The sequence below is a fragment of the Clarias gariepinus genome, chromosome 9 (assembly GCF_024256425.1).
Source record: "Clarias gariepinus isolate MV-2021 ecotype Netherlands chromosome 9, CGAR_prim_01v2, whole genome shotgun sequence".
Lineage (NCBI taxonomy): Eukaryota > Metazoa > Chordata > Actinopteri > Siluriformes > Clariidae > Clarias > Clarias gariepinus.
Genome location: NC_071108.1, coordinates 12,305,313 through 12,449,491, shown reverse-complemented (window position 1 = coordinate 12,449,491; position 144,179 = coordinate 12,305,313). Strand labels below are relative to the sequence as shown.

Genomic DNA, 144,179 nt, shown 5'->3' with positions numbered 1-144,179 from the left:
TTTACGTTAAACACAAAACGTATTTTCCATGGGCTAACATCCATGTCTTTTCCAAGTGGTAAAAAACACGTGGATTCCATGTGTCAAATCCACGTGGAATTCGACTTGCCTTTTACGCCTAAATTACCCGTATTTTCCACGTGGTGAAAACACGTCTTTTCCACGTGGTTTCCACGAGTTTGTGCCCACTGGGAAGGATTTTTTTCTCTCACATTTTTTGTTTGTACATGCACACTGGAGAACTTTCTGAATGTCTAAAAACAATTGAAAAAAATTTAATTTTACATAAAATTAACTAAATTGGATTTTCAAGGGCATTGCTCGACTTCAATCTCAATGCAGCCCCTCAATTCACAATGTCTGTTGCATGTGTGAAACGTGCTAATGTTCTATTCAAACTGAAATTTTTTTTAAATCTCTAATTACAGAGGTTAATAAGGCATGAGTCAAAGTTAGATCATTGGTATTATTTATCAACCCTGATTCTTGTTTTAGGCACTGATACTGTATATGGTACAGTAAGGTGTGTACACTGCATTTCACTGGCTAAGATGTGCACCCTGCTGTCCATGAGGATGCACAACCTCTGGTGTAATAACCCAAATGCTAAGATGTGCCTCAGCTTGGATATTGTAGAGTCGAATAAAAAGAAACAAAAAAAAAAAAAAACCCTTCCCATTATAATCACTCGAAAATAATTCACTGTCAAATATAAGAGATTGTTAAAACTCAAATTTGAGATTTTACTGGTGCACATGGTTATTTTATAATGTTCTGCTTATTTTAGTTTGTCCAATTGACTTAACTCAGGACTTGGAAAGTCCTGATTCTAGACATGTTTGTCTCGAATCAGAACTTTCCAAAAACTGGCCAGTCTCTCCTGACTTGACTTTTCCCGATTCAGAACTTGACTAGGATGATCTTATTCTTTTTTTTACTTGGGTCTGACTCAGGAGATGCCTGTTTTGACTCTGAACTTGACTCAGGACGTGTCTGTCTTCAATCGTGACTAGCCCTTTCTGTTCTGACTCAGTAATTATATGTCAAGACATTTGTTTGTTATTTAAAAAAAACTATTACTTCGTCCAGTCTTTTGTTGAATGGTTCTTTGAATAACTAGCGGATCTCAGCTTCCTAACACTCCACTGAAGGTTTCCAAGAGCCCTTTAGAGTTTTAGGCTTTTAACCGTTTTTTTTTTTTAAAGACTCAAGCGTGCTATACGTCTTTAAACTGGTGTAAAGCTAATATATTTATCACCATCTGTTTGGGTTTTAATTTTAATAGCTTTTAATTTTAACACATGCGTGCGCACACACACACACACACACCAGTGTGAAAGCATCAGAACGTGTGAAATAACAATTTCCAGCTCTCTAAAAACATTTTCTGGGTTTCTTTTGTAGCATGGCATGAGATCACTCAAGGTCACATGACTGGTTACCACTGAAACAGAACGAAACTTTGATATTGTCCTGGCTTTGCCAGAAGAAAGTTTTTTTTTTTTTTCTGCAGATTTCATGGGGTATCATCATATAACATTTCATACCTAGTCATATTTATATTCACATCTGTTCCACAGTCTTTCGGCAGGATGCGAAATCTTCCTTTTTGTAATGTTCCCAGCAAAGCCACAGCTCTGAGATCATCAGAAAGCTGCACGCTGTTCAGCACACTCTCCCTCAGAAGTGCGTGCGATGGATGCTACACACTCATGTGTGATTTAGACTTGGCAAATATAATGTAATTCAGTCTCAACTGGAATGCAGCGCTTGGTGCATGACATGGTGGTCTGGAAGAAGTGTACTGAAGTGTTTCCTCAAGACAATGACCTCTGTCTCACTCTCACTCTCTCTCAAACACACACTCTTAGGCAATAAAATGTCTAAGAATTAACATAAACAAGAACATAGATAGATGCTAGACTGGAGGACACTACAAGCTCAAACTCTCTATCTCTCTTCGGGTTTAGTTACTTGGAAAGATGCAGCATAAATATAGCGGGTCAAGCGCATAAGTCAACAGAAAAGAGGAGAAAGAGCAAAGCACATTAAATGTCTGTGGCTGAATAACTGTAGCAGGAGAACAGAAGCTGAATGAGACACAACAAGGGACTGGTGTTTAAACAGAACATAGTGATACTGGAAATGAATCTGAAAAGAGTTTGAATTCTCCCAAAAGTGACTAGTGACCAAAGTCACTTTTTTTACATTGTGTAAACGTGCATGTTCCATCAATTACTGCTCTTGATTACTTTAGACAATAACATTCAAACACATGTACACGTAAATCATAACACACACATACAGTATAATGTACTTTCCACCCTTCTCCACTGTGACTAATTCACATGGGTTAAGAAATCTCTGCTATAAATTACAGAGATGGGAGTGTTATCTATTCACTAGGTTCACATGGTTGTCATAAAAAAAAGCTCCACGCATACTACATACACTTTATATTAGCACAAACGAATTGGTCTTTCCAGGTCATGCAGGTTGTACTTGCGGTTTAATAAGTCACATGACCACAACATTAGCGCAGACTACTCGTCACTTATTTAACAAATCTTAATAAACAACATCTATATTTTATTGCTCCGCATTATAAACACAGAGGTTACTGGAATTTTTTTATTTATTTTGGTGGAAGAAACTTGTGTGTTTATGGTCGGCACGGTTGCTTAGTGGTTAGCACTGTTCGCCTTGTACCTCCAGGTTACAGGTTTGATTCCTGCCTTTACATGTTCTTCCTATACTTAGTGGGTTTCCTCCGGGTATTCCGGTTTTTACCCACATTTCAAAAACATTCAGATTAGGCTGCATGGCATTTCCAAATTGCTCGTAGTGTATAAATGTGCATAAATATTGACAGGAGATCCTACCACGGTCGTAGAAATGGGAATAAATACTATGGTCACCACTGGCCACCACGGCCCCTAGTTGGACTGCTAAGGTTCCTAGATGGATACACGGACGATGTGTTTATCTCCAGCTAAATACACCTGGAGGTTCACCTGCGAATATATCCATTGTGATAGTGGCAGTTTCTTTTAGGGTCAGGTTGCCAACAGTTGAGGGGGAAGATCCTTGCACATGGTCTCAACAGTGGCAGCTCAGCAGTGCTGGGACTCAAGCTGGGGACTTCCTCATCAGTAGTACAGTATAACGCCTTAACCATGGAGATACCCCGGCGCCAGTGTGTTTTGATACTAAAAGAAAAAAAGCATTTAGCCACTTTTCTTGTAGGATATAATGCAATATTTACCAAAATGAAATTGAACATAAAATATGGTTTATTGCCTGAGTTATCTGTATTTCTCATTTTAGACAAAAAATATTCAGGAAAATACACTATATGGACACACATATTTGGCTAAACGTGCATAGACATGGTATTCAAATACATATACTTTAATATGGACTTGGGTCCTCTTTTGCACCTATAACAGCTTCCCATCTTTTTTAAGGCTGTCCATAAGATTTTGGAGTCTTTCGTGCCCCTTCATTCTACAGACCATTTATGATGTCAGGCACTGATGTTGGACCAGAAGTCCTGGCTCGCAATCTCAGTTCCAGTTCATTCCAAAGGTGCTCGATCGGGTTGAGATCAGGGCTCTGGGCGGGTCAATCAAGTTCTTCCACACCAAACCCATCAACCATGACTGACTGAAACATCTGACTTTAATAATTAACAGGTTTGTCCAAATACTTTCTTCCATAAAGTGTAGACTGACTTCTGTGTATGCCCAGGATGCTCGACAATTAGCAAATACATTACTACAGTACTGTATCTGCAATTATGTCAGCTTTTGAATGTACTGTACTAATTGTATGTACTTCTGTTTGACCATTTTAACCCAGTAAACTGAATTCTTACAGCACATTTTATCCTAAATTTTAAAACCTAATGACTGAAAAATAGATTCCAGTCATTATAGCTAAAATTATATATAGTTAAATGTTATTTTTAAATGTACAGTGGATTACGAGCATAATTTGTTCCAGAAGTGGGCTTGTATTTTAAAACACTCATAAATTAATCAAATTTTCTCATAAGGAATAATAGAAACTCTTTAACTCTTAAAATTATTTGTTCCACAGCTCCCAAAAATAAACACATAAACATAACACATTAACACAAAATCTAAGGTAAAAATAAAACAAATTAACCTGCACTTTATTTAAAAAAAAAAAGTAAAACAGTACATGCCTGCACAGATGTTGGTTATAGCAGTAAGAGATGTGCACTAAGACCCAGCAGGGGAGACAATTACTCACAATTCTGCAGTGCAATAAAGAGAAAAACCATTGGCTCAGTTGTGATTACGTGGCGCTCTGCGTCAAAACAAGAAGCGTATGCATTATACATAAAACTTGGTACTCGTAAACCAAGACTTTTCGTTTTCCAAGTCAAAATGATTAAAAATCTTTGCTCGTTTTGCGGAACACTCGCAAACCATGTTACTCGCAATCCAAGGTTTCAGTGTACTATAACACTGACTAACACTGATAAATTGACTCAAGACACCAAATAATGCAAAGTCAGAATAAATATTTTTAAATCAATGTATTAGCTCTGCCTAAATAGTTATGGGAATATGAGTTTGAATTCAAAGGATTCTAAATAATTAATGGCCTACACTCTTAAAAGAAATGGTTCTATTTAGAACCAGAAATGGTTCTATCACCCGCTTCATATATGGAACTCCAAAATGGTTCTATATAGAACCATTTAAAAGGGTTCCATAAAAAGAACCCCAAATGGTTCTTTGAATCCAAGTTAGATGGTTCTAAATAGAACCATTCAAGGGTTCTTTATTATTAAACAAGTTATTATTAAATAAGAAAATTCATTTTCAATGCTCATTTCATAAGCATTTTCACTTTGCAATAAACATACATAAGCTTGTTTATGTACATATACAGTACTTCACTTTTACAACAAATCATTTTTGATATTTGACAATGCAGATAAAATCAACATATGAACAATTAAAACATCTATTAAATGGCACTACAATTCACACAAGTTGACTGTACATTTTCAGTACAGGTATTGGTGTTCTTGTGTCATGCTCTTGTCTTAGTTTAAGCATATATTTTTGAATAAAAGTCATTGTGTGCTTGATGTCAACCGGGTATTGCACATTGAAAAGAAAATAGATTGCAAACAGGCATTCCACAGCCTGTGTCATGTCGATGTCTGCCTCTCTTATGATGTTCACATTGTCCATTATAATGCTGACGCTTTCAGCCTTGAAGGGATCAGGAGAGCCGTTAAACACAATGGTTGGTGTAGGACCTTTGGGTTCCTGTAAAACAAACATTTCACCTTTTGAGTGCTTTTCACCAATTAACTGAAGTCATCAAATAGACTTAAAATTACCCCATAATATACTCACCAACAAGCCAAACAATGTGTATGACTTTGTTTCTTCAGTTTAACACAATCTGAGATATATTTAATAATAAAAAGCTTTGTAATGTGTTTGAATGTCAACATTAAAGATGACTGAAGAACATTCAACATGCTACTATGTCAGCTCCACTTTGATTACTTTGAATCTCATTGGTTCTTTTGTTCTTGTAACTGAATCGTTCATGACACAACACAGATATGACAGCTAAGCACGTGACACACAAGAACCAACAAGCCTCATAATTATTAATGTGGAGCTGATGTGCCACCCCATTGGATGTTATTCCTTTATCTATACATAGTCTAACTATAGCAACCTATCTTGGCAAATTTAATCTTTTTATCTCACTAACGTACCATTTGTACGTACCATTTTGCTTTAGAAGACAAGTATTAACCCCTGGAGTTGTACAGATTTCTTTTATGATTTAAATTGGGGTGCTATTCAATAACATTACAAAGCAGTGTAAACAGTACAAAGCTTATGACTAAGGAAGAGTGAGTAAATTATAGGGTACATTTAATTTTTTTTTATTATTATTTTTTTTTTTTACAAATTTGGCATATCCTTATAACACAGCTATCTTATTGTAGTTGACAATTTCATTAACATTAACAAGGAAATAAACGGATACTGTATCTTAATTCATTTAAAAACCGGAGAAAAATCAATTTAACAGGGCTTTCTAAACCGACGGAGCCCGTCAGTACTAACGTTACACGACAGCTAACTGAGGTAAAGTGTGCTTCTAGTATCAGTATTTAACACTAGGGCTACTCTAACCAATACAAATATTAACTGCAATACTAAATATTTCAGCAAAATCATTTAAAAAATGTAAAAACTTAACTTACCTCAGGGTTTGAACGGGTAGAAATGGCGGACTCGGGACTCAGTTTGAAAAATTAACTGTCACTTGTCTCGAGGTTCATCTTCGCCAATCCACCAATAGGAATTCAAAGATGACGCAACGCATGTACGCCACCAGGGAGCATTTTTACGATTATTTGTTTTTAATGTTCCCTTCGAAAGATTAAAACCATCACAATATGGTATACAAAATAAAGGAAATTAATTTAATTTAAGGAAATTTAAGTTTCATGCTAATGTACAGCTCATTAATATTTGTTTTCTCTTGTTTTTGACAGAAGTCATTCTCATGGGTCTTGACTCAAAAAGCTTTGTGAATGTGTTGTATAATCTTAACTTTCCCCCTGACTTAATGCACGATTTTCTGGAGGGTGTGGTGCCTCTTGTGATTACCAGGGTTATCCAGGCATTCAGTTATAAAACATGAATTATAGAACCATTTTAATAAAAAAAGGTTCTTTGCTATGCAAGGGTTCTACATAGAACCATTTTTTTTTGGTAAAAGGTTCTATTGGCCAAGTACTGAACCCCAGGGTTCTATATAGAACCTCGAGGAACCCTTTTTTTTATACCTGTTATTTCAAAATGATGAAGATATATCACTAAAAGGACAAAGATTCTACTAGATACTAGAATAGATTTTTTTATTTAGTTATTAAATACTTTTTATGTACCATGTGTATTTTTCTAAATACCATATACAGGAAATTAAATTAAACAGTGTAATTAAACTCTCACTCTCATTTATTCTTTCCTTAGGGGCTGGAGCCTCCCAAGGGAATCGGGGCAAAGGGCAGGGTAAACTCTGGACAGGGTGCTAATCCATCGCAGGGCACAAGCACATACACTCATACATTCTTATAGTATTTGAGAATATAGAAGTACTGTAGGAAATGCATAGCATATAGTATTGCATATGTAGTGGCACACTTTATCATACTTTACTGTATATTATATATTTGTGATATATAAAGTCCCACAAAATCTTGTTTTACCTCTAAATAAAAAAAGATATATTTGTTTAATATCCCAAAAGATGTTACTTACACCAAAATTTTCCTTCTATTGTTAAGACTTGTCACTTTTTTCCCCAAATTTATATATATATATATATATATATATATATATATATATATATATATATATATATATATATATATATATATCGCTATATATAAAAAGACATGTGTTCAAGGGTTGAAATAATCTGTATGACGACCCTATGGTCATCACATTTTACAAATTCTTATAGATTGGTAGCAAATCTGGGCATAAAAGTTCAATTTACCAAGGTGCAGTAGGGTTAAAATCTCAAACGTATTACTGGGCGTAATTGAAATGTTAAATTTGAATACTTAATGGCATTTCTAACTTGGCATTATTGGCCCATTTATCAAAAACTAAAAAGATAAATACGAGTCAGCCAGATTAAACCAGTAAAAGTGGTGCTGAGTCAGATTGAACGAGGAAAAAAAAAAGACATCACTGGATAGCAGTCTATCATGCTTGTGTTGTACTGCTGTCTCAGTGTTGTGCTACATGATTCCTGTGTTGTTTTCTCCAGCGGCGTGGAAGGGTGTTTATTGAAATGTTTACAGCATCTTTCAAACATGCCGTCTTTTCTTCAAATTCCTCCTCCCACTCACTCTGCTTTTCACCCAGAGCTTTTACAGTCTCGCTCAAGATATCGCACAAACTCGATGCATTTTCAGCATAGACATCGGCATGTTATATATTTATTGTGTGGTTAATTCTAATTTAACTGATATATATATATATATATATATATATATATATATATATATATATATATATATATATATTGTTATACTTTTAGGTAGCCAGTTAACCAGAGGGTATCTGGTTAAGAAAAACATTCTGCATTTGAAAATACATTTCATCCATCCTTAGTAACTGCCTAAAAATATTACAAATATAAAGGAACAAATATAAAACTGCACAAGAGTCGTCCTCAGCCCACACCCCAACTCCCCTATAGTGAGATTGTGTTGGAGCCCAGATGTACGAGGGCTGGACCAAAAGTTTTGCTAAACGTTTTTTTAACTGACATAAGACAAATTTCCCAAGTTGACAGAGTAACTCTTTCTCTATACTGTACATAGGTAATACTCAACATTGTTTCCTTTACAAGAAATGCATTTACGCCATTTTTCAACCCAACTCTCGAATCCTATGTAAAAATGGTCTCCAACTGCAAGGTTTGTCTTTGGAGCTTTTTTTCTCCTTCTGTAGCCTAAAAAGCCTAGAGGATTTTTAGCCATTAATTGCTATTTTTTTAATAAACATATATGGGTTCAGGATTTTGCAGTACAGAGTGACATCTTTTTTGCAGCACAATCAAAGCAATATGATGAATTGGGGTTTATTTAATTTGGTTGAGCAAAAATCTTTTTAATTTTTCTTTTTTTTTTATAAAAAAAATTCCCCCATGTTTTTATAGTCATTTTTGGTTGTTGCGAAAAATGCATTTGTTCAGTTCAACATTTTTGTAACATCATTTCTATATTCCAGTAGCATTCCAGTATAATGCATGCATTTTAAAAGTAATGATAAATTTGGTTCTACTTGACAAAACCCAAACAGACACACACTGGCAGACTCCCGTATAAGCAGTTTAAAAAAAAAAAGGTAATTGATCAATGCTGTGTTGCCGGCATGGATTCCTGACGTTTGAGTTTTAGAGGTTAAACTTTTTCATCCATCTGTGCACATTGCTCTTGTCACAGTTGTCAACTCCATAAACATTCTTTAGTGCAGTGGGAGACCATCAACTGTGACAGAGGGGATTTTCAAAGAGGATTCAAGAGTTGGGTTCAGCAATGGTGCAAATTCATTGCTTGTTGTGAGTATTACCTTAATATAGCAGACGAGTTACTCCACTGATCAATCAGAGCAAAAAAAAAAAAAAAAAGTTTGCTTTTGCAATATTTTTTTTAGCATGTTTGCATTTATGTATGTGTACAGTATATCTATGTTGTATATGTATATTATGTATATATTATTGTGATTTCTTGCTTGACTTTCAATTTTCTCCTCTTGTTCTGTCTTTCTCCCTGTAGCAGCTGTTGATAGGTACAAAATATCACTCTGTAAACACATTAAAAGTCTGTTTATGGTTAAATATCTGCAGCAGTTTAAACACTTTCGAGAAATGCACACTGTGACCTGGCTCCAGTAGAAGCCAATATTTTAGGCGTCCCTGGTTGTGCCTGTTTATTTTGCTTGGGGAGTCCTCTGCTTGTCCTATGGGCTCTTGCACATGCTATGGGAGGCACCAAAAACAGCTTTAGGCTAATGATGATGATAATGATGATGATGAAGAGGAAAGGTCAAATAAAGAAAAGAAGTCAGATAAAGAAATCTCAGCTGTCTAAATGTGTGTCCGGGTCTGTGCATAGCAGAGGTGTGACTCAGAATTCATTAGTGATGAAAATCGTAAAATTAGCAGCGTTCACGCTAAAGTCCGATTGAGAGATTAAGAAGTAAGAGCTCCATATTTGGAGTAAAATGAGCATTATGAATTATAAGGTTGAACTCGATGACTGCAGATGAATGTCTGGCGTTAAATGTCTGTTAACGATCTTAGTGAAGGACTGTTTCAGCAGCAACATAACTCAGGCCATGTGGGAGTGTGTGTATGTGTATGTGAGTGTGTGTGTGTGGGTACATGTACAGGTACTTTAGGTTTGTGTTTGAGAATCACAGCTCTGATTTATGATACCTAACACAGATGGAGTTGTGCGAGCATTAACAGGCACCCTCGAATGCAAACCCACAGTTTACACGTAAAGCACAAATATGCTCTAAGCCCACCACATCATACACACCCACACCCACACAAATATGTACTCTCTGATATTTATTACCACTTAAATATAAGTAAATATATCAAACTTATGAGGAAACATGACACCTTTTTCATATTATGTATTACTCATACTGCCAAAACACAAGCAACTTGAAATTGGCTTTATTATTATATGTATAACATAAAATAATAATAATAATAATAATAATAATAATAATAATCAGCACAAATACTGCGTTTTGGAAAAACAGTAGAAAAGATGGTACCACTCCAGTTATTAGGAGTAAACCTTTTTACTTTGAATCAGGGATTATTATTATTATTATAGCAATATTTTGATCAAAAATATTTGGCATCTTTTGTCGTTGTAAATCATTAAATACTTGTTGCACAAATTTAGAATAGGGTTGGCAGTTAGTGCCTGCCTCTCTTATTCACTGATTCTAGGGATATGATTGGCTAGTTGTTTTGGCATTAGTAAGAAGAAACTTTTGTAGAGCGGTGTGAGAAAAGCATAGCATTGCCTGAAGAGGCAGTGCCAGGCTTGTCAATGTCAGCTCCAGGTTAGGGGAACACCGTTGGTGGGAGGACTCTGCCGCCCAACCACGAGAGGGGATTCCTTTCAGGGATTTTTTTTCATGACCAAGTGAGAGTAATCAGTGGTCAAATATAGCACTTTCTCAACAGCATAAGAATAAAGCCAGTTGTTGGTTTCAAAATGCTGTCGTGAAATGTAATTCCAGTGGTGGGTCAGGACAAGGACAGGACAAGACACTACCTAATGGTTCATTCTTTAACGGTGGGTGTCATTTGCCTGCAATGTATGTCATGTCGTGAATGCAAGCTGGTAAATCTGCAAGCCTGTTTGAAAGAATTGGCATGAACCTCATTGGGCTATTAAAATAGGCAACATTAGACATACTGTTTTGTGCTAGTCCTAGTGGACTACCCAATGATCTGTCCAGAAGCAGTGCTTCTATACAGCATTTTAGCATGTAGTGTTGTGCTGAAAATGATCCTGACTGATCAGGGCACTGTATTTATATCATAAACTCCACATTATTGGGAGTCAAATTCTTACTGGTGTCAACCATCTGCAAACAGAATATCTCTACATACAAGTTTATCAAAACTATGGATTTGTTATTTAGTTTAAGAGGATGTACAGAACTGGCAAAAGTGGCTTAAGCTACTGTTTTTTTTTGCATATAAATCTACAAGCCTCCGCTGGGTTTTCTGTATTTGAAATATTGTACAATATAGAGCAATTATGGTGCAAGCCTATTGGCAAAAAGTTGAAGGAGGAAGGACTTTTTGACAGAAAAAAACAAAATTCTATACTGTTTGTTCTTCATTTGAGCGCAAATCTCCATGAATTGGCACAACGAACCCAGGAGAATATGTGACAGGTGCAAGAACAGCAGTATAACAAGGGCACTTGGCTTGAAATGGCATCAGAGGATAAGGTAGACATTTCGCTACCATGCCAAGCTCCAAATTACTTGAAGAGTGGCAAGGACCCTTTAAAGTCACATGGCAAGATCAATAGGTCCACTATAAGGTTGGGTGAAAAGGTTGAGGTGATGTACGTACTTCAAATTAACCATCTCAGTCTCCTGAACCAACCAAGAGAGGTGCTAATGTGGCTTCGGCAACATTGTTGGCAATTGGAGGATGTGGACATCATGGCGTGGATGTGGGCCAGTCTGATAGGACATGGAGGAGCTTGGAGAGGTGACCGGGAAGGATTCTAGACCTGTTTAAAATGTGTATAATTGTTCTTGGTTCCAGTGAGCACCAGAAGTGGGTTAAGAGACAGAACCAAGCCCACAGTTCAGACTGCATCTGTTTCTATGTACAATGCCGTGAAAAACTGCAATTAATCATTTTCGAAAACTGGCAACAAGTCTTTTACATTGCTGTGAAGGAATTTTTTTGGAGGAAGATATTTTTTTGGCAATTATGAGATGAGCCTTTGTGTTCTTTTTGGTCATTATTGGCTTTTACCTTGAAGCTCTGCCATGGATGCCATTTTTCGCCCAGTCTCTTTCTTATTGTTGAATCGTGAACACTGAACTTAACTGAGACAAGCAAGGCCTGCGGCTCTTTAGATGTTGTTCTTGGCTCCTAGATGAATCGTCATTGTGCTCTTGGAGTAATCTTGGTAGGGCGGCCACTCGTGCGAAGGTTTACCATTTTTCCAATTTTTTTCGATTTGTGGATAATGGCTCTCATCCTGGTTTGCTGGTGTCCCAAAGCCTTAGAAATGGCTTGGTAACTCTTTTCAGACCGATACATGTACTTTGTTTCTCATCTGTTCTTGGATTTCTTTAGATTGACTTGCTGTTTAAGATGGCTTAACTTGTTTTTTTTTTTTTTTTACTTTGTCAGACAGGTTCTAGTTAAGTGAGTTCTTGATTCAACAGATCTGGCAGTAATCAGGCCTGGGAATGGCAAGTGATACTTTAACTCAGCTTTCCAAAAATCACAGTTCATTAATGATTTACCAAGAGGGGCAGTTACTTTTTAATGACCTTTTGTTGTTTACCCATGTTTATCTTCATGGCATATTAAGATTAGTTTGATGATCTTAATCATTTAAGTGTGACAAATTTAAAAACAATCAGGAAGGGGGCAAATACTTTTTTACGGCACTTCACTGTATACATGGTGCTCAATAAACACTGAAAATCGAAATTGAAAGAGAAAATAAACACCATCATGGACTACCCTGTCTGCCTTCAATTCATTGTTAAATACTAACTTGGAAGCTGTTTCAATCCCGTACTGTTTTTTGTATTACAGGAAACTAAAATTAGAAAAAAGTATAATATTTATACAGTGCAATTACAATCTATTAGTTACATGTCCTTTTGGCTTCTGCGAAAAACCATAAATTTGTAATCTTCCTCTCACTGTGTGTGTGTGTGTGTGTGAGAGAGAGAGAGAGAGAGAGAGAGTGAGTGTATAATGACCCTGAGTGCCTCCTCCTCCATGTCTTACTGCCTGTTGTCTCCATCCTGATCTATTCACCTCTGGAATTCCCGATGGAATTTACCCACCGTTCCCAGTCACTGTTGTTTGTACCACAATAAATTTCAACTTTCACTAAAAAGATTTCAAAGCCACCTGCCACATGCTCCATCAGCAGTGTCTGTTCTACAATACTGTCTTGAAATCTGCCTCTAATGCTTCCTTTCTCCCTTTCTTTCTGTCCATCTCCCTGTTTCTATGTGTGTCCTCATCTCTTGTCTCTAGCTCACTCACTCACACCTTTGCGCAGGGCTGGAATGTTGTGCGTTTGACCCCGAGGCCTGGAGGCAGGACATTCATAAACAAGAAAGAAAGAAAAAACATACACTTATCGAAACATTGCCATGCACATCGGTTATCACACTCACTCTTATCAAAGCATTGTTGTTTAGACAAATCCGTTGTCACATACATGCATACACTACACATGATCTAAATGATGCATTGCGTATTATTTATGGGCTGTGCATGAGCTAATGTTATGGCAGTTGTGGTTTGGAACGGGGAATTTTGACATAGTTTGACTCTGATTCAGAGCGAATCAGAACGGACAGGACAGAACAACCTCATCATCCTCTGTGGTCCTGTGACTCAGAGGGGTTTATTTAGTGTGTGTGTGTGTGTGTGTATATGCTTTATAGATGTATATTTGTTATTGTGTGGAGGTGTAGTAATGGAGTATTTGTTGTGTTCACTGGTCACACCCGTGCTTTTACATAAACAGCAGTTAAACTATAAATCTGCAGACCTACATTATAATGAGACACCCTCCCCCTCTGTATATGTAAGTGTACGTTAAATGACACACCCAGATTTAAGTATATTATATTTTATACTTCTATAGACAAAAAGTCTTGGAGAGAATCTGACATTCACTTCACAGCAATGTTTTTTAGTGGAATGGGTAAATCCTACAGTAAGTGCTGCTATGAATTATTATTATTAAAAAGAAAAGAGTCTGCAAGTTATAAACATTTTCTTTAGGGTTTTAAAGCCATTATACTAAGGTCAGCCTGTTTTGTTGGGGGATTTGGGGCTAATAAGTAACGAATAGGACAAACTTTCCAGAAATGTAAAGTTTGCAATAATACTAACAGCAATAGATGGAAAAAGAGAGAAGAGCGACAGTAGATGAATAGATACATAAGTAGATACAGTAGATTGATGAATTCTGGACATTCTTGGATTCCTTAGGACTGTTCTTGTTTAATATTTTATTTAGGTCATTTATTATTGCATATTGTAAACGTAATGTAAATCTAACTATAAAACAAAAAGTAAGATATATTGTATAACTTTAATACTACAAGGGGTGTTCAAGACAAACCGGGACTTGTGAGGAAATCTTTCATGAAACTGATTAACATTTACAGAAGACTTCAAGCACAGTGAAGGGATAAGACCGCAGAGAAACATTTGAATGGTGCAAACATACGTCCGTGAACGACGATCCTGGCCGAGGTGGCTTGAGGCCCAATACATTTATTTATGTGAACATTCAGCAAGTGGAACGTCTGATCCTAGGAAATACATGGATAATTAGTCACCAGAAAGCTTGAAACTTGCAGAAAAGACACATCTGTTTGTAAGGACTGTATACACAATAATTTACGAAAAACACCACTTGCACATTACAGGAACTCATCTGGAAGTTATTGCCACATCTGTACAGTCCTGACCTCACCCCAAGCCATTTCTACAGTACATGATTGGGCCATTATAGGAGTTCCTGGAGGTCCTAGAGTTTAAGACATGAAGCAGGCAGTCCAAGCAAGGCTGTCTCTACCTTGATCTTCAAGCACTAGTGAAACACTGGGGTAAGTGCATTAGTGTAGCAGGGGATAACAGTGCTTTCTTATACTGCCCAATCCAAAGTCACGGTTTGACATCAACACCAGACATAATTTAAAAAAATCAAAAAGAGATAATGATTCGAGTGGGATTATTTTCTGGTTTGTAGGTAGATACAGTCACTCAACCATTTGCTACGAATTCAGCTGGATGAAAAGCTGCAAATGTCCGAGTACCTGCCAAAATACTTAACGAGTGAGAATGAAATCAACCAATCATGTCTCATTTGCTATGGGTGGGATATATTGTTCATGAAAAAAACAACATCGTTTGAGGCAGGAATTGGATGTTTGAGTGTTGTAGGTCTGAGCTGTAAGATTAAAGAATGGGTCAGAAAACTTAGCTAATCCTATTAGTATGCATCTATTAAAAACAGAAATGCAGAGGAGTTGCCTGAGTTTGGTCAAGGAAAAAAAAAATAAAGACGAAGATAATTAAAATGTCTGTTGAGCACCTGTTATCCATGACACATTAATGAATTACACTGGTGTTTACATTACTGCATAAAACAACATGTCTGATTGCCCAATAATTTAGTGGTTGGTCTTTCATCACTAATATAACTAGCCCGATTTAACAATGGCTGATTCGGGTCCACCGCCTGGCTGGGAATAGCCATGTAGTATTGTTTTTGTTGGAAACTGTCCGCTTTGTATTTCAGCATAGATGTGTTTTGTTGAATTTTCTTGAGTCTGTTCATTTTTCTTTAACAGAATGACTCTGACAGCAGTGCTATCTGTAATCCAAATCATATGTTTGTATTAATACACTAATAAACTACTGTTTGTATAGTAACAACTATTTCACAAGCACATGTATAACAGATACACCCCATAAGCTATGGCGCATTAGAAACTAATTCTTATTAATTGTTATTTTAACAAAATAAAATGTCTAATCATTGATATGGCAATGCATACCAGTAATCACAGATCTCACAGTACTATATGGTCAAAAGTTTCTTTGTGGCTTATTTATTGGGAGTAATCTAATTGGACAAGAGGCATTTTACGAGTTGTGATATAGAGGATAATGGCACTGAGATGTTTAAGCATATGTACAGTATTAATCCGTTTCTCAGGTGTTAATTACATTAACTGTCAGTGGCAGCATGGGTGAAGATCTCGGTTGGAGATCTCGTCACATGGAGGCCCTGGCAGGGACTGGGTACGGTTCCAATTGATCAAAAAGATGGTCTTGAGCTTAGGCTGTTTATGAACAATTAACATGACTCAGAAATATGAGTACTCTCGAGTGATTCGTTCAGTTTCTAAACCTCCGTGGGTTATGTAAAGGAAACAGAAATGAGTAATTACCTTTGAGTCTTTTGATCCGAATCGTTCATTCTTTTGTCACGTGACTCCCATAGACGCTATTTAGCGCAGTACATAGGAAACAAAATTGAACGGTTCTTCTCAGTGAGTCTTCTAATCCGAGTCGTTTGATCATTTGTCACATGACTCCCATAGACGCTATGCGGTGCGATAGATTCAAAAGAACGAACGACTCAGACCTGAAGATATGAGGGATGAGCTACTCATTGTGTTTATCATAATATGTCCTTAGCTGCATTGTGATATTTTCATTACTGGAACTATCATAGCCAAAAGTTGTGTATGTAGATGTATTGGAGGTCTGTTTATTGAAAATGTAACATTTTATTTTATTTCTGATCAAAAGAAGGAAATTAACCTAATGACTCAAAAAAATATTCGTTGATTTTGATGAACGAGATTCAAAGAACAGAGTCACTAAAATGATTTCAAACTTTGCATAACTAGTGTAGGACTGAAATTCCCCCAACAGTTTTGTACCTGAGCCTCAGGTATAATGAAAGTAAACTCCATATTAACTTAAACAACTCTCAGGTTATACTGAAATTCCAGCCTTCCAACGGTTCTGCTATCCGTTATCACCCAAATGAGGATGGGTTCCCTGTCGAATCTGGTTCCTCTCAAGGTTTCTTCCTAATGCCATCTCAGGGATCTTTCCTTTTCACCGTTGCCCTTGGCTTGCTCATCAGGGACAATCTGATCATTTTAGTTTATGCATATTTTCTCACATATTTCATACTCTTTTTCCCTGTTGATTCTGTAACGCTGCTTTGCGACAATGACCATTGAATTGAATTGAATTGAATTGAATTGAATTGAATTAAATACAATAGTAATGAGACACTTTGTGAAATGTTGAGATTGGAAAACATGCATATTCTTTTCTGCCACATGTAGTGATGGCTGCATCACCTTAACCTGTTACTGACTGTTATCCTTTCTTAATGAGTAGGTCCACAATGTAGCCTGTTTTATCCATTCTTTTATTAGACTGTACTGTTTGACCACGGTGTGTCACTGATCGTTAAAAGGACAGCTGGATGGACAGACACATAAAGACGCATTTAATATCTAGCAAGACAGATAGATAGACTGACATGCAATCATTCAGACAAAAAGAAACAAAAGAATGAGTGTTTCTGGGTGACCTGCGACTACATTCCATGTCTGGGCATTGTGTTTTTACCTCTGGGGTGTGAATGTGTGTATTTGCGTGTCTGTTTATATGTGTGTGTGCAAAATGTTACTGATATAATGAATCTATCTGACCTTTTCAACCTCTGCGTCATTCAGAAATCCCAAAGACGAGCTCAGTATTGCTCCAGGGCAGCATCAATACTGGTAGTGACACTCCAAACTAAACATAAACACACACACACACACACACACACACACACACAAAGGGAAGCCACCATCCAGCAATTAACCCTGAGACTTGGCACATCGCAGGAGAGAGAAACAGATAGGACGGACAATGTAAGGACGGACCAGAGTTAGAGAGTAAAGAGGGGTCAAAGGAGAGATGGATGAAGTGAAAAGAAAGCAGAACGAGATAAAGGAAGAGAATGTTAAAGGTGAGGTGAACGAGAGGGAGGGGAAAAGTATGAGACAGGACTGAGAGACATGCTGGTAAAATCTGTTGACATGCCAGCATGTTGAGGGAGACAAATGATTGGCTGGTGTCACGCACAGCTGGAGGTCCTTGATACAGATATCTCCAGCCTAAGGGTGTGTGTGTGTGTGTGTGTGTGTGTGTGTGTTCATTCAGATTTAGTTAGGTTCATGGGTTTGGCTAGTAGCAACATGAGTGCATGTGCATATGTGTGTGTGTGTGTGTGTGTGTGTGTGTGTGTGTGTAAGAGAGAGCGTTCATGTGTGTGTCCATCTAGTAATATTGGCCGGGGTATGTAAGTGTGCTTTAAGGCGTTGTTGTTCCAGCCTAGATTAAGATCAAACCTGATGATAAACGTGCCCATGAGGCTACTCAGTAACTCTATACTTCTCTCTCTCTCTCTCTCTCTCTCTCTCTCTCTCTCTCTATTCTTCTTTCTCAGTCCACAACCAGATAATTTTCTCCCATGTTCCCCTGACGTTCTCTATCCCTGATGTTGTCTGTCCCTCTCCTCTCTTCTTCTTTGACCACCAGCATGCGAGTTTTTCTTGTCTCCCCTCATTGCTAAAGCTCCATCATTATAGTCCGTCAGTCTCAGTGGCCTACATTCTTCAGTTCAGTCACACTACACAAAGTCCTATCACAGGCAGCCACACACTTTAGAATCTCTCAAGCAAATCGTGGTCTTAATTAGTCCTTAATGTATATGGGTTACACTAACAAACACCATGAAAGTTAGCTTTATTCTTCACATAGTCATGTAGTATCTTAAAAAAAATTAAAAGATGCAAGTCAGATGTCCATTTCTTCATCTGACCTCCTACAAATGTTTGACCACATGTGTTCCGTATGGTGCTGCTTGTGATTAGGAAATCTGGAAATTGTTCTCAGAACACCATATTTTAAAACATCAACTGTGTTACACAAGATCACGCCAAGTCAATATAGTTAAATTTCCATAAGTGTTCAGAACTGAGTCTGGATTTGGCTTTCCCTGGTCCTGGTAACCCTAAGGATGTATGAAACATGTCATGTCTGAATTTTGTGAAATTAGAGATAGGTACCAGCTATGTGCTCACTGCCTTGGCATCAACCACTTCACAGACACACAACCAGTAACACTGCATACACTGCTTAAGAACTGTAAGCTTACTCACCAGTTCAAAACAAAGGGTCTTACTCAGCTTAAATCCCTGTTTAGATTTGAGAAGGATCTGGCTTTTCATGGTGAACCTGCGGTCTGCTCATATTGAGGTCCATCTAACCCTCAATATAAGACCCAAGACCCTCAGTTTCTTACCAATTCTAAAACACTGCCATGAGTAGATTTGCTAAGACAACATGGTGATGGTCAGCTTTATAAACCAGGAGAGTCTGCATGAGATTTAGTAGCTCTCATTTACTTGAATTACAGTTGGCCACTAATTTATTAGAGCTACATAATGACATAGCAGGCGCACTATTAAGTATGAACACCAGGATGAGGTAAGCCAGAACTGGGAAAGGTTTTAAGAAGCACAGGTGGATACCATTGCCATTGCCAGATACACATTCTAGATGGCAGAGCCAGACTGCCTGCTGAAAAGCACTCTTGGACACAAGATACCCTGGCCAATTGTCCTTGTATGCCTTTAGGTAGAAGTTCAATGTCACCTAATTTTTGACTCGCTTGCAGCTTTCCATGAAGATACGAGCATCCCATGCTCTGCCTACAGCAACATGACCTACAGCGACTATCTGATCCTCAGACCAACTGTTTATCTGTCATAGAGGAAAGACTCAAAATGCAATGGGCAGCAGAAATAATTCATGGTAATGATGGCTTGATTCTACAGTAGGATTGCAAAGAACTGCTTGTAAAGCTATGCTGAAGTTTGCCATTGTTGTGCTCGACGTTGCCGCTAGCATTGCTGGGAAATTAGAGACGTAGACAGACATATACAGTGAGGTAATGATGTCTTTCTCTAGCCCATAGAAAAACAAAGCCAGGTTCGCTATTGAGCCGATTCTGGACTGGCACTAGAACCAGCACCTGGTTCACTTTGGTGGAAAATGTGTAAGTGTAATACAGCACCAGTAGATGAATAGGTAGCTCGTTTTGCACTATTCACTCATGACCCTAAGACTGGTGGGAATGTGTCCTGACATGCCCGAGAACACACACATACCCTATATTGAGACAGGCAGTCCTGCTTCCTGGATTTATTCTCATCCTGGCACAGCGTTTTTCAATATGACTTCTTTCTATTACTTCTTTTTATCACTAAGACTTTCTTTACTATTCATTCTCAATATTTTTTATGAAAGTGCAGATATGTGGAAGTAAAGCTGTACAATTCAGCACATGCGGCATACATAACTTACTACATGTCCGGTTATGTCTAGTAGAACAACTGCTACCAAACCATATAGTGAACAAAATGAATAAGGACTAATTATGACTTGTTAAGCTACATAAGATCCATCTTAGTCAAATTTTAATAATTGTATCCCAAGCGATAATCAACTGATAATAATCAGAAAATATGGAATATCAGGGCTTCTGTCCATCTGTTTCTTGGCCATGTATTATTTCTATATTTTGCTGTCAGCTCCAGGACAGTTGTTATATATCTCAAAATCAGAGCCTCACATTATAATCCCTTATAACATTGAGCAAAAACTGAATCTAATATTGTTTAGCAGAAGTGGCTCCCTTTTTTTGTTGCTAAAAACAAATCAGGCGTACAAGCGAATGACTAACAGAACGAATGATGTATTTTGACAAACAATGAGAATGACTTTGGGATTCGTTTCAGTAGAGGAATCAACTGGAATCTGTGGATTTGAGGGGCTTTAAAGCTATCCGGGTGTTGGCTGAAGTGGCATGCCATGAGCAAGCGTATTGCTGGGAATTGCCGTTTTTGGTGCCAAGTGCAATGTTTGTTCATTCTTTAAATTGCCAAAACACAATTGCACTCCGTTAATATTGGTAAGTGAATTGATATAACAGGAAATTATTTCTTCCTTCATTATTACAGAGCTTAAGTTGGGAATTCACTAATATTTAGTTAACCACATGTTGAAATGGGGAGTACAGAGATTTTGACATTAATGGACACTGAATCACATTAAAGATATCCATTTACATGTTGAGTATACAGTATGGCTTGAACGAACAAAAGGAACAAGCCAGCAAAGAAACAAACAAAAATATGGAAAAATGCTTAAACCCAGCGTAGTTTGATTGGACTCTGCTCAGAAACGTAGAAAAAACATGTCAGGTTCAGCAATAAGTTCAACGGACAAACATGAGTTCCCCGAACTGTCTGACATTGTACGTCTACGAATGATTCATATACCGTGCATGACAAAGTCTTTCTGATTTCTGTCTTAGATCATGCTGAAAGTGAGGGCATATGGTAAACTGGCCAGTCAGCGTGTGCCAAATGCCAGCCTGCCTATTTTCTGGCCGGTGACGTACAGTAAGCTCTGTCTTTCTCTTTCCTTTTATCCCTCTATTCCTCTATCCCTCTATCAATCTATCTATCTATCGAATCAGTCTTTGCCTCTGTCTGATTCATTGCCTCCCTCCCTGACTCCCTCCCTCCCTCCTGTGTAGTCACAAGGGTCTTCATCAAAGCCCCATCCCTAGGGTCATGTTACAAGCTTTAAAGAGTGCTTCTAATTTCCCTTTATTATGTAACGACAATGATTAGCTGGTAGAATGGCCCATAGCATCCGGATCAGCTTGAGTGATTTCCAGACTTAGCAGTTACTGGTCCTTAGAAGGCCCGCTAACATATTGTTGCCATATGAGAACAGACCTACACAAGCACATTAAGTCAGACAGTAATAGCAGGATGCAAAACAGGCCTGTAAGTACTGAAGCAGCCCAAATGCAGAACTCTCTAGGGTTTGTGGTTTGACTCATGTTCAGTGACACTAATGCTTGAAACATTATTAAGACAGGCATATAGAGTATGTGGTGTGTATTTGAATGCCTGTTTATGTCTGCACATTCATATCTACAAGAAAGATAAACGATCCAATTAGGAAAACTAAGTATTTCTGAAATCTACATATGTGGCGTTAAGTACTATACACAGTGCTGAGTAAACTCTCCTGTGTGGTATTCCCTGCCTTGGATCGTGTAGAGGAATGGTGACCTCATTGGTAAGGGAGAGCTATACTGTACATGTTCTTTCTCATTCTTTAAGCAGTACAGAAAGGTAAATCAACACCTCCTGTAGACTACACTTCCCAGACACTGTAATGCCACACTGATCATGTTAACGGTTAGGAAGTATGATTGTGCTTAAGAAGTCTTCATTCATCCTATTCTGAATCATGATAAACATGGTATTGTTGTAATCATTGTACTTTAATTTTTATACATGGCTGACTACAAAAGCCTGTGCCACATCCTAATTTGTAATGATAGAGTGCCTCTAGTTTAGACTTTATGTTTATATACAGAAAGAATTTAAAGAAATTTGCAAAAATGTGCAAAAAATACCATCAGAAGCCAAAGTCAACAGAAAGTAAATTTAAAAAAGGCAAATTCTGTTCTGTACGGAGTGTACAGAGACAGTAAAAGGGCCAAAATAAGTGCATAAATTTTATAAGAAAATATTTAACACATTCAATAGTTTATGCAAACATTTTAATACTTTTAAGAAACATATGAAAGTATATACTGTATAACATTTTTTTTTTTTTTTTTGCAAATAGTGTTGGTTGCTTTGGCTTCTCTGGGAATCAGACTGGAGGGTCTGGCCTTTGGTCCTCTTGGGTATGGATGAGTCTTGGGTGCCCTTGATCCTATATGTACAGTATATATTCACCATGTTTATTTATGAGGTCTATCCAGAAAAGGTCAAGGGATATAGGGCACCAATACAAGGTCAAGGCCAATATAATGAGAACAGTTTGTGTGGCTTTAATGTAACCTGGCGGCCTAGGAGAGCGGACAGGAATGTGCATGCGTGAACAGTGATGACTGCACTTTACTAGTCAACGGGGCAATAAACACTGTTGAAGAGCATGTTTACTGTGTGGCTGTTGCATTCAAAATGACTGAGCGGGTAGAGCTACGAATCTGAATCAAATTTTGCATTAAGGTTGAAAAGCCTTCAGTGGTAACTATTCGGATGATTCAAAAGGCTTTCTGGCAAGGTGCAATGAGTGCAGTGCAAATAAAAGTTTGTGGTTTAAAGCACTAATGCTTCTAAGATCGTTGCGGATCTCTTGAAAGTAATCCATGTTGTGGAAGGCCTGCACAAGCGGAACACCTGAGAATGTTGAAATGTGTATGGGCTGCAATCATCAAAGACTGACAACTTGAAGTCTGATTAGGATTTACTATAGGACTGGATACTTTCTAGGCAGACCTTTTATATTTACACACATATAATATACTTGCTATGATATTGACTATGATATACTTACAAATTACGGACACAAAAACTGGCATCCAAGATCACTTTCCTTGTAAGTGGTTTGATTTAAGGTAATTTTTTTGTAAAGGCTCTTTTCATTAAAGGGTAGTTATTCCTTCAAAAAAGCATTATATCTAATAACATGGAGAGGAGACAGAGAGGATGTCTGGACACTATGTGCTTTGATAAGCTTGGCTTTGAAATGAGCAAACACAAGCCCCACTGTGAGACAAGCATTTATAGCTGTCACCGTATCCCGCTGTCCTGCTATTAAGATAATCAGCTGGATATTAGTTAATCAGGAGAGTCCCTGGCCTGAGAGATACCCTGTGATCTTCCTCACTGCTCTAGTCTATAAGCAGTTATTGCACACACACACACACACACACACACACTACAATAACTTGTTCTTATTAAGACCCTTACTAGTAGTTTCCTTACATTCCAACATTGCTATTCGTTATGGACTATATCATTCAACTCAAGTGTTTATAAATTCTTTTAGAAAAACATGGCTTACAACAGCTTAATACTTAATAATTTTATGTCAACTTTTGTTTAAATATCATTGCAGTATACAGATGTTATACAGAAAAGCCAAAACATCCACATTCATCTGGCACCATAAATCCACTGTCATTTGAATGGACATTTCGTTCCACATATTTTTGTGTTAATGCTCATACAGTTATGCATTTCGTTTATGCATTAATATTTACATTTTTGGTTAGATAGTGTTCTTAGTGCAGGCTCATCTTTTATTTAGACCATTAAAAAAAATTTTCCCGCGCTCTCTCTTCGTCTCTTCATCTTTTAGAAAGTTCGGTAAATCCTTTGAGGTCTTCTGTCCAAAATCTGGCCACTTTGTGAGTGGAAAGTGTGCAAAGGTCTAGGCCATTTCTTCTCTTTTTATGCTGCTGCCTCCATTCACATTCGTTATCAGTCAAAACAACACAATGTTATATGGGATATGACTGGTACATAGCTTGTAGGTGTGTTCTCAGTAACAAGTGGTATTATATTGAGGCCTTGAGTTCTTTTTTAAAGTCCTTAAAGCATTTTAAATGCAGCACAAAACACCAATTGAAGAACAACATATTTTTGGAAATTCACAGAAAACAATACATAAAAAACACCAACAAAAAAGTTCACAGTTGCAACACAGCTCATTCTTACACTCTTAGTGTCCTCTGTCCAATTCAATTCAATAAAATAAAGAACAAGAGAGGCAGAATAATGTGCCGGATTGGACATAGTGTGCAAGGCGCTCATGGGAAATGCAGTTGGGTTTTCTTTTTTCTTCTTCTTTTTTTGTTGTAGTGCTTTCACAGAGAGTTATAATAAAGCCATGCAACAAGGAATAGGGATCAGGAGGAGAAGCCGTGAAAGATGGACATCATATCCCAGAATATCATTGCTCACAGGAGATCTTGAGGAAGACAAAGAAAGACAGGAAGGACTCTGACAGGTCTCAGGTTTGGTCCAGCCACTCGGCTCGTTTCGGAGCTTTGCAGGTGTGTATATCCACAGCCTCTTCGCAGTCTTTACACTCAACAGAGCAGCACCATTTAAACTTGCATTCGCACTTGGTGATGCGCTTCACACGCGTTGTATCGTACCCCCGTCCACAGCACATCACTTCACAGCCATCTGTCCCTCGAGACGATTTGTTGCAGACGCGACCGGCTGTGCCCAAAGAACCTTAACAACAAAATGGCATATTAAAAAATGTAAAAATTATAATCATTTAGACTTGATTTCAATGTGATATTTAATAAATACAGTAAGAGTAGTAAGGCAGTTATTGTTTAATACAGTTTAATACATGCATACGGTCATGTGCAAAAGTCTTGAGCCACTTCATATTTAATTAACTTAAGTAAATGGTGTAAAATGTTTTACTGATACAGACTGCAAAGTGCCTAAAGATACAATTTAAAATTGGTTGTTTATGCAACAACCTCAGCAGCAACCTCATTTCCCCTCTCATCTGTTCCAACCACTTAGCATTCAGAATCACCAGTATACTAATCACTGGCCTGATCATCTGTCATCATCTGCACCTGTTTCTCGTCGGTTCATGCCTGAGGTTCTATGGTTTTTATGCTTGAATGGTTCATAGGTCACTGTCTGGCTTAACAAAACAACCTGGAGCCTGGAGAACTATTCTTCAAGACTAAATTAAGAATACAAGAAAGTCTGGTTCTTCGGAAACAAACTTTTGCACAGTACTATATATCTCAAAATGATCATGCCAAGCTTTTAGCAGACTTGTACAGTTGTTTGGCGTTAATTAATTCTTCCTCTACCCTGACCCTCAGGCAGATCAGGTAGTTCGTTTTGTTTTAGGGTTAAAAAGGCACCGGACAGTGAGGCTCCTTCGCTAAAAGAATCAGTGTCACTGGAGTCTTCGCGTTCCCTCCGGCCATGCTCCCATCAGCTTGAGAGACGTGTTGGCAGGAAGAAGGAATGGCTTTTGAAAAATGAGCCTGTTGTATTCTTAGGCGTCCAAATACCACCAGGAGGGTGGAGGGTGGATGGGGTGGGAGTTACTGAGCCACTGAAATAACTGAGCTGGTAAGTTGTCTGTCTGAGTCAGACGCAAACCCAAACCAAACACAACCCAGACGAAACATACACACCAACATGAGTCATGCATCACTGCCCCAGTTGCCATTAGCCATGAAAGTAACGCAACACCGTTCAGTGCAACACTGCCGCCCATGCCATGTCTTTCACACCTGCCTGATGCAGGTGCTGTGTTTATGTGACTCAGAAAGTGCTGTAAACACTGTCACAGAAGCTAAAGGCAACGTCATAACCTTATAATTGATACTGTATGAACCTGTTTCAGCCTTATGTATGCAATGGCTACTGTAAATAGTAAATGTTCATTCAGTCAAAGTTTAGTAAAATATTGTTTCGAGATACCTTTAAAGACATTTTCATTATATGTTTTAAGTTTTTTCTAAGAAATAATATTATTTAAAAACATAAAATAGTATTTCATAAAATTAATGAATAAGTCTAAACATAAAAACTTAACTTTTTGATCATTTTCCTCTCCCCTGCCTTTTTCCAATTTAACATCAAAGTGGCAATTTTAGTTAATCTGTAGCAAATCAATACATTACAAATCACCGACTTTATCACTTGTACATCAAAGATATGCATTATTGTGGAACAGTTCCCATTTGCAGGGAATTCCCATTTACAGAAAATTCAATTAACTGCTTGTAATAATAAGCATAGGGTTATAATTAGACCGAGACCTTCCGTAGCATGCTTAGAAGTCGATCTACAAGCCCTCCAGACATTAGTGCAGAAGCTTATCTACTAAGCTACCACAAGTCTTTAAGTAGTGTGCTTATAGGTGTAGAGGTGAGTGTGTGCGATAGATGTGTGTCTAACTGCACTCCCTCTGGGCAGCAGGGTCACTGTGCGAGAGTGTCAAGGATTAACGGTGCAGAAACATCACGCTCCACCTCTCATGACCCTTTTAAAGCCTCTAACTCCCTTGTTGCCCCAGGGCATGTGTGGCAGAGGCCTGGGCTGGGGCAGGTGTGAGAATCGGCTTACTGTCAGTAGCAAATCCTACCTGCCTTGCACTCTCTCATGCATACCTTCCCTTAATGAAACCAGCTTTCGTGACCAAAATAAATGTTACTGACACACAGCTCTAATTCCGTAACTATGAGTTCTGACTGCGTTATAAACGGTCATAGTGTATTCCCATATCATCAGTCAGTGTGTCATACAGTACCTGCAGCTTTGTCCATTAAGCAGTAGTCAGGTGAGTTCTCGAAGTACACCAGGTCGTTTTTGGTGGCGTTCCGGAAGTCCTTGTGAGCCACAGTGAATCCTGCTCCATCTTGGTTCACGGTGACTTCAATGGCACCATTATATTTTTTGCGAAGGTAATCTCCAGTCTTCCGGAAGTCAGACATCGCCAACCAGCAAGTCCTTAAGGTGCAGGAGCCGCTGACACCGTGACACTTGCACTCTAGCTTCATAAAGCGTTTCACTGACTGGTACAAACAGAAAGGAACATGGTGACTGAAAATGTATATGGTCTAGTAAAGAAACATCTTCTGTATGATCATCAACTCTTTCTAAATGTTTATCAATGATCTTTCAACGAAGACTATAAGATCATCGACTCTGGCCATTTGATTAAGCATGTAATTGTCTACCCTATTTTTAATGTCATAACCCTAAATCGTATTGCATTTGCAAATATAAAAAAAACAGGATATGGCCTGTTTAAAACAACAGAATCCACATGGCCCACATTCTTTAAATTTAATTTGAATGTCTGATGATGTCAGGTTGAATAACAGGCAAGTAAATAGGCTATACAGTAAAATTGTTACCTCGTGGACATGTAGGCTCAGTAGTATAGCAGTTGCCAGCCCTATTTGCTTTCAGAAGAACGTGATATACATAAATATCATATCGCTGCTTCTCATCGTATATACCACTTTATTGTGTGTACAAGGACATGATGGCCTGAAGCCTGAGGCAGGGTACACCGTGGACGTGGTGCCAATCCCCTCCCCACACATACTCTCACACAATGTGTGCAACCTCAGATAATATCTAATAAATAAATAATGTATATTGTAATTAGCTAACTTTTAAACATGGATTGCATTATGTTGGCTACAATTTTAAGCCTATTTAACCTTTTAAGCCTAGACGGTTTTGTTAATATTCTGTTTTGTTGTATAGTAATGTGTATTCCATACTATAGTGACGAATGCTAGGTATAACCACAAATATGCTTGCTTCTCTAGCTGATGAAGAATTTAGAGTAAGAGTTTAAAAGGGTTGTTAGAATGTCAGGACAGTGTATCCAGAATAACGTTAATTATAGTCATTAATAGCATTGGTCATCAAGGCCTCTGGTAAAGATTCTGGGCCCTTTGAAAGACCCCCCAGTCATGACCATGCCAGCAACTGTCATAGCATTTTTAGGGGCCCCCACTTGCCTCTCATCGGCCCCTGGGAACATCCTTAAGGGTGAACATCTTACTTAGTTCTTACTAATTGTTCTTTGCTTACCATTCTTCCACATCGATTGTTGTGAAGATTCACAAGTGCTCGTGCATCCTTAACAGTCCGTTCTTTGGCATCTATAAAGGCTTTAGCAAACTTTATCCCGTAGTTGATATTGTCGCTGCAGCCGCCCCAATCGAACTCGCCTCGCTCGTCCTTTGCTTTGCCGCGTTTGTGCGGGTCACAGTTGCACGTCTTTAGCTCCCCCTGGCTGCATGCGCGGGTAATAGCGTACACGACACCCGCCGATGAGATTGCGTACACGAAGGCGGCCTCCCGACTGCCTGCACAAATAGATGCTGTTAGAGAAAAGGATGGCGAGCACACGCACACATGCACAATGGCTCACTCACTCACTCAAACATATAATCACACACTCCATCTTGTTTAAGAAAGAGCCGTACAATCCCAAACAATATCACACACACCCGCGTAACTCATTCATCTGCTCCTGACAAGGCTGAAAGGATGCATCAACACATAGTGTAAGTGTTAATTTTAAATATTAGTGCAGGAGTAATCTCTCCGGGATGGGCTCCTCTCCGCTCAGATAAACTGTTTAAAGCCGGGCATTGTGATACCCCACTCAATGCTGTTCTGAGGAAGTCATCTGAGGTAGGCTGCTTTTCACAACAACCCCCTATTCCCAGTGAGAACAGCCCCTTTGTTTGGTTTCCAGTCACTCACGCTGATTAATCTGGCTAAGCTGAAAATGGGAAAATATAAACTGTTCATTTCAGTGTTGTGGAAGGACAGTGGCAGTGAGATGTGGGCGTTATATATAAAACTAAAGATATTGCAGTGGATTTACCATATCAGGATGAGTGTTGTATATAATCTGAAAGCTATGACACAATGACTTGGCCAACTGCTCTTACTGCACATAATGTATAATGCTGTTCCTTAATTGCCACCCTTATGCCATTAGCAAACTAAAAGAAATATGTGACGTTACATTTGTGCCTCATTTCTGCGTGAAAAAAAAAACACTTTCTTGCACAAATTATGTTTTTGTTCTCTTAAATCTTTTCTCTCTCTCTCTTGGGCTTGTTCAACTTGGCACAGCGTAACAAATGGGAAATGTGAAAACAAGCCAATTCCACATTAGAAGATGGTGAACTCTGATTGACTGTTCAACACTGGAAAGGAAGCAGCCAATTAGAATGCACCCCTTCCAGTCTCTGTTTGGCTGGTTTTGTGGCATATGTGTAACGCTGTCCCAAGTAGAGCGAGCACATGGCTGAGATGTTGAGCAAGAGAGAGAGAGAGAGGGTCATTTGCTCACCAATTGCGCTTGATCGGACAGTCCCTCTCTAGTTCTCTCTAACTTAGTGTGCTTTTCATTTTCTGATGCAACTAAGCACCTATAATCTGTTATGCTCTATTTTACACATTTATGCAGATGTTATCAGCAAAATCCTCACTTAAAAGTTTTCTCTACTTGTGTTCCATAGAATGCAAATTATCAAATTTTTATTTAAAAAAAAATATTATTTTATTTATTTCCTTTTACGCATGCAACATGCGTAATTTTGTGTAACTTTATCAGGCCTCTGAGCAAAACTGGTGATCTGAGTTTTGGTTTTTACCTTACATGTAGTACTGCGTACATCTGAGGGCGTGCAGCTCATCTAAAGGTAAAATATTTGCCCTGAGATATTTCATAAATATGGTCCTGGGTTTTCTCAAAGCGCAAACAAATCCCCCAAAAAGCGAACCAGATACATGTGATTGGCTGAGATAAGCAGGCACTGGATATATTAAGTGAAACTTGAATGGAGTGAAGGCTGAATGGCAGCTAAAGGAGCAGCAGGGGAAAAAAACTTTAAAGGCTTTTAAGGATTTTACTGGCTGGAAAAAAGTAACTGTCTCTCATTTCCAAAACACTCCATTTTGCTGTAAATTCGGATTTGATGGTGCAGATCTCCAGGCCACTACATCACATTCGGCTATCGGCACTAGAGCTCGCTCATTCACTGTTTCTAGACAAATACTGCCACAAATAGAGACACTCACTGCGCTGCATGACCCTGCCAAAGACAGTGTGGTCGCGCTCAATCGTGCTGCAGTTCCAGCGGTGGTGTCTGAACTGGTGCTGGCACTCACGGATCCACTCCTTTCCTCCCTCGCTGATCGACTGCATTATGTCTGGATGCTTCTGACACAACTGTCTCTGCTTATTCACCAGACCAGGCACGTTATCACATATTACCCGTGCCCCCAGAGCGCCAATGTACCTTAAACACACAAAAACATATATCAAGACACAATAATAGTCATTCCTTTAATACTTATTACAATTTTTATCTTGACAAATATAACACATTTTGTGCAGATTTTAGCCCAAGCATCATTAGTCTTATCCACAAAGGCCCGGTGTGGCTAAAGGCTTTCATCCCAGATAAATAGGACGAACAACTTACAGTTGTTTGAAGACCAAAACGAAGTCATTAAACAAGTGGAATGAAGTTCCACTTGTTAAACAGGAACTCCTGTTTGGTTGCACTGTATAATAGAATAAGAACCCCTGTTATAGCCAATCTCCCACTCACTCATCATCTATACCACTTTATCCTGTATTCAGGGTCGCGGGGACCTGAAGCCTATCCCGGGAGACTTAGGGCACGAGGCAGGGTACACCCAGGACAGGGTGCCAATACATCACAGGGCACACACACATACAAAAATACACAATTACACACTTATTCACACACTACGGGCAATTTGGAAACACCAATTAGTCTAATCTGCAGGTCTTTGGACTGTTGGAGAAACCGGAAGACCCAGAGGAAATCCAGCAAGCACAGGGAGAACATGCAAACTCCATGCACACAGAGTCAGGAATCGAGCCTGGCCATGAATCGAACCCGGACCCTGGAGGTGCAAGGCGACAGTGCTGTGTTACGTGATGTGTTAGTTATGTTCACATCGTGTGACTAAACCCACAAATATAATTCTGTAGAGTGTAGTAGATTATAATAAGCTGAAGCTGCCCATGCGTGAGACGACAGAAAATAGGCTCCTGTCTGCTCTCCAAGATTGTGTCACAGTGATCTTGTAACATTTATTAGAAATACACAGCAGGTTCAGGGTGGCAGTAAAAAAAACAACAAGTTGCCTAAGAACCGGAATATCTGAACATCATGCTTATTGTTCTTAAATGGCATCTGTGTTGCACAGTATTTTTTTATATTGTAATAAGAGAGTTATCAGAATTAACCTGAATTGGTTTAGAATTATACTAGTCAGGCCAAAGAAGGAAAAATAATGCTCCTTCCCTAGTCCAAAGACAGGCAGATTAGGCTAACTGGGATGTCCGAATTCCCTGAAGTGTGCGCGTGATTGAGTGTGTACGTATGCTTGTGATTTGCAATGGATTTGGTACCCCATCCAGGGTATAACCCACTTAGTGTCTCAAGTCCTCTGGGATAGGCTCCAGGTATCCTGTAAACATGTACAGGATAAAGAGTATAGAGAATGAGCGAGCGAAAAAAAATTAAATTTAATGAAACTAGATAAAGTGCTGTTTATTTGGTAAATGTTTCAAATGTGTTAAATGCTTAACCTCACCCTCGTAACTGCGCACCTGCTCTATTCATTTCATTGTATAGTATAAAATATGCTTCAAGTTGAATCTGCTGTGAAGATACACTGTGTATGATTTCTTGTTAAAATTGGAATTTGATGTACTGTGAGTCGCCCTGACGATCCTCTTATCTTGTTACAGGGTTGCGCCAATTAGTCTAAGCTAATTAGCCTTAGCATGTCTTCTACTGTACCTGGAGGAAACCCACCAAGCACAAGGAAAACATGCAAACTCCACGAACGCAGACGCAACCTGGAGGTCTACTGTAATGCCATGGTGTTAACCATTACCTCGCTGTACAGAAACTCGGTTTCTCTGTTATTTGGTATTTCAAACTCAGCTCACCCGCACCGGTATTATTAATTATATAATTGCTCATTTATGCAATGATCCAATTATAGCCACTCATGTGGCCCAACCACAATTTAAAATCATGCCCATAAAGGTCAAGAGCTTCAGTTACTGTTTAAATCAAACATGAGCGTGAGGATAAAATATGATCTCTGTGACTTTACCCATGGCATGATTGATGGTGGTATTTTGTGTATTTTAAAAACAGCTGATCTGAGATTTTTCACCCAAAATAGTATTTAAAAGTTAAATTGTGGGGAAACCCCAACAACAACAACAACAACAACATCAACAGCAAAAGGAAAAAACTGTGAGCAGACAGTCTGGTTCGAGTTGAACTAAAATAAGCATTCTTTCCAACCTTGGGACTAGAAAAGCATTTGGGAAGACCTGAAATGATCTTCTGCTGTTAAAACTCACACTCTTCAAGGTTTAATGTTTTGTGACACAATATACCTTGAGGTGGATGGGCTACAACATCAGAAGATTTCTTCTGTCAGCCAACAACAAGAATCTTAGGCTAACGACAAGCACAGACTCACTCAAACTGGACAGTCGAAGACTGGAACAAGACCAAACTATTTTTTTTTTTTTTTATCTTCAGCTTTCCAGTTTTGATGCCCAGCCAAAACCATCAGATTCCTGGTTTTGGCTGACAGGAGTGGAACCTAATATAGTCTTTTGCTGTTGTTTCACACCCAGCTTATTTTTCTTTGCCCGCTGGGATGCTTTTCTGCTCACCATGGTTGTTAAGACTGATTATTTAGATTAAGAAATCCCTCCTGGCGATTTACATCTGATCTATCTTTTCAACAACCCTTTTTTCCTCTATGTTTTTTTTTTGCTTTTCACACCATTCTAGGTAAGCTCTACAATGTGTAGAAAATTACAGGATGTTAGATGAAATCAGCAGTTTCTTAAACACTTAAAAGATTCTATAGAAAGTCACTTTTTTCCCTGTTCTAGTGTTTAATGCTTTAGCCTTTACTGAAACTCTCAACCTATATCTGTATGACTTTATAACTTCCTATAGTTCCTTCCTAAGTGTTCCTATAAAGTGGACAGTGAGTGAAAAGGTGAGAGTGAGTGGCGGGGCATCTCACTCACTCATCGTCTATATACGCTTTATCCTGTATACGCGGTCGTGGGGGCCTGAAGCCTATCTCAGGAGACTTAGGGCACAAGGCGGGGTACACCCTGGACAGGGTGATAATCCTTTGCAGAACACGCACAAAGACAATCACACACTCATTCACACACTACATGAAATGTGGGAACGCCATTTAGCCTAATGCATGTCTTTGGACTGTGGAAGGAAACCAGAGAACCCGGAGGAAACCCACCAAGCACAGGCGAAACCCACAAACTCCATGCACACAGACCTGAAACGAGAATTGAACCTGGACCCTGGAGGTGCAAGTGCTAACCGCTAAGCCACTGTATTCTAAAATACACATTCTGTCATAGTAAAGTAGTACACTATAGTAACTTACATACATCATAAGCAACCGGAAGTGATGGCTTTTTATACTGCATTTACAGTAGATTGACAGAGTTCGTGGCCTAATTCAAATCTAATTCAAATCTGCATGAGGTTTTTCTGTTTCGTGCAATGATGCTTTTGAGAACTTTTCATATTTGTAACAGACAAGAAATTTTGCAAAAATAAACTGAAAAAATCTATTTAAAATGATCATTACCATATTACATAATTTGTCAATGCATCCTTAATAGAATTACTAATTAGCCATACTGCTCTGGGTGATTAAAGCTGACTTGACACGCGTTGCTGTAAAAATACTCTATGTAGTAGACAAGGGCAGGGTATAACCCATGGTATAAACCGTCCATCTGCAAAACGCTGGAAGTATCTAGGATGAAAGGATCAAATTCCAAAATCTGACATGCAGTAGCTATCATGGGTTAACCCCAAAACCGAACCTGTGTTATGTGCTTTGGGTGGAAACCCTCTAACAGTGTCAGTGAATGAATAGTTGATTACACACATAAAATGAATTTGTAAAAAATGGGCTCTGTGTAGATGCATTGTGTTTTTTTTTCCACACTGAGATCCACTGTCTTGATCAATAAGTCACGACTAGAATGCGCCATAGTGTCCAAGAGGGATGTGTGCAATTATTCCAAATAAAAACATTGAGAAATACAGTGTGGAGTCAAAATGCAGTGCTGATATTGTTCTTAGGTAATCAGGAACTTATGGTGACTCTGCCGCCATCGCTCACAATTTAGCTAAAGCTTGAAAGATAGCAGGAGCCATTGCTCTCGCTCTCTCCAGTTTCCACTCCTGTTATGGATGTCCCCATTCCATCACAGCCCATCGTTTGTTTACCATTTTCCTAACGTGCCTTAACCAAGACTGGCACAAACTCTACACAACATACACACACACATACACATACACACACTGATGGCTCTGACTTCCCCACTATATTTTTATCTTTAACATTCCTATTAACAGCTCCTGTGTTTGCCTGCTGCTGGAGATACAGCAGGGTAATGTCTGTCCTCATACGACATTGTGGAACACACACACACACTGCTCTGTTTACTATGTAGCAGTGGTCGCCTCATTGAGTGAGCTCATTTATTTCGATTTCATAGTTCATCTTTATTTTCTATAGCGCTTATCCTATACAGGGTCACAGGGGTCCTGGAGCCTATCCCAGGGGACTTTGGGCACAAGGCAGGGAGCACCCTGGACATGGTGCCAATCTATTGTAGACCATGCATACACACATACACGGACACACACACACACATACAGACATACACCATGGGCAGTTTTGGGATACCAGTGGGCCTAATTTGCATGTCTTTGAACTGTGGGAGGAAACCGGAGTACCCGGAGTAAACTCACCAAGCACTCTGGTGGTGTGAGGTCTGCAAAAATGAAGCAAATCTGTTTTAAACATTCCAAATTGGTAAAAGTTAAATTGAATTGAGAAACGTTACAATCTACGTAGAAACTGGAAAAGTGCTGTATTATGCTAATTAGATCCTTATATCATGCCTCATATAAATTAATACTACACTGTCCATGAGCATTGTATCAACAGGCCGAACGAGTTTGCTCTCCATGTGCGTGACTTTAATAATGAACTCAGATCAAGTAATTCCACAAGTTCTACAAAGAGTCCACAAATATTTTGGGTTGCACTGCTACTCTGTCATTTTTTTTTTGGCAATATTAGCAAATAAATTGTAGCAAAACATAAGAAACACACACTGTTCTAAAGCTTTTTTACTGGGGAATAAAACGAATATGTATAAACACTGAACCCGATTATGACTCTAACCCGTGCAATGTTTCCCACCAGACCTAAACCAAAACTGTACAGCATGATACCATATTGCCTCATGGCATATAGTTATATGTCCGAATATAAACATATAGTAGAGTACTATTTTAAATAATAAGTTTTTTTTTTTTTTTTGTCTTATACTTAATGTTGATTCCACCTTTTGGCCCATATGCATGCATAAATAAATATACTTGAGAATCTTACATATAAATATCTTGAGTGGAATTGTGTATACCCAGTTGAAACAACATTGCAGCATTGTTTTAAATCAATTATTTTCTACATTTCAACATCCTCACTATACTGTATCTTTTATCCTGTAGAATTTCATCTACACATTAAGGTATTGTACTGAACATCAGGCTCAGTGAATTTGCTTTGATATACACCAATCAGCCATAACATTAAAACAACCCAGGTTTTGCTTTCCCCTTGTGTCCTCATGGCACCTCTGATGGTGTCCTGTGGGGCTTGGCACTGAGACATGAATCTTTTGGGTGCTGTCGGTTGCGGGGTGGGGCCTCCATGGATCAGGCATGTTTGTGCACCGCATTCCAAGGATGCTCAATTGGATTGAGATCTGGGGAATCTGGAGGCCAAGTGAAGAACATTGAACTGTGCACTGTGCCTGCTAAGCTCCGTACACGGGAGGTTCGGGTGCACTGGGTGTAGATGAACCTTGGGTGCACATGATCCTGCCACCGGTTTACTGGGATATAATTCATCAATATTATTCAATTCACCTGGCGGTCATGGTAATGTAATAGCTGTTCAGTGTGAAAACTATATAAAAAGTCACAGCTTCTTTTTCTTAATGTACTGTAAAATCCAAACAACTGGCCAAACAAATGTAAAATAATTGAATATAGACATACCCACGATGGCCTTTTTACATTTGCTATATGGTATCCGTCAAAAGTTTGGACACAAGTTTGGATTTATTTCCTAAATTCTAGAATAGTACTGAATATTTTTTTTAAATATGAAATAAAACATGTGAAATGAAGTAATTAGTAACAACAACAAAAACAACAGCACCAGCACTCAGTTATTTTAAGTCATTTAACGTCAGCTGTTCTGGAATAGTTCTTGCAAAAACAGTATAAGTGCCCTTGCAAAACCCGTCAAGCACCATGATGAAACTAGCTCTCATGAAGACCTTCCCAGGAAAGCAATTATTAACAGCACCTCAGATTAAATTCTTTATGAAGGCCTTACAGAGCAAAAGTAGCAGGCACGTGTCAATATTAAGAAGATCACTGCATATTTTTGGACGCCTTTAGCATTGTTTTACATTGTGGAAAGAAATCAAGATCAGGAAAGATGTTGACATGAAATTGGAAGGTGTATCTAAACTTTTGACTGGTAGCGTATAGCTAAAGAACTGTCACAAGCATATCACGTTGACTTCATGAAAAAAAAAAAAGACGTCTTCCAAATTCAACCATAAGTTGACCGCAGGAAGAACATTTCCTCCAAATGTTTTGTCATCCGAGCTGTTCACTGGGTAACTTTCAACTTTTAATACAATTCCACTTTCTGTAAATATTAAAACTGGCCTTTTCAACAGAAACAGCTCGTAAAGATTAAACAAATGCTGTCATTTAAACGCTCAGATATTTTCAGTGGCACAGTTAGATTGCCACTGCTAAATTCAAAGTGAAAATGTAGTTAGTTCTCCAGGTGTTTCTTGGCACTTCGTATAAACTTCATTGTGGATTAGTGTATGAAGGCTGATCCTCGGCCGACACCTGGTCTGCATCACTCCACTGAAGCCCTTTCCAAGTGGAACCTGCTCAGTTATGTCTGATCCGCCGCTGCTCATATGGCTGACTGGGTAATACAGAGAGGGTGGTACCTCGCACGAAGCCCACACACAAACACACACACATACGCACACACACACAGAAACACACACACATGGAGGTTTCACACATGATGGTGGGATGGAGAAGGGCTTTTACTGCTGCGGTAAATCATTATCCACAGGACTGTAACAACACACCGTAAAAACACACTCTGGAACCCCTATTGCATGTGTGTGTGCGTGAGAGAGTGAGGGATCAGATATGGTTAGGCTTGACTGGGTAAAGAATGCATGACTGTGGTGATTTGCCCCTCGTTAGGGTGGCTAAAGAGCCAATAAAGCAGAACCTCTCTCTCTCTCTCTCTCTCTCCGGAGGCGACTGAGAAAATTAAACTGCTTGCTTATAACAATATGTCAGCTTTAGTTTACAAAACTAACCTAATTTGCCCAGACAGCAAGTTAATAGAGGACAGAAACCACAAACCTTGCAGCCGTTCGATATGCTAAATGTTCACGAAAGTAATATGCTCACTATCATGCACCAGAACTCATTGTGCTTTAAACGTCATGTTTTTTTTTTCCCCCTTAGACCGGTCCTTTAGCATTCATGACTTTAGACCATTAAATTGATGAAGGCCAAATTGGATGTAGCTAGAAAAGGATCATTATTATAAATGTTTCCTGTGGTTACAATTAACAGCAAAATTAACCTCTGGGGTACATTGGAAGGTCTGCAGTTACATTCGTTTAAAGATTCTCGCTCTCATTGAAGTTACTTACATATGATATAATAGGAATGATTGATAACCTGGAAAATTAAATGTTCTCCAAATCAGCCAGCAAAAACATGCTCTTGTCTTTCTTTCCTTCTTTCAGGGGCTCTAAACTTTTTGCAGCCAGGAACTCACTTAAGTGTTAGATAGATTTCATAGAGCCTCTTAATCCGACTATTTACATATTAGGCTCAGTATAGTGTATAAATGTGCTGCAGCCATAAAACTTTTTACTTCTGTCATTTCTGCCAACAAAACATAGTTTACAGTGCTACTTGTTATTTTTAGTCATTATGGATGGGAATAAACACTTTCAAATTCAAGTGACAAATCAAGCAGGCCAATTATTGTTAAGAAATTATGGAATTTATTTCAGGATCAATGAAATAATCTATCTATATTACTTTAATTAGATGTATGAGCAAGAGTAATGTTGGATAGAGTCATTAGAAAATGCACATATAAGAAAAACAAAAACAAAAATCTAGCCCAAAACTTTAATTTGAATAAATATTTGTAAAGTGAATGGCTTATAATGACATACATGACTTTTAGTGGCCGGTTTTATTAACAAAGTATGTGCTCAAGTTTTATGCTTTTCATTTCGTTACTCCATTGTTGAAAAGGAAAAAATGCCTGATAGTTGAAATGATGGCTGATTGGCTGTTTAAGTGCGGTGAACAAATGGCTAAGGAATTTAGTGCTAAATTATGAAATTATAAAGGCATTTATTACAGCTCTCCAAGTTACTTCAAGTTAAATGTTAGATTCTTTCGTGACAAAGTTTTTTAAACAATTTGTTGTAAAGATCTCCGAATTCCTTGTGCATGATGTCATCAGGAAAGCTGAACACAAATGTTTTAACTGTTTGTGTACATTAATATGAGATGGCTGACTGAGGCTGGCTAAGTTCTCGTCTGTAAATCACAAAACATTTCTGGGCAGAATTTGGAAATTATGCGTTTTAATAGGGTAATGTAATTGAAAAATCTTGTAAACTTAAATAAAATAAAATTTCAGATTCAGTGTGACTGTGACGGTTACTTGTGTATGTGCGGATATATGTGTCTAATTATGGTTTTTGGTATAACATTTAAACCAAAGGCTATAAGTATATAAGAAAGGAATGTAAGACAAAGACTTCAATCAGTGGTCTGACATAAGAGTCCTTTGATCTTACAGGCAGGTCAAACAAAAACACTGATTTTTTTCTGTTTGTTTACTTGTGTGGGGTAGCCAGGTCAGTGAGCTATAGAGAGATAATGAGTCAAAATGAGAGAAAGTATGTTATTAATATAATACACTAACAGGCATTTTAAGAGAAGTGATGGAGGAAGAATATCACCTTTTCTGCATCTTTGGACAAGGTCTCTCACCCTTTAACTGATGTACTACTTATATTTGAAGATAATGTAATAAGTTGAGAAATTTTGAGAATGCCCGTAGTGAATGACTTTATTAAAGCCATTACATACAGAATATTATATTTTTGTCATATTTCACAACGTTATTGTACATGTGTCGGAGTCTCCTGCTGAGCTGAGTGTGTGCGTCTAGCCAAGCAGGTCTGATACAGATTACATTTATTAGGCTTCATTTATTTCTCTATTAGTCTGTTGCTAAGTTTACTGGCAATGCTCCACAGAAGTGTCAAACAAACAAACAGAGAAAAAAAAATTACACACCATTATTCTGATCCAATACTGCACAGTACTGCTCATAATACTGGTAATAAATTGGAAGTGACCTTGATTTGAATGAAAAGTAAGGAAGAGAAAGGTTTTCAATAAGTGGCAAATCAATAAATAATTAAAACAAGATAAATTACCTGAAATTATTGTGCATTTGTCCTCATGAACTAAATGGTTTTTATTTCATCTATAATTATATAGATGCATGCTTTTATCATTATGATTTTTAGGGTAATTTTGTTGCATACATTAGGTGAGAAAATGTTTGGAGTGAATGCAAAAACGTGTTGAAAAAAAAGTTGAATAGATGCTGTATTTAAAATAATAATAATAATAATTCTAAACATCCACATCTGGTGAGGACAGCACCAGAAGGGCAGGTTTGTAGTTGCAATTATAAATCTGAAAAATCCTCTATATTAGTATAAACATAACTAAATGACACAGGTTTACTTGTTACTGGAGTTCTGATAGACAGAGAGAGAGAGAGAGAGAGAGAGAGATGTCCTTATGCACTATATTCACTAGTGCACCAGTTTTACTCCTGGTGAATCTCCACGCGCTCTTATACAGTAAACTCCAGCACTGCTGTCCAAACGGAGACAGGGGGCACGATCATCAGTTCTCACCCAGACGGAGAGAGGCTTACTTACCACCAGGACGAGTCCACACGGGGTGTGAGGATGAGGAGGAGGAGGAGGAACGCGCCGTAAAGGCGCGAGGAAGCGCCGGTGGTTGCGCGCGCGGCGGATTTCCCGAGTCTCCTGAGCGAGCCGTGAGCTTTACTGAAACCGAACATCGCTGAGGCTGTGCTCCGGTGCGCTGCACTTGGTCACGAATATGCGCGTTTCCGTCTGAGAAACTGAGCGCTGATCACGGCTGCTCGCTGCATGCGCTCGGCTGCTGACTCTCTGATCCGCGCGCCATTTAAAAGTATTCCCAAGCAGCTGGCACACGCACCAGAAATAATCCGAGCCAGGGCGCTGGAGGAAGCGTTTCCCACTCTCTCTCTCCCTCTCTCTCTCTCGCTCACTCTCTCTTTTTTTTCCTCCCACCTCCTTTTTTGAAATGGTTATGAAAGGTCTCAGAGGAGCGCAGGACGCGCGTGCAGACAGCGCGCGCTCTCTTCCCGTGTCGTCCCGCCGAGGTGTGATGCGATCCTGCAGCTGTGAAACAAACAACAGCAGGGCAGAACTATCCGCTCTTCCATCAGTACTCTATCTCTTATTCCCTGTGCGCTCTCTCTCTCTCTCTCTCTCTCTCTCTCTCACTGATACTGTGCTGTGTGGATGGGAGGTGTGTGTGTGTGTGTGTGTGTGTGGGTTGTGTTCAGGAATGCCGACAGACGGGGGTCTCTGTCCTTGGGTAGAGTTTACGCGCTTGGGATGCTCCGGTTATCTCGGGACGCACTGCACATTAACAGACAGATGAAGTTCACTGCTGACCAGAATCTAAAAGAAAGTTCTGAAATAACAGTAAAGTGCATTAAACAGAAATGCAAAGCCCCACTCTGATTGGTTAGTTCTGTGGCCTTGCACCTCCAGGGTCCGGGTTTGAATGCATAGGGTTATAAAAATATAAATAAAAATCCCTCATTGAAAATCAGATTGCATAGAGTTTAGCATTGTGGCCTTGTACCTCCAGGGTCTAGGGTTCGATTCCTGCCTCCGGTCTGTATGAATGGAGTTTGCATGTCCTCCTCATGCTTGTTGGGTTTCATCCAGGTACTCTGGTTTCCTCCCCAGGCAGATTAGGCTAACTGGTGTTCCAGAATTGCACGTAATGTGTGAATAAGCGTGTGTTTAAATGTGTGCCGTGCGATGGATTGGCATCCCATTCCAGGGTGTACCTCTCCCTGTGCCAGTAGTCTCCTATAGCCTTTAGTGATCCTGTATACAGGATAAAGTGGTATATACAATGAATGAGTGAGTGAGTCCCACCACCACCATCATCATCATCATAAACAGCAAAATCAATACACATATTAATGTGCATTTTATAATGTTAACCGAAAACACATACTGAAATACCCTCTGTTTGTTGTGCACATGTTAGTGTTTTCCTCCTCTAACAAACCCCCTTCGACTAATGAGACAATTAACAACAATTCCTGAGTTGAAGTGCGTGTCTTAGAGCAGGGAAAACACTAAAGTATGCCAAATATGGTCTCAAGGCTCAGGGTTAAAATAATAAGGATTGTAAGAAACTACATGGGCTTCAGTGTCAAATTCTTTAGAAATTGATTATTTCGATTCAATCTTTTGTAAAAATCTTTACAGGTTCTTTACAGAATCCTACAACAGATTTATGTTTTCCTGTCTGAAACTTGTGAATCTAATCTATAGCTGGAACTACCTGCACTGTTATTTATTTATTTTTTTTTTGCTTAATGAATAATGAATAAAACTTGAATTTAATCCAAGCACATTAAAAGTATGAAAAATGTTAACTTAAATATTGTAATAATAACACAATACTAGAAGTGTGATTCAACCCCAACACTGGGGTACAAATGCTTTTTACCAAAGTGTATTTTGTGTTTCAGATTTGCAGATGTCAAGCTCTGTCTAATAGCAGCAAATAAATACAGATGGATGGAAAGGATGGGATATTTGAATAGCTGAGTATTAGCTATGTGGATTTAGCAGACGACATCATTGTTTAAAAGTTACTGTGAACACACAAAAGCTTATACAATCTTATGTTTTTTTAAGTTTTTTAATTATATATCTTATATAAATCTTATATGTCTACAGTAATTTGTCAACAATTCCAAAAATGATTTATGAATGAAAGATGTGCCTTTAAACCAGCTATAAGTACAAGGTAGAATGTGAAACATCCATAATCCACTTAGTTATTACTAAGTTGATATTTCTTAGTTTCACACTGTCACACCTTCTTTCTCCAACTTGAAGTCAGTAAGACTAAAAAATTTATTTTTGTCATGTTACTCCAAAAAAAAGAGAGCAAATTCGACAAATCAGATTCGATTGGCAGGGATGCCAATTCCAAAATGTTCCCTCTTAAAGTTATGTAAAAAACCTTATGGTCCAAATCTTTTGGAATCATGTATGTGTGCTTAATAGGAAAAAAAAAAGTCTAGTTAGTATTTAATTTCATTGCTTTCTTTTATTATACCCTAAGTGTAAAAATGAAAAAAAAAAAATGCCTGAGAAAGAGACCTCTAATAATCCAATGACTTACCAACTCCATAATGCCTGTGACAGTCTTAAAAACTTTATACCGTCTCAGTGATGTCAAAGCAAAACTTTCGGAATAAAGACTCCCTGCAAGCTCATTTGGCACCAGCTCTTATATTGTGCTCTCAGCCCTTTCGAAATAGAACGTAGCTGAGTTCCGTGCATGGACACAATGTTCAAAGTGCAAGGAAGAAACCTAGAGAGGAACCGAGACTTAAAGAGGGAACTCACTCTTAGGATGGTTGTCTAATTTGAACTCCCGTGACATGTGTCTGTGTAAATCATAAGGTCAAGCGCTGACATCATGTTGCCAAACTACATTTAGCCCGTTGGTATTAACACTACTCAGATCTAACAGTGAATTACAATGCAACACCTCTGAGCGATGGGCTGCCTGCTGAATTGGAATAAACCTGACACCTTGCACATGTGAGCTAAAACATCAGAGACGGCTGCTTCAGAGTATTACGGCTTAATTGTTGTGGTATGCCAGTGAAAGTGCCGACGCGGCAATAAAGGATCAAATTATCTGCTAAAAAAAGAGCCTAGGTGTTTTAATAAAAAGTCTAATTAAAGTGATACGAAAGCTGAAAGGAAAATCTGAAGATGGTGACTCTATAACAGAAATGTTTGTCATGTCAGACTGCTCAATTCTCTTCATGAGATCATTGTCAGGACCTGCTGGCTGTCATCAGTTTTTTTAAGACCAATAATTCAAGGTGACCATAATGGACCGAAGCACCTGGGGCAATGGAACAGGCTTGTGTGAGCTCATGGTCTATTCCTGTATATAAAAAGAGTAAAGCCTTAACTGTTTAGTATCATCAGGTTTGGCTCTGATTCAGAAACGGGGACGCTACTGGAACGGGTGTCCTCGCTCCTGCTCCGCCAGGAAGTAAAATCTCTCAGATATTTAGGTCTTTGACATATCGACTTAATTCTTATAGCTTGAGCTGAACGTCATTATTACTGCTGATGTTCACATTTTATATTCTGGGAAAATGATGATCATACAAGATTTTCATTGCATTGCTGTAAATAATTAGTTCAAAAGTACCACTGACAAGTCATTACACCCAGCTGTCATGTGTTGGAATTTCAATACTGTCGCAGTACAGTAGTCTTTGTCTACAGTACAGTGCTCAGCACTCTTCATCAGGATTATCACTGACTTAGTTTAAAACATTGACTAAGTTTAAAACACACACACACACTGTGCTACACACAATGCTAATAGTCAGATGTGGCAAAAAAAAAAAAAAATGTCTATCAGCCATTATTAACTTATTGCAGTTTTTCCGGTGTCCTGCATCCCTTATGGAAAACCTAATTGCTTCTGATAGTGTCAGATCAATTGTTTTTTGTCGGTTATTTTGATAATTAGCAAAAAATGATTATTAATTTTTTTTTTCAACTTTATCTAATTCTTTATGTTTTGGAAGTAGTGGCATTAAACTGTAAAAGAGCTAAAAGGAAGTCCACTGCCAAGGTTTTGTTAAACTGAAATATCTTCATGGTTTACCTGCACATTTCTCTACCACGTTCTTTTATTTATTTATTCATTCATTAAATAATTTATGTATTTATTTATTCATTCATTTTATTTCCATAAGTGGAATTCCATTATTGCCTGATTGTTCAAGTGCACGTACTCTTTATTAACCTTAATTAAATGTAGTGTATAACACTTTAAATGAGCTACAAATTATAAATTTTTCCAGTGAAACAACATGCATCTTTATAGAAGAGGATTAAGGCCATCATATAAAATGTTTTTAAGTTCTGACTTAAATTCACATAATAAATTTACATGAGATTAAAGTTCTGAGGAAAAAGATGAGAATATTGAAAAAAAAGTCAGATTTCTGAGATTAAAGGCAGAATTCTGAATGTACTGTAGAAGTCAGGATTCTGAGAAAAAAAAGTTCTGAGATTAGACTCAGCATTCAAATGAATTATTCATGATGGTTTTAATTATATCTCGTACATCTTACCTACCTACTTTATATTATCTATATAATTTTTTTTTTTTATTTTGGTCTGTCCACGTGCCATCCGGTAACAGTTACTTATTAGTTATTTATATAGTTAGTTATATTACTTAGATGTCTGTAATCCAAAACCTGATCAAAGCATGACCATCATTAAGTGACAAAAGCACACTTATATTGCGTAGCAGATTAGCGTTTAGGCAGACTATTTTTACTCATCTGTGCATATGAAATCTTTGGAGAAAGCCTAAAAATTTTTACAGTAAATAAAAACATGCCTATAATATTGTAGGTCTATGTTAGTTCCTTAATGGACTGTTGCCTTAGACATGGAATAGCATCAATATGACCAAGACGAAGTATGTAAGGCAGAGTGAACATGTGCATGTGTGATAAGTCAGTATACATCCATGTGCATTATGGCTAAACTCAGCTGAAGGTCATCAACTATAAAACACCCTAAAAATACCAGCATGGATAATGGTGAGAAGGGACACGAAGGTGAAAGGGTTTTCCCTCTGCCACCTCTCTAAATTGTTATATCGTTTGCTACAGTAATTTATTGTCTCATATTTTTAGATGAGATGCTGTGAACTTTTGACATTCATACTTACTCAAATGCCTTAGAGGCTTTGAAGAAATTCTACCGGTCCGCACATACACACACAGAGACACCAAAGAAAGCACTGTCTCTTTGCTTTTAGTCACAGCTGGACTCTGTAACAAACAGCTAAGAATGATAACTCTATACCCAATGATGCATGGCTGTGTGTTTGTGTTTGTGTGTGTGTGTGTGTGTGTTCGTTTGCATGCCCGCGTGCACTCCGGGCTTGTGCTCTGTAATGCAACGTTTTGCAAAGTATTACAGCATCTCCTGTACAGTATATCAGGCTCTACCTCTCATTAGATGTAAACCTGACCATGTGACATGACTTTGAGCTGTTGCAGTAAAAACATATTCACTGTTTTATACCATTTTCTGATACATTAGCTTAGCATGAAACACTGACTATATTTCAGTGTAACGCATGTATCATGTTTATTTTTAAGGTCTGTTTTTATAAACCTACTAAGAAACATGAGCATATGTTCCAATATTTTTGGTCACCCGAGAAATGGGCAGGTTAAAAAAAAAAGTTTAATGCATCCAGATGTAAATATCAGGAAATGACAGCTGAATGTTTGTTTGATGTATCATCTTATGTTCATCTTCTGATCTCAAACGCGAATAACTGAATATAAGAACAAACAGAATTGGTCTTTCAATTCAAACACTTTTGGAAGGGAATGTACATATCTTATTGACCATGAGTTCCCTATGAGCCCATACGTCCAGATGGAGCTGTCTAGTTGGAATTATGCATTTGTTATTTAGAGGTTGTGGGCCTTGCATATGGTGTATGACTTCATCCTCAGTGTGGCCTTTAATATGCACTGGACCAAAGCTATATTGTATGAATTGTGTTGCAGAGGATTCAACAATAATACAAGCACTCGTATAGACATGAGTTAAACATTAAAGTTTTTACATTTATTATTTGGATGTCTATTAACGAAAAGCGCAGTTCTCTAAGGTACAGTCGGACTACTAACCCAGATTTTTTTTTAATTTAAGAATATGTGTGTGTGTGTGTGTGTGTGTGTGTGTGTGTGTGTGTGTGTGTGTGTGTGTGTGTGTGTGGTATTTTTTAAAGGTTATTCCACAACTGAATAGCACCAAAAAATAAAAAAATAAATACCAAAAAAAAAATTATTATAATATATTAAATTCAATTGTGTACATTAAATAAACTGGAGTAATTGTGTTACTGTGAAAAGCTGCCAAGTGCCTAAAATCACAATTTAATAATTTAACAGCCACAGCAAAAAGTTCAGCAGCAACCTTATTTCCCCTCTCGTCTGATCACCAGCCTGATCGTCTGTCTTTATCTTCACCTGTTTCTCACTGGTTCATGTCTTAGATGATTTAAAATTTTAGAATCATATATAGGTCACTGTGTGGCTTAACAAACAAACGAACAAACAAACATTCAACTTAAACTGCTCAGGTACAGAAACTGGACTCAGAAACTGGGCTTAAAAATTCAGGGGTAGCTCAGTGGTTAAGGCATTGGACTACAGTTCAGAAGGCCCCAGGTTCAAACCCCACAACCACCAAGTTGTCACTGTTGGGCCCTTGAGCAAGGACCTCAACCCTCAACTGCTCAGATGTATAATAAGATAAAAAATGTAAGTCACTCTGGATAAGAGCGTCTGCCAAATGCCTAAATGTAAATGTGAGCCACATGAGTTCTTCAGGAAGCAAATCATCTCATGCTCTTCTGCATGGAAAAATGTGGCAAGAAATTCTACTATAAATGACAAATACAACATGCTGACAAGGACCGGTCTTTTTCATGACCAATAAAATCCAGTATATCTGGTTGTACTGTAATTACATGCACAAACAGCTTGGTGTTATTTAAACGGGTATGCACATGGGCATGCACATGCATACTGCAGCTTTAAATCTGTGAATGAATTGAAGCTTCATACTGAACAGATGAGTGTACAAATGCTCCTTGGCTATTTCCCAGCATGACCGCCATCACGCCAGATTAGTGTGTTTATAACTAACACAAGCAATTGTTTGGTCACGTAAACAAGGCCAGGGTAAAACAAGCTCTCTCTATCCCATTTGTAATGCTTGATCTTGCCAAACTAGGAGTGTCAGAGTCTGTACTACAGACAAAAAAATTCTCTGTTCTATCACAAATGTAGCTTGCTTTTGTAGTCAATATTATTACACTGTGTAAAAGGAAAACAAATAGATTTTCCCTCATTACAAGTGATCAATCAGGTAGAATATTGCAATATTGTGATTTTCGGCATTGGTCCTCTGTAAGGACGGTAATGTGTTGTCACTGTCTGAGTCATCTGATAGCTGCCAGAATATCGGTTTGTTGTTTTTCACGCTGATTTCATCCCTACATCAATGCAAATCCCCTGTTTTCAACCTTCCGCTTCCTTCCGCCACATTGATGTTGGGGATTCCATTTAGAAAGGGAACCACACTGGATACTTTAAACAGTTGTATGTGAAGTTGTAGTGTGATTCAACGCACATGCACGCAAGGATGCACACACAAATGCACGCATTGCATGCACACAAACACCCACACACACAGACAAACTTTTGTGACTGTTCAGGGCAGTGTGCACTCGAGCTTGCATGGACCTCTCAAGTTTGTGCAAAACCTTATGATCTATTTAAGGAGAAATCCATGGTAGTATTGTCTGAGCAAAATCTTCAGTAGGAGAGGTTAGACGCATTATGAAAATCTGACCTTTTATACTAAGCAGAAATGCCTAGCCCATATTACTTATTTTCTTACATTTAAATTGAAACATAGAAATAATAAAGACTTAATATTCAAGATATTGACGCAAATGCAATTTAGTCTATACACTCACTATATTTACTGTACATATAAACAATACTCCACATTACGTTGTCAGGACTTGAATTTTCTGGTCTTGACAAAATTTTTCTTTTTTTACATTTTAGGCCAAAATTCATAAAAATGTACAAGTGAAAGCGATGGTGAGTGGATTATAAAGCACCAGAAAGATCCACTTATGTGAAACCTTGAAAGGCAATTTACATCAAAATAAATAAATAATAATAATAATAATAATAATAATAATAATAAAATAAAAACTGTAGTCAATTTAAAAAATGGATAGATTACCTAGGTCACACTATTACTCGCTTTGGGGAAATGCTTAATATTTCTCTATATATCCCTACAAAATGCTCAATAATTTATCAAGATGTTTAAATTAAAGTAATAATTTCCATTTATATGTATAACATAATATATTAAGTTCAACAACAACAACAACATTTTAATAGTTAAATAATAGTGGATTTATGCTAGACCTGTTAGTTAGAAATAAATGCATTAAATAATTTACTTAAATCTAGTGAAATAGGCATTATATCTATACTATATTAAAGTTAAATAAGTGCATAATCACTCCTTAGATTGTGTCAAATAGAACCTCTTAAGGTTTAAACCTTTTAGATAGTTTTATTAAAACTGCTCTGTGAAAGAAGCATAAGGTTTAAGCAATACAGCCATAAAAATGTAACTGTCTAACTGTTATGTGTGACAATAAATGAATTGTAGATACTGAGTTTTTAGCTCTATTTTTATTTTTTACATTATGAAAAAGGAAAGAATGAATAAACAAAATAAATATATTATAAAACTGTAATTAGTTTTTTAATTTTTTTTAATTATTATTCTCTTGTGCTGTTTACACATAAGTGTGTTACAGACACAGTAACATTATTTATACATTTTTTCCATCCATAAATTTCTGTAATAATAATAATAATAATAATAATAATAATAAAAACTAAAAACAGTATAAAACATAATAGTAAACCTTTTTGGAATATTTTTTTTGGGGCCATCCAGTGATGATGGCAGCATAGCCTTGAAGTAAAAGTAGTTCTTTGAATAAACGTACGGTCGTAAGACTTTCTAAATGTATGAGTATTTTTATGACAAAAAAAGTAGGAGAGACAGAGAGAGAGAGAGAGAGAGAGAGAGAGAGAGTATGTGTGTGAATGTGTTTTCATCAGGAGTGCTGTCGGTTCTCTGTGGGATTCCAGTTTTATATGCCTGTCAACAGTGTCAAATCTCGGCCGTTCTGTAGATTTTTTTGACAATTAGACAGATAAACCTGTTGCTTATGGGTTTTTTGCATGTATTTATTATTATTTTTTAAATAATTGATGCCCTGCTATTGAGATGACACTGCAGGTTCTTATATTAATACATTACATTTTACTGAGATCAATCAAGTAAAATTGCAACTGATATATATATATATATATATATATATATATATATATATATATATATATATATATGCTCACTCATTCACTCATCTTCTATACCACTTTATCCTGTATATCTTCAAATATTTATGCATGGTCGCTTTCACACACACACATTCAAATATCAAGTTTGAAATGATAATTCTCTACTAAATTAAAGGAACTGAAAAATCACGTCTCTTTATATGGATATAAAGAAGTGAGAACCAGAGAGAGAGAGAGAGAGAAAGAGAGCGTACTGCAAGTTACAGTAGATTAGAAGCACATGCTGAGCTAATACAATACAAGCCTGGCTGTGGTCGAAGTTTTGAGAGTGTGTACCTGATCGAAACTGCAATCTGCGACATAACATAACATACCATAATGCAAAGTGATCTCAGTCTCGAATTGCCTTTTCTATTGTTATTTGACCAGTGCTTCAATTTAACAGTCACGTTCCAAAGTAGAAAAATGACTGTTGGCCGTATTTCCATCTGATCTAAGCTCTCCTGCTGAGGGTCATGCTAACTCCTTACCATTTTCTATTTACGATTTGTCTTCTGCTGATGTTGTCCGTACTGCTCGATAACTCTCATACCTGCTATTAAAGATTTAAATGTAATCCTAAACGTCAGCACGTTATTTTTCAAAAGTGTCTGTATATCTGAAAACCCGTCTCTTTTTGTGGTCGAAATGCTTAATCCTATTACATGTGTTCTTTTCCTTACTGGTCTGGCTGAGACTAAAATATCAGGATAATGTATAGCAGAGCTGAAATCTCCCCATTTGCCCTTTCCCTCGTCTTTCATCCCGCACTCCTCACTCATCCCTTGCTATGGTGGAGAGGAGAGCAGGAGACTAGAATGGATTTATTTCTTCCATACCAACGTTCTCATCCATAAATCACAAAGCCTCCTTTTTTTCTCTCTTATATCAGGGGAGAGTTTTGTTGAGCTTTTGGATGTGCGTATCTCATTCTTCATGGTCAACTAATCAGTAGATGGTATGAAAGACCAATCGATTATGTGGTATGTGTGCCGACAAAGATGAGAGCTGTCATGGGTTTGTCTTTCCAAAAGAAAAATCATGTCTCTAATCAGTAAAAAAATGCAATTCTAATAACCATCTGCCCCAAAATTATGATGTGAAAAACAGTCGATTACATTATGAAGAAGTAAATTGCATCATGATTTAAAATAAAAGCTTGTACAAGAAGCTTTAATCAAATAATTAATTGCATGACCCAACTTTACAAGATCAAATCAGTAATCATCATGGGAAAAACTAAATTTCGCCTCGTTCTTCACCACAAAATCCATCTGAAATCTGGGTCTTTCCACATGGATCTGCATCTGCATCAAACGGTGCTCTTTCCTTTTCTCCCACTCTCACTTTCACACTCTCTACATCTTCCTCTCGCTCTCTCTCTCTTTCTTGTCAGCTATGAGGTGAGTTCAACAAGATTTATCTGGCCCGTCCTGTGCTTGAGTTCATTTGAAATAGAGAGTGGATTCATGCTGCTATCAAGCCATAATTCTCTCCCTTCGGGGCGAGCAGCAGCCAGGAACTGGAGCGAGAAGAGAATCTTCGGGTGTAAATCCAGAGGCTAGAAACGGCCTCTTCATCTTCGCGGCCGGGGAGACGCTGTAAGTACAGAAGGTACGAACACGGACGTGCTGATGAGTCAGTTTACAACATTAGTGCGTTCTGCAATGTAGCTGTAGCGCTCGCTTTCACACATGGAAGACTGGAAGACTGGAAGTGGAAGACTCCACTGCTCCATCCACACTATGCTTTATCCCCTAACAAGACAATCGGGCTCCAACTTTCAGTCTTCACCCTGGACTGAGACTTGACTGATCGGTTACAAAGTGAATGGAAATGAGTGACCTTTCAATCTGTGAAGCTGAGAGCCAGGAACTCTTCATCAGTTTGCTTGCACCTCAAGGGAAGCGTGGGAGCCGGGGTTTAGGTTCACTCTCTCTGAACAACACCATAAAATAGCGTGTTTCACGTAGCATTCTACGCTTCATGCCGCAATACTATACTATGTTTTATCCAGAGTTGCTCAATCAGAGCGGCATTACAGTCATGAGCGCTGCTTGAAGTGCAACATCCAGTTGCACCAGCTAAACATAAGTTCAGTTGTAGGTCAGGGTGCTCAAACTGTGCTGTAAGTTAACGGCGGTTATACAACAGTGCTGATGGATTCCTTAATCGGAAAAAAAAGCTGTTAATAAATTTATCAATAACAGCAGCTCTGACAGCAGGTACAGCGTACATACAAGCTGATATTTTGAAGGAGTCTCCAGTGTCAGGACTTACAGTATAACCGTCAGTTGTAAAGCTGTAAGTCTTTACGACAGAGCGTTTCGTCGTTTTCTTGGTAAGAAAACAAGCTATCAGAAGTGATAACAGGAGCTAATTTTTGGACATTCCAGAACATTAACTACAAATGGAAAAAATTAATGATGTGTAATATAAGCAGAAGAAAACAATTTCAGATGTGCTATTATTGGAAAACAATCAACTTTGTGGTCTGCTTTGCATCAGGCCATACTACGCAGAACATGCTGTATGTGGCAGTGTATCAAGCTAAACGTGACTGTGACATTGTCAGGAAAACATCAATAATGTACATTTCTTCTATGATATTTTGGATTCACTGAGGAAACAGTTAGGCTGCCTGACAGATTGATAAACAGCTCGTGTGTATTTTTGCAGAACATCCTAGCTTTATCTCAATTGTTTATATATGGTGATAAAATAAGGAATGTTTAATAGGTTATGCACCACAAAATAAGTACAATGCCTTCTATGTTCCTAAAACATGCCATTTTAATTGTCCCAGTGTGTGTGTGTGTGTGTGTGTGTGTGTGTGTGTGTGTGTGTGTGTGTGTGTGTGTGTGTGTGTGAATATATATATATATCATTCTGTAATAGACTGGCATGCCATTTATGGTGTGTTCCCAACTTGCACATGGTATTTTATGAACACACTCTGGATTTAAATAAATAATTGTATTTTATTAGTAGTTTTTAACCTACATTACTCCCAATAGTGTATGATTTCCCCGTGTGCCACCTTGACAGCACCGGCCCCTTGGGGGCATGACTCCACAAGACCCCTTGGAGAGTTCTGTGATGTCTGGCACCAGGACATTGACAGCAGATCCTTAGGGTGCAGGATAGAGCCTTCATGAATCACAGTGTGGTGCGCTGGGTGTTCTGGTGACTTTCTTTTTTTTTTTTTTGGCAAGTTGTGCTGCACTGGAACATCACTGCATTTTTTGGGGATTGGACCAGGCAGGTTAGTCTTTGCTCCCCACAGGCATGGGTGCTCTTGACCATTTGACCAGTTTACTTTTAAATAATTGATAAAAAATGTTAATGTTATGTGGTGTAAATGTTCTAGCCGATCGGTGTGTATATAGTTCCAGTTCATGCCAAAGTAGGCAACAAGAGTGCGAATGATTTTATCAATGGTTATACTTACAAGTGAATAATACTGTTCTGTAACTATAAAACAAAGTGGAGTACTGCATCATAAGTAGCAGAGTGAAAAATAACTATAGAAGTTTCATTAAAATACTCTATGCTCATCATAGTAAGTGAAAAGTGAAGCCCTAAGCTTTATGCCCACCCAACTGCTGCAGCCCAGGAAATGAAAACCTCTAGATGCAATCTGTAGGGATTTCCATTCCTGGGAACAAATTGTGTTTATACTGAAACAAGGGGTTATGTTGGATTTTCAGACATGCCAATATGCAAAGCATAACCCCAGACTGATCAGTTGGTATTTCCCCTTTTGCTGTGGTGTTTGTCAGTGCTCCGGTCATGGCCGTACTGACGCGGGTCGAAGAGCAGGGCGGTCTATATAAGCAGGGCAGCGTCCCAAAATCACTGAGGTCTCTGCAAGGTGCAGGATGAACACAAGTTTCAGTTCCAGCCATCATGAAATTGGCAATGGCGTCTGGAAACAGACAAATATTGGAAATTCTCAGTGTGTGTGTGTTCCACAAAGAGATGTAATGAGGGGTTTAAAGGGTTCAGCATGCATGTGTGCATGTGTGTCCGTGTGTGCGCCGCATTAAGGGATGTAGTGGGGGTTTAAAGAGTTCACAGTGTGCGGGTCTTAAAGGGTTCAGTATGTTTGAGTACACTTTGTAGTAGGGGCATTAAACAAAGCAAGAGTTCACTGCTCTCTGGGTCATCTCTCCCTGTTTTCTCTCTCCATTTCCACTCTTCCTCTCCACTCTTTCCATCCTCTCGCTTGGCCATCGCTCAATCTCTATCACTGTTCTTCCCTCTTCCTTTCTCCATCTTTTGTTCCGTCCAATCCCCCACAACCACAACAGCCACATCTTCCCCCAGCCTCGTGCTCTGTCTCATTTGTGGACGATTGGTCTGGACTGGTTTATTTTCCTGTGTTGTAACAGCAAATTCATCTTCATTGAGCTGACAGTCAAGCTTCAGAGTGTACAGCCTTTCTGCTATTTGTAAAGCCATGACCCATTCCAAAGTTAATCCCCTACATCCACTGCTTTAAATGAGCGGTGGTGTTATATAGCTACCTGGCTTTCAAACAGCACCAACTGAAAAACAGGAAGTAGCATGCCGATGCTGTCCTCGTAGATGAAATGTCAACTCAGGTTAGCATCAAGTCGAATCTAAAGAATCTAAAGGTTTTTGTTAGTCGGCGTGCATAAATTGTTGAGAAAGACCACACAATGTTACACTACAAAGACAATGCAATACAACGCTATAAAGCAGCACACAACACAGACAAAGTACACACACACACACACACACACACACACACACACCATGTGCAGAACCTTTTTATTCCATTAAAAATTATAGCAATACCACACTATAAAGCAGCACACACCACGGACAAAGCACACACACACACACACACACAACATGGGCAAAACCTCTTTATTCCATCAAAAATGATAGCAGAGAAATATCACCCTGTCAAGAATACAAAGGTGCTTCAGTTCTCCAGCATCACTTGGCAGCACCTTTGACACACACTCAAGAATCCCAACTGAGAAGAACATCTCTGTAGCTTTCTGGAGGATGATGAAAGAGGCACAAATCACTCTCCTGTCATGACTTTTCAGATAGAGAAATGGTTGATTTTCTGGAAATACAATTTTTTCGAGAAAAAAAAAGGAATAATGTGGTAGCGTTGGTGGATGAAATATTACTTTTACCATATGTGATAATATTTCAAATGGCTGAAAACTGCAGAATCCATTGTTCTGTCAACAAGGATTCACAAATGCCAATGACCTTCGATCTCTACTAACAGATCAAGCACATGCATTTGTGCTGAATAATAAGAATGGCAAGAACTATTAGTTTAGGACTTTGCTTTCTGCGTAAAAAATCTTTCTGCGTAAATCAAAATCTAAATGTTGCCAGCTATGTAGGTATGTGGTTTGGTGCCACTGTTTGATATTACTTTAAAATTATGCACTGTTGTCATCTACAATCATTGAAATTTAGCTTTATAGTTTCCGTCCCCAAGAACATCAAAAGTACTTAAAGCGGTCAGCCATACCATTAGAATGCAAAACATTATGCCCAACATTGTGTAGATTTCTCTTGTGTTGTCTGGACAACTTGGGCCCCTCAGGGCATGACTCCACAAGACTTCTGTGGGTGTGTTCTAGTGTGTAGCACCAAGATGTTTACAGCAGATCCTTTGGATCCTGTGGGTTCCAGTGTGAGTCCTCCGTGGATCGGACCTGTTTGTCCGGTGCATTCCAACGGCTCTTAATTAGATTGGGATTTATTGGGATCTGGGAAGTTTTGAAGCTGGGTCAGCAGCCTTGGGTTCTTTGGCTGAAGTAGGTGTCGTGGTGCTTTTCCGTCATCACCAGCATTGACTTTTTTGGCAATTTGTGCTACATTAGCTTTTTTATGGGATCGGACAGACAGGTTGGGCCTTTGCTTCCTACAAACATAAATGAGTCTTGGTGCCCATGATCCTGTCACCAGTTTACTGGTATACAATTGATCATCAGTGTTAATGTGTAATTGATATGGAGTGTTAAAGGTATGGCTGATCGGTGGAAAAGTACTGTATATAACACAAAAAGTATGATAAGATGAACATCATACTATTCCAATCAGAGTCAGATGAGCATCCTAACTAAGCAGAAAAGCTTCTTCAAATGAAATAAAAGGTGTCTGGTGGTATGAACTTTTCTACATGGAGAACACCACCAGCAACAACTGCCACAGCACAAATTGCATAAACCCCACAAAAATGATTTTAATATTTAGCTAATTATTACTTGAAAGAGACTTAGTGGGTTTAATTCCTTCACCTAATTCAATTCCCCATCAGGAGCTGTGTTAATACTTGTGTTTTGTTATTTTACGGAACCAAATAGCTTCAAATAGGCATTTAGGTATACAACCTATGAAATGTACAAAAGGTGTAAAAGAAAAAAGGGAAGAAAAATGTGTAAATGTGTTGCTGCACACAAAAGAATTGATACAGGTGTGTGTGGTTGGCATGGCGAAGGTGCATAAGTGTGTCGGTGTGTGTGTGTGTGTGTGTGTGTGTGTGTGTTTTGTGTTTGAAGCGAAACATTGTGCTGGCTCGAGTGGGTTCGGTGCAAGTCCAAGTTGGCTTTTACTTCAAAGCACTCCTGTTGCCTGTTCACACACACGCACACATGCGCGCACACACACACACACACACACACACACACACCTGCAGGACGTTAGAAATGGTGTCATCAGATTACTTGTGGAGATGGGTTTAGTATATTTCTCAAAGCTCTATCTCTCTCAGTATCAGTCTTTCTGTGTCTAAAACATCATATACGATCTTATAGTACAAACATACAGACACACACACACACACACGCCCCAGGGTATTTTACCAAAACTGAACTAACCTTCATCCTGTAAGGTCCCTAAAACACCAGGTGCACCCTTGCTGGTGCAATGTCCCACAACTGAGCATGTTGAGGCAAACTCAGAAGCTTAAGAAATCTTAAGAGAAAGCTTCCTCTGATTTGCTTTAAGCTCGAATAACTCTACTTTGTTAAAATAACTATACAATTAGTTTTACATTTAGTTTTTATTCCTGGTATGAAGCAAAAAACTCATATATTGTATGACCTTTCATTATTTGTGTTTACAAGGTATAGACATTTACATTTAGGCATTTGGCAGAGGCTCTTATCCAGAGTGACTTACATTTTTATCTCATTACACATCTGAGCAGTTGAGGGTTAAGGGCCTTGCTCAAGAGCCCAACTGTGGCAACTTGGTGGTTGAGGGGTTTGAACCTGGGATCTTCCGAACCGTAGTCCAATGCCTTAACCACTGAGCTACCCCTGCTTTACCCCAGATTTTTTTTTTTAGGCTAAATCCACTGGTACATCACTATGCACAGTATGCATGCATGTTCCAATCACTTCCATGGATACAGGTGTATAAAACCAAGCACCTAAGCATGCAGACCGCTTCTACAAACATTTGTGAAACATAGTGTCACTCTCAGAAGCTCAGTGAATTTCAGCATGGTACGACAGCAACTTAGGCACAAAGTGGTAGGCCACGTAAAATCACAGAGCAGGGTCAGCAGTTGCTGAGACTCATAGTGCACAGAGGACGCCAACTTTCTGAAGATTTAATTACTACATGTCTCCAAACTTCATGTGGTCTTCAGATTAGCTCAAGAACAGTGCGTAGAGAGCTTCATGAAATGGGTTTCCATGGCCGAGCAGCTCCATCCAAGCCTAACATCACCAAGTGCAATGCAAGGCATCGGATGCAGAGGTGTAAAGAATGCTGGACTCTAGAGCAGCAGAGATGTGTTATCTGGAGTAACGAATCACGCTTCTCTGTCTGGCAATCCATTGCACGAGAAGGGGTTTGGCAGTTTCCAGGAAAACGGTAATTGTCTGAATTTATTGTGCCAAGTGTAAAGTTTGGTGAAGGAAAGATTATGACGTGTGGTTGTTTTTCAGCACTTGCGCTCGGCCCCGTAGTTCCAATGAAAGGGACTCCTAATGCTTTAGCATACCAGGACATTTTGGACAATTTAATGCTCCCAACTTTGTGGAAACAGTTTGGGGATGGGCCCTTCCTGGCCCCTTCCTGTTCTAACATAGCTGTGCACCAGTGCACAAAGCAAGGTCCATAAAGACATAAATGAGTGAGTTTGGTGTAGAAGAACTTGACTGGCCTGCACAGAGTCCTGACCTCAACCCAAAAAAACACCTTTGGGATAAATTAGAGTGGAGACTGTGAGCCAGGCCTTCTTGTTCAGTGTTTAACCTCACAACTGCACTTCTGGAAGAATGATCAAAAATTTCCATAAACACGCTCCTAAACCTTGTGGAAAGCCTTCCCAGAAGAGTTGAAGAGCTGCTATAACTTCAGAAAGTGGGCCAACATCATATTAAACCTATGGATTAGGGATTGGATGGTACTTACAGTAAGTTCATATGCATGCGAAGGCAGACGAGCAAATAGTTTTGGCCAAAATAGTGTATTTCGTTGTACCGCTTTTAGCTTCAATTACACATATTCTCTGTAGCATCGTTTCTATAAGCCATAACATTTATTTCCATCCGGAGTTGCATTAATGTCTCCCCAAGATCCTATATTGATAATGAGCGAGTCTGAGTAAAGTCTTCTCCGGCGTATCCCAAATATTCTCAATGGGGTCCGGAATTTTTGGTGGCAAAGCTCTTTCACAATTTGAGCCTAATAAATCCTACCACTGTCATCTTGAAATATGCCTGTGCCATCAGGAAATGGAAAATCCATTAATGGAGTAACCAGTCATCAGTCTATTCATGTAGTCAGCTGACCTAATTTTTGGGCACACAACATTGCTGAACCTCGACCTAAACAATGCCCTCACCAATTCTTTACAGTCCATGCTTTAAGCTCCCTAGCAAACTGAAGCCTTTATTTTCTGAATAGCCTCAATGATAAGTGTTCAAAGCTGTTTAGTCCCAATCCTTTGAGTTTCCTTCACATTGTGCATGTGGACATGTTTTTATTTTCAGTATTATACATAACCATGGGTTCTACTGTTGCTGTTACAGTTTTTTACAATTTGGTTTCATCAAACGTTTAAGTGATGTCCAATCATTAGGCCAGTAATTTGACCCTGAATATTTTACCCTGAAGCAGAGTAACATATTTGCCACAACCACAGGATATGTCTTCCAGCTGAAAGTCAATGCTGTTTATGACAGAAAGGCACCAATACACCCAGTTCACCACTGCCCGCTGCACACAGGGCCCGCCAAGCAAAGAACCAAACCAACCCAAACCAGCCTCCAACTCTGCCAGATCCCAATCCGCCCAAGCAAACAGGTCCCGATCCATGGAGGCCCCACCCTGCAATAAATTATTTTCATTTGTTTTCATCTTGGTGTGTTCAAATGAAACTTTTTTTGTAGTCAAAATTTACCAAGTGCTTGCCGTTTCAGGTTGCTTAGATGATTTTGACTCTGGCCTTATTGTTCACTGCAGTGTCATCAAGACAAATAGTATCGCTGTACTACCAGAATATTTTGGGAAAGAGGGAATAAATTTGTGTTTGTGTGCCATAAAGGAATTATTCTGAGATATTATGGGCATGAGTCAGTCTTATTTGGATTCTCATGGTGTGTGCAACCTATCAGCCTCCACTCAAATCCAGGAGAAGTTGTACTGTAGCCAGACATCTTCTCAGAACACATGATGTTGGAGACTGTCAAGATTGCCCTAATGCTTTACCTGTCTATCGTGACTACATACTTATGCTATCGTAGTTCCCGTCTATTTCTTTTCTTACTTATAATGTCGTACAATTATCTTAGTGACCCTATTCTAATGTCTGTAAAGAATCTCAAGCTCCAGATAACCCTATTATAATACTATTTGACTGGTGTATTAATATGCAAAATTATTTTTTAAAATTAATTTCTGGGTTGAATTGTGGGATATAGCCCCAGCTTTATCTCTACATCAAACCACCAATGCAGCAGTGCTCTGGCCAGCTCTCTCATCTTCTTTTATGTGCAGTCTACTCAAACAGATCAGTTCTATTGCTCCAACTTTTCATTTTAATACCACTGTGAACAAAATCTAAGCTGAAATTATGCAACTGTCTTATGTAGCTCATTGCATACTGGATCTTTGAGTCAAAGATTTCTGGTCTCCATTACTTGTATGTTAGAATTTTTAATAATATGACATTGAACATATGAGTGGAATCCAGTAAGTGGAAAAAGAAGCAAATAACTAGCCATGAAACCTTTTAAAGGTCCCATATTTTACAATTTCTTTAAAAGTTAACACAGGTCTCAGAGCTTCCCCAAAGTGTGAAATACACTTGGATAATGCGTTTCTTGTATCTCAAACTTCCTCTGTTTCAATCTTCCTCAGTTTCAATGTCTAGGTAAGTGAGCTACTGCTGAGCTTTATTACACCAGAGAACTGCAAAGATTATCTACATGGCAAGGGAAGGAATCTTATTATATGAGTTCACATTGGTGGGGAAATCTAACTGGTTTTTTCAAGCCCCAGTCAACACTCACTCACTCACTCACTCTATATCTTCTATACCGCTTTATCCTGTATTCCGGGTCGCAGGGACCTGGAGCCTATTCCAGGAGGCACGAGGCATGGTACACCCAGGACAGGGTGCTAATCCATCACAGGGCACACACACCCATTCACACTCTATGGGCAATTTGTAAATGCCTATTAGCCTAACATGCATATCATTGGACAGGGTACCCGGAGGAAAGCCACCAAGCACGGGGAGAACATGCAAACTCCATTCACACAGAGATGGGAATTAAGCCTGGCCGAGAATTGAACCCGGACCCTGGAGGTGCAAGGCGACAGTGCTAACCACCACACCACCGTGCCACCCCCAGTCAACACAAAAACAGAAAATCAATATAAATAATGTAGTGAAAAAAAAAACATCCTTACATTAATTTATGAATTCATTTAATTATCCTCTATACTGCTTATACTGTACAGAGTTGCGATGGGCCTGGAGCCTAGACTTCGGGCACAAGGCGGGGAACAACCTGGACATGGTGCCAATCCATTGTAGGGAACATATACACACACACACATTATTGGGAACTTGGGAACACCAATTAGCCTAATCTGCATGTCTTTGGACTGTGGGAGGAAACCAGAGTACCCGGAGGAAACCCATGAGCACGGGGAGAAAATGCAAACTCCATGCACACAGACAGAAGTTGAACCGTCGACCGAGGAGGTCCAATGCAACAGTGCTAACCACTACACAATTGTGACATGAAAACCCAACTTTATGTCTAAAACTGACTAAAAAGTTTAAGATTGTTGAATTGTTCCTTTAACACCACAACGGCTAACGTCCATATTAATAATAAAAAAATCATCATTAATAAACAAACAAGAGCATTAATAAACAAACTGACCACCACTAAAATCACTAAGCACATCACAAACATTAAGGTATAAAATCGTGTTTAATTTGTTTCAAGGTTTTCTGTATTAAAAGGGGATGGAATCAAACCGTGCAGCGTTTTGTACATCCTCATTTGTTGACCTCTCATGCCTGTGTTTATGTGTTTGTGCGAGTTCCCTCAGCTCACGCGCCACAGAATGTTTTTCTGCACTTATCTCTCTACTCCAAACAGCGCCGCGCTCTCTTGACCCAGCTCGGCGTCCGAGGGGCGATCGGAACGCCAAACCCAAACAACGTTCAAGTCACTCTGTCGGCGGCCCATGCTTGTTTGTAAACAAGCATTCGCGCTCGTTCACACCTCATCACAGCAAACTGGCACAGATTATCAGTAGCTCTTACGGTCAAGCTGTATAGGCTTAGCCATGCATGTTTCCCCCGGCTAAATAGAAAACAGATTTAGTATTTTAGCTCCTGGCACACAGAGAAGCAGGTCAATAGGCCACACACACACACCCACACACACACACACACACACACACACACATGTATGGTCTTGACAGTATATAAAGCAAACCTATATGAAAGGAGGGATACTAAATAAAAGGAGAGAAAAGAAAGAGGTTTTCATGATTGGTTTAAGGAGTATGATCTTGTTCTGTCCCTTTTGATGTCCCTTCGTCTTTCTTCTTGGTCCTTCATGTTTCGGATGTGGTTAGTGTATAGTCTGATTAAACATATGGAGAAAATCAACCTCCTCTCTGCCTCACCGCTTCTGTTCACCCATTTCTTCTTCTCTCCTCCCAGCTAACATAACATTATCAGAAAAAGTTCTGAGAAGGTTAGAGTGACATTATGAAAAGGCATAACAGACCCTAAAAATGTATGCTTTTGTCATAAGAAGACATAAGAAGTCATTAGAACACTATTGATCACTATTTATACTATTGGCTGGTATAAATGAGCTCTCTTTCTTTCAAAGAAAATTGCGTGAAAATCAGGCTCTATTTCTGGCATTTGTGTTTTACTAAGGCTTGGAAATATAGCCTCAATACTGAGAATGCAAGAAAGTGGGAGTGATTTATTAGTAGATCTAAGAGGGAAAGATACAGGTGCAGTATTATCTTTATTAAACAGCATCTTAACAAAAGCAAACATGTGCACTGGACCATAAACTGTAATAACTAGAACTAAGTGCTACACTAAGGAAAACCAAACGTTACCATTAACACAACATACATACTGTATACCAAACAAACCAAAATGCACCACTGGAGGATCTAGGAGCCAAAGTGGCCTCTTTGGCGAACAGGTTGGCAGGGCAGAGACCTACTCTCTGGAGTTAGGGGGCAATGAAGATTGGTGTAGGAGGCCTCACTGTTGGCCTCAGGTATGTGCTTGACAGAGGGGGCTGCCTCTTCAGGCATTAGCTGGAACTGGGCATGAAGCTGGGGAGGCCAATTTTTCAGTCTCTAGTGGGAGCAAGACATTATGTAGGAACCTGGCTGGGGAGGCCATGCTGGCCTCCAGAGGGGGCTGAGCTGTGGAGATCACCTGATTAAGATCTTCCAGTTGACCAGACAGGCTCATATACAGACTGTGCTGCTCCAGCTGACCCAACGGCTGACACAAAGGTTTATTCGTGGCTCAGACCAGATCACAGGGAAACCTATCAAAGGAAATCTGACAGAAACATAAAGAGCATGAGGCATAGGAACCATGTCCATAAGTCTCAATTGTTTTTTTCAAAGAGACAAGACTCTATGTTTATAAACCCTTTTATTGATAGTCTAGTCAAATTATTTTTGAAATCGCTCCATGTTTTTTTCTTACTGTATGCATTTGGCCATTTGGCCAAGACTGCTTTATTGATACATCCAAAAGCCCACATCAGAAAGAAAAAGACACATTTGAAAAGCATTCAGGAGCAAGGTGGATTACTTTCTCACTCACTCTGTATGACTAAAATTACACTATAATTACACATCCATGGGCCTACCAAAACTAACATAGCGGAACCATTTGTAACAAATGGTAAGAGACTTTTTTTTTTAGGTATAATATTTTCTTTTAGATCACATTTTATAACAAATCAATGCAGAAAACAATGAAATTCCAAAAGGTTCAATATAATATTGAAATATTGTAAAGGTTATATATATATATATATATTTAATCTTAAATCGTAATTTTCTAAAAACACAATTTCTTAAAGACATCTGACTTCATGCTCATCTTTATAGTTTATTATATATGTATTATCAAACATATTATGGATCTCTAAGTGGATGAGGCCATTTAACCTGATTGGGGGAAAAAGACTTCTGCAAGGTCGTGAAAACCATGATATGTTTTTTTAGGTCCTGTAAGAACTTCCTTAGAATACCAAGACATCTTGACCGATTCCCTAAGTTCACTGAACCAAGTTTCTTCCGCTAACCTAAGTTGATTGCTGGATCGCTTCTCTCCTCTCATTTTCACTTCTCTCTCAACCATTTGCTTACTCCTTTCATCTACTCTCTTGTTTCCTTTCCTTCTTTCCTCTTCTTTTAATCTCTTCTTTCAACCCCCAAATTTAGTGAGAGACCGCAGAATGTCCATCAGCCAATGTATCTCAATAACACTAATATACTACAAGTATAACACCGTGAGCATAGTAGCTATATAACACAGTGTCTTATAAAAAGATTGTGACCTTATAAAAGATTATTAATAGGAATTAAATATTCAATAAAGTAAGAAATAAAATATAGAAAACTTTAGCTAAGACAAATATAGCTATAGAGGATAAAACAAAATATAAAATATAAGAAAAGCCTAGCTGTACAAATACGTGAAAAATAGAATTAGAATAGAATAGAATATAAAATAGAATTTAAATTTAAATATAATTTATATACATATTGTAACTTTTCTGATACCTTCCATGGTTAAGTGCTCCAGTCCTCCTCCTCTCTGCCTCTTTCTCTCATACACATAAACCTGTGTAAATCATAACCTGCATCTTGACATTTGTTTCTTTTCACCTGCCAACTCTCTTACACTACTCAGTGGGTGGTTTCATATTAGACATTATGTTGGTGTGTCTGTGTGTGTGTGTGTGTGTGTGTGTATGTGTGTGTGTGTGTGTGAGAGAGAGAGAGAGAGTGGCAACAGGGCAATTTAATTTGTGATAACTGAGCTAAATGGCTGCTAATGAAGCAGAGAAATATCCAGCGCTAGTTACAGATTTCAGATACAGTTACAGATTTCTCTAGAGTATTTCTTTACGTCAGTCGCTCATTAATTGTGTGCATATGTTGCGTGTGTGCAAAATTTTTTGACACAGTCCTTTTGATCAGGGCTGCTATTGGCCCTATTGCCAACCTAACTTATAATATATATTATAATATAATAATAAAAGTCACTTAGGGCAAACAATCTAAACTTTTTTCTGTTAACTTAAAATGTCGATCTGTCTTGTCTCAGCTAGCCAGCTAATTCATTTTCTTAGCTAGTTAGTTTCTCTTAATTCCTGTTGCATGTGGCAATCATATGAGTAACCATACTTGAGTAAAAGTACAGATACCTTACTGTAAAAATGACTCCATTACAAGTTACAAGTCACCAATTCCAATAAGACTTAGGTAAAAGACTTAAAGTATCTGATTTTAAAACAACTTGAGTATTTTACTCGCACTGAATGTACTGTAGGCTCCATTTATTTATAAGGTTTTATTTCCTAATATAGAAATGAAATTAAACACTTCAATATTTCAAAATGGCAGAACTAAAGTCAGTCTCAGTCAAACTCAAATGTTCAAAAAAGGCACAAGTAAAGGATTTTTTTTTCCTAAAAAAAGGCATTTTCAGTCACAATGGACAAAAAAAAGAGTAACAGTAAGTGTCCATTCAAATGTACTGGAGTAAAGAGTACATCAATTCAATCTAAAATGAGTAGGGTGTAAAAGTTGCTTATATTTTTGATACTCAGTACAAGTACAAAGTAGCCAAAAAAATACTTAAGTACAGTAACGAAGTCCATTTACTCAAATACACCACTGCAAACTATGAAGCCACTACAGCAATGTCATTATCTGGCCAATCAGTGCGATGATGCTTAATTTCCATAAGTCCAAGTTTCTAAAATCTAGGAGCTTGCAGTCTGATTAGTTCTTTGCACTTGTCTTTGTACATAATTGTGTGGCCTGGATTCTAGGTGGAAAACAAACTTTGCGAATATTGTAATGCAGTAAACATAATATACACACTTGTTAACGGAATCCTGCCATACTATTGTTTACGTTTATTAAATGTTTATTAATAAAAAATTACCAGAATGTCCAGCAAAGCTCAAGGTCTATCTTGTGAAACTACTCCATGTATAAAAATCCTAAATATTTTTGTGTCTACTGTAAATGGATCGATTTGAAAAGTCTTCTTATCCTAAACATGGCTAACTGATTTCTTTTCTCTTGACAGACAGTCTATAAAATACACTCCTTAAACTAAATCCTGCACTCAGCCTAATTCCCTTCCCCCAGCATTTAGAACAGATACAATACGTACAATCTTAGTGCCAAGATCAGGTGGAAAAGAGCATCCAGATGTAGGCCATGTTAGCGTGCAATGGTTCTGTAACCCCAAAGTGACCGGGATACAATCAGGACACACAAACATTGGTTCATTTGCTGAAATGGTACATAACCTCACATTGATATGGATCTTATACAGTCTCTGATCTGATTGTGTGCTCCTGGGGCCATTCATCCCTTTTTAGTAAACTAATGTCATTACAGTTCTGTTCAGCTTTTCACCACATTTACACCTCACACATTTGCTCCTCTCCAGCTGGAAATACTTCATAAATTACTCTGCCATTGTATAAATAGTGTAATGTTTACAATCTGAAAAACAAAAAACAAACAAACAGCACTTTACTCACTCATCTTCTATAATGCTTTATCCTGTATTTGGGGTCACGGGGACCTGGAGCCTATTCCAGGAGCCTTAGGCAACGAGGTAGGGTACACCCTGGACAGGGTTCCAATCTATCACAGGGCACACACACATAGGCACACACTCATTTACACACTTTGGGCAATTTGGGAACGCCAAATAGTTTAATTATCTTTGAACTGTGGGAGGAAACCGGTGTACCTGGAGGAAACCCACCAAGCATGGGGAGAACATGCAAACATGCACACAGATACGGGAATTGAGTCTGGCTGGGGATAGAACCTGGACCCTAGAGGTGCAAGGCGACAGTGCTAACCAATACACCGCCTCAAACAGCACTTTATTGTGCTAAAATTATTTTTGCCATTCTTAGCATTATTAGAATTAAATATTTAAGCCATGAACTCTGTAAACCCATGAGGAGCAGATGAAAGCATTCCCCTATTCTAAGAGGGAGACCAAGAGAAGAAGAGGCCAGAATTAGTCACCCTCAAAATCTGGGTTGCATCAGCTGACTGCAGAAATCCAAGCTGATGCTCCTGCTGGTACAGATGCTCTATCCACACGCTGCCATATTTACACCTCATACGAAAGTCTCTGCCAGAGTCTAACAGCCTACGTTGTCGTCATAAACCCATGCACTCAGGTCTGGTCCTGCTCTGATATGCAAAGCCTTACTCTATGAAAATCATGTTCTATATCTTATACATACACCAGATCTCAACTTAATCGAATACATACAGCATATTAAACCATGCTTTTTAAAATCATCATCATGGCACCATCTGAAGCAATATCTTTTGGGATGAATATTCTTCATCCCTCCATTACAGTTCCAGACACTTGCCAAGGTGCATTAAAGATATCCTGGAGGTTTATATGGTGGCCCACCATGCTAAGTTTAAGACACTTCATGTTGTTCTTATCTGGCACCTGTTAGCTCTTTTATGTAACATAACTGATATTTAAATTGTAGTCACATCAGTCTCAGAAAAAAAAAACTGAGAAATGTAAATAAATAAGGGTAAAATAAATGCTTTTTAACTAACTAAACTAAGTATGTAATCTCTTTGCATAGACAACCCTGATCTCATTTGAGAGTCCCTAATAACAATGTACTCAATTTTACTAATGTCATCTCAACAAATTTTTTTTTCACTACTCTGGATTGTTCGTTAGGGGGCTAGATCTACAGCCAGATTCCTGTAAAACAGCTTTGTTGAAATTTCTGTTATTAATTGTTTAATATTTTCATTTAACATTAAAATCATAGAGTGCAAATATGTCTAACATTGAAATTAGGAATATTTTCAATCATATGGGTTATTACACCAACATACTGTATATGAACAGCTAGTATTGGACAGATTATTAGCACTATCATTACACTGCTATCACAATAATAGCTAAATAATCCATAAATATATATATTTAAAAAAAACTTGGAAAGTTATGAATTCTGTACTGTCTACAAATTCAATTCGAAATATCGATAAGCCAGATTATATTTTTATAGAGCACACTTTAATATGCACTATAAAATGTGCTACTTACACAACATTTTATTTGCATTTAAGAATTCATCACCATTCAATCACAACAATATATATATATATATATACAGTATATATATATATATATATATATATATATATATATATAAGATAATAGGATAATGGCTTCAAAAACACCATTTTTCCACCATTCTCTCTGTGCATCATTAACAAACTCCGGACATTTTTAAAACTTTAATGTAGAGCATTTAGAGGTTTGAGAACTGGCTGTTAGTATCCACAGAAATCCCTAAAAGCAAGCCTCAGACCAGCTTTCCAATAGTCTTAATATTGAATTTTGAAAGCTGATTTAACGAAGAAGTCCAATCTGGATTGCAGGTAGGCAAAGATTAAGTTTGCTGATGTGTCCAGTATATGTCATGAAAATATCAATATATCACTAATTTCATAGAAATTTACTTTGTTAGACAGCAGCTACATAGTACCAGTGCAGTTCTATTACCCATCTATTTGTGTGGGAGGGAGACTGCTAATAGTAAGCAGAAAAATTATGCTTTTATTTAAAAAAAATTCGGTGTATACTGTAATACCCAATTGGTTCACGATAAAACTGTTTATCTGTGCACTATTCCTCTATTCCATCAGTTCCTTTTTGCAAAACAGACAATCCTTGATGTCACACCTCCCTTTCTCCACATTAATTTAGTTCTCCTTTATCTTGTTCACATATAAAAAAGGACAGATATATGTATATGTTTTATGATAGCCAGGTCTCGTGTTTATTTTCATGAGAAAGCAGGATTTGTGGAACAGACATGATTTGCCAGAGATATGCCTAATCAGGGTTGCCACCTTTGACTTACAATTAAACATGACACATTCGACTGTCAACATGCAAAAAGAACCATTTCTGGGTGCTTACACACAGGTCTATAGTCTTAGTAGCTGTGGCCATGGTATACCAGACCTCATGGTATACAGAGGTCAAAATAGCTACAGGAATTTTATCCTCCTCATCTTTCTTGACCATAAATGTGGATATTGACTTTGGTGGGTTTTTTTTTAAATAGCATGTGGATTCAAAGTTGTTTTTTCCCTCATTCCTCACCATAATTTTTACTAGGCCTGTGCTCAAGGAAGTTGATATTTATTTATTTATAAATTTTTTTAGCCAATCGTTAACAAATGAAGCAAAACATTTGCATTTCTTTATGACAAGCTTTGTACTCCCACCATCCTATCCCTCCGAATCAGTTCCCATTTCGGCATTTCATATCGGTGAACAAGTAACTAATGGATTAATGTTGTAAAGATGTTGATAAGTTTGCAACTAAAAAGAATTATGATAATGAACATAGGTCACGAGTAACACGCAGTGGCCTTAAAACATTATGCAGTGAACCGACTGCATTTATTGTCATTGGCAACCCGTTCTGGTTACTTGTGTAATAGTGATGCAATGTACTGAAGATGCATCAAAAACATAGCTGTGTAAAATCAGCTGCATAAAACAATGGAGCATTACATATCCTGGGAAATGTAATGTATTTTCCGCTACAGATTGTAAAAAAAAAAAAAAAAGGGGGGGTGGGCAATTTCAATCTCCAGGTGAAACCTTGCCTGTGTAGCACGCACATTGCAACATCCATTGAGAGGGGTTAAAGTCATGCAGGCTGAGCAGTATCACAATTCTGAAATTTGAACATTGTGTAGTATCTGCAAGGCAACAATTCTGTTGGTCGTCAGATTGGACATCATTTTCTTTCCAGAAATGAAGATTTAACCAAATGCCAGAGCTAGATTTTCTGATGAATTTATTAAGTCTAATGACCGTTTCTGTTTCCCTTCCTGGTCAAGTCAATAAGTGTGTTTGTCAATCACTTTTCAATTAGGCATTACACAAAAGTACTCTGATTGCATTGGCCTATCAGGGCTCTTCAAAGTCCTTCAGAGTCTCAGCTGGAATTTAACCTTGACCCTACCATTACAGGTCTGGGCTTTTCAAGTGGAGCTAACGTTGTGTGTGTGCGGGGCAGTTGAGAGAGTTAAGAGATTGACTTTATCTTGGCACTTCCTTCATGTGGAGTGGATGTCACTGACATGTCACCTTAAACCATTTAAATATTTTTCCCCAGGAGTCTACTTAAAATAACCCTTTTAGGATTTAGTGCACACACACATGCATACACACACCCATGCATACACATGCACATGCTTGTGAGAAGACAGATAGTACTTGATTCACCCTGTCCAGCTTCCCTAAACACCATCAGCAAAAACAAACGCCAGAGGGTGTTGTGATGTTTTTACCGTCAAACAAAGCTGACCTTCTGTCCTCATGCCACTCCCAACCAGCCTTGTCTCAACTCCCCCGACCCCTCTCAACCCTCCCCACCTGCATGTAATGATCTGAAGATAGTGTATCTTTAGAGGCTTTGCCAGGTACTTTACTACAATGTATACTGATGCTGGTTTCATGATTAAAGAGGAACACTGTCTAACCCAAAGTCCCCCCTCCACCCCTCGTGAGCCTTCAATTAAACACTGATTAAGTCATAACAAACTTGCTTCTCTGTAAAAGTGGTCCCAACAAAGAGTGGACAAATTTTGAGAATTTAGGAAACTAATTCCCAAATCTTTATTTGGGTTCACCAGTTTCTATCCCACCGCCAACACCAGTACCCCCCCAGCCCACCACCCCACCCCCACCCCCACCCCCACCCCCCAATTGGTGGAATGACAATTTTACATTTTAAATGCTAAAAGGTGGCTGGCAAGAAGAAGAAGCATTAAGTTTGAACTTTGGAGCAATAAAAAAGGCATGTGGTCTATTCCAGAGCAATGGGTACTTGAAGTGATACACTATCATGCATAGTGCCTGCTGTACCTTAGCCCTCTGGAGGCAATGTTATGATCTGGACTCGCTTCATGTGGTCAGGTTATGGGGCAATAAAATAAAAGTCAGCTGACTCCCTGAATGTACTACATGACTAGGTTATCACATCAAGGGGTTATTTCTTCCCTGATGGGTTGGACATCTTCTAGAACTCAGTTTGTGAAAGTTGGTTCTGGGAGTATGAGAAATCATTTTTATACACCAGTTGTATTAAGCCACCACATTAAAATGAACTTTTCTTAAGTAAATAGTGCGAATGAGGAGAGGAACTATGACACTGTGGCTCTAACTAATGAATTAAATACATTTTTACCTACATTACATTATAATATTATATTAATACATCTACATTTTAAATGAGATTTTAAAAAATGAGTAAGTAAGCACTATTTTGGCCTATTTTGCTTTTTTTTTTGCTTATTACAACAGATGTAAGTGAAAATGGAAAACTGAAATTTATAGAGGCACCATGTACATTACATTATTTTTATGTCTTCTTATTTGATATGGTTGCTATTTCAAAAGAGAAATTCTTGAAGATTTTTAGCAAGACAGATAGACATCTCATCTATATGGGCGTACATCTGTTTGTGTGGGTGTGTTTGTGTATGTAGTAGGTCTTTGGAGAGGATAATACCCTTATATTTTAGACCACATCAAAGAGAGAGGCCTCACAATTGTCACATCCCATCAGCAGCCTCGTCCTCGTGAAGGGGGGCAGACTTGCCATCCTGCGGTAGATCAAAGACGGCTAATGTTACCAGTGCTCAGGTCGTGGGAATGGACCATACCTTCATACACACACACACACACACACAATGCATGCCACCTTCATGCTCAGACATACCTCACTTACCCTTGTCCATACAAATCATTCATACTTTTAGACGTGTATGGACTTTATCGGTCTATATTAATGACATCTTTTCTCACCATAATTCAGGTTCATGCAGAATGAAACGTGCAGATGAAGGCGAAATCACTTAAACAATGCTTCAATCTGACATTCACTCCGCTGCCTGAAGCTCTTAACATCATTCATGACCTTATAAAACTTAAACTCTGTTAAAAGCCCAGCTTTTAGTGGGGCATTAAGCAGAGAATTTTCCCCCCTGACCTCCCCCTCATTCTTTGCTTTTTACTAATGCAAATACAATAAAAAAAACATCCGACACTCTCTTAGACCCAATAAAAAAGCCTGACAATGAGATTAACGGAGGACAGACAAGCATCTACAGCCAAATGACTGCCATGAGTGTGTCTCCTCTGCATATACTCAAATTTTATTATGCCTGTATGAGGTTTAGCTTATTTTACTACCGTGTAAGCTTGGTTTACTTACTATTGTGTCATAAAAGAGAAATAGAGTGAGAGTGAGCGAGCAAAAAAGAGAGAGAGAGAGAACAAACATGAACATATTAGTATAAGAGGCCCTATTCTCCCCTTATTGTAGTGTGAAGTGAAATACTGGGATGATGGGATGATGCAGGGGTTCACACACACATTTGTTCCAGTTTTTTTTTTTCTGTCCTGTGGCTCTGTGCGTCCAGAGGTAATCTCCGTGGGAGCAGCTGCAGCTTCAGATACCGACAGCTTGAGTGGCGACAAAAGGCTGCACATCATCCTGAATCTCTGTCTCTTTTTTCTCTGTTTCTCTCTCTCTCTCTCTCGCTCTCTCTCTCTGTCTATCAGTCTAAGACCATGACTAAAGCATTCACAGAACCAGTATTCGTTCTCACTAGAAGTAATTCTTGGTGATCATTAGCCAGGTTGAGTCACAGTTGTGCACGCAAAACATGTGGCAAAACACGTCAACCTTATTTTTATTGGCACCTCATTACTGCGCTACATATCATGCAAATTTTGTGACAAGTGTAAGAACTGAACCGGGTACATTCCATCTACAGTTTAACTACAGCTTCTGAACCTGATAAAACTGTGGGTGGGACGAAAACACAGTCGAAAATGAATAAAAAAACAGTCCATTTGTGGTACACACTATTTGTGGTATAGTACTCACACACCGCTTGTCTAATTTCTCTTGTAGAAGTGTGAAGTGTTTCCACATGGCTGACATTTTTCAATCTGCTACCCAAACTGGAAACACACATGGATTTTAAACACATTCTTATTATTACCATCAAAGTAATATTTTGTATTATAAATTTACATGTGAAATGTCACACACAAAAATCTTGATTTCTCTTTCAAATAAATACATTTTGGCCATTTTTTTTTTTTTTTTTTTTTTTTGCAAGTGGGGTGCCCACTGTTTTAATTCAGCTTTTTATGTGTGTGTTAAATCCAATAACAATCATCTGATAATAACATGTCTGAATATTAGGTGAATACAATTTTAGACAATAACATAACCTTAAAATATATATATATATATATATATATATATATATATATATATATATATATACACACACACACACACACACACACACACTGGCAATACATATTACTCAATTGCTTGTAGATCCACCTTTAACAGCAATAAATAATAATCGTTCGTTATTGCATTCCAATTCATTGACCATTTTGTACATTCACTTATGCATATCTCTTTTAAGGTGCCACCATATCATCTCAATTGTGTTGAGGTCTGTACTTTGGTTAGGCCATTCTGAAACATTTATTATTTTATTTTACAGGCATTCTGATGTAGATTTACTGATGCCAATCAGATCACCGTCCTGTTTCGTGACCCAAATTGCGACCGAGCTTTAGCTGTTGGACAGATGGCCTCACATTTGCCTCTAAAATACTCTGGGATAAATAGGAGTTAATTGTCGATGTAATAACTGCAAGGTACGCAGGTCCCATTGCTGCAAACACAAGCCAAATCAGCAAACCTCCACCGTGATTGACAGTGTGCATGTGTGAAGTGTTTTTGCTGAAATGCTGTTTGATTTTCACCAAACAGGGTGCCGGGAATTAAGGACAAACTCTACTTTGGTTTCATCTCTCCATGGCACATTGTTCCAGAAACCTTGAGGTTTGTTCAGATGCAGATGGCGAACACCAGTCATGCTTCCATGTTTGTTTTACTTTTAAACAGAAGAGATTTTAAACTGGCTTGAGTTGTTCAATTTACTTCTAATTGTGCAGTTATGGACTGTGGGCCTGTACGGTCTAAGATTTAGTTTTACTTTTTTTTTTTGCATTTCTCTGAAAACTGCACTGTTTGACCATGGGATGAATGTGCTTGGATGTCCACTCCTGGGAAGATTGGCAAATTGAGTGCTTTCCACTTGTGAATAATCGTTCCCACTGTAAAATGTTAAATAACAGATTGTTTGGAAATGATTTTCCAGATTGATGTGCAGCAATAATTGTTTCTCGAAGACCACTGTTTATGTCCTTCCTTATTGCCATTGTTTTAACACATGCCTGGTGCCCCAGAACAGCAAACTGCTAAAACTTCTGCTTTTATAGAGGTCTGCACAACTGCTGATTAACAATTAATCGAGGGCTGATGATTAGCACCACCTGGCTCGAACATACCTTCTTAAATCAGGTGGAAGCAGTAAGTGGGTCAGTAAATGCTAGTGCTCTATGATGTTAAAAAGCGCAGTGCTTGTGTTCTGACACAAAATGCATACATTACAGGCATGTTTGTAGTTTACAGTAAGTATTGTACGCTGCCATGGCCACAGAAAAGTCACACCACCACGGTGCACATTTGTCAATTAATCTTTGAAACACCTTTTATTACTTCTAAAATTGCAGTAATTTTGGTTAGAGATTGTTAGTTCAATTCATGTGAAATGTTTTTACTTTAAACAAAACTCTGCTTTTACTGATTTTTTATGCAATTGCAGCAAATATTTATGTCATCTCTGATCATGATTTCTTTTGCAAAATTGAATGTTCAGCACTATCGTCTTAACTCAATTCCAGGAATATCAGAAATCGCCTTTGTTGTTAAGGGGATAATCTGACCTTCATGAAACACGCCAACATCTTTGTCATGACCACAGGATACATCTTCTGACATGGTTGTTTAAAAATTGAGAAGCTACACATTGCTTTAGTTAGGGTTAATTGAAAAGTTTTTTAGCTGAAAAAAAAAAATCATCTTTGCAGCAATTTTCTAATCAAAGGCTCTTACGTATTTGCTTATATAAATCCTTTTTTTTTTTTTGGCCTGGCAGTATACAATTGCAGATACAGTAAACACCAACTAAACAGAACATGAAACACATTATCTGGATTATCATAAGGAGCAACATGTAATATTTTACATGGGACTCACCAGTCTGTCTTTCCAGCTGTCATGTGCTATCCAAAAATACAATATGTATACATGAATGACATATGACATTTAGAATGACAGCCCTGACTAGTGAGTCCAATACTATTATCATTCAATACCATTTTTAGTGATGTGTGGTACAGCGTATGACCATGAACAATCTGGAACTAATATTATTCCAGTGAAGCCTGGGGTTGGTTTCAGTATGGATTCTGTTTGATTTCAATATATGGTGTGTCCAATCTGGAGCCGGGCTGATGTCACTTCGAAGTCTCATTTCAGGCTGGATTCTGTCCATTTGCTCTCGATTGATGGTGTTACTTGATAGAACCATCATACTAATTCAGCTTTCTTCTTCTGATGCACTTTATTTACAAATTATCCCATATTCTTTATTTCTCACAAAACCCAGGACATATCACCCTCTCCCTCTGATGTCACGGGTTGATATCCACCGGAACCCCAAATCGCAGCATGCTGGGTTAGGAAAAATGCGAAAATTATTTGATGTTCCACACACAAAGAACACAGCCACACATCATGTCAGCGTAGACTTTTTGAGTTGCTGCTGGGAGTCAGAGGAAAAGGAACGGACACAGATGAGTTTTCACAGCATATTACACAACCAGGAACAACAGGGAGAGGTGTTTTCTCTTCTCCCAGTACATGTCTTTCACTGTCTCTCTTTTTTTTTCCAGGAAAATTTGTTCCAAAGGCTTAAAGTTGAGGACGTATCCTTTACCATCTCTCCTAATATCAGGATATTCATCTTTTCTTTTCTTCATCTATTTACTTTTCTACACATTCAAAAAAAAAGTTTATTTGTACACAGATGTGACATGTATTGTGGGCTGATCGCCACTTACAAATTGCTCATTGTTTATGACTGACTGTATATTGGCTTGTGCCCTGCGCTGGATTGGCACCCCATTAAGGATGACTCCTGCCTTGTGCATTGGGTCAGGATCCAGGCTCCTTTTGGCCCTAGGTAGGATTAACGGTACAGAAAATGGATGAATGTATGGACGGATGGATGAATTTACCTATGTGTCTACTCACTCACTCACTCACTCATCTTCTATACCGCTTTATCCTGTATTCGGTGTCGTGGGGACCAGGAGCCACCTATGTATCTATTGTGATTATAATTAAAATATTTTTTTATTATATTGATGTTATGCAGGAGGTCCATTATAAATTTTTTGTCCATTACATGAGGTTCTTTAGTATAAAGAGGAGGCGTACTTAAAATTATATTACATTCTTTTGCATGGGAAACCATTTTGGACCTTATACATCTTCGAACAGATCTAGAGCGACCTCTTCTGGTTGGTCTCCCTTTAAGTTAAATGGTAAATCTGTATCTGTAGGAAATTAGTTCAAATACTGTACTGTGCCTACAAAAATAAATAAAAACAAGATTATTTTTATTATTTGCACCAATATACCAATATACATGTAGGTAAGAAACAGGTAAGAAAAAAATCACAAAATGTAGGCAATAATTTTTTGAAGTAAGAATTAGTTTTACTTTTTGATTGTATTTTGAGTTTTTTCAATTGTATTGTAATTATTTTCCATGTTTCTATAACTGTTGATAATGCTAACACTTAACATGCTGACTCTGGATGGAAATAAATGTTGTGACATTGCATAAGTTTATTAATAGGATTCATAGGTAATCAAATAGGTAATCAAAGCAAAAGGTGCAAAACTTGTATCGATGATGGGAGAGTTGGGAGGCTGTGTAAAGTCTTCTCCAGCACACCTTCAAGATTCTCAATGGGGTTAAGGTTTGGACTTTGTGGTGGTTAATCCCATGCTCCACTCTTTGAACCAATCTTTTACAATTTGAGCCAGATGAATCCTGGCAATCATCTTGGAATATTCTTGTGCCCTCAGGGAATAAAAACCTCCATTGGTAAAACCTGGTCATTGTCAGCAGATCTGAGCATACAAGGTTCCTGAACCTAGACCTGACCAACTGAAGCAACCATATCACATGCTTTTACTGTACTGATGAGTGCATCACTTCATCTATTTCTCTTCTTACGCTAATGTACCCATCACAGTGGAAGATTCTTATTTTCTGATCAGCCTACAATAAGCCTTACGATAAGGCTACACAGCCGTTTAGTCCCAGTCCCTTAAATTATTTTTGCATTGTGCACGTGGAAATGCTTTCAATTTTATTATTAAACATAACTGTGAGTTATCCTGTAGATTTGTTATGATTTAATTTCACTAATTTTATTTATATTTATTTACAGTGCATTTGGACCATGTTGTAACAGTTTTTAAATATTAAAACTTAAATTAAAAGAAACATGAAGCTGTATTTTGATATATTACACAATAATATTATATTATACAGTAGTGGTGTATTTTCCATTCACACTGAAACCAGAAAGCACATATTTTTGCACTGTAAATTTTGACAGCATATCATAAAATTAATATTTTTATTCAAAACTAGTATATCTGATACAAAGCACAAATAATTATTTTTACCAAGTACAAATATTTTAATGTTTTATATATGTTATATTTTTATTTATTATGTGTTATTATTCATACAGAAGCAAATAATATTTTGCCCAGATTTGTCAATTTTGTTGATTTGTACTTTGTCAGTTTTAATTAGCTAAAATTGAGCTGTGAATAATAAAGGTAGCTTTTTGTACTTAAATATTTTAACCAGCAAATAAATATGCAGCTTTTAAAACCCAGAGCATTAATTTTTTTTTTTTTACATTTTTTTTAATAAACGTATATACAGTAGGAGTCAGAATTATGTTATACGATTGACTTTTTTTTTTCCAACACAACCTAGGCCATATAATGTACTGAATTTTATTTCATTTTAACCAACTATACAAACATGATGGAGAAAAAACAAATGTGTCACATAGGCAAAAATTAGCACAGATATAGATGATATCATTATATCATTTATAGTTATATTTAATCTTGTGGAATGTGCACGAGACACTTTCCTGATATCGCTTATGCTTTAGCAGCTATAAACAGCTGTTCCTTCACCAGCTTCTCTTTTCTTCTGTCACACAAGTTCCTGTGAATAATATCCTCAGACTACTATATAGATTACTATAATATAGAAATGATAACCCTATCACCGAGACAAAATTAACGTGACATGAAATACAGTTAGAGCTTCCCTTGTAAAACATCAAGCATCTTTCTGTCTCTATTAGGAATGCTTCTGAGCTTAATTTTAACATCATATTGTTTATAAAGTTCAGTATTTAGTCCATAAACTTCGACCTTATTGAGTGGGAAATGCTTTACATAAAATAAATTTAGAAAAGGGGATCATTACACTGAAGACGTTTACTATAGAGTTCATATTAGTTTCGTTTTCAAACTAATAATTTTAGTTTCATTCACCCGGGCGACACTGTGACAATAATGAGCTCCACTGCCTCTCTTGCCGCTCTGGACCAATCAGATTCTCCTGACCTATTATGGTAATGGCCGTGACAGGCTGCTACCCAAGATGCATTGCGTTTTGAGGCTGGTCTGCTAGAGCTAAGATGACCGACTTTGAGGAACCGCTCTCCGACGAGGAGAAGGTAAACGATTTTTCTTTAATGTAACGCATTACTAAAGCAAAAGAAATTGCCACAATATATATTCTGCAGCCACTGAAGCGAAATCTAGCAACTCGTGGTAATTATGTTGACGTCTTGACAGAAAGCTGACCGCGTTTACCCGGCTAGCGCTGTAGTTAGCTTGCTTAGCTTACACAGGAAGCTACACACAGTAGCTGCCCGTTTAGGGAATGCCCAGCCTTAGTAGTAAACACTCCTTGTTTTGCTAACGAAGCAGTTACCCGTCTTTATTTAGAAATTGAATTAATATGGCAGTTGTTTCAGCGCATAAATCCGTCAGCAACCGGGACTGAGTGGGTTTTTGTTTATTCACCGAGTGTTCCGGAATCGTTGCTTTGATTGAACGCGTCTGAGCTGAAGTTGTTAGCCGGGCGTTAGCTCGCGTAACTTGTCAAAATTACTAACTGTACAGGAAGTAGCGTCGAGTCGCTAGCTAGCTAGCTGCCATAAATAGTCCTATCTATTCTGACTCTACTGTTGGGTTTGATTTCGCTGAGAAACTAGTTACAAACATGGAGTGCCCGTAACTTTAATATACAACCCACCTAGTGACACGATTAGTAAAGATTTAGCCGAATCCAGCCCACTATCGCGTTTACATTGGTATTAATTGTACTCTAATTTGGCCAGTTTATGCGTAAGCTGCCAGCTTGTGCAAATAGAACATTTAGTTCAGTTGGTCATGGCGTCTGAAGAACTGCATACAGACATATAGCAGGATGTGTTTCTAGGAAGTAAGTATGTAACAAAAGGCTTAAGCGCACAGAGTCTTATAGGTTTTCTGGTCATAGATTTCAATGAAATTTTTAGATATTCTGGATTGGTGATCAGGTGTATGTATGTGTGTGTGTGTGTGTGTGTGTGTGTGTATATATATATATATATATATATATATATATATATATATATCAAACTTTTTGCATTACATCTTTTATTTAAGTCACTTTTGGATAAAATAATTTTGTTTTAAAGTAGTTATTGTTTGTATGTTCTATCATTTTTAAGTGGCATTTTTATCCTGCAGGCAGAGTTTTTGAGTTCATGATGCCAGAAAATTGCAAACACACACCCAAACAAATAAATAAATGGTGTTCAGACCCAAAAATTGTCAAATGGTGTAAAACTAATGTCTTGTTTACATAAGAATGAATTCTCTCCATTTTTTTTTGTTAGATTTTAAGTAGAGCGGCATGCATTTGGAAATTATTATTTTTCCTTTTATTGGTTTTATTTTGTGATGGCACAGTTTTTTGTTCAAATAAATGTATCTAGGCTAACAGGAGTGGCACAAATGAGATCTCATTAAGAGGATGTTTCCAAATGTTTATCAACTCGGTTATGAAAAAGAAATGAACAAATCCTTAAATTATTTACTGACTCTACATAAATATCCTGACTGATTGTATATTACCTAAAATAAATTTCAGCCTTTTGCAATTAAAATAATTGCACAGGTCCATACTGCAGATTTTATTTTTATGGGATTAATTGTGCAGCTTTATTTTAAACCTATATTAGATTTAAAGTAAAAAATAATAATAATAATAATATATAAGGGGATAAAAATGCTAATGGATAGAAAGTTTGGCTTATACTGTATGTTTATTAAATATTTTGTTTATAGTTTATATTGTTTATATATTTTCCTGTTAATACACCCATTGATATCTAACTCTTCTTTGGGGGGTTTAAACAAACTCTAAAATTTCTGGATTTATTTCTTATTTATTTTTAACTTTAGTGTCTGTTAGATAAATAGAAGAAAACTTTAGCTAATGTGTGTCAAGGTGGTCATGATAATATGAATTCAAAACCCAGACTTGCCAGGGAAGCAGTGTTGGGCATCAGAATGATCAGCTGTGTGGTTATCTTGTTTATTAATTAATAGGTATTTGTTAATTTTTAAACACAAACATATTAAATAGTGATATTAAAATGGTTGTATTTTAGGACTGTATTATTTGCCTGGTAGAAAATTGATCAACTGATGTGGATTAAACAGGTTAGAATTGCTCAGTATGTGATAAGACCACGTAGTTGCCAGGATGTCTGCTGCATTTGCTTTTTATCTCTACTGAGGCATGTAACATGAGCTTGCATCTTAAGCCACCAGATTTTGATACATTACCTAGAGAAACCTGTTTTACCCCACCCCATTTACGGGTTTACTGTTTGTTTATTTAAATCATATGTTCTTATCAATATAGGGTTTATCAGCAGTTTGACTGCAGTTCAATGTGTTTCAGTTTGCTGTAGTCTATAATGCTTCTTTGCACATCTGTAGCTCGAATAGAGGAAGTGCTACTACACCTTCATAGTTCAGACTTTATAGTTGGACAGAAATCTGTTTAGTGCCTTGGTGTGTAGAGAGTGCAGAGTAGACGGAGAAAGAGCAGTAATATGAGGCTTGAGAGTTAAACTGATTTTGGACATGGCTCCCTGTTTTACTAAATATACATCTTCCTCATTCTCTGTGTGCATGAGCTTTAAAATACTTGTCATACTAATTGTGTTAGTAAATTAGGGTATAGTGTGTAAGGTGCCCCCCCCTCCCTTTCTATAATTCAAGAAGTGAAACTCTCATATTCTAAATTCATTACATATAAATATTCCAAGCATTTTGTCTTGTTTTAATCTTGATTATGGCTTACACTTGATGAATCAAAAGTCCAGTATCTCAAAATATTAGAGTATTCCTCAAGATAAATCAAAAAAGGAATTTTAATACAGAAATATTTATCCTCTGAACAGTATGTAAATTTATGCACTCAATACTTGTCCCAGGCTCCTTCAGCACAAGTTGCTGCATCAGTGTGGCATGGCATGGTGGTGATCAGCCTGTGGCATTGCTGAGGCTTTACTTAAGACCAGGTTGCTTCGATAACAGTTCATCTCTTTTGTTGGGTCGGAGGTGTTTCTCGTCTTTTTCTTGACAATAGCCCATAGATTATTTCTGTGGTTGAGGTCTGGCAAGTTGGCTGGCCAGTCGAGCAGAGTAATATCATGGTTAGCAAACCATTTAGAGGTGATGTGGTTAGATGCGAAGTTCTGAAATTGGCATTTCCACGGCGGACTTCATGCAATTTGTGATCGAAGGCATTCCATTCTTCCTTCATACTTGGCGAGCTTGATTTCCAATGAAATGCAAAAAAGCCAAATACTTGGGACTCCTGCTCCTTGGGACCAGTTTTTTTTTGCCTTAGTCCACTTCTTTTAAAGCTCTTCTTTTTTTTGTTTTTATCAGCTTAGCTTGATAATCTTGCTGTGGTCATCCTTGTTGCTTGTGCATCTTATTTCTACTATGCTTTTCCTTTCCAGTCAACTTTTGATAAATATGCTTTGACACAACACAGTGAAAACGGCCAGCCCTTTCACCAATGACCATCTATGGCTACCCTCCTTGTAGAGGATGTCAATGATCATCTTTTGGACAGTTGTCCAGTCAGCAGTTTTCCCCATAATTGTCTTTGCATGTACTGAGTTAGACCAAGAGACCACCATATTTATAGTGTATGAATAGTAAATGACTCAACTCGAAATGAAATATTTAAGTATTTTGATGTACTGGATTTTTTATTTATTTATTTTTTTGAATAGGAAGCCATGAAGTCTTCAAAATATAAACAAAAAGGACTTAAAGTATTCCATTTTACATGTAAAAGTTTTCACTATTTTATTTAATTTTTATATATAAAATGTCCATGATACTCTAATTTGAGGTACACCGTAGGTATGAAATGAGTAGTTGTTTAATCTGCTTTAGAAAAAAATCATACAGATAGAAATGGCCCTATCTTGCTTAATTTACAGCAAAGATGTGCGTATTTACAAAGGTAATTATTTAACAATAATAAAATCTCAAGTAGAATGCTAAAGAACTCCATTTCAGTTTTGTTTGCTGTTCTCCCTGTTTAGACATTTCCTCTTTGTTTGTATCACTGGTTTTAGAGGCTGTTTACTGTTGCACTCACTTCCTCACATGTATGAAAGACAATTTTTATGAACTGTCTGGTGGCCTGCATCTAGATAGTTAAATACACATTAATTTTGTATATATGTAATGTTGAATATCTTTATGCTTCTGTGTTTTAAAAAAACAACATAAAATTATAGAAACCTCATTCTTGTGTTTCCACAACCTGAATATAAAACACTCGTGTACATGCTGTATCATTGCTAGTGTATTACACAAAGCAGTAAGGCAGGGCAGTGCTGCTGTAGACTCCACCCTAATGCCTTTATAAGTTATTAGCAGTTGGTGTATTAATTCTTTACACCCTTAGGACATGAACAATGTGACTGTATAATAACTGTCCCAATGATTCATTGCTATAACAATTTTATGCAGTATTTTTAAATTGACTTCTGTGTTTTTTGCAGGTCCGCATAGCAGCTAACTTTGTTACCCATGCTCCACCTGGCGAGTTCAACGAAGTCTTTAATGGTAAGTTTCCCATTTGTGTAGCGGTAGAGGATGTTATTTGGTGGGGTAATGGACAATATAGGGTTTTTTTTTGTTTGTTTTTTAACAAAAAAAATTTGGGATCCATATATCCAGAATATCTTACAGAAACTTCTACTTACCTTAAAGGTGTTTTCAACATTTTTCAAATTAGAGAAACTTTAGGTTATGTTTTTTATGTTTAATTTGACTTTAAAATATTTGGAGGATTGTGCCTGTTTGACTTTGTGTCAAGTGTAGTAAATGCTGGTTTTTAATAAGATTTTATACTTTTTATGTACAGATGTGCGGCTTCTACTCAACAATGATAACCTCCTCAGGGAGGGGGCAGCACAGTAAGTGTCTTGGTTCACTGATAATATTATCTGTTTAGTTGTGTTCACATTACGAGCCTAATTACAAGTGACTTTTATCTGATTAATGTGGACGCATCTTTCCTTTGAAAAGGCATGCATAAAACACATCAGTACGTCTTTGCTTTGCATCGGGGCTAAAATGCATCACAAGGTTCTTGCGAGCACTCCCTAATTTCAGACAATGCATGCAATTTTAACATGTTGAAAGCAGTTAGTTGGCTGTATTTGTTGAGGTCCTAAAGAAGGGCAAAAGCCAAACATCTCGTTTTAGCTGTTTTGGCAGCTATTTCTAACACTGCTCTGAAATCCCCATGCTGCCAGTGCTGAAATTACATGAATTCAATCTTTCTGTTATTCACGTAGATGTATCAGATATATATCCGATCTAGGACCACATAAGAAAGTGACTCAGATCTGTTCTGAACCTCCATGCAGCCCTAAAACAAATCAGATCTATGTCACATTAGGGTAACAAATTGAATTATCTTAAAGTGGTGTGTGAATGTAGCCTGGGAGCCAAGGAATATATTTTTTTTGTCTCATTTTTTTTTCTATCTCGTTCTCTCACAGTGCCTTTGCCCAGTATAACATGGATCAATTTACTCCTGTAAAACTGGAAAATTCGGAGGAGTCGGTAAGTCTTATTTATAACGTACTTACTATATGATTTAATATACTTACCTGGCCTATGTATTAGATACAGACTTTTCATATTAGTTTGCTGGTTATTTGGTAAAGGACGTTCTTGTAGGATTTAATGGGCTGATTTAAATGCATATAAAACTTTCTTAAATTACTAGATGTCTCATTTTGACTTCATAGTCCAAATATATAAATCAGCTCTACTGTTATAACATGAAATAACAATAATAACATGCCATAATTCAGTTATGAATGAAACTCATCTGTTGCTTTGCATAGTTGGTCATCTTCTATAACCTGTTCAGCAGAACTGTGAACATCTTCTAATCGCAGTGCTTATTTAAGGATAGTCTGTCAACCAAAATATTTAACCAAGAGCAATGTCTTGGTCAAAGGTTGACAGCAGTGAACCATTAGAAATGACTAGTATTAGTACTGGTGTCTTAACTGTACACTTACAAAGTAGGTGATTATACACAGCAGTAGTGCTGTAACTGAAACACATATAGCCACACCACAAACTACCATCTATCACTGCTGTGCTGTAAATAGACATCCACCCAGATAATATGGTCGTCATGTGATGGCGGCTTTCCACTGATTTATGGGGTGACATCTACTGCTATTCACATTTTAAACTACAGTCAGAAATTGTTTACTCCCATATGCTAGATATACCTAATAAAATGGGCGATATTTATACTGGATTAAGGGGCAACATGGTTATACACCAATGTGCCATAATATAAAAGCCACTGACGGGTTAAATTATCAATATTAATTCTTATTACTGTGGTCTCAGCCAGGGAAGGATATATTAGACAGCAAGTGACCAGTCAGTTGTTGGAGTGTATGTGTTAAAAACAGGAATAATGGACAAGTAAAAGGATTAAAATGACTTTGAGAGGAGCTAAATTGTGATTTTAGATGACTGGGTCATATGGCAGGTCTAGTAGTGTGTTCCCTGAATGCAGTGGTTAGTGCTTATTAAAACTGTTCTAAAGGAGGACAACTAGTGACAGGGTTATGAACTTCCAAATCTCAGTAATGCACATTAAGGGTGAAGGCTAGTATATCTGATCCAATCTTACTAAAGGCCTACTATATCACGAGTTCCTGAAAAAGTTAATGGTAAATAGAATCATCAGGACAATTATTATAATTTAATAACAAGCGAACATGCATTTAAAAGGTAACAGTTACAAGGTTGAGAGAATTCTAACTTGCACACCCCAAACCATAATTGTGGATATAATATAGTTGTTGCTAATAGTGGCAAATGTCAACTAAATTAACATTTTTTTCCATTTTTCTGCCTTGTTGGCTGGCTAAAAACACTTTTATGGTATATCTTAAATGATGAAACAAATTGTTAATACTTACAAACTTTTTCTGCTTACCTGCTCCTTGTTGACTTCAAATAGCCGAACAGGAAGTGGTATGGCTGTAATTTGGATATAGTCTGTTATGTATATGGTCTGATATCAGTCAGTTACAAACAGTAACTGCCATACCTGTAAGCTGACCTGTCCCTGTTTATAAACATTTCCCCACAATCTGCAAGCCGTTTCTGTTGTTACATGGTGCAACTAGATGATACACATGATTGGCTGTTTTTGCGTCATTTATAGCACTGAATGAGACATTTCATTTGTCCAAACACAGACATACCTCTGACCTAAACGTTGTTGCAGACCAAGTATTCCTTAATACTCATTTAACAGGACCTTTTACCCTGCCACAGGAAAAAAATGTTCAGGAATGGTTCAAGGAAAATTACAGAGTTCATGGTGTTGAATTGGCCTCAAAATTCCCTATATCTTAATCTGACTGAGTATCTGTAGGATGCCCTTTCCATGGAGGACCAAATTTAGCAATTTATAGAAAGGACTTTAAAAAATCTGGTGCAGTCTAGGTGCTAGATACCCCAGCACACCTTCTCAGGTTTTATGGAGTCCATGCCAAGCTGACATGCCAGTGTGAGATTTAATTAATTTATTTGCACTGGGATTTTCCTCTTTAAACATCCATATAGATTGGTTATTTTATTCTTTACTGTTGATTATGGGGATAATTTTGTATTTATTAATCTAAAATGTTTAACTAGTTGTTCGTAGGAATTTACTTGTATGTTATTTATAACTATTAAGCTTGTTTTTGTTTAAAAAAAAATGCTGGTCTGCCTGTTTCACTATTCCAATTATAGCTTATTATGCATCCACCACCATCTTGCTGGTGGCTTGCACTAACAATAACGCTAAAGAAACTATCACAGTGTTTAACTTGTCTTCCAAAAAATACAGTCAGTCTATTATGTGTAAGTTTTTTGTGCTGTTGTAGGACATTAATACCTGCTCTGCAGGTTTTGTTGTAACAGTCAGGCTCTGTCATTTATAGACTGACTTCCTCCTTTACTGTGTGCTAGAGTCTCAAAAAAGGTGCATTTGTAGGTGGTCATTACTCATTTCCTTCTTTCCCCTCTTCACAGGTTCTGATTACGGAGCATGGGGACTTGGGTCAGGGACGCTTCTTTGACCCACGGAGCCGCAGGTCGTTCCGTTTCGATCACCTGCGTAAGGAGGCCAGTGATCCGCAGCCTTATCAGGGTGAGACCGCGCTGCACTCCTGGAGAGACGCCTGCGACGCTGCACTCAGTGCCTACATCAAGGAACATTACCCTACTGGAGTGTGCACGGTATGTATACACAAACAAACACAAAAGTAAAGAATTTGATGGGTACATGGTGCGAGTATTTTTTTTTTAAATTATTTTTTCTGTAAGTTTGTACTTGTGTTCATGTTTTATAGTGCAAATAAACATCATGTAACCATTTTATAAACAATTGGAATTTATTTTTGTTTAATTTACTGGCCCTTGTGTTTTAAACCTACTGGTTTTGAACAGGTATATGGAAAAACAGTGGACGGCCAGAAGACCATTATTGCCTGCATCGAGGGACATCAGTTTCAGCCTAAAAATTTCTGGTGAGGATTCTGGTTAAAGTTCTGTGCTTGTAGAAATGTTATTGGCTGTTTTAACATTGTTTACAAAGGAACTATAGTACAGGGGGGGTACAGACAGACATTTTACTTCTGCGTTCCATGGCCTTTGTGTTTGTTTTTGCATGTGTTCTTGCATAGGAACGGCCGCTGCAGGTCAGAATGGAAGTTTACCATCAACCAGCCTTCTTCTCAGGTGGTGGGAGTGCTGAAAATCCAGGTGAGAATTCTATAAGCATAAAAATAAGAAACACATTTTATATTTTTTTTCCACAGCCAACATGGGAGATGTGAGTTTTCTTGTTTTAGAGCTTAACTTAATCTTAAAGCTGATGGTGATATATTGTCAGCTTTTCTGAAATGAGCTCTAAATTTTATTTCTGCTTAATGGTGTAGTAATTTCTTCATTGCTAACTGTGCCGTGACAGGTGCATTATTATGAGGATGGCAATGTGCAACTGGTCAGTCATAAAGAGGTGGAGGAGTCCATCATAGTTACTGTGAGTAAATGTTTGTATTCCATCCACTATAAATTTAGTTTTCACCAGTATTTCTGCTGTCAGATGCCTAGACGGTTTTGGTTTGTATCATATGGAGCAATGTTTTATTTCATTTCTTATCTCCAGGATGAAGAGGCAACCGCCAAGGAATTTGTAAAAATCATTGAAAATGCAGAGAACGATTATCAGGTAAAGCATTCATTGTACTTTGTATATACTGTACAACCATAGGATTTACCACTTCAGCATGTGTAAGATAAGTAACGTTGACACTTTTTACTATAGACGGCCATCAGTGAGAACTACCAGACGATGTCGGACACGACCTTTAAAGCTCTGCGCAGGCAGCTCCCTGTTACTCGCACCAAGATCGACTGGAACAAAATTCTCAGCTACAAGATCGGCAAAGAGATGCAGAATGCCTAGAACGTGCCTGGTTCCAGCTCTCTTCCTCTCTCAACGCAGAACCGGTCAAAAAGAAAACCACATGCTGTTCGCTAACCAGAGGGAGACCTTCCCCCCCCCCCCATCCCTGAAAAAAAAATGAAAACAGAAAAAAAAACAAAACCAAATAAGTCAAGGAACTTGCTCTATCAATGTTACTAAGAGGATGTAATTCCATTCAATTTCGGGTTTGTAAAAGAACTCAGCTGTTGGAGGAGGGTCGGACATGAGCGTAGAAGGAGTCTGGATCTAAATTATCGGCAAATCTGATGCCATTATTGCATTTATGTGAATTCATCTGACCCATCTATCCAAAATTCTTTTGAAAGGGTGTACAGTGTAGTTTTTTTTTGGTGTTGTGAGCTGCGATGGTTTGGAATGTTTGTGAGTATGGTTTAATTGTCCTTGAGAAGCAGAGAACTGCTGTCTGTGTCGCTCAGTAACTACTGACTGCAGTCTAATAGTCAGAACAAACCTCCTCTTCTTTCAGTCCGAGTGTGTAAGAAGGGTAGGCTTGTGTCTGTTGGAATTGGTCTTTGTCTTAATGCCTCACTCTTAGTTACCTCCTTCCACCTTGTATCTTAATCCTCCCACCCAAAAAATCGAAGGCATTTACAATATGTATGGATTCCTGAATCAAGGAAAGAAACCAATAGTAATTTTTCCCACGGCAGAGAAATCCCAGTTAATTCTGAGTTTCATATTTATACATACAGATATTATATTTTACTAAGCAACCTTTAAAACCCATGCTAGCACTCTTTTTCTTTTTGTTGTAAGCATCCTGTGCGCTTTGGGATGTCCAGAATTGAACGAGTCTTACAATGCAAACAGCAAATCGGAGTTGTTCTATGCACTCTGCTGTCCTGGAGCGGAAGGGGGCGTTGTCAGTGTTGCTGTCGCATGTTCATGTCATGGTACTGTTCGGTGCTTCACCACTGTAAAATTCACCCTGAACACGAAGCATTGTCGCACTGTATAATATCACTCACATCACCTCTCTGTCTCTCTCTGTCCTGTAACAAAGCTCTTATGCTGATTTTAGCAAAGTCTATGCTACTCACAGGTAATAAAGAATTGGCACCAAACTGATGACTGCAACTGTCTGGAGTGTTTTTCTTCTTTTAGGACGCTGCTTATAGCTTCTTGACTCAGCAGAGACTGGCATTAGCACACTTGTTCAGTGTAATATTCTAGACCTAGATTGGATCTCTTTGACTTGTTGAGGTAATAAACTTTGATGGTCCTCTAAGGTTAAGTGTCCAAAATTACACAACAGTTAAATTCCTTGACCCACTAACAAAGTAATAATGTTGTGCCTACTTACAACTTAGAAGTGCTAAACTTTGCTTAATCTAGACAATCATGCACGGCGCACTGTCGTCATAGCGTGGAGTCCTATCTTGGGATAAGACTCTGCACCCATTGCAGTGTGTACCAGGATACAGTGGTTACTAAAGATAACCGAAGATTAAATGGCAAACCGATGACACGTTGGCACACACATGGAGCTTCAAAAGGTTTTATTTTCCCATGTGTTAAAAAAAATGTTTCTGAATTTTGTGAAGCAATTCTTGTTAAGAACACCAGGTAAAATGTATATTAATCATCCTTAAGACAAACGGACTTATTCCAACAAGTCACAAAAAACAAATGCAGTAGTACAAGCCCAGGATTGCACTGGACAAAAAAAAAAGTACAGTAAAAGTTTTGTGAGGTATCAAACAAGACGAAAACATGGAGTTAGACAAAAAAATAAAGAAAACCACACGTACTGCCTGCAGGTTAGGCGTCAAGTTGGTGTCTCCAACTCTCATTGGCATCTAATTTACGAGTCATTTTACAAGAAAAATGAAAGGATTAAGTAGTCTGCCTTTGTCCAAGCATGAAAAGATATTTATACTGTATGAAGATTCATTAAGTGGCATTTTAGTTATTTTTTTTATTTTTATAGATTCTTCATTTATTACAGATTAAAATAATCAGAAACCTAGCTCTCAAACCCATTTTTCCCGTGCTTTTCTTTATCTATGGAGTAACTTTCGTTCCTAGTTCGCTATTTCTAATATCTTGAACAGACTATGAAATACAGCAGGTACATACAATTCTTTATGAAGTTGATGCATTATAATGTGAATCAAACTGTATACACATGAAATCCTGGAATTCCTGTCGCATCATTCTAAGAGTTATAGAAAAAGAAAGCATGCAGGTGTCATTTGTTTTTTAATGAAGAAATTCTGCAGATCATTATATAATATTTCAAACCACATGCTAGATTTAACCTTCACTAAGCTTCTCTGTGACTATTTCAAGCTTTTTGGTGGGATTTATATATATATTTTTTTTTTTCCTTAGAAGTCTGCTCCTTTTTACAGATTAAAGCAGAAAAATGCAATATCACTTCACATGTTCCACCAAGTGAGAGGGAAAAAAATTTAGGGAGTTAAATGGAGTGAGTGCTATTTCCAAGCCTGCCGCTAGAGGGTGATGTTTGCTTATTAGATAACTACCAGTTTTAGTGTTTCTGTGCTTAGAACAGGAATAGATTTTATTCTCTGTCTTTGCAGTCTGCTCTCTATTTACAATGCTCTTTCAGTATAATGGTTTCTGTTACACACTTTAAACTTAACCCAGCACAGTTTAAGCTGTAGTCTGAATTAATTCGTCGGTTTGCTTTAAACTATCAACTTGTTTTAGTTGTACATTTCCATAGTAAGTTTAGTTTTATACTCGTCCATGTTAACTGAAACTTCTTCACTATACAGTTTATTTCAATCTTGCATCTGATGAGGTTCATACTCTCAAAATAGAACCGTGAACAGAAAAAAAAAGATTATTGGCAAGTTTTATGCCAACTGTTAATCCAAAGATTCATAAATTATCTTGAATATAATTATTACTATTTGTTTCCCACTAATAAATCCATTCGACATGGAAAATCAAGTTATTTCAATAAATAAACTTAAATGTGTAAATCTTTTTATATATATATATATATATATATATATATATATTTTTTTTTTTTTTTTTTGGCGCACAATTTTTTTTTTTTATTTGGACAGTCAATCTGATCAAATCCAGTTAATAAGTCAGTAAGGACAGTAGATTCAGGACTGAATCAGGAGTTGTTTGTCTCGTGATTTATGTTCTCATTAGTTAAAGAGATGATGATGGGCAGCAAGCGGATTGATTCATACCTACCAGGGGTGTTCTAGTCAAACTAAGACTTTTGATTGAACAGAATGATAGAACACAGTTATGAGAGTTTATTTCTGTATATAACCCCCTGCTACGCTGACGCACTCATTTTCCCAGTGCGCCAGAGCCATGATCAGACTGCCTGCTTCTTGTCTGAAACCCTGGCCTCCCAGGAGCTCCTATAATGCCCCAAACTTGAGAAATGGCTTTGAGAGATGGTCAGGACTGTAAAGGGGGGATGTTGCAATAACTTCCAGCCGAGTTCCTGTAATGTGGAAGCAGTGTTTGTGAATAATAGTGTCTTTTCTGCAAATTTGTGACAAGTTCTCCATCAATTTTCAAAAATCTGGCTTTCCATATTCACTGAATATTCACAAAAATGACAGCAGTGGGCTTTAAGCTACCTTGGCGGGGATCTCAGTCATCAAGCCATGTACAGACTTCTTTAAAATGTTTGCACCATTAGAATGTTTTACTGTGACTGTGAGTCTCATCGTTTTTTAGCCTACTTTCACTTTAAATTACATCACTAGTCTCAGTTTGACTCGAACGCCCCATTGTAATTGTGTCGGTGCATTTTTTTATTTTTTTTTATACCTAAAGCTGTTCAAATGGTATCAATGCATGTTTTCAGTGACCATAGAAATTTATCTGTATACTTTTTTCTGAAGAGCTTCCTACAGTAGCTTTAACCTTGTGGATGTACAAAGTCACGAACCCCTTTTCTTTGCTCTCAATTTACAGACCAGCCTCTCTCTCTCTCTCTCTTTTTTTCTTTTCAAGTAAAACGTAGATCTCCTCTACCTAGCTAATAATAGGTTATCAGTTCGTTCAGCTGTAGCTTATGTGCTGTTTTACGAACCTGCAGCACATCCTTCTGGATCAGAACAGTGACTGTAATGTTCCTGCACACATTACAAGTTTTTATCTCATGATAGCAGCATATAACTACATCTCGGAGTCATAAACTCTTGGACCAAGTCTAACCGCGCGCTACTCTAGTAAACCGTATGTCCGCGTGACCCGTTCGAGTTTTTCCGCTATCTTGAATTCTCTAAAGGTTAGTTATAAAATATTCATTTTTTCCCCCTAAGTGTAGGATTCAGGTGACATTTCCATATAAAGCAGGACGTTTTTTTTTTTATATCCAAAGTGCAATCTGTTCTACTACTTGGAAACAGCTTTCATAGCTTTTTATATCATTTACTTTGATACATAACAATAACTAAGTTGATCTTTTCATGGTTAGTCTAACTATTAATTGGTCACCTGAGAATAAATCGTTAATTATTGCTGTTTAATTTAAAGTAAAAAAAAAAAACATTTATAACATTTCTTCCTTTTTTTCCACTTGGAATATGCATGGGATAAGAAGAACATGATAGAGATAAATAAAATATCTCAGTATACAAGCTGATACTATAATAATGTATTAAGTAAAAAATAATAAATAAATAAATGTCTTGCTTGTGTAGTGTCCACAGTAGAAGGAAGAGCCTATGTCCACAAAATCAGATTTTTTTTCTTTTTCTTAAGGTGTGTTTTTGGAGAGTATAGAAATCCAGGCATGCAAGTGTGAGATCCTCGCTTTGGAGTGTTTCAGATGCACTGTAATCTGTTAGAGGAAGGAGAACGGTCAAGCCAAGAGACGCTGCGTATGGATTAGGCTTCCTCTTATAGAGACTTTTCCTGTGGTTAGCCAGATTTGGTTAGTTTGGTAAGCTTCACTGTTCCAAATAAATCAGTGTTTGATTTGACTCATTAGGTAACCTGCAGGGTTTTTTTTTTATTATTTGGCTTTGCTTAGTGCTTCAAGCCATTTCAAACTGTCCATTTTTCTTTTCCTTTTTTTGTTAAGCCTAGCACTAAATTTAAAATGACTAAGTGGTGAAGCCTTGCCTAAATTAGATTTAGTGGTTAGCTGGATTTGGACATGAGCAGGTCGAGTTCTTTAGCGCCCTCTTGTGTGCTGCTGATGCCACAGCTATTTGAGAGCTCGGGGAAGTGAGGAGAGCGAGGTGAGGATGCGGATACGGGCGAGCCTGGATTCTGATTCGAGCCAGGCTTTTTCTGGGCTACAGGGGAAGCGAAGGGTCTCTCCCCTCGAGGGATTATGGGTGAGCGGATGCCGGGCAACAGAGGACACGACCCTTTGCTGGTAGGTGAGGAGGCTGTCGCAAGTGTGCGGTAATCGGTGCCAAATGGTGAGCTGTTAGGAGCTGGCGCTTTGCCTGATGCCTGTTGGGTGGTGAAGCGCGACAGCACCTGTGTGACGGTGTTGCGAGCCATCTGCTTGGCGCTGGAGTTGTCAGACAGAGGGGGCACTGGTGTAGAGGTGGGGGAAAGCTCGCGAGGAGACAGGGGAAGGGTTCCACCTTGCTCAGACTGCTGCTGGAACTTGTGTCTGGCGGCCTGGAAGCGCTGGTTCACGCTCGTCTGGTAGGATGATGGGTACGTGGGACTGGAGGCGCCCAGTGATGCCAAGCGCTTGGCCAGTACAGGCGAGGAGCACGGCGAGGAGGAGAGTGATGAGCAGGCTGTGCTGCTGGGAGATGGAGATTGGAGTGCATGCACAGGTGAGCTTAGAGCTCCTCCATTCTCTAGGCCACCATTTTCAGTACTTTTCTCTTCTGAGGACTCGCTCTCTTTGCGCACCCGATGCCCGTTAAGTCTCAGCCTTTGAGATTTTTCAGTGCTGATAATTTTCCCGTCTGGCTCAGTCTGGCATGTTGCAGCAGCTGACGCTGCTTTAGGCGGCTTCTCTGCTGCTTTCTTTCCCTCCTCCACTTTTTCCCTCCATCCTTTCTCTTTCTCCTTCATATCCTCCAGCTCCTTCCTGAGATGCTCGAGCAGTTCCTGCAGCTCTCTGCTGTGGCTTTCCTCCTTGCGTAGCTTCGCTCTCATCTGCTCGCGCTCTGTATCGAACTCCGCCAGCTGGCGCTCAACTCTGGCCTCCGTGTCCTTGGCACGTGCCTTTTCCTGCTCCAGCGCTCCTTGCAGACTCTGTACGGCACTGCGCTCCTGCTCCAGCTGATTGCACAGCTGGGCAACGCGCTCACTCTCTTCCTGGGCTTGCGCACTGGCACGCTGGCACTCTTTAGCCAGGTTAGAAGAGAGCTGCTGCTGCTGTGCCTGGTTCTCCTCCATCTTGTTGGAAAGCGAGTGACATTCACGCTCCAGACGCTCGGCTCGTGCCTTCTCCAGCTCCAACTGTACGGAAATAAGAAACAGTGGTCAGCACGGCTCTCAAATATTGATGAAATTTAACTTGCCAATATGGTTGTTGACAATTATTTAAAAAAAAAAAATCCAAACTTGTACACCAACGCAATTGGACTTTATGAATAACCATATGTATACTAGGCTAGTAGGAACATACTACTTCTACTGTTATTGCTACTATTCTTACTACTGCTACTATTACTCCTAATATTAATGATACTGTAACTATTAGTAATACTTCTTCTAATGCTGCTGCTACTACTAATACTGCAACTAGTACTTCTACTATTCTTACTACTAATATTATTATTGCTACTTTTACTATTCATACTACTACTGCAGCAACCACTACTGTTACTACTACTATTATTACTTCTACTATTTTTAATACGGCTACTGCAGCTAATACTACTTTTACTATTATTGCTACTATTCTTACTACTGCTACTATTACTATTAGTTCTACTACTGCCGCTGCTAGTACTACTGCTACTATCACTTCTACTATACTTACCAATATTATTACCAATACTACTGTACTATTAGCACTGCTACTTCTACTATTATTGCTAATATTGTTACTACTGCTTCTATTACTCCTAATATTATTGTTACTATTAGTGCTACTACTGCTCCTAACATTTCTACTATTCCTGGGGTTATAATTATCAAATACTATTACTACTGCTACTATTACTATTATTACTACTGTTACTATTACTATTATTACTACTATTACTACTGTTACTATTACTATTATTACTATTACTATTATTACTACTATTACTACTGCTACTATTAGCTCTACTTTTACTGCCACTATTACAATTAGTAATGCTACTGCTGCTACTTCTACTATTATTGCTACTATTGTCACTACTGCTACTATTACCCCTAATATAACTACTGTTACTATTACAAAACAAATCCAAATTCACATTTTATTTGTCACACACACAGTCATACACAGTACGATATGCAGTGAAATGCTTGTAAGACTGCCGGTGACCTTAAAAAGAAAATAAAAACTATATATAAGGAATAAATATTAATAAAAAGAAATACGAAAGAAAATAAATGTAACTAGTAAAATAAACAAATAAGGGCATAATAAAAAATATTACAAAATATAGAAATATAGGAATATAGGGGGGGAATATATATATATATATATAATGTAAAGTGTGTTAATAATAATGCATTGTATTTATATTTATTAGTACTACTATTGCTTCTTCTGCTAGTATTACTGCTAATGTAACTATTACCAGCACTACTACTATTACTACTAATAATAATGGCCTTATACAGTATGTTTACAGCATGTGTTCTAAGCAATAAACAATGCTCTCTGTGGAAACATGCCTGTAATATCTTTGCACAACCACAAGGGGGAGACAGATCCCTGCCTCTTATACACTGCAAATACTAAAACACCTGCGCGTGCTCTCATGTCCATTTCCCAACCACATCCACGTGTTGTTGTTTTTTTTACAGTGTGTATTACACTAAATCCTTTTCTGTTTAACACAACACAATCCTGATCTCTCTCTACATGATCTCTGGAGCTGATTTTTTGAAAGACTGTGCTTGGAAAAAAGATCTGTCTGCTGATAAATATAAGCCTCTTATTTATAGCATGATTTGTGTGTCTTGCCAGGGACGTATTTGCTGTGTGAGTGTGTGTGCGGGCGCGTTTCTCTGGGCAGTGCCGGAAGACAGGAAAGAACGCTTACGTAATATGGTATAGTCTGTCCCCTGACCTTATCACCCTTTCCTCTACCCCTACTCCACACAGCACAGCATGAGCACACAGAACAATGGATTCTTTTCCTCTGTGGGTTTCCTATAGAGCAATTCTGGACTAAGAACTCCTGCTGGTCACACACACTCGCGTGCGCGCGCACACACACACATGCACAACCCAGAAAGGCCATTGTGTTCTAGCTTTTTTTCACCAGATCAGCACTACGGCTGGTACACTTTCTGCTGTCCTCCTGACCCGGGATATACTCTAACATAACGCGCTAGTCACAGGACAGGCAGCAGTGAGGTTCTGAATATGCAGCGCACTGCTAACACTTATATGGCTGCGTACAGGTGTGTGTGTGTGTGTGCACGTGTTTTGTTTGTGTTTTGGTGGTGCTGCTAGGTTACCTGCTGAAGGAGTCGCTCTCTTTCCTTCTCCAACATGTACGTGACATCATCTCCCTCAGCTGTGTCTTGGGCATGGCGCCGTTTCTCTTCCTCCAGGTCAGCGATAACCTACACACACACACACACACCTTTTAAACAAACTGTATAGAAGTGGTTCTAGCTTTGATCTCTGACCAAAAAAGGGAGTGGTGGATCCAGTGCTTCACACCATGATAGACGGACGGACAGACAGAGTATTGCAGTGGAGTAATAAAAGCTATGATACTGTAAATAAGAAAGTGCTTCCTTTATTGATCTCGTTCTCACCTAATCGTGTGTGTGTATACGTATGTGTGTCTTTCTGGAAGAAAGTGTGTGTACATCCAGATGCATGTGTGTGCATGTTTATACTGATCATACTTGTTTAACCCTGCCACTCTCTCTCTCTCTCTCTCTCTCTCTCACACACACACACACACTCATAGACATTCCTGTTCCTTTTAGCCTGAGATCATACGGAAGTCCTGCTGTGCTCTTTGATGATCCATTCAGGCTGATCAGGTTTCGAACTAAAGTTTCCAAATGAAAGCCAATTTAAAAACAAAACAAAACCTATTCAATTGAGAGAGAGAGAGAGGGAGAGAGAGAGAAAGAGAGAGAGAGAGAGGAGAAAACAAGGACAATATACTAATAGACAGAGTAAATGAACAGAGAGAGAATGTCTGTAGCCTGGAATGAACCTGCTTCATTGTGTGCCTTGGACTCATTGTGTGAGACAATGTACATAGATGCTGTCTCTCTACCTCACACACACACACACACACACACACACACACACACACACACACACACACACAGGGAACCTGAGGCTTGATAAGCGTTTCATTGTGTAGAACTGAAGTTTAGAACAGACAGGGATAACACACATGGATTTCCTCTCTCACACGGCACACACCCATGATCCTACACACACACACCACACACACATACACATTTGCTATATCACTGACTCTCCCTCGTTCTCCTCACCCCGGGAGCTCTATTGTTCCTATTGAGGTCACAAGGCTCATCTGAGACAGGAGGGTTAAAGCTTAATCACACACTCTCCGTAGCTCTTGGGCAATACCAAATGAACCGTAGCTTCAGACGGAGCTTTGTCTCATAACATTAATGTTATAAATGTGTATTTATATATATCAATTTTATGTCTGTCCTTGTTTTTGGTGCTGCTCATCTCCATGACTAAAGTAGACACAAGTTCAAAAATAAAACAACAACGCATGGGTGTATGCAGGTAAACAAAAAATGAATGCTTTGTACACACCCCTACCCACAAACACAGACACGCTGTACTCTTTTTCTTACTACACACCCCTGTCTATATCAGATACTAAAAAGTGACACGTGAAGGATTAAATACAAAGTCTAACCCAGGACTATCTGTACCACGAGTAACAATGTGTGTCTCTCATTACAGTACATAAAGGGAGCTGACCAAGCAGAAAGAGTTCTCTTGTGGCCAGTAATGTTGGCAGGCACTCACAGTTACAGACATAAGTGTATGTATGTATCATGAAAATGTGCAGATTTATTTACCTTCACAGTAAATAGATTCACAAAGGGTAAAGCCATATGTATATATATATATATATATATATATATATAGACCAGTCAAGTTCTTCCACACCAAACCCGCTTATCCATGTGTTTATAGACCCTGCTTTGTGCACGAGTGCACAGTCATGTTGGAAGATAAAAAAATGTTTTAAAAAGAGGCAAGTTGGGATCATCGAAAATATCTTGGTATGCTGAAGCATTAAGAGTTCCTTTCATTGGAGCTAAGGGGCCAAACCCAACTCCACATCATAATCCCCCTTCCACTAAACTTTAAACTTGGCACAATGCAGTCAGACAAGTACCGTTCTCCTGGCAACCGCCAAGCCCAGACTCGTCCATCAGACTGCCAGACTGGGAAGCGGGATTTGTCACTCCAGAGAACACATCTCCGCTGCTCTAGAGTCTAAAGCATGCTTTACACCACTGTATCCTGCACTCTATCCAATGTAAGTCTTGGCCATAGAAACCCATTCCATGAAGCGGTCCATGCACTGTTCTTGAGCTAATCTGAAGGCCACATGAAGTTTGGAGGACCTTTGTGCACTTTGCGTCTCAGCATCCTCTGACCCCGCTCTGTGATTTTACATAGCCTAGCACTTTGTGTTTTTTGTCGTTCCCAATCGCTTCCACTTTGTTATAATACCACTAACAGTTGACTGTGAAGAAATTTAGGTGCAAGGAAATTTCCTGACCAGACTAATCGCAGAAACCAAATATCATGGTACCTTGCTGGAATTACTGAGCTCCTGTAAGCGACCCTTCTTTCACAAATGTTTGTAGAAGTAGTCTGCATGCCTAGGTGCTTGATTTTATACATTATTAACCATGGAAGCAATTGGAACAAGACCTGAAATCAATGATTTGGATGGGTGTGTGAATACTTTTGGCAATATATTACATATGTTGTTGTTGTTGGTCTTTCGGCTGCACTCAGCAAGGGGTCGCCACAGCGGACCGTCCGGTCCACACACACAAGCTTGGCACAGGTTTTTACGCTGGATGCACTTCCTGATGCAACCCTCCCATTTTATTCGGGCTTGGGACCGGCACTGCATCTAGCGACTGGGGTTTCGCGCCTTTCGCATGGCAGGTCGAAACATATGTTAAATAATTTACACACTGAATAATCAGGTTTATATTCATTTCTTGATGACCACTATGGACTACAGCTAACAATTTGATCAATGCATAAGGAAAGCACACTTACTGTCATGTTCAAAGTTAGTACCCCCTCAACAAGATAAAAAATAATTTCACAGTGCAATTATATATTAAACAAAAATAAAGCCAAAAAACTTTGCTTTCCACAGGATTGAAGAGCTTTGCATGCTAAAGTTGCAGCCATGGCTTTGCTAATCATCAGCCCTTGATTAATTGATGAACAGCAGATGAGCAGCTGGTCAAAAGCATTCAAGTGTGTGTTAACACAATGCCAATGAAAAAGACATAAGCAATGGTCTTAGTGAAGTAATTGTTGGTGCACATTAATCTGAAAAGGGTAATAAAACCATTTTCAAACAATATGGAGTTCAAAATTCTACAGTAAGAAAGATTCACAAGTGGAAAGCATTCAAGACAGTTGCCAATCTTCCCAGGAGTGGACGTCCCACACATTCACCCCAAGGTCAGACCATGCAATGCTCGGAGAAATACAATAAAAACCCAAGAGCTACATCTCAGACCTTAAAGGCCTCACTGAACATGAGAAAGCCATGGAACCATGACTGAGGTTTGCAAAACTGCATCTGAACAAAGCACAAGACGCCTGGAACAATGTCTTATAGATGAGACCAATAAGACCAAAGTGGAGTTGTTGGCCTTAATACCCAGAAACATTCTTAAGACAATAGAAAAACAAACAGCATTTCAGCGGAAACACCTCATACACACGCCAGCATGTCGATGGAGGGGTGATGATTTGGGCTTGTTTTGCAGCCATAGGGCTCGTTATGTAGCTTTGCAGTCATTGAGTCGACCATGAACTCTGTATACTAGAGTATTCTAGAGGCATATGTGAGGCCATCTATCCGACAGCTAAAGCGTGGGAGAAATTGGGTTATGCAACAGGACAATGTAAATCTACATCAGAATGGCTGAAAAATAAAAGCATCAAGGTTGTGGAATGGCCTAGTCAAAGTCCAGACCTTAACCCAATTGAAATGCTTTTGGGACCTCAAGAGAGATGTGCATAAGAGAATGCCCTTAATGAACTGAAGCAATGGTGTGAAAAAGAATGAACCAAAATTTCTCAACAATCTGAGGTGGGATCACTCTACGAGGTGAGAGACTGATCTAGTCATACAGCAGGGCCTACATGCTATAGACTTACGGAGTACTTAGTATTGCCCACCTGGTTTTTGCTTGATTTTTGTTAAATAATGGAACTGTGAAAAAAAATACGTTGTTCATCTACAATTAATTTTTTTTTATGTTTTCTACGAAAAAAAAAAACTAGAATTAAAAGAGGGGTACTAACTTTTACACTTGACTGTGGCTTGATTAATAAACCTAAGATCATTAGTACGTTATTTGGTGTAATATATGTTTTCTTAAAGTATGCATGTGAAATGTATGTTCATGACAAAAACCTTCATAGATTTTTTCATGATTTGCCAGAATTCAGCTACAGCTGGCACATCTGATATGTTTTCCGGTAAATGAGAAAATCAAAAGAGAACACTGGACTTGCTCTGATACACACACACACACACACACACACACACAGTCTCTCACCCGTCTGTGTCTGTTCTCAGCCGCCGCTAGCTGTGCCATCATCTTCTCCTGCATGCGCTTGCAGTGGCTCATCACCAGCTTAAGGACAGCCAGTGGGCTTGGGTTGACCTGGCCTCTCGAACCGTGACCCCGAGCCTGAGTTTGACCCGGTTCGTTACCCTGCATTGCCTCGCTGTCCCTCTGAAGAGCCATGAAGGGGTCGCTGAGGTCGTAGCGCCCATACCTCTCCTGCACAAACGCATCTCGTTGCCCTGCCTGGGGTGGAGATATCAGAAGGTCAAAGGTCAGAGCACAGGTAAGGCATATTATTGACATGCTGTCTTGTAGTGATGTATAGTAAGATGTTTTTAATGCATTTGTAATAAGATGGATTCGGTTAAAAGCAGGCTGGCTTTCAAATTCTCCAGAGAGGGGTCTCATTAAATATTAATCATGGGGTGGCATAATCTAAAAAAACATGCACAAAAACATTAAAATAAAACAGTAGCAAATACATGTTTATGTGGTTTATATTTTAAGTTTAAATCAGTGTTGTAAGTCACCTTTTATGTCTGTCTGTGAGTTTTATATACAATCCAACCATTTATTAATTTATTCATCTTCTGTACTGCTTATCCTATATAGGGTAGCATGGAAGCCTGGGGCCTATCCCAGTAAACTTCGGGCACAGGGAGGGATACACCCTGGACAGAGTGACAATCTATTAAAGAGCATACACACATTCATTCACACACTACGGGCAATTTGGGAACGCCAATTAGCCTGATCTGCATGTCTTTGGACTATGGGAGGAAACCAACCAAGCTTAGGAAGAACATGCAAACTCCACCAACAGACCCAAGGCAGAAATCGAACCCTCAACCCTGGAGGTGCCAGGCGACAGTGCAAACCACTAATCCACCATGTCACACGCTCTGCTAACTTACACTCTGGATCCTCACGCTGTCAGTAAAACCTCACATGCTCCAACCAACCTACATTTGAATAAAGTGTTGTAGGTGTCAGCAATGCATGAGAAGTAAGACCAGGACAAATAAAGAACTGCTTGTTTAAATAAGTACAGGGTTTTCTTTATTTAAGAAACAGTAAGTCTGAAAAGGCTAATGCTTTATGTATTTGAGGCATGATACATGGGAAGAGAGGAGAGTGTTGGTAAACCAAAGTCAGTTGAAGTGCACTTTACCCTAGGATTTGCCATCTAGCCGTAACCTGTCTTCAGAGCTTAATCATTGCACTTAATTGTTTAACGTCAAGAAATCTTGGCCAGATGAAGACATAAAGTGAAGTAAAGTGAAGTAAAGTGAAGTAGCTGGTAATAAATTTCCGAACCTGTGAGTTGATGAAGATGTAATGCCATGTACTTATTGTCTCAGATGCAGCTGGTCTAATCAATAATGGAAGAAGCAAGTATCTTAGCGCTTGCTGGTTGAAAACCTGATTTTGGTAAAATGTTAAGAACATTGTGCAACATTCACGTATCCAACCACAAACAGCACAAAGACAAAATACCAACTTTGACAATGCAGAAATGAAATTTTTCATTTCCCTAAGAAATTGTGGAGGCATGCAGCTCATGAAAAAGAATCAACCTGCCACGCAGGCATTTATCTAATTACAGCCCTTCCTCAAATGCATTTTGCAGGTGCAGAAGAAGAACGCAGTGAGCGAGCGAATGCGGCATTTTTGCACACTCTGGAGAATGTACGGAATGTGTGAACAACGAAGAGCCGCTTCGCACGGACCTTGGAACAAAACAGTTCCAAGCTTCACTTATTTCCAGTTTGTGCCAGAACGTTTTCACAGAACGAGTGCAAACAGGGTCGAATTCTGATATGGACCTGCTCTACTTCCTCACACAGGATCTCAGCAGGTAGTTAGGAAGAGGGGGTGAATAAAGCATTATAGGAAAGATGAAAAGCTGGAAGAGGGAATGAGGGAAAGAACTGTGGGCTGTGAGCCACAGTGTGACGGGACAGCGGGACGGCCTTTTTCACGCCAACAGCAGCAGGGATCTCGGCTCTCGTTTAACATAAACCAGGTGCTGAGGAACACACTGTACATCCAAGAGAAGCCATGGAGGGATGAGCAGATGCAGCCTGGGCTTTATCAGGTCTTGTTTCACAAATAATAACCCCCCGAATCTCACACACACATGCGCGCACACACACATTTCTACCCTGCCCCCAAATCCCCAGACGCACACACTCTCCCATCAGGCCTCCATAGGCAGGTGTTAAACCTTCCCTTGGGGAGGGAGGGTCACCACCACAGAAAGGAGTATAAAAGGAGCAGCTGGTGAGGCTGGAACGTGTGTGTGTTTGTGTGTGTGTGTGTGCGTGTTGCAAATGGGGACCAATTTGCCATGGCAATATGGGCCATCCTTAGTGAATGAATTGGCAGATGGAAACACAATTGAGATGACTTAAACAGACCCCTACACACACACCTACAAACATACAATCTTTATGATCCAATATACAGCTTAACACAAAGACCTTGCATCAAAAATTTCCCAAATAACAATTTATAAACCAGAGCCATCCAAAGACTTCTGTTCTACGGTACAAGTAAAATACGGTACATACAGTAGATTCTTTTAAGTAAATGTGAATGGATACTAATACTGCTCTTGGGTATTTACTTGAATATGAAAAAGTTATACCAACATCTGATGCCACACAAAACTACGCTATGTTACATAAAAGCTCCGTTATTCTACCATGCAAAGGGCTAGAAGTGACTGGATGTATTCTGCAAACATCAAAAGGAGAAAGTACACTATCTTCCTACGACACACAAAAATTGATATAGAACATCTTAAACCTAAAACCCGGCACAGTGACCTCGCCGCGGTATACAGTGGCGATGCAGCCGCAATCAATGCTGCAGCAAAACTCTTGCTTTTGTGACCCCATCATATCAGGCCACACTGCTTTGTTTTGCACTATGGCCAATAAAGTGCAGTACGTGAAATGTATCATAATTTTTAATTTTGATGAAAAGAAATCTGAAAATATGCAGAAATTAAAAAGTGACTTAAATGGGACTTAATACCTGATTTGATTTAATGGGTCAAATGTTAAACCAGATCCTGATGCAATAACAGAAAAAGCGTAGCCTCGGAGCCTAAGCACATGCATAATTTATAGCCACTATTTAAACTTGTGGATGTTGCTGATCAACAAATTAGGTAAACTGTTCGATTCCCGGGTGATGCTGTAACCTCTCGCAGCTCTAGAGAGCTGATTGGCTGAGCTCTCTCAGTGGCGAGGGATGAGAGGTACCTAATGCTCCCACATTAATTACGGCTCTACAGCCAATCAGAGGCGTCTGTAAGCTCACTAAAGGAAGGAGCAGTAACACACTCGCCTGTCCTCCCACTGTGCGCGAGCAGTTCGAAAAGATGCGGTCGGCTGATATCACGTGGTTCAGTGGAAACACATGATAGTCTTCGGCCCTCCCGACTGAATGGTGGTAGTAGCATTAATGTGGTGGGGAGGAACTGGAAACGACTAAATTAGGGAGAAAAATCCCCCCCGAAAAAGAATTCACTTCTGTTATTTATTAAGCAGCGAATGCAAAATGCACCAACTGGCAGCAAAAACATGCACATGCATTGTGTTTAAATTTTTTTTTATTGGATGAATGCATGTTTTCTTAGATTAAATGTTGAAAAATTATTAAGGATTATTGCTTTTTTTTTTTTTTTAAGGTGTAAGAGCTAAACTTTACCCTAGTGGCAAAATCTCCCTGAGGGCTGTATGAATGCAGGATTCCTGGGATTCTATAAAAGGCTCTGGGACAGAAACTGCTCCACACACTGCATTTAACTACATGGGATTTATCGAGAACAGAATTATACTGCACAACATTACATAACCTGTTGGTACACAAAACAATCTAATGCTGCACTACAAGACTACATCAAAACTTAGAGACATGGAAGATCCCCCTCCTCCCCAGAACTCTTTCTAATGAGATTCTTTCTCTCAGTTTGCTAAGCTCGTTAAAAGCACACCAACATGCTGACTGCACCTGCCTGTCTTTTTATCTGCTTCCCTTCATCTATCTCACTTCACTTTTTCAAACAACATCAATCTTTTAGGAGTTACCAGATTACTAGACGAACTGAAATAACAAAGGGTGTGTGTGTGTAATATTTAAACTCACTATACAAGCCTAAGTTATGGCACTCATTTGACTAATCACGCCAGTCTCAGTAACAAAGTCCACAGGAACAAGTAACTCGCGTACAGAAATAAACAACCCTGGGGGCCGCGGAGCTTTTTTTACGTTCCACCGTGGGCAGTGTGGGTTATGGTGATTTCCAATGTGTCTTATTTCAGTCTGTGTCCAAGTTTAGACTTTCAAACAGAGCTTATTGAAGATGAGGATATGGCATGAAAAGAAATATTAGCCATAACGCAACACTGAAACACATAGACAAAAGCATTTGTCCAAACCTGCAATGACATACTTCAATATGGACTTGGTCTCCCTGTTGCAGTTAGAACAGCTTGTGCTCTTTCTGGAAAGCTGTCCATAAGATTTTGGATTGTTTCTGTGGGAATTCATGCTCCTTCATTATGTAGAGCATTTATGAGATCAGGCACTGATGTTGGACGAGAAGGTTTGGCTCGCCATCTCCGTTCCAGTTTATCCCAAAGCTGCTTGATGCGGTTGAGGTCAGGGCTCTGTGCAGACCAGTCAGGTTCTTCCACACTGAACTCATCAAAGCATGTCCTTATAGTCCTTGCTTTGAGCACTGGTGCAAAGTTATGTTGGAACTAAGTCGGAAGCTTGGAACATGGAAGCACAGATTGTTGCAACAAAGTTGGAAGCCAGGAATTATCCAAGGTGTCTTGGTACACTGAAGGATTAGTGCTGGTCTTCAGTGGGGACAAGAGGTGTGAATGAACAGGTTCAGCCAAATACCTTTGTGTTCTGCATTTTTGATGTCTGATCCTGCACGTCACACTTCACATATACACTTGTATATTTGTGTAACAGACAAGACATGGTGCTTTCCTCTAGGATCAGTATAATGAAAATCGCAGCTTTAACTAACACAACCAGAGCAAAAAACAGTCTCTCTCTCTCCAACTGGCATGTGAACCTGAATCCTGACCATGAACCTAAATTTCTGTAGCAACACCCAGGGGAGTGCGGATGCATGAAAAGCAAGAGCAGCTGGCCCCAAAATGAGAGAAAAAAACTGATTAGTACTGTTTGATTCGAGGAAGGGAAGGAGCAGGGACAGAATGGAGGGAGGATAAAAAGGTTAAATGAGAAACGAATAGCCAGAAAGGAAGCAGATAAGATGCTATGACTCGGGCCTCAACGGAGGAAGAGGAAGCAGAGGCTAAGATTGAGAAAATGGAGCCTTATGAAGTGAGATTAATGGAGGCCACATCCCAAACTGGGAAAAAGGGGGGTGGGGGTAGAATATGGGCAAAGAGGAGGGAGAGAAAGTGAGATAAATTGGGGCTTAAAGACGAAAATAGAACATTTGATGGGTTCACCTACTGTAGCCTCAAAATCACTTCGCCTGTACTTTTGTCCTAAAAACATTTGTTTTCTTTGGGTAAAGCTAAACAAATTGCACCAAGATTGTTTCTCTTCATTGTGACCTTTTTATGTTTAAATACATCACTTCTCAGTGGAATTCTGAAAATAAAATCTATCTTCTGTTGCTTGAGGTATTTCCGAAAAATCATGCGTCTGATATTATTTTTGGACAAAGTTTCTAAATATCGAAGTCGTTATGGTTGTGTATAATTGAAAATTGTTTTGAAAGGAAAAAATTAGGGATGCACCGAAATGAAAATTCTGGGCCGAAAACGAAACCGAAATTTTTGGATGCACTTGGCCGAAAACCGATACCGAAACCGAAAATGGCTTCATTAAAAAACATGTTTAAAATTATTTTATTTTTGTTTGTATTAAAAAAATGTTGCATATTGCAACTTTGCTGTCCTCATCTGAAACTTTGAAGTGCTTCCAAACCGCCGACATACTCCGTGTTTGATGCGTAATGACAGCGCGAACGAGACGGGAGGATGGGAGAGGCATGGCGACAATTTCGGCTTTTATTTTCGGCGCTTTCTTACGTTTCGGCCGAAACCGATAATGCTATTTTGGCCAAAAAATTTTCGGCGGGCGAAATTTCGGTGCATCCCTAGAAAAAATATATATTGCTTTAATAATAATGGAATATTGTTCTTTGCTAAGCCATCCTCTTAACTACAGTATATCACACATGTAAGGGCTTTGCATTGAGTTTTCATGATCTACACGTAAAACATGATCTACACATGATCTACAAGTGTAAGTGATTTCCATTTGGTAACAGTGATATTACTAAAGTTGTACTCGATTAACGCAGTATGCTATATTGAAAGTACCAAATCTGTTATGTAAATTACAACAACAAAAGCTTTTCACTTTCATTGCATGCACTATTATTGCTTCCTGGATTCTTCTAAGATTTTCAACCTCACCCTAACATTTTGTTTCATCTCTGATGAATTGTACTCCTATCGTACACACCCACCCACACACACACCCACACACACGCTGAACTATCAGTGACACATTGACCAGACGAGATAAGCGATCACAGCTTGACTTTTACAGGGGTTGTGCTGAAGCTCTACCCTACGGCGCTTTTTAATGAGCATGGTAACGAACAGCTGTACTCTGCAAGTGACCCTGAAAAAAAGTTCTGCTTTTCAGACTGAAACTAATTTCAGAAGTAGTCAGTGTGGGAAAATATACCACAGTCCTGAAAGAAAATGAACAGATCTTTGGAATTCGAAATTTTAAAAATGAGTATTTAACACTTTTTAATAAAAAGTCTAAAGTTAGGTTGTAAGATCATAACGAAGGCGATACTAGGAGAGGCGTTCAAGTCAAACCAGGACTTGTGATGAAACTTGATTGGTTTGAACGACTGACATTTACAGAAGACTTCAAGCACAGAATGTTAATGAGACTCTTTGTCGCAGTAAAAAATTTGAATGATGCAAACTTTTTAAAGAAGGCTGTACGTCCGTGAATGACTATCCAAGGTAACGCGGAGTCTGCTACAGTGTTCCTGTAAACATTCCGTGAGTGGAACACCTGATCCTTAAAAATTTATGGATAACTTCTTACCAACTTGGAAAACTGTAGGAACTGTATACATGATCATTCACAAACAAAAGTTGCACATTACAGGGAGAGAGTTATAGCCACATGCCTTATACAGTCCTGACTTCGCTCCAAGCTATTTCCAAATTTTTCAATCATTAAAGGAGTTCTAGGGAGGCCAGCGTTTCAGATGTAGCAGGGGATTATAAAGAAAAATAAATGAAATTTTTACTCTTATAACTATGTTCTGTTATTCTGCACAATCAGAAGTTGAATTGAACGCCCCATTATTATCAATCTGCAGTAGTCAAGATGTATGAGGGGATTATGGTGAATCACACACAACCTCACAAACCTAGTTAAAGGTTTCCTGCTGATACTGTAAATGAAGCATGTGGAAATGACATCCTGCTTCATCTTTACCTAATGAATGTGACGCAGCGGTGCTTCAGTCTTTTCGGCTCTCTCACCTTGAACAAGCAAGTTTCCAAACTTCAAATATCATCTCGTAGATCGCTAACTAGCCGAGTCACTTCTGTAATTCAATGCAACAATGTTGCGTAACAGCATGGCATTCTATAATTAAATATTAAACATTGCTAGAAAAGGGTGAGTAGGAAATGAAGCGCCTTCTCTTAGCAAAAGCTGAATGTTATCTCTCACACAGCTCTTGCTAAACCTTTTTTTCCACCTTTTCATCTTCATTATAACTAAGATAGTAATAACAATAGTCTCCATGTGACGTAAACCCGGCACACAACTTCTCACAGGAATAGTACAAAAACAGTATCGGGGCTGATTTCATTTAATTTTTTATGTCTTACATATAATACAGAAAACTTGTGTCCCAAGAAGCTACTTCTGAAGTTGCTACATGTAACTTTAGCCATTTTAGAGAGATGATTTTATTTGGCCATTTTTCAGCATTATATCATCTTACTTCAAAGCATAATAATTTAAAATGCAAATGATTCATATTTCTTTGAGTATTGAAACTAAGATTGGTGAAAGCTTCAAAAAGCATGACATGTAAAACTTGTTGCTTAAATTAAAGCATTCTGTGCAAAATTAGGGATTTTGTCCCCCCAAAAAAATCTGTAGTGTCCGTAACCAAGTTAAATTCAAATTGCAATATCTTACAAATATATCTTTGCAATAATGTAGCATTTTTAAAATAATAAACATTTTCAATATAATGTCTTTTCATGTGGAATCTAAATCGGTCAAGTTTTATCTGAATGACAAATAAGATCATTAAAAGATTTCAATTCAAATCAGTTACACACACTAACCCTAATCGACCCTAATTTTTTGCACCAATACCATGTTTAGGCTGAGAGCAAGACTCTACCATCAGCCGACGCGTTATCACAAATGTAATATGATTCAGGGTGGATTTTCTCTTTAATGCCTACATTATCATCATTTAGGGATGAAGATATCAAGTACACTTGTGTTAGTTTTGCTTGCAAACAGAGGGTGACTGACCTGGGCGTGCCGCTGTCTGGGCGACGCTAATTTATGATCTCGGACCACCAGGAGATCACTGTTTATTTTTCTTATGTTGAATGTAAAGCATTAATCCACATTACTGCAGCAAATTACTGCTGAACCACTACTCCAGGGGATAAAGCTATTCGCTTTTTTCCTCTGTCTGACCGCTTCGGCTGCCTGATTGATGAGGTCGAAGATACAGAAAGTAGAAGAGAAAGAGGAAGGAAAAAGAGAGAGAGAGAGAGAAAGATAGAAAATGTACAAAGCTTCATCAAGAGGCGATGTTTTATTTTTTTCGGCTCAGGAAGATCTAGAGAGACGCATTCTCTGCATTTGCACTCCTTCTAAATGTGTGTGTGTGTGTGTGTGTGTGTGTGTGTGTGTGTGTGTGTGTGTGTGTGTGTGTGTGTGTGTGTGTGTGTGTGTGTGTGAATGTGGGAGAATGAAAAGAATGAGAAAATAACAGAGGTGCAAATGACTGAGGTGGAGGAGGGCCCTAATGAGTGAATTTGAAAGCGGGGAGGCGAGATCAGACATGTTCACTAACTGAGGCATGGGAGACTAGTGGCTTTCACAGTCCCACACACACACACACACACGCACACAGAGACACACACACAAAGTCCATTACACGCTGCCTGAAAGGAGTAGCCGCTTAGCCTGCGTGCGTCTAATTCTCAAGTGAACTCATCAAACCTATCATGTTTTCAGAGCAAGTGAGGAATTTAAGGCGTGGGTTTCTCAACATGGATATTAATCACGCAAACGCGGCACGTGAAATCTTCGGTTTTATGTCAATGAATGGTAATGTGATGGGAATAAATATACAGCAGCTTAACACAGACCTACAATTTCCTAAATGCATTACTCTTGTGTGTGTGTGTGTGTGTGTGTTGGTTTTTGTGGTTTAAGAGGACTTTTGACCTGAATACGCACCAGCATTAAAGGGACATTTCCGTTTATGAGGACAGGGGCCATGTCCTTATAAATCCGACCTTGTAGCAGTCATTATCTCAGTCTAGGGATCAATTCTGTACCGTTTTTGGCCCCATGTCCGTATAGACCACATAAACCTGAAAAAATACCACACACTGTGTGTTCTCTAACCCCTCCATGCGCCCCTGTAGACCGGTCGCGGAACTGCACCTACGTCATTAAGAATTTGCATATATACACAAGTGTAAGTTTTCCCGGTCTCTGATTGGCTGGCTACAAGAATCCTCGTCGGTGATTGGCCAGCAGTAACAGGAGAAGCGCTTCCGCTAAGGGGCGGGACCTTAGAGGGACCGTGCACATATAAGGCCTCGCTAAGAGGCGGGACTTCCTTTAAGACACAGCTGCAGGTGATTTATTACAGCGGGGTTTTAATCCACGGAGTTTGTAAAGTAATATAACACACGACGAATTAATATCGAGTTTGGACTCTCTGCACCCTGGAGAAGAGGACATCGGTGTCGGAAGCCGCTGCCATATGAAAGGTGAGTTATAACGCCGTTTAATCGGTTTAATTACTGCACGTGAGTTAGTTTGGTTTGTTTATGTCAGTTAAACGGCGCCAGAAAGTGTCGCGTGCGCTGTTAAAGGCGCGCGCAGATACATATAAGTGTTTAAAATATTAATTTAACTTTTGGTCAATTAGTTTTAAGCTGTTTTATTATATTTAATATATAAATTGAGCGTGTGACACGCGCCTGTGACGTCACGGTAGCGCGTCGTCATGACTACAGTCTTTGTTTGGGGGAGGGGGGTGAGGGGGGGGGGTGAGAGGGGACTCACAGTACAGTGTTCTGGTTAAGATAAACATATAAATTAACACAAATTATAAATAAACACAGATTAATATGAAGTTGACCATAAATGAAGTGGTATAAAGGAGGTTTTCCTCTGTGAAACAGTCTGATTAAAACATGATGAGGAGGAGGAGGAGGAAGCCCAGTCCACTGGAGGAGGCCACACACTTCAGCCTTAAGAAGAAAGATCAAGATGGCCTGGAAGCTCGGTTTATAAATGAGTTTAAAGGTAAGTGTTACGTGTTCAGGTGGGATTGGTTAATTAATGATTAATGTCTCAGGTACATGACATGCTGTACTCCTCTTGTTTAGGGAGAGGTGTGTTTAGTTGTACTGACTTTGATAAGGGAGATTTCCTATTGGAGTACAGAGGGGATCTCATAAGCAGAGAAGAATGTGAGCGGAGGCAAAGAATATATCATGATGCCCTCAAAGTGTTCATGTATGAATTTTGATTCAATGGCAAATTCCTTTGGTATGTACAAATATTATATACATGGGGGAGATGTGGAAGTTATTTGCATGGTTATTTAGCACTAATGATCAGGGCTCATGTTCACCAAGCGTCTCAGAGTCTGAAATCGCTCCTACTGCAATTCCTAAATGGTCAAAAACTTCAGAATGACGCTATTTTGGCCTTATTTTCATGAGTGGGGAGGGGTAAGAGCTATTCATCAAGATTCTTAAAATAGGAAATCATTCCTATCTTCACCAAAATGTTGGAGAGCGCCGGAGGTGTCCTAACTGGTTAGGAATAGTGAGGAAGTGGTGTTCAGGCAGTAACACATGTAGAGGAGAGATGCTTAGAGCACAGAGCTCATAACGGGCATGTTTAGACAAAAATGGGGTGGGGGAGTAAAACTTTTTCTCTGGCTACTAATTCCAGCAGTCCGAAATAATAAATTAAACTTCATAGATCACGCACATTTCCCCACCATGCAGCATGAATGCATAATCCATGGCACATATTAAAATAATTATATTCATATATACATTTTATCTTGTATTAAATTATTTAAGTGAACTGTTTTCTTGTTTCCTTGTTATGAGCAGCACTTCATCGTTTCATTAACATGGCGTATCCCCATGTTTCTCACTCCTCAGGGGTACGTGTAACAAACTGACTGGTTACTCTGATGCTTTTACATATTGCATCCATTGACTTTTTATCTTTAGAGGTAAGAGTAGGACAGAATATTACTTCAATTATTTCTTTACATTTTACTCCCTTCGCCACAAGCAAAACACTCTCATCCTCTCGTTTTATTTGAAGTCATGTTGATCAGATTATGACTGACCTAGACAGCTCTATTATAGGGGCTTTAATCAGTTGTGATTGGAGCAGAGTGATTAGAATAACGTCATGCAGCGAGTCACACATCTATAGGTTTTGTTCATGTGCATAAAACCTTCACATATCTGCCGCTGATTTTAGCATTTCACTTTTTCACCGTTTAAAACTTTGTACACTTTACAACACCTCCTATAATGTGCAGACTACTTTGCGGCTCTGTGTCGTAAAAAGTGACGTCTCACACTTTCCTTGTCGCAGTCTTACTCCTTGCCGAAAGTAAGAATAGAAAGCTTTATAAATAACCTATATGTCCTTCTCTGAGGTGTCTTTAGTCCTAAATAAACTTTGATTCCTATGAGTGATTCTGAGATGCTTAGTAAATATGGGCCCAGTTTTATTTTCTTAAAGACCATTGACCATTAAATATTCAATGATAATGTTTTCAAATAATATAATATTCGATGAGAAGCTTTTGGTGCTGATATTCTCAGTTGTTGTGTCTATTTGGAATAAGAAGTATGTATTATTGTAATAGTAATGTATTATTAAGAGATTCACTGTCATTTGTTCAGTGTTGATGCAGCCCTGGATGATGGCTCCCTTGGGAGACTGGTGAATGATGATCATCTAAAACCAAACTGCAGAATGAAGACCATCCGTGTGGATGGTAAACCTCATCTTTGTTTATTTGCCATAAGAAGCATCTGTCCTGGTGAAGAGATCACATACAATTACGGCGATTCTGAGTGGCCATGGCGATGCAAGGTATGTAGATGTTAGTAATTTTGTGCATTATTTTAAAGCATTGGTGTATATTAAATGCTTTAAGCAGTTTAACACACTTAACATCTGGTTTCTGCCAGAGAATGTGTCTTACAGTCTGTTGATATAAGTTCAGGAGCAGGATGCTAATTTTTCCCTTCAAAGTTTTTTTTTTTTTTTTTGCATCCTTTGTCTATGGAATCATGCTCACTGTGTTGTTAGGGATAGTCCATAAGGACGCTAGTTCTTGGGACAGTGTTCTGTATTAGCGTTTATAAATTGGTATCAGGTCTAAAACAGTGCTGATGTGCCTGTTCGCATGCAACATGTTTAGCATTCATTGCGAAAACATTGGCACATGGAGAAACACAATTGCAGCTCAAACTGTGAGCTAAATAGCGATATCCAATATTTAGCATGTCTGTAATGTAAGTTAACTGACTTTTGATAAATTCAATATTTAAGTTTGCATATACAGTAGTATAGCCACTTCTGTGTGAAAGCTTTATAAGATTATAAGAAATAAGATTGCTGAGTCGACTGATTACATGAAATAGCATAAAAATATTTTTGTTTGCTTGCTTTATGCCCGTAAATATTTAAAACCTTCAAAACTTTTTTTAGATGACATCGTCTAAGAATTCACCACCTCCAGAACAAAAAGATACAGCAGATAAAAAGGCATCCAAAAAGGTGATGTAGAAAAGAGTAAAGTGTTATTCTTACGATTACAGTTACTCTTACAAATGTGTGCACTGTTTATTATATCTGTGCACAGTGTGGACATTGTAGCGTTTTTATTTTCTGAATATGCAAACTTTGACTTTATCTTTTGTATACATTGTTTGATATTCTGCTGGATAAGTGTTTTTTCTTTCTCTTAGTAAAAGTGTTTCTGAATGTGAAATTTTATTTCTTAGTGCCCGATAAGCGAGTTGCCATCAGACAGTGCTGCCTGTGAAGAACTGACCGTAGAAACAGACGAGGTAAATTAGTTATTCTGCATTTAAGTAAAGTTGTGTTTGTGAGAACTGTGTTGACGTACACATTTAGTGCAGTGTTCTACCTTTCTGTAGCTGAATATAACCTGATAATTGTTTTGTTCATCATTCTACCCATGAATTAAACACCTCATCTCAATCAGAAGTCAGAGCTGAAGTAGAATTTAATATTCAAACCCTTTGCCTGTAGTAGAATATTTTTCTTTTTCTTGAATTTCAGGTTACCCTTGGTATGGCCCAATTGTCCTCAGAGAAGCAGAATTATATTGAGAAGAACGGTGGGGAGAAGGTAATATTGAGAATTACATGATTCAGGAAAATGATTACCTGTAGTCTTTACCTATTGAGCTATAAGTCTAATACCTGGATGTTTTTCTATTCTTAATATTTCCAGGTTTATCCTGTCAAAGAGTCGTTGGTTAAAGAGGAGCTGAGCTTTTGCTTATCAACACAAGGACTTGAACAGGTATTTAAATATTTAGATGGATTTGTTAGACATTATTTACAGTATTTCACCTTTTTTATTAAAACTGGAACAACACATTGTCAGTATAGGTTTTAATACTGTGTGAATGTGTTTGTATACACCGTTCCACACTGTGCCTAACCCCAGGTTATCATCTTTCTAAACCCTACTTTTAACTCCATGTAAAGGAGTGTTTCACACTTGAAATTAAGGAGTGGGATTATCACAGCATTTTACCTGTTGTTCTAAAACACTGCTCTGTAGCAGGATCCACACCGCTTCTGCAGGGTTAACACCGCATTGTGGTGCCAAACATGTACAGTGTGGAACAAAGCAGGGGTAGAATGTTATGACTTGATACTTAGCAACATACAACCATCAGAAAGGCCTTGTGTAGAGTCACAGAAACTGACCAGCGTACACCTCATATCAATAACTCCACACGCTGTGTAAACAGCCATATCACCATCTGAGGAAAGTGTAAATACTGAAAGAATACTGTTATAAACACCTGAATTGGAGTAATAAAAAAAAAACATTGCAGAACTCTTAAAACAGTCGAATTATTATTGGGAAAGTGTTTTGTAGTGTTGATAAAGTTGTGTAAGACATAAATCTGTTTTATAAGGACATCCCCCTGAACATGTTCTAAGAGTATGTCCTGACTGAAGAATCTGTGTGTTGTGAGTTTTACAAAAACCTTGTCTATGAGGACACTAGTTATTATTGGGACAGTGTACTGTATTAGTGTTTATAAAATTGTGTATGACTGAAACCAGTTTTAAGAGAACACTGTTTTATTAGGACATCCTCAGAACATGTTCTCAGTGTTTGATCTGACTGAAGAATCTCAGTGTGTTGTTAGTTTTACAAAAACCTTGTTTATGAGGACACTTGTTTTTAACAGGGACACGGGGTGGGAGATGATTCTTTGGGCCAAGGAAATGCAAAATTTTAATTTAAAATTTATATATAGAAACACAATTGCAGCTTAAACTGTAAGCTGAATAGCGATAGCCAAGATTAAGCATGTCTATGATGCAAGTTAATTGACTGATGTAAGTTAATTGACTGATGTAAGTTAATTGACTGATGTAAGTTAATTGATAAATTAAATATTTAAGTCTGTATATACAGTCTGCCTATACAGGAGTATAGCCACTTCTGTGTAAAAGGTAGTAACGAAATAAGATTGCTAAGTCGACTGATCACATGAAATGGCATGGAAAAAAATGTTTGCTTGCTTTATGCCTGTAAATATTTTAAACCTTTAAAACTGTTTTTAGATGACATCATTTAAGAATTCACCGACACCAGAACAACAGGATACATCAGATAAAAAGGCATCCAAGAAGTTGATGTAAGTGACACTTTTTTTTTCCTTACGAGTACAGTTACTTTTGACAGCTAGTCAAGTTCTTCCACACCAAACGTGCTCATCCATGTCTTTATGGACCTTGCTTTGTGCACTCGTGTGCAGTCATGTTGGAACAATTAAATTCAATTTTATTTAAATAGCGCTTTTAACAATTGGCATTGTCCCAAAGCAGCTTCACACAATCAGGAACAGGAAGGGGACATCCCTAACCGGTCCCCAAAAAGTTGAAAGGATGAAATTGTCTAAAATGTCTTGCTATGCTTGAGCATTCAGAGTTTTTCACTGGAAATAAAGGGCTGAAACCCCTGAAAAACAACCTCACACCAGTTCCAACATGACTGCACACCAGTGCACAAAGCAAGGGTCCATAAAGACATACAGAACATCAACAGATGCCTTTAAAAAGCTCTATACTTCAGAGAGTTGATTTCACACACTGCCTTAGTTACACTGATTGAGGCCAAATTTAACAAACCATTAACACTATCATTCACCCAAGATGTACAGTGTCTTTATCAGTTCCTTGAGAAGACTGCAAATATGGCGTTTGGGAAACTCAAAGAAACATCATCTCAGGTCTACATTGATCTAGCCAAAGCAACACTTGCAAGAATGATTGTTTTTAATCATAGACATGCTGGCGATGTGTAAAAAATGCTGCAAGTTTTCAGGAAAGGGACAGTACTGCTCTTCATGATTTTGCCCTGGGCCTCAGCAAATTTTAACAGAAACTCTGCAGTCATTTTAGTCCATGTTTGATGTTGTGTGCATGTTAAACACATTTTGACATTTCTCATGTCACTTTTACTTTAAGGTGAGATTGTGTGACAGTGTGAAGCCAGTGGACCTGATGCTGAAGATAACGTTCCTGCTGGTGCCTCTAATCATGTAGGTATGGACTCATCTTTATGTATATCTGTTAATTTTTTAACCCATAATTGTATTTAGGGAATAATTACCTATAGACTAAATGTTTTATATAGTTGAAATGTTTACATTTATTAATTAGTGCATGACTAGAATATTGTTGAAATTAGAGATGCTATATTTAGGACGAATTTAGTTATTTCTTTCCTTTAAATATACTTTTCCTCTGTATTACACAGCTTTAAATTTGTAATCAAGCAAGTTGTTAAGTGGTTAAACTGTATATGGTCAGGTTTTATAAAGTGTTTTTATAATTTCCATTAAATATGTGATGTCCATACTGTAGTGGCAATATTTTAAGGCATATGCTGTATGTATAGTGTTGCAGTACATGGGGAAGTTCCTATTATGCAGATGTACAATTCAGGGAGATTATAGGTAAAATGTCTTTCATATTGACACCAATATGCATAAAATTACCTTTTATAAAACTTGAGAATGTACACTTGAACTACTTGTTCAACTTAAGTCAATGAAACCTTGTTGAAACCAGATATTTACATACACTTTCAGAAAAAAAAAAACAGTTCTTTCTTTACTGAAAAAAATAAGGGTACAAAAGTTCTCCTGTTTTACTTTGATTTAATGTTTGACAGTAAAGGAACAAAAGGTTTTTTTTTTATTTAGTATTATTAATTAATTTTTCAAGTGCATGTAAGTATCTGGTTTTAACTGTATATAGCTTTTCTCAATTGTCATAAAGTAGTAGTTATAAAGCAGCTTTACGTAGAATAAACATGATGGAAATACAGAAAAATCAGGAAAGGATAAATAGTATCACTTGGCTGTAAAATGACTTGGCTTGGCTTGTTGCACCACTCATTTTGGGCCCCACTTTGGCCTATTTTCGGCCCAGCAAAAAGAAGCCCCAGACCTTACATTTCCACCACCATGCATCACTGTTCGTAGAATGTTCTTTTTTTAGAATTCAGAGTAGCAGTGATCAATATAGGTTGTTTTACATATTGTATTTTCTTCAGATGTTTGCTGGCCGTATAATTAGAATTTTGGGTATGTGCTTAAGAACTGTTGAGGTTTCTTATCAGTGCATTGCTTATGTCTTGCAGGTATTCAGAAGATGCCCACTGAAACACCTCCTGAAGTTTCTCAAGGTACCTGAGATTTTACATTGGAATATAGCCAGCAATGTAAGTACATGAACCTCCCACAAAATTCAGGCTTAATAAAGTAAGTATTCTTATGTACAGGAAATGAGTCCGGGACAAAGATTGGGAACCCATGAATAAGTTGAAGAGTGTGTTGGTCCAATGCTGGGATTTTTTTACAACTGTGATGAAACTTTTGAAAGCACATATAACTAAAGGGAAACTCGGCACTTTGTCTGAATGCCAGCAGTGTTAGACTTTGTAAGAAATGGAGGTCTTTGCTTGAAAAGGAAAGCCCAAAATAAGTGATACACAAGCAAGTACGTTATTTCTTTAAGATTTTTTTGTCCACTTATTTTGTTTTTCATTTACATATGCAGCAGATTGTTTTTAAATTCTACAGTTGTTCTTAAATTCTGCTTTAACATTTTATTTTGAATAACTGGTTTAGGTTTCATCTTATGTTTTATTGATTATATATATAGCTATGCCTTGTTTTATTTAGATTGTTTTGAATGGTTCAATGGATTAAGATGCCTATGAAAGTACATAGTTGTACATGATGGATGTCTGTTTCTTCACTTGGCATGCTTGAACTAAAAAAAAGTTTTTCAATATTATCTAAGGGATAAAAATTTTATATAATAGTACTTGTGTTTATCCTGGCAATGCACTGTTGTAAATTTTGTGTGTTGCATTTGGATATGTTCCAATAAAACACATTTGTCCCTGTAGTACTGTAAGATCTTTTATTGTGTGTTGTATTTGCAAAACGGTTCTTTCAAATCACCTTGGTCCTGGCAATGCACAGTATTGTCATGTTTGTGTGTTGTTTACTATAATGTGCCAGTAAAACACATTTGTTCCTATAAACTAGCAAATTTACTTTTTCTGTGTGTTGTAAACTGCAAGGCGTCATAAATCAGTAGGACCTAGTAAACCCCAATTTTCACAGGGGCGGGTACTTTTAGGAGTGGGCGGGGAAGTCCTTATGTACCACTTAAATATCATGTTATCATATTTTGAGTTCTGTTGTGTGTATAGGAAATCCTGAGTGAGGTTCTTTTTCTGCAGAACAAAAGAAATTTTTTGATAGTATTCTCATCTCTGTAAAGCATTGGGAAAGGTGGGTCCCCTTAAACCACCACCCTACTGGTTTGGCCTTTAAAGACCTTATAAACCACAAAAACCAGTATGTGTGTGTGTGTGTGTGTGTGTGTGTCTGAAGGAAATGAGGTCCAGAGACCTCGTAACACTGCTTAATATAGTCCTCAGCAGTTCCAGCATGATCTCATGCAGCAATACACACCTCATAACCTTAACCTACCACATACTATTAGGATTACCACACTGCACATAAAGTGCCCTTAGATCTCAGTGGGAATATAATAGTGCACGACGTTATGTGTTGATGTTCCGATTTCAGCCACGCACTCACCTACGCACTGCTTTTATAAATAGTCGAGCGCGAGTCCTGTGTGAGACCACTTTAAGCGAGACAAGTGTACTCTTACCGAGTGAGCTAATGTTTTTGCCATAAGTTTATTATCTAAAATTATATGAAATATTTCATATAGCGTAAACAATTAAGTATTAAGAATGGGCAAAATAATTATCTAAACATTATATCTTATACCAATTATTCGAGAAAGTAATAGTTTTTTAATATACGAACAATATACGAAGGGTGTTCAAGTCAAACCGGGACTTTTGATTGTGCAGAATAACAAAAAAAACAGTTTACTTTTTACAGAAAGAGTAAAAAAAGAGTTATAATCCCCTGTTGCACCGGAACACTTATTTCTGCGTTTTACTAACATCAGTTCAACAAAATTTCCTCAGTAGGCAAGAGCCCTGATTGGACTGCCTTCTTCATGTCTGAAACCCTGGCCTCCCAGGAACTCCTTTATGAGGAAATGGCTTGGAACGAGAACAGGACTGTAGAGGGGATGTAGCAGAAACTCCCACCTCCCGATGTGCAAGTGGTGTTTGTGAATGATTGTGTGTACAGTTCCTCATCCGTTTGATTTTCAAGGATCATAATGTCCACGGGAGCGACTGCAGTCACAGTGGTCAATGGTCAATGACAGTCTTTTATTGCTTTTGAAAGTCTTTTATTGCTGCTGAGAGCCTTCGAGGTTGTGCTTCCGTCTTCCGTGAATGTCAATTGGTTTTTACACCATGAGAAATTTCATCACAAGTCCTGCTTCTAGTCATATCTAATCTTAAATTACTGACGACCTTAAGAAATATTTAACCATAAAATATTAGTTCATCTGAGTCTCTCATACTAAAGCGACTTTATTTTTACAACTCAATATTTGATCTTTTTCTACAGGGTGCGTACATATAAAGTTCATAAAGTTGGAGGCACATTACTGTATAACTAGACGCCTTTGTATGGGTGTGATAGCCTGATGTACACAAACATTTGGCCACAAAGTGTATATATAAATATGAAAGTCAAAATACTAAACTTACCACTTTTTCTTTCCAATACCAATAACTAAACCTCTAAGTGTATATATCTAATACAAATACACATCGGATAATATTTTTCTTTAAAAACTAGCTTTAAAACTAGTATTCTTTTTTGAACTGGAGAACTTCATAAATAAATTCTTGCATTAAAAAAATATAAACTTACCTTCTTTGCCAAATTAAAGTCTTAATTCTATCTGTTTAGTCTTACTCAGATATCTGATCCAGGAGTTTGTTGGGATTGGCCAGCCTTAAGTTATAACAATCAATGCCAAAACAGAATGGTTTTAAAAAAAAAAATTCGCATTTTCATGAAGGGTACCAATAATTCTGAGAGCACAGGCAAACTGCCCACATACACACTACTGTCTTCATTCTTATTAATTATCACTTAATAACATTAATAACTTTACCAGACACACATTTGCCAGTCCTTTTTGCTTTGCGTTGGGGGTTTTGGGGCATTGTATGGTTATTGGAAGAGTTGGGTGTGTTCCTGCTGTCAGAGACCGGCTGTCTGGAAAAAAGCCAATATGTAATACATACACACACACATCCAGAGACGCACACTTGCATTCCAGGTCTTTCAGCACTAAGAAATGCCCCATTCTGCTCTCAGGGTGTGCCACGCCAAGAGCCACAGAGAACGATACAATATAACCATGACCAATGACCAAACATGGAGCTAAGTAAATGTTTCCCTCTTCCTGTATTTATCTCCTTTTGATCGCTCTCTCTCTCACACATTCTCTCTCTCTCTCTCCTTCTTCCTGTCTCCTGCCGCAAATAGTGGACCGAAACACTTCCAATACCAATACGAGGCACAAACTAGTTACTTTCTTTCACCCAACTGGACTCTTAGCTTTCCTTTTAAGGGGATCTTTAAAGGCAATATCTCGAAGGACAGGTCTGAAATCGACGTCCGGGATAAAGAAACGACGAATGAGTCACGCTGATGTAAACAACTTATTTGTTCGGATGTGGTTTATCCCATTTCAGGTTTCTAACTGCAGCAGGAACACAAGCTGTTGGCTCGATCTACTTGACTCCCAGGATTCCAGACCTTTTAGGGCAACACAGTGGAAAAGTATTAACCGGATAATAAAAGAGTTTGGGTTTCAGGTGTCCACTAGATTATATATATATATATATATATATATATATATTTATGATTATTATTATTTCTAAGGACTTATGCGCATGCTTCACAGAAACAGATTTTATACTGGAAGTAATCATTGATATGAGGAGGTTTTCTATGACGAGGCATTTATTTGGCATTTTGAGATGAGGTTTGATTGCAAATCATAGTTACATCACTATAACAAGTGAGAACCGCAGCTTGTTTCCTGGACAATTAAAATATAAATAAGTATGGACAAGGTATGACGTGTCAATCTTTAATTAAAATATTAATTATAGTAATGATAATGATAATAACAATAATAATCATCATCATAATCGAACTGCTAAGGTTAAAAAAACAACACCACCACTTGATGTACTGATGTTGAAAATGACCACATCACATCACACATGTATATCAACCTCAGCCTGTATGAGATCTATAGTACTGTAAAATTTTAATCTGATTAGTTAGGAAATCTGTAGCATTCCGGTCAGGTCACACATACACACACTATCTGTATCTCCTTGCTAAAAACACACAAACAAATTCCCAGAATGGCACACTGGGAGGGCAGGAAACCATGCCTAACAGGAAACAGAAGAGAGCATAGATCCAGCATGAGCCCATAAGACACAGACACTGTTACACACTCGAGCGCAAACACACATCCAGAGCTCCATCAGGGGCTGGAAGTCTCCGAAGCATTCATGCTTTCTCAATGTCTCTACTGTGTAAAGTGGCCTTTTAGGCCTGAGTCAGACAATAAAACACAGTAATCTAACTCTCACATACACACAAATGCACTGCTTGCTCCGGCAGGGTGGTTAAAAAAAAAAAAAAAAGAAAGAAAGAAAGAAGGGGAGAAAGAAAAGTACAGCCTCTAGGCAAAAAAGAAAACCCCAGTGAATAACACACGCTTGTGTGCATGTGTATGTGTGTGTGTCGAGGAAACAGCATTGGTGCATTGTGACCGGGGGCCTAAAGACAACTCCCTCTACTCCCTCTAGATTGATAATAAACTCAGCACACAGGCCCAGTGTTTCTCTAGTGCCAATCACTTACCTAGCTGCATGTTAAAAACAGCAACACCAGTAAACATCTACTGTACCATTAGCACTAATCACAACCTAACCTGTATGATCGAAGGGTGTGAACATTCAAGTTTTGGAACAAGTAGAGTTAATCATTTTGTTATTACTATCCATCTCACAGGCTCAGATTACAGAAGAGCTGCGTATAATCGTCCGCTCCGGCATGCTCGTTTTCACACATCAGTCACACATCTCTCTCAACTCATGTTTCTGGGCAGACACATGTCTTCAGTGGGTGGACCTGCGTGCACGCTGCGAGGCTTTCTACAACGAAATGTGAACTCTTGCCGGGATAGTGTTTCCTTTCTAAATAGGCCTTAAGAAAAAGCACGGAGCTTTTCTCTGTGAGCGAACACCGTAACACAATATTACTAATACCCTAATGCTTTAATACAAGAACACGGACGTTAATAATGACCAGCGTGGACTGAGCCACAGGGTTTCGGTTTCAGTATTTCATGTGGTATCAGTACTATATGATTCAGCCTTTGCACTTCTTTATGAGTCTATCACTATACTGTACACACACACTTATACACCATATAGTCATATACGTACTAATGCGTTTGTACAGTATTTTGAATTACTCTTAACCAAAGGTCAAACCTTGTTACCCTGAATCATAAAAAAGGAAATAATTAGGCCATACAGTCACTTCTACAGTAGTTACACAACAGCTCTGAACAGACTCATGAGTTTTTTTTTCTTTTTTCCCATAAACATGGGCTTTCCAAAAATCTAAACACTGACCTCCATCTACTTCTAAACTCTTTTTCTCCACCATTTGAGAAAATATATCTATGCTTAAATTAGAAGTGCCAGGAAGTCAGGAAAACCCAAATTCTCTTTTTTGTTTGTTTGCCGGAATTCAGCTGCAGTGACCTCTGATTATCATTTCAAATTTAAATAGATATAAATATATATATATATATGTTATCTTTAGAACTTGTATAAATACAGTACATTCTATTTAAAAAACGTTTTTTTGGTTGTTCCTGTCAAACGGACCATCAAAACCTCACACAAATTTGGCACATGTTGTACACAATGCTCTCATTTTATCCGGGCTTGGGACTGGGTAGACACTGAGTGGCTCGATCCTGGATGCTCAGATCCTGAAGACCATCAACCTAGAGCCTTAGCCACCTAAGCCACCACTTACTCACCTTCTATACCGCTTTATCCTGTATTCAGGGTCGCGGGGACCTGGAGCCTATCCCAGGAAGCTAGCAGGGTACACCCTGGAGAGAGAGCCAATCCATCGCAGAGGACACACACTCATTCACACACTACGGGCAATTTGGGAACACCAATTAGCCTAATCTGCATGTCTTTGGACTGTGGGAGGAAACCGAAGTACCCGGAGGAAACCCACCAAGCATGGGGCGAACATGCAAACTCCCTGCACACAGAGACAGGAATCGAACCTGGCCCGGGAATCGAACCCGGACCCTAAAGGTGGTCCTGAAGGCTAACCACTACACCACTGTGCCACCCTCCTGAGCCACCACTCCATATAAATGCATTTAATTGCTATAACCTCTTTTTTGTAGTGGCTATCACAGTAGCCTTGCACCTCCAGGGTCAGGGGATCAAGTCCCGCCACAGATCTGTGTGTAAAATTGGCATGCTTGGTGAGTTTCCTCCAGTTTCCTCACACAGTCCAAAGACATGCAGGCTAGGCTGGTTGGCATTTCTAAATTGTGTGTAAATGTGTCTACATGGTATGTCCCAAGCCTGGTTAAAAAAGGAGGGTTGAATGTAGGGGTGCAGATACCACCATTTGTAAAAATGAAAACCAATTGGTTTTAAAGCCATGGGAATACTGTCCACTGATAACATATTACATCATAACATACAGTATTTCTGTCAAGAAGTGTGACGCCTGCAGGTATGGCCTTCATGCCTCTCAGTCGCACTGACAGATGAATGGTCCCTATGTTTGTTAGTCCCAGTGACAGAGGTGTGGCCTTGATACCTGTTAAGTCCTTGTACGATTGGCCTTCCTGTTAGTTTTAGTAAAGAAGTGTTCTTTTCATCTGTGCCTGTTATTCCCTGTAATGCAGGTGTGGTTTTTATGTAAGTTAATTCTGCTAATAAGGTCATGGCCTTTCTGGTTTGTTGATCCCAGTAACAAAGGTGTGTCCTTTATGTCTGCTAGTCCAGTTGAATGAGGGTTTGGCATCTTCATCTGATTCAGTGTGGGTGTGGGTCCTCGAATTCCTCATAGCTAAAGGGGTTTTGGTGCAATACTAAATCCTATTGTACCAAATGATATTAGCTAACAGATATCTTTGACACACACTATCCACAAAAAGGGGCCCCGAAGACTAAAATTTGAGAACACGTTTGGTTGTGTGCTGGACCTGTTTCACTTGGTGTGCGTCTCCTGTCTTATTGTCCTGCCAGTCTTCCGTGTTGCCTGGGTAAGGCATTCAAAAGTAATGAGACCACCAATGCCTGTACAATAGCCGCTTATTGGGATGCTGGGTTTCGCCTTATTTAGTGGTTAGTATATTGCAAGTACACCACTGGGATTGTAAAAAAACAAAAACAAAAAAACACTGGAAAGAGGAAGTGCCTGTCGTGTTCTTTTATGGCATTGTTTGTCGATGCTTTTGTTTAGTTTGGGACGTGCCTTGTCTTTCTCTTGTTTGTCTTGGTGTCGTTACTGATGTCCTACTATAATAATAATAATAATAATAATAAATCTAATACAGTCCTGCCTTGTGGATTTTCGCCCTTAAGCTACTAAAATTAACATTAAAAATGACCTAAATTTTTATATATACACTAGATAAACTAAAAGTTTATCTTTTGCATATTTTTGTATGTGCCCAACACTTTTGCTGAGTACTACTGTATTAACAGCTGTTTTACTGAGCTTGCTGGAGAATATGAGCTCTTCTGGTAACTTTGTCACACTCACTCCTTTCTATTTTTATGCAAATCCCATAAGCGTACATTAGGTTTTTTGTTTCCATGTGAAAACTGGGCTGTCTTGTACTATATCGTTTTTTCTTTTACAGTCATGCATATATTCTCCTGTAATGTTTTTACATAATTATGCAGACATGATAAACATATATAACAGAATTTGTACAGCATATAATATGGTGCCTTTTTGACTTTTGCACAGTACTGTATATATATATTTTATACTGTGCAAATATAAAATAAAATAAATATTAAAAAAAAATTTGCATTATGCATTTTGTGTATGATTTAGCACCATAGTACCATGGGTCTTAAGGAACACAGGTTATTGAGGTTTATTGTCTATGTATTTTATATTTGACTTAATTTAAATGTCTTCTTAAAATGTTTTAATCATTTGTTAAAAAATAAATAAATAAAAAAAAAAATAATAAATATATATATATATATATATATATATATATATGTAAAATATTTTTTGGTTGGTTGGAACGGATTATCTGCATTTCAATTATTTCCTATGGGAAAATGTGTACCACAATATGAAATTTCACCTATTCAATTTGTATGCCGAGGTATCGCTGTATAGCTGTATAAACATCAGTAGTGCAGTCCAAGATATAATAGACCTGCATTGTTTAGAACTGCTATCCTGGAGTCTCCTTTCCCGAGCATGTCCGCGGGGGTTGCCAGAATCCCAGCATGCCCTCTGCTTTGATACACAGGCAGCCGTAAAACATGCAGGAGGGGGTGCTACGGGCATAAAACCCTAATGAGGCCCGCTCTGATCTCTGTGTATCCTGCTCTGTCATTATCACTGGCTTCACCCTCCTGCTGTACCACGTACAAACAGTCTTAACCACACACACTTACAGTACGTTACAGTACGCTAAAAGTGCAATTCTCCCTGTCTAGTTTTATTCAATTAAGCAGCTGTGATTTACATTCTCTGCATGATGAAACATCAAATGGAGTAGAGACATGGAGAATTAGTGTGAGGCAAAAACCTTCATGCTTAAATGGTCATAGATAAGTTAAGTTAAAAAATGGTAATAAGCATGTGCATGATGCATACGAGAACAAAACAAAAAAAAAACCTGTTAACCCATCACAACCGTGTGAGAAAAATTGCTAGGTGTGAAACACAAATCAGCAGCTCCAGCTTTTAGAAATCAGCGTTTGTTTTGACACGATATGTCACTTAGTGTGTGGGTGTGTGTGTGTGTACGAGCTACTGTACAGTATGAGCTAACACACATGGTTGCAAAGGTGCTAGCCGCCTGCTACAGAGCACTGAACAGACGCCGAGCAGGGCTGATGCTGATTTCCTACGCTGAGTGAGTGTGTGTCATTTACAGGAATAGCACTGCTTGCTATTGTTCTCTGATCTGCTGATTTCCTCAGCAACAAACACACACACACACACACACACACACACACACACACACACAGAGCATATTTCCTTCTAAATACAGGCGTATCATAGCTCTGCGCTAGTAATATTCTCAGAGACGAGCGTACAGACCTGCGTAGACAGTTGTCGAGGTTTAATATTGAAACAGCACAGAGCTGATATAATCGAATAATACAAAAAGTAAAGAAACAGGAAAATTAAAAAAATCATTCTTGAGATGAAGCACGACCTTAAAGTTGATTTACTTTCTAATAATATGCTTTACGGTCCTTATACCACATTATAGCCAATGTTGTCCTTTCATTTTAACAACGAATGACATGTTATAAAACTTTATCCATTTACAATGTAATACTGTGGGGCATGAGAATCATGAGAATCCAAAGTTTCTGTAATCCTTTATTTTACAGCCTGTTCTCCCACCAGCTTCTCTTTTTTTTCTCATGCAGCTTGTTGTGTTTTCCAGGAAACTGTAAAGCCCTTTATTCTGATGACTTTCTCATGAGGGTAAGAGCATTTTCACTTTTTTATTCACTTTAATTTGTACAGATTGCTCCCCCGCTGGCCAGCATTCACATGGGTTTTTGTGCTCCGTTCTCGGGTACACTTCCATATTTTCCCCCTCTGATAAGGCAGGTGACAGTACTTGGTCTGTGAGCCACCATTGAAAAAAACAAGGAAGTTAACTTTCACGCTATGCCTAATATTATTGATATTTCTGTAAAAAAAAAAGTCCCTTCCTACTTTAACAGCTATGGCTGTGTAGGTCAAAGGATGGGATTGGCACAAGCTATGCACACATGGCAATTTCCGGTAAGAGAGATGGCACTGATGACGTCACATCCAACAGCAATCGTCTTCCCTTCTCAGGTACGATTGCTTCCATATATGATTCGATTCGTGCCCGAGTACACTGTATCGTTCCTTTTAAAGCAGGCACTGTTCCTGATTGTGTCCTCACTGATTAAAATGAACCAGACTTTGGGGTGAAGTGTTGCTGGAGACCTAATGTGAAAAAGCCCTATTGAAGCACTAACACTGGAGACTCTTTCCTAAACCCCATTTATATACTGATTAAATACTTCAACCATTTTAATCAACCTTTCAGCCTATATCAACTATTACAGATGTTTATTGGGAGAGCAAGTCACTATATGAGCTTTTTTTTTTTTTTACAGAAACTACAATATATTAGATACTGTACAGTACAGTGCATTATATAAACTTTGCCGCTGGCTGCTATTACAGAACATTCATCAAACTCAAAAACACTAGGAATTACTTTCAGACTCCCAGCTGCTGCCAGTGTATCTGCATATTTGACACAGGTGAGGTTTGAATGCATTTGTTTATCTCGAGTGTGTGCGTGTCTGTTTTTGCACTCCTTACCCTGAGAGTGTGTATGACGAGGTCCTGCGCCTCCAGCTCTCCCTCCAGGATGCTCAGGAGCATTAGCAGCTCTGCTTTACTCAAAGTCTCGACGTCCATCCTGCTGGGCTGCAGCACACACATGAAATATAACAGATATATTATAACATAAATGTAAGCAAGATTTCAATTAGTGCTGAGTGATATGGAGTTTCAAACTTTATATGTTAAAATAAAACACTACAAACTAATAATAATAATAATAATAACAGCTCATGATCCAAAATGATTGAGATGATTTGAATTTCGTATCAAGTTTGTGCATGATAATGAAGATCAGGAACCCTAATGTTGTAAAACAGACCGTTGTACAAAAGCAGTAACAATGTTGCGATGGCGTTCATTGTTGCAATGATGTCGTCTTTCCAGTTAGAATGTCTTTAATCAAATGATCCTGAGATAACAAATCAAAAACAACCTCAAAAGAATATTTTTGTTATTCTGAGTATGTATGCCAATTTGCATCCATCCGGCCACGTCCATGATTGCTTAACTTTCTAACGCTTTTAAAATTCCAATCAGAGGTTGGGACGGGCACCACATATCTTTCGCAAATATTACCGTGAGGTGCATCTTCATTTGCAATCCAAATTACTGTAGCATAACATTGTGTTTCCACAACGCAAACTGTATCGAACTGCATCACGTCAGAAAAGATCTCAGACCCTAAGCGTTTGCATTTAAAATGAGTTCAAATCCTGTTCAGTCCAATAGTTTTTGCATTAATATTGTTTTAAAGTCATTTCTATTAGGGATGCACCGAAATTTCGGCCGCCGAAAATTTTCGGCCGAAATAGCATTATCGGTTTCGGCCGAAACGTAAGAAAGCGCCTAAAAAAAAGCCAAAATTGTCGCCACGCCTCTCCCATTCTCCCGTCTCGTTCGCGCTGTCATTACGCATCAAACACGGAGTATGTCAGCGGTTTGGAAGCCTTCAAAATTTCAGATGGGGACAATATGCAACATTTTTTTAATACAAACAAAAAGAAAATATTTTAAACATGTTTTTTAATGAAGCCATTTTCGGTTTCGGTATCGGTTTTCGGCCAAGTGCATCCAAAAATTTCGTTTTCGTTTTCGGCCCAGAATTTTCATTTCGGTGCATCCCTAATTTCTATCTCATCATATTAGAGGCGTTCGTTCAAGGTATCCCATCACCATGTAGTCGATGTTGTTCTGACATCATTTCATCAAAGTAATTCTAACCTAATGCCAACGTTGTCCCAACATCTGTAACGTTGCCAAATTAACATTACCAAAGAGCTTTGCTGTCAGTTGCATGGAAATATGTTTACTAGAGCACTTCCTTTTTTTTCCTCATTTGTTTATCATTTCGTAAATAGTAACTAACTGTTTGAGTGCAATTGTAGGATCGGTTAAAATTTTAACAAAAAAAAAAAACAAAAGAAACATGCAAACCCTCAAACACATACTTGCGCACCGCACAGATCTCAACTACTGCTATGCCTATACCTAACACTAATCGTAATCGAAAGAACTAAAACAAAAACATTAGAATTACTAAAAAGTAATTTTTTTCATCCTAACATCATGATTATACATGCACAAACACAAACACTGGTGTTTAAAACTGATATAAAACACTTAAATGCAGTTGTTAATGGAAAGTGTGTATTCTGTATTCGAAAAGTTGATCCTGTTATAATACTGATCAGATTAAAGCCAAGCTTGATCCTTATTAATTTGTTATTTTTGTTTTCTCACTTTGTTCGAGTTTTTCTTTACATTTGTCTGACTGTGCCCTGCGTTGAATTGGCACCAGTGTTGGGTCCAGCCCACAGGCAAACCTGTAGTATAAAGCGGTATAGACGATGAGTGAGTGAGTAAGAGAATTTTGCTGGCAATGGCAGAGGCCACATCTGACCAAAAGACGTCTCAGACTTAAAAGCTACTCATTTCCCATCTCTAAATGCTTATTATGAGACACGGAGAGCTCATGTGCCAAATGCTACTTCTCCTGCCTTTCTGCAGTTCTACAGCTGTGCATTTATGACGACTCCGTAATGACCATGTGACCTTACTGCGGCTTAGAAAAACACAGGGGAGTGGAGTAAGCGATGATGGTCTCGGCCTGTCGGCACAAATCCCTTTTCTCATACTGTACACGCACCAGGCCATGACCTAGGCCCTTGTGTGACATTATGGCAAAGGCAAACATCAGATCCACAAAAGCTCCATAGAACAACAGTACATGGGGAATTCCAAGTGTTATACCGGTCTGACTCTCAGGAAGACTACATGTCTGGTACATACTGTAGTGCGTATTCAATCCCTTAAAACTGAGCCCACAGCTTTTACGCGTCTAGACTCCTGACTCTGCCTTGCATCATCGCCTCTGCACCGGTCAGCCTAAACAAACACTCGATGTAATGATAACATCTGGATTCCTTCCAGTACGCCTTGCAGTTTTCCTCACTAATAATGAGTCATGTTGACTCAGATATGCAGGGACAGTACAAAACTCTCCAGAATTTCCACTGTATGATGACATCATGTCCCGATTCTATTAACACGCTCACACTCACACACACACGCACAAGTTCTCCATGTGTGTAAGTTTGTTTCATTTTCAAACAGACCGTTTTTCCAAGGCTCTTTTGGTGTTCGGGTGAATTCCATAGACAATGAGACATAACTCTAGAGACAAGTTAATAACACAAAGGGCTTTAAGGGTATTTTTTTTAATCATGTCCTGTTTAATCACCCTGCCAGACCGGTCTCTTAAAAGACATAACTTTTAACATTGTTTCTGTTTCGACGTCTGAGTTACGAGCGCTCGTAAAAACGGTTACAATGGAATCCGGTTCTGTAAATCCACAAATTTTATTCTTAAAGTGCAGTGCTTATTCCCTTGGAGTTGAACACTGATCTGTTTTCCCTCTTAACATGGTTCGTTCGGAGATCTCCAGCTCTCACAGGAAATCACACTTACGGGTGCGGACTACAATTGAAAATGCACATTTGTTTCAGTTGTATACAGTAGTTAACCGACGAACCACTTCACTCGAGGTCGCATGGACAACTGATCTGAGACTGTCTCAATGAGGTCTAACATGGACTGACAAATCTGAAATAAAAATTTAATTTCAGGTAACCGCCTTCTCCAAGGACCACAGGCTGTATAAAAAAAACAGATCGGGTCAGATCGGATTTGCATGCCATGACTGCTCACATTCATAATTATAAGTGACTTTGATTTGACTCTAATGTGGACGTGTCTGTCCTCTGAAACGGCATGCATGCACACATCGATATGTCCCCGCTCGCCATCAAGGTTAAAAAGAGGTTAGTTTGTGGGCTCACTCATTCATTTTAAACAATAGATGCAATTTCAGCAAATGTATGCTTGGGATGTTACTCTAGAGGATGACAAGCAGTTAGTCAACTGTAAGTGTTGTGGTCCAGAAGAAAGAAAAAACTCTGATACCATGCTTTAGCTGTTTTAGCTAAAGCTATTGCTGGTGATGCTATAAAATCAACGCTTAAAGCTGACTGACGTAAGCCTAGGCATGCACAAAAGTCATATGGATTCTAATGTGCCCGTTGTTGTACAGTATCTCTTATGTTAGGGTTAGTGGTTTAGTTTAGATACTTCCTAGTATCAAGTCTCCACTGAGCAAGAGACAATATCAGAAGTCTCTTACCTGGGCTAAGGTTAAAAAGGACTGGACCGTTGCTTGGTGGTCCAAAGTCTTTTTTTTTATAAGCAAGTAAATTTTGCATTTTTGGAAATCAGTCTCCCAAAGTCTGGAGAAAGAATTGAGAGACTCAGAATCCAAGCTGCTTGAAGTCCAATGTTAAGGTTCCACAGTCAGTGATGATTTAGGGTGTGGTGTAATCTGCTGGTGTTGGTCCAAAGTCAATGTAGCCGTCTACCAGGATATTTTAGAGCACTTCATGCTTCCGTCTATCGACAAGCTTTGTAAAGATGCCCATTTCTTTCCCAGCAGGCGTTAGCACTTGCCCATAGTGCCAAAACTACTGTAGCACTAACTGGTTCGCTGACCATGGTATTATTATGCATAATTGGCTAGCCCATTAGCCTCACCTGGACCCTATAGGAATCTATAGAGTATTGTCAAAAGGAAGATAAGAAACACCTAATCCAACCACCTGAGAGATGAGCTGAAGGCTGTTATCAAAGCAACCTGGTCTTGGCAGGTTATTACACTTCAGCAGTGCCAGAGGCTGATCTCCACTACACTATGACGTATTGAGGCAATTATTCGTACTAAAAGAGTCTCGACTGAGGATCAAGTGCATAAATAAACATACTCTTTTGATTAAGCTTAGAAAATATTCTAATATTATGAGATACTGGATGCTTGATTTTCATGACCTATAAGCTGTAATCATCAAAATTAAAACAAAAAAGTATTGAAATAATAAAAAAATGTAAAAATAAAATATAAAAAAATTTAAAAACTTGAAATATTTCACTTGAATATAGAATTTATGAGTTTCGCTTTTTAAAATTAAATTACACCAACAATACTAATAATGTACATAATCATAATGTAAATTTTGCACAATATTCTATTTTGTAAAATGCACTGTAGAATTATCCCATGTGTAAACACTATCAGGGGTGTGAGTGTGTGTTAGGCGTCCCTGCTCATATCTATAAGCAAACAGCTTAAAAGAGTAGTCAGTCAACCGAACACACTGACATGACAAACTATTTACAATAAAACCATAGTTACCAAAAGTAATAATGAAAAAATCACAGCGCTTTCCCTCCTTTATTGCATTTCTTATTTGCTTTAGAATATTATGTTTACTGAAATAATATCATTGCCTAAGAACTTTGGGGTACAAGTGGTACACAATTCATGCAAGAATGCACAGATTCAAAAAATCACAGAAAATCTCAAACATTAATTTTAATGATTATAAGAATAAAAAAGATGGTGAAAAAGTTCACTGCAACACTTAGACTGAGATCTGCTTTCCATTTCATGATCAAACCACTAACCACAACACATCATTACTTCCACATCACCACTACAGCCTCTCTCTCTCCCTCTCACACAAACACACATACTGTACACACACACACACACACACACACACACACACACACACAATTTAGAACTTTCCTTTTTATACATCTTATTCAATGACTATTTAAAGACTGGGGCGGCTATGCCAAAAAAAAAAAAAAAAGAAAAAAAAGAAAAACACTATGATGCATATGCAGCATTTTTAGATGTTGTAAACAAGTTAGCAAAAGCCTGAGAAAGAAATGATGGCATTCCTCTAAAGTTTACTGTAGGCCTGCATGGTAAAAAGTCAGTTCCTCCCTGAGGGCACAACAGTTGTTAAAAAGTGTTGCACAGCCAGGTGATCAGTCAAAACTGAGCGTCTCTGCTATGACAGAGGAATCCAACTGCTCCTTTTACTCAATACAGCAATTACAGGTAGACAATGTACCAAAAATGTCATTTCACATTAGCCTGACCCTGAGTGGATTTTCATATGCTCTATTTAAGCTCACAGTGTTTTCTCCTGGTTTCTCCGGTTTCCCGGTAGAGATCGACGTTCAGAATGGGGAAACGTGATCTTGGTGATTTTAAACATGGAATGATTGTTGGAGCCAGACATTTTGTACAACTGTGATAAGCAGAAAAGCATCTCAGAATGCACAAAAGGTCAAACCTTAAGTCGAATTCCACATCTGTCAGCCAAGAACAGAAAAGCAGCACTGGGAAAAGCTCACCAAAACTAGACTGGAAAAACAGCCTGATGTGAAGAATCCGAAGTTCTGCTGAGGCACACAGATGGCAGGATTGGAACTTGGCACTAACAGCATGAAGCCATGGACTCATCCTGCTATGTGTCAACAGACCAGTCTGGTGGAGGTGGTGTAATCATGTGGGGAATGTCCTTCTTGGCACGCTTTGGGCTTTTGAATTCCAATCGCCGACTGCTTGAAAGACAAAGCCTATTTGAGTAGTTACTAAGCATGTGCGTCCCTTCATGACCAAAATCGACCATTCCAGCATGATGATGTACCTTGTCACAAAACAAAAGTCTTTTCAAACAGATTTCTATGAACCTGACAATGAATTTGTTGTTTTTCAGTGGCCTTCATGGTCACTAGACCTGAAAGATTCACAGCAGTGAAGTGCACCTGAAGTGCAATCTCAAAGGAATGTTTTGAATATCTTGTTGAGTCATGAAGATCATAGGGTCATATAAGTCTGTATAGCCTATTCTATGTGACTTACAACCTAGATTATGTGCCAATCCATCACGGGCCACAACCCCATACACATTCTGTCTAAAAAAATGTCTTTGGACTGTGGGAGGAAACTGGAGCACCCGGAGGAAACTCACCAAGCATGGGGGAACATGCAAACTCCATGCACGCAGACCTGAGGCGAGAATCGAAACCTGACTCTGTGTAGCTTTTTGTGAGATCTACTGTAGCATTAATAAATGGATTTAACACATTTAAAAAACCTCTCTGGTTTCCTGACTTGAAACGAAGTGGCATTTTTTATTTTTTTGTCTTATCAACTTCAAGTGAAAGGAAAAGGTGGAGGCTGGAAAGGGAACAACTGTTTATAGCTAATATAAGAGAAGTGATAACAGGAACTAACCACTGCAGTTGTGTGGAGGTCCCACACACTAACTTTGTAACAGTAACTTTAAAGAAATAAAAAATTTCTGAAAAAGATTAGGTGGTTAAGTACTACATTTTGATGTGTTATGTGTATATACAGTACTAGTCCAGGGGCAGTGGTGGTTCCACCTGCCTTGTGGAAGGCCCGGATTCAAGTGCTAGTGCTGATCATAAGCCTGGAGAAAAATGTGATCGCCGTGTCAGAAAGTACGTTAAATGTAAGCCTCAGATGGTCCTGTGGCAATCCTGTAACTTAATCACCCAAAGAACGATGGCATTTTTATCAATCACTCATTCAACAAGGTATGGGTTATGTTTCAAATATCCATCTGGATGTTTTGGGTCAAGTCTGCAGAGCATAAGTATTATTGAATGAATCACATCCCTCTCAACATTGTGGCTTCAGCACAGAGCGTTTTTTGGTTTCACTGCCGATACTCAGCCACATGCCAGCTATTCTGAGATGCTTTAAAACTCACAATTTGACTGCTGTTCCACCACATCCCCTTTTTCTTTGAACTGAAATTCCCTGTTAATCCATTTTCTATGCCGGAAATGATAGTGCTAAATAAAAGTGCTATAAACGACCTTTATGAGGAGGAGCATGCACGCCAGAAGGTGTTATATTAAACCACAAACCACAAGCTTCTTCTTGCTACTTATATACTAATAAGAAGCCAGGTAGTAGAACCATGCGTCAATTTCCTGAATAGATGCTAAAAATGCATCACATACATCAACAGGGCAAATAATAGAAGTCTATTCAGATGGAGATTATGCAGACAAAAATGGTATAGTGAAAATGCACCTATTTTAAAAATAGATTTAAATCCCTTAACCTAATTCTGGCAACATGGCGAAATAGTGGTAAGCAATGTCCCCTTGCACCTCCAGGGTTCAGTTCCCACCTCAGGGTCTGTGTGCATGCAGTTTGAACGTTCTTCCCATGCTTGGTTGGTTTCCTGCATGTGCTCCAGTTTCCTCCCACAGTCCAAAGGCATTGTTTCAAAGACAGATCAGGCTAATTGGTGTTCCCAAATTGCCTGTAGTTTTAAATGTTAACCGGAGGTCCTATCACGGTTGTGAAAATGTACATCTAATCTTGTACAGGGCCCAGGGGCCTTCAGCTTATCCCAGGAGACTTGGGGCAGGGGTTCACCCTGGACATGGGACTACAGCCATGGACACAGAGGCAATTTAGGAACACCAGTTGGCCTATTCTGCATGTCTTTGAACTACTGTAAACATGCAAACTCCACACACGCAGACCCAAGGTGTGAGGCCAGAGTGCTAACCACTATTTCACCGTGCCAACCTGTCTTATTCATAAATAAACTAAATAAGTACATTTGAATCTGCTTAAAGTTATATATTCTTTTTGAACCCGTACAAATAATTGTGTGTAAAATATTATTACAGCCCAATCCAGATAAGGCACATGAAATAACCTATGACTATGAGATCTAACACACAGGATGTACGCTTGGGTGTTACAGGAATTTTAGGAATTGATTTCCTTATAGACGTACTGTATCAAATATTAACAAAGCATAACAACAACAACATTTTAGAGTCATATAAACAGCCATAAAGCACCTGCTTATTAACCTGATCTGAGACCGGCATTCCTCCCATTACTGCCATTTAGGCTGCAAAGACTTGTTTCTGCACCTGGTTTAATGACTGTTATGTATAAGTTTTCTCCTGTGTCTCTGATTTCGTCCTAGCATCCAGAAACACAGTACAGTAAGTAGATTATCTATGTGAAATTGCCCCAGGGTGTGAATGAGCGTGAGGATATGTGGGTGCTTTGTTGCCCTGTGATGAACTGGTGTCCCATTCATGGTGCAATCAGTCTTCCCGGAACAGGCTCCCTGCAACCACGACCAGACAGTTAAGATGAATGATTAGTGAATAATAAATGAGGCTTCCGCTATATGTTTCGCTCTCTGCAACCGCACTGCAGAAAACGGTGTATTACAGCAATCTGACCTCTTAACCTTTCAACCTTCTATCATGGCACATAAAACCTTTAACAGGTGTACAGGTGTAGATCCAAGTTCAGCTCTCAATCGTGGAAAACCTCAGTCATTGTCTATACTGCTTTATGCCGTATACAGAGCAAGAGTATGCTGTGCAATCCACACACACACACACTCACACACACACTACTGGCAATTTGGGAACACCAATTAACCTAATCTGCTTGTGTTTGAACTGTATGAGGAAACCCAGCAAGCACAGGGAGGAACATGCGAACTCCATGCACTTGAACCCGGCCCCTGGAGGTGCAAGGCTACAGTGCTGAAAAAACAAAGCTACAAAGTCGACAAACACTTGTTGTATGACGTGAAGGTCATAAAACAGTGAATCTGAAATTACACTAACGAGACTGACTGCATTTTTTTTGTACTTGAGAGATCATGACAGTGTGCCATCAGCATGCCTAATCAAATGTGCATCTTTTGAAGATGCACATTATTTTTAATTAAAAATAATTATCATTCATTGGGTTACTTTAATTGTAATCCTTTAATACAGTCAAACAGTCATGGCTACTAAACACATGCATTAACAATAAACAGTAAACTTACAGCATAGTAGGATCCAATAGATCTAATAGATCCAACAGATCCTATACTCAGGATCAAAGATCCTGTTAAGCTGAAAACGCATTTCACAATGATTAGCATATGAATGATTCAAATAATATCTCAAATAACCACAATACACCAGGATAGCACAGATAGCAAGACATTTAGGGTGCGTTCAAGAGCGCATGCCACCATGTTAAACTGTATATCAAGAATTATTAATGTTATACGATTCAGTACGGTTGTAAGAACCTATTATAAATTTAATTCTTGTAAGATTATCATGCAAAAACAATGCAACTTCAACATGCATGTAAACTGTGATCAATCTTTCAGTGCAGTAGGGTGTAAGGTGTACGCACTGTAACAACATCATTATTAACTATTCTCAGGAAGCACATGTTTCATCGCTTTTGCTTTCCCTTCTCCTCAGACACTTTCAACAATACAAGGAAACTGATTCCACATACCTTCATACGCTCCAACAGCGGCTCATCAATTCCTGAAATATTCCCACTCTTCGTGTATCAGCTGTCCTGGTATGAGCTGTACAGTACAGCATTCCCTGCGGAAAAATGGACTTGCAGTCGGTGACAAAGTAGCAAACCAATAGAGAGCGCGACGACAGCGGGCATCAGCCAATAGCAGGAGAGTTAGAGCGTTAGTGGGAGGAGCTAAAAAGCCCGACCGCTGTAGCCGCCTCTTTGTCTGCAGTGTCTTCATGGAAAACGTGATTTATTTCATATACACGTGATTTTTTTTAATAAATATTTAACTGTAAACAATTTAAACATACCTGCACGCATGCCACGTCTCTACTTCAATATTCTTTCATTTTTACTGTATATTATGTAAATGCCAGGCTATCAGATATTAATATAAACAAAGCTTCTTCATAGGTAACTTACGACGTACAACTTACTTATGTTTTTGTTTTGTTTTGTTCGTCTGTTTATAAAATGGCGTATATATAAAAAATGGAAGTACAAGTACGTACGTTACTACCTGAGTGGGTTTAACGTAGCTGAAAGATATACAACAAGATACTAGAAAATATTAATACCTGATAGGAGAGAAGGTGTTTTGTGTAACTGGTATTCCTGCGCCATCTTGTGGAATACGGCGGAATTGAACGCCTCAAGGCAGGCGAGCATTCAAACATTATGTGCAGAGATGTACTGTATGTCTAAAGAAGTGTATATAATATATAATAAAGCAGTAATACACCGATTAATAAATTTATGACCACCTGCCTAATACTGAGTAGATCCCCTGTTTGCACCATAACCGTAACGCACAGTGTGTGCTTTCCATCACAACCAGCTTTAACCTTTTCATCAATTTGATCTAAAATAGCACTTCTTTTGGATCGGACTACACAGGCCAGCCATCGCATCAGCGAGCCTTGGCCACCCTGTTGCCAGTTCACTTTCTTCCTTGGATACTGTAGGTCATTACCACTGCAGACCACCAACATCTAACAAGAGCTGCAGTTTTGGAGTTCTCTGACCTAGACACAATCTGGCCCTTGTCATGGCCCTTCTTTGGCTTCCAACACATCAACATGCTGCCTAATATATCCTACCCATTTCCAGCTATCATTGTAATGAGATATTGAAAATGTAGCTACTTTAAGAAAAGCCAAATTGTAATAGCTAGACAAGTGGGTCAGAGCAACTCTAAAATTGCAGCTCTAGTGGGAAGTTCTTGGTCTGCCTTTGAAAAGTGATCACGGGTAGGAAAAGTGGGGAACTGGCAACAGGATCATGGGTGGCCAGGGCTCACTAATGCACACAGGGAGCAAAGGCTGGCCCGTGCAGTCCGATCCAATAGAAGAGCTTCTGTAGCTCAAGTTGAGGAAAAGGTCAATGCTGGTTGTAATAGACAGGTGTCAGAACACACATTACTATTTTGATGGCAAAAGAGGACCTACCCAATAATGGGAGGGTGGTCATAATGTAATGGCTGATTAGAGTATACACATTTATGGGATATGTTACATTACACATTTTACCATAGGGGAGATTAGTAACATAGGAAGATGTATAACAACAGGAATTCCAGCAATTGGGGATAAATTAGGGTTTATATGATTGATTTAGTGTTTAGTGTTATTTTTACTGGAACAGGTGCATATAGATTCTACAAAGAAAAGGGGAAAAATCAGTTTTTTTTTTTTAAATAAGGTCACTAAACAGAAGCAACATATAGAATTTGAAAAAAAACTACTAACTACAGTTCTGTCACCATACGATGTTGTTGCACATTGTAGAGACAAGCAGGTGTGTTTGGTGTGCCTGCCAAATGCCTAAATGTGTTTGTGCCAGTAGCAAGGACTTTGCAAACTCTAAAACATGCAATTACCTAATTCATGTTTTTCTTTATTTGTATTACCTCGGGTAGGCCTGATGGCTTAGTGGTTAGCACCTCTAGGGTCTGGGTTTGATTCCTGCTTTGTTAGTGTGCATCCAGCTTGCAAGTTGTCACCATGCTTGGTGGGTTTCCTCCGGGTGCTCAGTTTTTCTCCCAGTCCAGGGACATGCAGATTAGGCTGCCATTACTGCCATTTCCAAAAATTGCCCATATTGTGTGAATGTGCATGTACATGTGTGTGCTCTGCGATAGATTGGCATCTCATCTAGGGAGTGCCCCATACAGTATACCCTGTATAAAGGATAAAGTGGTATAAACGATGAGTGAGTGAGTATTTAACCTGTAAACCTTTCAGGATCACACAAAGGTCGGCCCAGATAAGAAGGTTTTGGTTGTTGCTGGATAACCACTATTAACATTAATCTGTAAAAGCTATCAACTTCTGCAAGCGGATTGTGCTACTTACTGTAACCCCCTACCTCATTGCACCACCCCCAACTCTCAGTTGCAGCTGAAAATTTCAGCTATTGTATTGCTGTGCCTGAAATCCATTTAATTAAAGAAATGGTGAACGCTGCAAGTGATGTCTAAATAAAGATGAATCCTGTCAAGCCAATGATGATATATGACATTCCAAAAATTGTGAACGGTTCTGCCTGCAGCTGCAGCACCAATCCACAGGTATTTGTCCCTTTCTTCCTGACACATGTAGGAATGCCACTGACATCTGGAGCCTTCCAGACACTTTCTCCAACAGCTCACCTGGGGAATGCCTACTCTCCCCAACCTACCTATTTATTTTCTTATGCAATTCATGATTTCAGCACGTCCTGTGCTCCAGATGAGCCAGGCACCTCAGGTTGTCTCCAAACTAGGTTTTCAGTTTTACGACTGTTTCCAAAAGCAGGGCCAAGGGAAACAACTGGTAGGATCAGGAAGAAGAGGCAGTCTGAAATATTTACCCGTACACCAGCGAAGCAAGCACTAATGGAATAGGAATGGAGAAAAGTAAACAAAAATGTAAGAGTATCTTAGGAGAAAATTAAAGAAAGCAAAGGAAGAATGAAGAAAGGTTAGCTTAAGCTCGACTCGAAATTCCAGGGTTACTAACATCCGTCACCATTTTGACACTGTTTAAGAATATGCACACACACGCACGCACGCACGCGCACACACACACACACACACACACACACACACACACACACACACGCTGTTGTGTTTTATTAGCCCTATATGTTCCTTATACAAGTACATTGTGGTTAAGCATACATACATACATACATACATACATACTGATAAGGACGTTTTGCTCTAGTAGACTTCTTTTTTTAATAAAATTTTTTACATGTATCACATTGTGTTGTTAATTTTTATATTTTACCACAACATGTGTAATCTAATGCTCCACAAAACTGGTGTAGGTTGTAATAATAGAAATATGTATTTGTAAAAAAAAATGTATTTGACTTCAATTCATGAAGTCTGTGATATTCTTTTAGAGATTTGAACTAGATTGAAAACACCAATATGATAACTGCTGCTACTGTTACTGAAACTGCTGTAGACACCCTATGTGCTATTGTGGTATTGCGAGGTCCTTGATGATATGGTTTGTCCATGTTTAAGCAGACCATGTTTACAGTAGAACTTCGGTATCCTTGGGGCAGGAATAATGCTTCTATCTTTAATTCATCCTGTTTATGTTACGTGGTGCGGTATGGAGAGCCGCACCACGAGATGTTATATTGGGTTATAAGAGCCCTGACGCAGGGCTTTAGAGGAAATCAGTGAAATAGGAGGCTGTGAGAGTGCTTGTGATACGCACGGAAGACCTTCCCGTTTGGAGATAGCGTGGGATTATTAATTAAGAGAACTTAAAATGAAACAAATGAAAACTAATAACACAAAATAAACAGAGCTCCGCCGTCTACGTGAGAATGGACGGGGCTCTGGAAAACAAAACAAAAACTATATCCTCTCGGGGCGTTCGCCCTTACCAAGGATTTATGAGGAGAGAGGGGCTGTGTTTTATGCACACTTTATACTTTACCCAAGAGCGCACGCTACACGGCTGCGTGACGCTCTCTCTCTCTCTCGCTCTCTCGCCGGCGTCTTAAGGAGGCAGAGGCTGGGGCTTTGCCTCTGTCTTTACTTGCGCGCTTTTCTTTTTCTTTCTTTCTTTCTTTGTCTGTCTTGGCCCTGATACCTTACCGGTGCTACCTAATATTCGCACGAAGTGCGGAGGTATCAGGGCCCTTATATAGACGTGCTGCCAGGTGCGGCTCATTCAGGCTAATTGCCTGACGGCGGCATTGCCTGGCAGCCGTGTGCATAAATGGCCGCGTCTTTGCCTGTTCAGAACCCCGCATGGTAGCAACCTGCGGATCTGCCCGTTCTGAACAGTTTAAGAGCGGCTCTGCCTTTTGCGCGAGCCGCATCGTTACAGTACCCCCCCCTCTACGGACGGCTCCCGACGTCCGAGAGTCAATCTGGACCCCACAAAACTCTTTAGTAGGTTTGGGGTCCAGTTTATCCTGAGCGCGGAGCGCTCGATCGCCCAGGCTCTTAACACCAAGTCTGGAGCTCCGCTGCTCGGTCACCTTGGGTGGGTATATGGAGGGGAATATGGTGCGTGATGTACGCCGGCTTGGTACGGGCCTACGATGCGGTTTAACATCCCAGTAGCCTTGAGGGGCAGTAGTAGGGGCTACTGGGGCAGGGGGCGCTGGAACTGGGGTTTGGGCGCCCTTAAGGCAGCTTTGGGCGCACTGACATCCCCAGCTCATAACAGAGCGGGTCGACCAGTCAATGCGAGGGTTGTGATGTTGAAGCCAGGGGAGGCCCAGTACTACTCTCTGTTCTGGCACCCGGGTTACCAGAAAAGAAATTTGCTCGGAGTGACGTCCGAGACGTAGTATGATTGGGGTGGTCCTTTGCGTCACGCACCCCGACTTAATTGGCTGGCCAGCCAGGGAGACCAACGGGATGGCAGAAGGGAGCGGGCGGACTGGAATGCCCCAAGCTGCGGCTAGCCTCCCGTCAATAAAATTTCCTGTGGCTCCCGAATCGATGAGCGCCTCTGTTCGGGCTCTCCGGATTCCGGTCCCTGAGAGCGTGGCTGGAAGGAAGAGCCCTGCATGACGGAGTCTTGACTTTTGGGTCCTACCAGACCCCCCCCTCCTGGGGTGACCCTGTCTGTGGCTTGCTGCGCCACGGGCATCACTTGCCACCTGGGAGCCCCATGGGCTGCTACGCTGAGGGGCAAGCCTGGCAACGCCTATCTGCATGGGCTCTCCCATATCTTCCAGCTCTAGTTCTTCAGGCTCAAAATCAGGGATGGGATATGAAGCCTCAGGCTCTGTCTCCATGAGCGGAGGTGAGGCTTTGCGCCTATAGCCGGGGGAGTCACCGGTTCGGCGCTTAGAGCGGCTTTCGTGGGGTGGAGGAGATGTTCCCCGCCTGGAGCCGCCGGAACGTCCGGCCTGACGCTCACGCATGCGGTTATCCACCCGGATGGCTAGCCTATAAAATTCCTCCAGATCCTGTGGAGGATCACGTAAGGCTAGCTCATCCTTTAGTTGCTCGGAGAGCCCTTGGGTATACGCAGCCATAAGGGCTGCGTCATTCCACCCCGAGCTGGCGGCCCGGGTACGAAACTCGACTGTGTAGTCAGCTACCGATCGCCCCTCTTGACGAATAGAAAGGAG

At 38.7% G+C, this 144,179-nt stretch overlaps 4 protein-coding genes across 9 annotated transcripts; 2 read left to right on the top strand and 2 right to left on the bottom strand.

The window, feature by feature from the left end:
* Nucleotides 1-23,901: 23,901 nt before the first annotated feature.
* Nucleotides 23,902-43,259, bottom strand: wnt2bb (wingless-type MMTV integration site family, member 2Bb). 2 transcript variants are annotated; one of them, XM_053504168.1, is made up of 6 exons: nucleotides 43,166-43,259; nucleotides 40,612-41,847; nucleotides 30,444-30,664; nucleotides 28,434-28,711; nucleotides 27,133-27,397; nucleotides 23,902-25,070 (listed from the first exon to the last, which is right to left on the bottom strand). In XM_053504168.1, exons 2-6 carry the CDS (start codon nucleotides 40,755-40,757, stop codon nucleotides 24,841-24,843), a joined length of 1,140 nt encoding a protein of 379 aa, XP_053360143.1. In that variant the 5' UTR covers nucleotides 40,758-41,847; nucleotides 43,166-43,259; the 3' UTR covers nucleotides 23,902-24,840. The 2 variants fall into 2 exon arrangements, with proteins under 2 accessions (XP_053360143.1, XP_053360144.1); XM_053504169.1 differs by lacking the exon at nucleotides 40,612-41,847 and having other exon boundaries at nucleotides 43,166-43,230.
* Nucleotides 43,260-78,584: 35,325 nt separating this feature from the next.
* capza1b (capping actin protein of muscle Z-line subunit alpha 1b) lies at nucleotides 78,585-89,207 on the top strand. The gene is made up of 10 exons (XM_053503209.1): nucleotides 78,585-78,672; nucleotides 83,092-83,155; nucleotides 83,457-83,508; nucleotides 84,100-84,163; nucleotides 86,660-86,866; nucleotides 87,077-87,156; nucleotides 87,313-87,391; nucleotides 87,600-87,671; nucleotides 87,798-87,860; nucleotides 87,957-89,207. The coding sequence occupies exons 1-10, from the start codon at nucleotides 78,634-78,636 to the stop codon at nucleotides 88,095-88,097; spliced, it is 861 nt and encodes a 286-aa protein (XP_053359184.1). The 5' UTR covers nucleotides 78,585-78,633; the 3' UTR covers nucleotides 88,098-89,207.
* A 416-nt stretch (nucleotides 89,208-89,623) lies between these two features.
* On the bottom strand, nucleotides 89,624-138,691 carry cttnbp2nlb (CTTNBP2 N-terminal like b). Its single transcript, XM_053503208.1, has 5 exons — nucleotides 138,567-138,691; nucleotides 128,815-128,922; nucleotides 101,025-101,279; nucleotides 96,696-96,803; nucleotides 89,624-94,526 (listed from the first exon to the last, which is right to left on the bottom strand). Exons 1-5 carry the CDS (start codon nucleotides 138,570-138,572, stop codon nucleotides 93,234-93,236), a joined length of 1,770 nt encoding a protein of 589 aa, XP_053359183.1. The 5' UTR covers nucleotides 138,573-138,691; the 3' UTR covers nucleotides 89,624-93,233.
* Nucleotides 110,552-119,107, top strand: LOC128529728 (N-lysine methyltransferase KMT5A-A-like). 5 transcript variants are annotated; one of them, XM_053503210.1, is made up of 11 exons: nucleotides 110,552-111,127; nucleotides 111,545-111,668; nucleotides 111,752-111,881; nucleotides 113,306-113,498; nucleotides 114,120-114,188; nucleotides 114,416-114,481; nucleotides 114,717-114,785; nucleotides 114,891-114,962; nucleotides 117,155-117,228; nucleotides 118,335-118,379; nucleotides 118,476-119,107. In XM_053503210.1, the coding sequence occupies exons 2-10, from the start codon at nucleotides 111,557-111,559 to the stop codon at nucleotides 118,354-118,356; spliced, it is 807 nt and encodes a 268-aa protein (XP_053359185.1). In that variant the 5' UTR covers nucleotides 110,552-111,127; nucleotides 111,545-111,556; the 3' UTR covers nucleotides 118,357-118,379; nucleotides 118,476-119,107. The 5 variants fall into 5 exon arrangements, 3 of the variants coding, with proteins under 3 accessions (XP_053359185.1, XP_053359187.1, XP_053359186.1); XM_053503212.1 differs by lacking the exon at nucleotides 110,552-111,127 and having other exon boundaries at nucleotides 111,394-111,668; nucleotides 117,155-117,232; XR_008361074.1 differs by lacking the exon at nucleotides 110,552-111,127 and adding an exon at nucleotides 116,249-116,322 and having other exon boundaries at nucleotides 111,403-111,668; nucleotides 117,155-117,232; nucleotides 118,335-119,107.
* Nucleotides 138,692-144,179: the final 5,488 nt, after the last annotated feature.

Bases quoted from the DNA above. Each gene is read 5' to 3' on its own strand.
- wnt2bb (XM_053504168.1), bottom strand. From the start codon at position 40,757: ATGTTCGGTTTCAGTAAAGCTCACGGCTCGCTCAGGAGACTCGGGAAA. The intron at 28,712-30,443 runs GTGAGTGTCTCT...CTATTTGTGCAG, and splicing joins TGGCAGGGTCATGCAGCGCA to GCAGTCGGGAGGCCGCCTTC. The intron at 25,071-27,132 runs GTACTGTATGAC...TTTGTTGTTAAG, and splicing joins CTTAATGGACAAAGCTGCAG to GTTCTTTGGGCACAGCCGGT.
- capza1b (XM_053503209.1), top strand. From the start codon at position 78,634: ATGACCGACTTTGAGGAACCGCTCTCCGACGAGGAGAAG. The intron at 83,156-83,456 runs GTAAGTTTCCCA...TTTTATGTACAG, and splicing joins GTTCAACGAAGTCTTTAATG to ATGTGCGGCTTCTACTCAAC. The intron at 83,509-84,099 runs GTAAGTGTCTTG...GTTCTCTCACAG, and splicing joins CTCAGGGAGGGGGCAGCACA to TGCCTTTGCCCAGTATAACA.
- LOC128529728 (XM_053503210.1), top strand. From the start codon at position 111,557: ATGATGAGGAGGAGGAGGAGGAAGCCCAGTCCACTGGAGGAGGCCACA. The intron at 111,669-111,751 runs GTAAGTGTTACG...CCTCTTGTTTAG, and splicing joins GTTTATAAATGAGTTTAAAG to GGAGAGGTGTGTTTAGTTGT. The intron at 114,963-117,154 runs GTATTTAAATAT...TTTTACTTTAAG, and splicing joins CAACACAAGGACTTGAACAG to GTGAGATTGTGTGACAGTGT.
- cttnbp2nlb (XM_053503208.1), bottom strand. The intron at 101,280-128,814 runs GTAAGGAGTGCA...TCTCCACCCCAG, and splicing joins TCGTCATACACACTCTCAGG to GCAGGGCAACGAGATGCGTT. The intron at 94,527-96,695 runs GTAACCTAGCAG...ATTTCCGTACAG, and splicing joins GAGAGCGACTCCTTCAGCAG to TTGGAGCTGGAGAAGGCACG.